The 144,179-nt window shown below is 40.0% G+C and overlaps 1 protein-coding gene and 1 pseudogene across 12 annotated transcripts; both read left to right on the forward strand.

Annotated features, from left to right (window-relative positions):
* The first annotated feature begins 27,952 nt into the window (after nt 1-27,952).
* On the forward strand, nt 27,953-59,027 carry SPTSSB (serine palmitoyltransferase small subunit B). Of its 12 annotated transcripts, none has more exons than XM_060298440.1 (5): nt 27,954-28,516; nt 28,728-29,604; nt 38,962-39,058; nt 54,373-54,489; nt 56,418-59,026. In XM_060298440.1, the coding sequence occupies exon 5, from the start codon at nt 56,450-56,452 to the stop codon at nt 56,678-56,680; it is 231 nt and encodes a 76-aa protein (XP_060154423.1). In that variant the 5' UTR covers nt 27,954-28,516; nt 28,728-29,604; nt 38,962-39,058; nt 54,373-54,489; nt 56,418-56,449; the 3' UTR covers nt 56,681-59,026. The 12 variants fall into 12 exon arrangements, with proteins under 12 accessions (XP_069901586.1, XP_069901588.1, XP_060154423.1 ...); XM_060298444.1 differs by lacking the exon at nt 54,373-54,489 and adding an exon at nt 37,641-37,777 and having other exon boundaries at nt 27,955-28,516; XM_060298445.1 differs by lacking the exon at nt 54,373-54,489 and adding an exon at nt 37,669-37,777 and having other exon boundaries at nt 27,955-28,516.
* Nucleotides 59,028-80,404: 21,377 nt separating this feature from the next.
* Nucleotides 80,405-81,372, forward strand: LOC132597179 (MAD2L1-binding protein pseudogene; annotated as a pseudogene).
* Nucleotides 81,373-144,179: the final 62,807 nt, after the last annotated feature.

A 144,179-nucleotide genomic window follows, 5' to 3' on the forward strand; every position in this document is an offset into this window, starting at 1 on the left:
GATGTAAGAACTCGAGAGGGCTTGGAGCTCCTTCAGTACAAGCTCCCCATGTAATAATAGAGGAGATGAAGACCCAGGGGTTACAGCTACTACAACCACCACCACGAGTTTTACTCTTGCAAGCACACTCTGCCCCAGGAATTGTTTCAAATGCTTCATAAATGGCACCATTCTCCCCATTTTACAGAGGAAAACACTGAGGCTCAAGGAAATTAAGTCTTACTTGAGGCTATGCAGCCAACAAGGGGCAGGGCTGGAATTCAAACTCACTTTTTAAAAAAGCTAAACTTCCAAACATTTCACAAATATGAAACGTAAACCATCTTGTCCCCCAAGTTTAGTAAAATATTAAGACGACCACCCCATTTTGTTAGATACATTTTTTTAAATGTGTACAAGATGATTCGTCCTGAGGATGTGCGTGAAAGGGGCTATGACATACAGTTAGACATTTTCACAAGGTTTTCTGTTGACTTACCCATAATCACATTTTCCTTAAATTTGACAAAATTTCAGCAACAGTTGATTTGAAAGATGAAAATATTAAGATAACATGTTACCCTGAGAAAAGCTAACGCTTGTAAATCATGTTTTATTTGCCTCAGTTCAGTAAAAGACTAATTCAGTAAACTATTTTGCAAACATCAAAAGTTCCATAAGGGGGCAACATGGGGCCATAATATATTTCAAAACAAAGACAGAAAACAAAACCCTCTTTAACCTCAAAAATTTCCAGAGCCACAGCTTACTCCAAAAATAATATTCCAGGAATTGTTTTTAAGAATTACTGCCAGGAATTCCATGTTCTATGAAATCTTCCCAATGGCAATCAGAGCTACGTAACAGAAGAATTAAGGAGTATTAAGAACTGAAGTTACACCTTGGGCAAGTCCCTTACCCTCTTCGAGTTCGTATGTTCTTATTTGTAAAATGGGGCTAATCCCACCTGCACTGCTTACTAGAGAGAGCTGGTACCAATTCCCAATTTAACACTCTGCTGCTCATGTAAGATTTGATTAAAAATACGGTTAATTCAAATAGATGGTGGCATCACCTGTTTGCTTCCAAGATCCTCAAGATGACATAAGCCCAGAAGCATAAAGCGGGAGATAACCTCCTACAACCAGAAATTTTCTTGATGTAAAGGAAATCAAGGCCCTTCCTCAAATGCAGTTTTCTCCTGTCAGGGATTAGGGGCCATGTGGAGACATGGCTCAGAACCAGTGGCACCTCGGTGGGCAAGCTCCATCAGGGCTCGGGGAGTTTCCAGTGGGTCTCAAGAAACTGGTCACCAATAACTGTAGATATGTAACAGATTAAACTTATGCATTTAAAAATGCCTCTTGAGCTTATCATACTAAATGAGGTCAGAAAGCGAAAGACAAATACCATACGATATCACCTATATGTGGAATCTAAAATATGGCACAAATGAACCTATCTACAAAACAAAAACAGACTCACAGACATAGAGAACAGATTTGTAGTTGCCAAGGGGAAGGTTGGGTGGGGGAGGGATAGAGTGGGAGTTTGGGATTAGCAGATGCAAACTAGTATATATAGAATGGATAAACAACAAGGTCCTACTGTATAGTACAGGGAACTATATTCAGTATCCTGTGATAAGCCATAATGGAAAAGAATATTAAAAATGTATATATATGTATAACTGAATCACTTAGCTATATAGCAGATATTAATACAACATTGTAAATCAACTATACATCAGTTAAAATTTTTTTAATTAAAAACAAAAAATAAAAATGTCTCTTGATTAACTTTTTTGAATATGATTTTACAGACTTTCATGAAATGATGTCGTGCCCGGTAGGTTGCCTAATGATTTATTTGCCTGCTCTTCACCTTAAAGGTAGAAATTTTAGGTGTTGTTGAATCATTGCACGCTGTGACAGTACTGGTTGATGTTAATGATTCAACCATGAGGATCTTGTTTTGCACATCATGTTTAAGAAAACTAACTTTGTATACTGCCTTACAGTTTGTGATTTTATGTAAGTATACTGCTTTATAGTTTAGGATTTTATGTACATGTTTATCTCCAGAACTAATTCTGAAAGCATTTTGAAACTCATATCACTCAAGGTGCTTTGCTTACGTGAGGGCAGTTTTTTCACCAGTCTCAAAATGAGAGTACTAAAAATCAAATGAGTCAAACAACTTTGAGATTCCCGTCAAATCCCCTGGTGACCTGATGTAAGTCATCAGCTGGGGTCCCTGAAGAAATCATGGGGTAAGACCAGGTTATTTAGCCTAAACTATAATATGAATTTTCAAAGGGGGTCCCTGGGAGATAAAAATCTGTTTAGCATTTTCCACAGATGTTATATGTTATAAAGACAGGGATGGGAAACCATCCCATTCCAGAAAATTCATCAGTTGGGGAGGAAAAAATATATAATGCTTAGTCAGAATCATAATAGGCCCAACCCTTGAGAAAAAAAACAGAGCATGGCTTCATCCATCTACTGAGTCAATATTTGCACATTCAAAACTTGCAGGTATAAAATGTACATATTTGCTTTGAAAAGAATTTTAGAGTTGGAAGATATTCTATTCTTGGTGTCAACCTTTGCCATCTCCTGGCTTTTTTTCTACTGTGTATGAAAATTTCTCACAAGGAATTTTACTTCTTACAATTTTAAGGGTTCTTCCTATTGTGCTGAAAAATCCACGGCTAGAAACAAAAAAGTTCTATGCCTCTGGGTCCCACCCTCCTCTGCAAAGCTTTACTTCGGATTTGATTGTGAGCGCTGACCTTCTGGCAAGGTGCAAAAGAAAGTTCTCAAGAAGCAGTGAGAGAAGGCAGAGCAAAAGAGGGGAAGCAGGAGAAGCCAAAGGGGAAATGTTCTATTTGTATTCAAAGAAAATTCTGTGACTGTGGTGTTGTGATAGAAAAGAGCTATGCTTTGGGCGCAAGAAATAAAGGCACAGGATGTAATAAATATAAGTGCTACTTTGGGAGGAGTTCAGAGAATATTTGAAATCAGAGTTGTCCTAGACTCAGGTTTTATCTCTGGAGTTAACAGACCCTTTCACTAGGCTCTTTGGTAAGTGGCTTCAGGAAGTCTTAGCACCATCTGCAGCCTTCTTCTCTTAGGCGCCACACGCACACACACGTGAAAACAATGGCTAGATTTCCTCAAACACTAGGGTATTTTAACTTAATACATACCGAAATTTTCAGACCAGTTTTTGCATTTAGATGAGGGCTTTGCCCCTGTAATCCCTGCTGAGCCAGTCTTGCCCTAAAAAATGCATTCTGGTTCCCTGTCCGGGAAAGCTGGTCATCATCCTGGTGCATGCCTCCCAGCTCTCAACCTAGGGACCCACATGCTAGGTTTCACTGGGGTTTCCACCCACCTGAGTCCTCTCCATGACATTAATTTGAACCCTTCTGAGACTGCTTCTTTCTCATCACCTGCCATTCTGCAAGCCTGCTGTTTCACCACAGCAGAGAATGCCAGGATTGCCCACAGTGATCCAACTCTTCTAGGAAGTTCAAACAGGTAAAAGGCACCATCAGCACCACCTCTCCCAACCTTGCCCATCGCTTTCAGGAGTTTTTGCTCCCTTTTTCACATCCCCTTACACTGTGGGGGCACAGGGACAGCTCTCCACGTCCAAGACCCACCTACTGACTCCTGCTGTAGGACCCACAGAGAAGCTGAACTTAGCATCTCTGGTGGGCATCTCCACCATGGTATTTGCTGTATTGGGAAATAAATTCAAAGATGCACAAGACACATCCCCCCATCCTCAAGTCAATAACCATCAAGTGTCAAAGGTAACCTCACAAGTTAACAAGATATTCTAGTACCATGTCCTCAGGCATGAGGAAATGTTGTAAAATAACTAGATTGTCAAGATGTAGGTTTTATGTCAGTGGCCCTGTAGATAAGCACCAAAAGTAGGTTAGGTGAGAGCGGGAAGTTTTTCAACACCAAGGAAAGAAGTTCAGCTGAACTCCATAGGTCTTTCACAGGCCATTGATAAAGGTTTTTAGGCAAGGGGTAGCACGAATGATGTGTGAGTTGGTAATACTACCCTATAGACACCCTACCAGGATATTTGCAAGGGAAGTGTCTGAAAGCAGAAAGGCCAGCTGGAAGACTATTTTAATTCTCCAGCAGGGAAAGCACCAGGGCCTGAGCCAGAAAAGGGCAGAAAAAAATTAAAAAATAGGAAGGCTTTACAAAGGAAGAAGCCACAGGACAGGACACAGAATGGATAAATGCAGTAAAGGTGAAATTTCAATCCTTAGTTCCAGGTAGAGGAGTGGTACTATGAGCAGAAATCCTCTTTGAGTTAAAGTAAATCTGTCCCTAAGGCCCCAAGAACCTCTGGTTCCCCCAAATGGAAATCACAGTGGCCTCAAGATTGAATCCTACTTTCTTCAGTTGTCCATTTAACGAGCATTTATTTAGTACCTTCTACGTGCTAGGCATTAAGAAGCCAAAAATAATGAAACGAGGTCCAGACTCCCTAGGAGTTCATCAACTAGTTCCATGACTTACAGGTAATTATTTTGGTTTCCCCACCTCTAACATAGAGAGCTGCCACTCAATTTTCATTCATGATTCCCCCCGTAACCAATTATTATACAGCTGTCATTATTTAAATGCATGTTCTCTTTGAACTATCACTAGCCACTGCTAGTGAGTAATAAGGTGTGAATTATTTATTATGCTCCCCTTTCTAGCTGCATTGTCAAGGAGAACACACAGCTTAAAGAACACCATTTCAAATGCAGTATCAAACAACACAGAGAGCCAGAGGCACTGATCCTTCACAGTTTTTAGCAAAAAGTGTCCTTCCCCACTATTTCCCAGATGGAATTTTGTGTACCACTAAGAGGATGGGCCGTACACTCCACTGTACTCAGAGCCACGGGTAGCAGGGCACATTATTCTGGAGCATCTATTTTATTTGAAGATTTGGGGTAATTTATTGATTTGAAATGGTTTATATTAAAACACACCAAAACGTTATGCAGTAGAACATAAATCTGGCACAAGATTTTCACTTAAACAGGGGACTAAACATAAATTTAGTGCTGGGCTGCTTGGGTGCACGTGAAAGAGATTGAGGGAGCAGGGAGAGGAAGGTAAGTATATTGGCTCTTGAATGCTCTCTAGGGAAAAGCTTTGGAACCTCGATGGATACATCTGGGCCAGCCTAATGACTCACATGCCTCAGGATGAAAAAAACAATCCAGGACCACTCAGTGAGACCCAAAACTCCGACTTGCTGGGTATCAGTACCATTTTAAAATACCCTTCCTTTTCCCCTACATTTACTTTCAGTGGAGCTTATATGTGCTTTATAATTCTGAGGCTATAGGCTACCCGTTATCAAATCAATAATTCTCTGAAATCAAAGAGCAAGCTATGAATCGAGTGACCACATCAGAGCTGACAGTGGTATATGTGAGGTTACATACTTGTGAAGATGGACACCATTCTCTGCGGGACATGGTCCACCCCCCTCACCATCTATGAATCAGTGACGTGTCCCAACTAAAACATCAGCAGCTCAGATTCAAGGTTGGTACACACTGTCTGTTTTCGGTTTCCCCCACCTCTCAAGGCCCTTAAAGAACACAGTAGCCCAAATGTTTTTTCCCTCTAAAATGTCTGTGTAAATCTGGACACCAGGGAAATTGTCTCCATAGTAACCATAGATAAATCTAGATGGAAGAGTGGTTTTGTATCTCTTCACCTGAAATGAGAATATCTGCTTCAAACTGTATGGCTTTTTGATGCTAGAGATGATGGATTCAAAAGATTAAACATAACATTATTCAAACCTGTCCTGTGCGGCATTTAAGTAAAGTGGGCATACAATTTTCCCAGAGTTTAGCAGTTCTTGTGACTGATTTCTGGGCCTTTTTGCAGCTGGCCGAGCTTGGGTATAATAGCAGGGTGTCTTCAGCAGGAAACAGCTATAGAATCACACAGCTTAGAAAGACCCTTAATGAGGTCCAGAGCAGAGCAGGCCTCCATCCCCCAGGCAGAAGTGTTCACAGGGCAGGGGCAGCTCTAGGATGACTGGGAAGAGAGAGGGAGGAGAGCCAACAGCCAACAGTGCCCACACTGAACAGAAAAAGAGCAGAGCGTTGACAAAAGTGGTGGTCTCAGCAGACTGGTTTCCCCAGACTACTGTGCTCCCACCACCCCTCTACTTGAAGGCATAATTTTGGGAGGTGTTTAAAGTGCCTGGAAATCCTGAGTTGGAGGAGCTTGGTTGGGAAAGGGTGACCTGCTCCCTTGGCTCCCTGGGGAATTTGACCCACTTAGTCCACACTCAGGTGCAGGTGGATTCAGCCTCCGCCAGGAGCTGCAACCTCAGTGTACCTGACTCCACCCTGCCCTGCGCCAGCAGATCCTGGCAGCCACCCTGGTGCTTACAGGGCAAGCTGGACCCCAGGAACACGAGGCTCCTTCAGCTCCAGGAGCAGAGGAACCGTGGGTGGGAATGGCTAGCTGACTTCGTTTATAACTTAGTTTATAACTCTAAACTTTGGTTTAGTTTATGACTTTAAATATTGAGCTATGTGGTATATGGCCTGCTTTCATACTGCTGAATTTTATCAAGCATGAGTAATCAATTTCCAAGAAACATCAAGTCAGGGAAGCACGTTAAACCAAAGCCTACTGGTGGAATCAGCAAAAGCCAGAATGTGGAAACTCTATGGGACAAATAACAAACAGATTACAAGGGGGAGGAAAGAGGAGGCTGTAGAAACAGAGACTTCAGAAACCATTCAACCAGTGACACTGTACAGCCCTTGCTTGGATGGAGTAAGCTGACTGTGACATCATTCATGAGACAGTTGGGGTGATTTGAATACTGACTGCATATTTGACAAATCTAAGGAATTACTGTTAATTTTTTTAACATGTGGTTATGGCACTGAAGTCACTTTTTTTTGGGGGGGGGGTGGTACGCGGGCCTCTCACTGCTGTGGCCTCTCCCGTTGCGGAGCACAGGCTCCGGACGCGCAGGCTTAGTGGCCATGGCTCACGGGCCCAGCCGCTCTGCGGCATGTGGGATCTTCCCAGACCGGGGCACGAACCCGTGTCCTGTGCATTGGCAGGTGGACTCCCAACCACTGCACCACCAGGGAAGCCCTGAAGTCACATTTTAAAAATTACCTTTTAGAAATATACAGTGAAATACTAATGAATGACATGATGTGACGTCTGGGATTTGCTTCAAAACAACCTAGTGTCGGGGGAGAGAAAATATGATTAGATAGAGATGAAACAAGATTGCCCAGGAGTCAACCCCCGTTGAAGCTGGAACATGGGATATGAGGGTTCATGATGCTACTCTCTCTGGTTTTACATAGATTTTCCTCCTTCTTGCCTGCCTGCCTTTCTTCCTTCCTTCCTTTTAGCCATATCTATACACCAGACTAGAAGAACAATAGGAGTATTTGGAGCCTAATGTTTTTCCCATGTTAAACAGGGAGTATTACCTATATCAAAACATTCACTATATCAAGGCAGTGTATGAGGGAGAGCAACTCTGAATCCAGAATGAGCTTTAATTTAAATCTCGCCTTACCAGCTGGGTGACCTTGAGCAAATAATTAAACCCTGCAGAACCTCACTGGCAGTATTCTCACTTGTCAAACCATAATGAAACCACTTTGCTTCGTTGTACAAACCAGCAAGAATGTTTGAAAAGTGCCAGGAATAGGATAGGTTCTCAGTACACAGAAGTTACAATTGATCATAGACACCAGTGTCCTCATTATTTATACAAAGATTTAAATTCTTTGAGCAAAAACAGAAGACATGATTCTTGATTTGAAAACTTTCACATTTTATCATTTAATTATGATTTTGTTGCCTTTACTTTTACAGTGGATTTCTTCCTTTCATCTGAGACAACAGCCCTAGAAAATAGCAAGCAGTTTAAAGTTCAATATTAAATGTAGGTCTGATAATGAAATCGCCTTTGACTGTTAAATTTTACCTGATTCTCACACCAGCTTCTGACTGAATACTTTCTGTGTATATATTTATCCGTAAGAATACACTTACATCAGTTAGCATTTGTGAAATCCACCAGCTCTTGAGAGTCTAATAATATGAAGGTAAAGGAGGAATGTTACCATCAGCACTGCGTATCCTGCCTTCCCTCCTGGAATATGGGAGACGCTCCGTTGGAGCTCTGCTTCCCTCGCCTCTATGCTTCCTCATCACTCCAGTGATTCTCCCCTCTCTCTCCTGCATCTTCAGTTTCTCCCTCACTACTAGGTCATTTCCTTGAGCATAAAATAGACCTTAATACTCACCTATTCTTTTTGAAAATCTCTCCCTTGACCTTATGTCCCCATTCAGCTTTTGCCCCATCCCTCAGCTCTTTATGGTAAAACTTGAAAGAATTGACTAATCCTTGCTTTCCATTCTCTCTCCAACCACTCTACCCATCTTTCATCCCCGCCGTGCCCATGAAACAACTCTTATCAAGGACTTTCAGCCACGCCAAACCCAATGGTCACTTCTTTGTCCTCATCCAACCGTATTGTGACACAGCTGTCCACGCTCATCTTCCCAGATCACTTTCTTCTCTTAGCATCCATGACTCCTCACTCCTAGTTTTCCCATTCCAACTCAGTTTTCCTTCTTCTATACCCAGCTGCTAATTATAGAAGCCCAGGACTAAGCCTTCAGTCCTCTTCTCTTCTCTTGCACACCACCCGCCCCACCATAAATCTCATCTAAGCCCATGGTGGGGTTTTTGTTTGTTTCTTTTTGTGGTTTGTTTGGCCATGCCACACGGCTTGCAGGATCTTAGTTCCCAGACCAGGGATTGAACCCACGCCCCCTGCAGTGGAAGCACTGAGTCCTAACCACTGGACACCAGGAAATTCCCAGGCCCATGATTTTAGATGCTATCTATTCACTGAAGAAAACCATATTTTCATCTTCAGCCCTGATTTCTTCCCTATGCTCTGGCCCCATAAATACTACTATTTAACCAACATTCGCATTTGGATGTCTAATTGGCAACTCAAAGCTACCATTTCCGAAAGGGATTCCAAATTTTCCCTTAATAATCTCCACCTCTTTAATGTTCACGGTGGGAAAAAAGATCTAAGGATATCCGTCGTTTTGCAAATGTCCCTTTAAAGATGTTTGGGTTCTGTAAATCATTCAACAAACATTGTATTATAGACACAGCTGCGTGCTGAAGATATCAAGAGGGATGAGATGGGACCTCCACCATCAAGAGGTTCAATACAGTATAAAACCATAGTTAAAGGCTCTGGCTTTGACATGTGCTACTTACAATTGCCTAAACTTGGCAACTCTTCTTGCCTTTGGTTTCCTCATCTCTAATGTGATAGTAATAAAAATAATAATTATACTTTTCTCATATGATTGTTATGAGAATCATATAAAGCAATACATACACAAGTGATTATTTCAGTGCCTGGTACATTAAAAAAGCACTCAATAAATGTTACCTTTTAAATAAGTGGCTAAATTGTATGCCTCTCGTCACCTGAAATTCAAAGTGTCTTTTCCTTTATGCCTAGAAGGGAGACAGATATATAAATAAATAGGAAATTATGCAGTACACTTGAAAGTAACGCATAAAATAGTATAAATTCTGAAAGGAAATGTTCTCCAACGAAAAGCCCAAACCAAACAATTGCCACAGAAACATCCACCTCATGGGATGTCTTTTTCTCTATCCTATTCTTACCCCTTTTTAACTTATTTCATCTCTCAAGTATTCTTCATGAAAAAAGGCACCCCATTTTTAGAGGCATATTCATTCTTGCTTCCTCCTACACACAAGGGATCTGTTACATGATAAAGCTGAGCCAGCAGAATGACTGTGTTTAAATGCCAATTATGGAAAGCCATAAATGAAGCATATCATTCAGTTTCCTGCATAAATGCTTTGCAAGCGCTCTGATTTCCAGACTATTAGGACTGTTTTTCCTCTCCAGGCACAAGCCCTGAGCCTTTAGAAGAGGGTCCTTTCCTTGGGAATATGGAGGGAAACAAAGGTAAGCACTGGGAAGCAAGGGCGCTCTGCAGAGCAGCAAGGCCTCGCTGGATCACTTGAGACCAGCTTTTTTCCATCTTGGTTGAAAACAAGTTCAGTATGTCACAGACTGTTTGAAATTCCCTCAGACACTCATAATAACCAAGCTAATTGTCCAACCGTAGGTCCTCCTCCCAATTTTTGCTATGACCAAAGTTTAATATATCCTGCTATTAAGGGATCACATATCAAATTTTCTCATAGCTTGTAAGGTTTTCTTGGACAGCACACTTAAGCTCAAATTACGTAGTATACAGATAAAATTTTTTTACCAAAATCTTTGCATCCACGTAAATTATTGGAAAACTGAACCCATCAAATTTCACATCAATCCTGAGGTGTGTATCAGAGTGCACTTTAAGGGTCATATGTGGAGAGGTGGAGACCCAGAGACATTGCTGAATCCATAACAGGGCAGGAATGGGGTCATGGAGCCTGAGAGTAAAATGCTTTCTCCTTTTGTTTTTCCTACAGCCCTTCTTTACCCATGCAGCCTAATCAGGTCCTGAAGAAGGGGCATCCTCCTGAAGATGTTTGCATCCTTCTTGAGAAGGAATGAGAGAAGACTGTCTTCATGGCACGCATTTTGCTGTATTCATTTTCCCAGATCTCTTAAAGCAAACGAGTCCCTCTGTACCCCTCCCTTGCTTTATTTTTGTGAGGACTTTATTGACAAGTAAACTTTCTTGTCTCTATTCAGAGTCTCTAAATTATGAATTAGTGTCTTCAGAGATAAAGGGGAGGATTCGTTCTTCCATACATGGAAATCCCACAGCAAGGTCAACAGCGCACTGTAACGCTCCCTTAAGCTTAATACAGCACAGAAAGAGCAGGTTCTATGTCACAAACTGCCTCACTGGGACCCGGGAGGGAAGCATTAAAATACCTCTTTCCAGATGGAGAAACAGACTCAGATGGAGGAACTTTACAGATGGAGTTGCCTGAGCTCCCACAGCTAGCGTGTGTGGCAGAGCTGGTGTTTAACAGAGGCCTGTCCTACTCCATGCCCATCCTTTTTCCCTTCTGCACTCCGGAAGACAAAGCTTCTCTCCTAGAGCACCTTCAGAACATCTGAACAGATCTGAAGATCTGTAATCTAACCCAATGCCATCCAGATCCCCTGCTCTGCTTCAACCCTTGGGCCAGTCTCAGAAATCCATTCGCTCCACCTGAGAAACTAAAGCTTTGCCAAGGGCTACCTCAGAGTAGGGCTGAATTCCTGAATGTTGACATTCTGAGTCTTTCTCAAAGATGAGGCAGAGTGGGCTTCCCTAGTGGCGCAGTGGTTGAGAGTCCGCCTGCCGATGCAGGAAACACGGGTTCGTGCCCTGGTCCGGGAAGATCCCACATGACGCGGAGTGGCTGGGCCCATGAGCCATGGCTGCTGAGCCTGCGCGTCCGGAGCCTGTGCTCCGCAATGGGAGAGGCCACAACAGTGAGAGGCCCGCGGAACGCAAAAAAAAAAAAAAAAAAAAAAAAAAGATGAGGCAGAGTTAGACAGAATCCTGGAGTCAGATAGGGCAGAACTCCAGGTAAAGGCCAGAAACAAACTGGCCTTGGAAAATGGAAAGAAAACAGAGGCCCTGGAACCAGAAGACCAGATTCTCCTCCTGGATTCAGCATTTGCCAGCAGTGAGAACTTACATTGCCTCATTTCTCTGAGCTCCAGCTTTCTGGTCTGGAAAATGGAGATATCAGAACCTTCTGCTTATTCAACATCATTACATTGATGATGAAAAGAAGTAGTGGGAGCAGCCTAGGTGTTCCTCAACAGGAAAATGGATAAACAGAGACATAGCCACACAACAGAATATTATTCAGCAACAAAAAAGAACAAATTATTTACACATGCAACAACACAGATGATTCTCAAAAACATTATACTAAAGGAAAAAAAAGACAGACGTAAAAGACTGCATGATTCAATTTATATGAAGTTTTCCAGCAAAAAAAGCTAACCAATAAGGATAGAAATTAAGATAGAGTTGCATGGGGAATTGACTGAGAAGGGGCATGAGGAGATGGGGTGATGGAAATGTTCTATACATTTGATAGAAGAAGCGTATGCATTCGTCAAGAATGATTGAATGCAGACTTAAGATCTACACCTGTCACCATATGTAAAGTGTACCTCAATAGAAAACATAATACAATTTTAAAAGCTTTGTAAATAAAAGAGCTTTGTACAAATGGAGAATTCCACAGTTGCTTTACCAGAATACTGGTCCTCTTTACGTGACGGCTTGGTCGGACAACCTCATATGAGTGACGCGCGGTGGCTCCAAAAAAAATGCACTTAACTGAGGTTACTCTCTTTTATTATCCAAAGTTTATGATTGGATCTGAACATAGGGATTTCTGAGGAAAGCAAATAGCATACAAATAAAGCAACACTAAGTTTAGAAATAATGAGTCATATTCTAATAGCGAAGTGGCATATGGGCCATTCCACAGCACATACACATTTCCTCTAAATCAGACTCCCTACATTTCCATAGGAAAGGGAAGTTGCTATTTAAAATTTAGCTCGAGAAAAGCAAGCAGCAATAAAAAGAATAATGCCATTTGTATTGAGTACACCAGCCTCTTCCAAAATGTTCTTGTTTCTGCTCACAACTGCCCTGCAAAGCAGAAAGCATTATCTCCATTTCAGAGATAAGAAAATCCAGGCTCGGGTGTGACTAAATTACTTGCCAGAAGACACACACCAAGAAGTCAAACCTGTGTGTGTCTGACTCTATAGCTTCTTTACTCTATCCTGACAGATTATATATATTTTCCAGTCACACTTATTGCTCTAATTAGTTATCTTCGCAGTTGTAGGTAATTTTCTCATTACACAATAGTCATAGAAGTAATATCTAATGTTTATTGAGTATTTATCAAGTGTCAGGAAGTTAACATGTATTAAGGCATTAAATGCTTAAAATTTAGTAAAAGGGAGATATTATTCCCAGCCTGATTTACAAATGAAGAAACTGACCAAGAGGAGGATAAGGGCTTTCCCAAGGTCACACATGGAGCAAGTAGCAGAGCCAGTATTTGTGCCCAAGCAGCCTGGATTCAAAGGCCACGTGATCAGCCCAACCATTGCACTGTCTTTTCTCAATGGGTGAGAAACCCAAAGTGCAAGGCATTATACAATAGTACTCAAACCTTTATTTCAGAAAAGAGTAGAACATTTTCAACTTTTCTAGGAAAGGTCGGCAAGCAGAAGCAAGTTCAAGATTGTAAAACAACGTACATCTACTATTTCTGTCTAACTCATAGTAGCAGTTGGGGCTATCAGTGTATCTATAGTAAATGCAAAGACAACAGAACTTTATAAATCCTAAAAAGGTCACAAGGTCAGGACATGACACCATCATGATTGAGCATCGTCTAGAAAATTTCATTCTGGTCCAAAGATTCACCCCAAAGCCTCCAAAGAGTGTGTCAGATTCTCAGAGTAACAGCTCACTGTGCAACAATGGGAGTAGAAGGAGGGGCAGAGGAAGAGAGACTGTGAGCTTGAGAAAAGAAGAAACCCGGGGGCTTCTGATACTCTCCTTTCTCTTCTTCTTCCTACAGAAGTACTGATCTAAGGCTCATATTCCTATTACAGGGTTCTCAAATTTTAGCACGCATCAGAACCACCTGGAGCAGGGGGAATTTCTAACAAGTCCCCACGTGAGGCTAATGCTCCCGGTCTAAAGACCACACTTTGAAAATCACTGCCCTGGGGACTTCCCAGGTGGCGCAGTGGTTAAGAATCCACCTGACAATGCAGGGGACACGGGTTCGATCCCTGGCCCGGGAAAATCCCACATGCCGCGGAGCAACTAAGCCCGTGTGCCACAACTACTGAGCCTGTGCTCTAGAGCCCACGAGCCACAACTACTGAGCTCACGTGCCACAACTACTGATGCCCACGCAACTAGAGCCCATGCTCTGCAACAAAGGAAGCCACTGCAATGAAGAGCCTGCATACCACAACGAAGAGTAGCCCCGCTCACCGCAACTAGAGAAAGCCTGCACACAGCAACGAAGACCAACGCAGCCAAAAATAAACACATTTATAAAAAAGAAAATCACTGCTCTGTAATATTAATCCCTCCCAAGCCTCTGCTTAAGTATCTCCAACCACAAAGGACACTGAAGTGAGATTAACACTGCCCACTCAACAAAGCACGAGGTTATAATTTTACTTACTAACCATGAGGAAATGCTACCAAATGTTAAAGTAGAAAAACACTTTATAATAATAAATTCTAAACATATCTATTTCTGAAATACACACAACAAAAGTTGCTATATTTCACTAAAAAATAAAAGGTCATACTTTATTTTTCTTAATGACTACCAGAAATCCCAGGTCAAAATTTTCCACGTGCAATGTTTATGCCTGATCAGAAGAAAACCCCTGCAGACCCAGAGGCTAACGCACAGGTTCTGTGTAAACGTTGACAGCCAGAGTCTCAGTTGAGCTCATTTAGCTTAACAAGTCTCTAGCTCCAGTTCACAGTGAGCAGCAGAGATCAATAAAAGCTCTATAATGCTTTTCCATTAGTCTCCAGACTTTCTTTGCTCAAAATGATAAAGGATGAGTAAGGGTCAATAGTGCGATAGACATAACCTAGAGCTGCTCATTAGAGCTTACTACATTTACATAGAATTAAGTGACACATTCTAGGGGGTTTCTGTGTTTTTCTGGGGTCATTTTGGAGAGATCCCTCTTCCCTGATTTATCACCAATTCACCAAATCCTAGGCTGAAAGGGGTCTTAGAAACCGTTTGATTTAACTTCTCATCAGCCTATGTTGTAAGATTCTTGCCTACAATGCTCTTAGGAGATGTAAGTATGACAGTTGTCAAAAAGGTGAAGACATGGACTTCCCTGGTGGCGCAGTGGTTAAGAATCCGCCTGCCAATGCAGGGCACACGGGTTCGAGCCCTGGTCCGCGAAGATCCCACAGGCTGTGGAGCAACTACGCCCGTGCAGCACAACTACTGAGCCCACGTGCCACAACTACTGAAGCCCGAGTGCCTAGAGCCCATCCTCTGCAACAAGAGAAGCCACTGCAATGAGAAGCCCCTGCACCGCAACGAAGAGGAGCCCCTACTTGCCACAACTAGAGAAAGCCCACGCACAGCAACGAAGACCAAACGCAGCCAAAAATAATTTTTTTAAAAAAAGGTGAAGATATGTCAACAATTGGTGAATTGAAGGCCTTATGAGTATTAATTATATGAATCTTGCAACTTGTCTGCTGATTTCAAATTTTTCAAAATAAAATTTTGGGAAAAAATGTGGAGAAAAAAAAGGTGAAGACAGAAATCTTCAAGACTTCTCATTCAGAGCAATTTTACCTGGCTTCCTGACCTATTCTTCAATGATAGGATTATTGTTTAAAATAAATCCTTCAAAACTATGGTATCTAAAACAGGCTTGGAAGGGAGTCAAAATTGCTCAACTAATTTACGTCACAAAAATAAAACTCCGTGAAGGGAGGAAATCAGCCTGTTTGTCACCACTGTATGCCAGAGTGGGCACAGCTGGACATAAGTTCTCAATAAATATTAATTGGATAAATTAATGAGTGAATGAGACCATCATAGGTATTCATAGCTGTAATAACATTTTGTAACTTTCCAGAATAACCCTAAATGACTTGTTCGATCGCTGAGGATCCCACAATCCTCAGATTGGGCTTGAGATCAGAAAGAACTGTGTTTTATACCTAAAACACCTGCTAGAGATACCAAAGGGACATTTTAAAACAGTCAGAGGAAATTTAAAGTGTGTTAAGCCATGGATGCAAATATGAAACTTTAAATTAGTGTTGTGAAATTTTTTGAATTTTTAATTTTAGTTGGATCCTAACAAGACTATCTGCATATATGAACATGAAATCTACTGAGAAAGAAAATTGAAGCCTTAGTTAACACATTTAACTTTAGATTGTAATTTTCCCACTTAAAAAAAAACTTCCAGGGCTTCCCTGGTGGCGCAGTGGTTGAGAGTCCGCCTGCCAATGCAGGTGATACGGTTCGTGCCCCGGTCCGGGAGGATCCCACATGCCGCGGAGCGGCTGGGCCCGTGAGCCATGGCTGCTGAGCCTGCGCGTACGGAGCCTGTGCTCGGCAACGGGAGAGGCCACAACAGTGAGAGGCCCGCGTACCGCAAAATAAATAAATTAATTAAATAAACTCCCGCAATTTTTATTTAATTTTCTCCTGAATTAAACTTTGATGCTTACTATGGAAATGCAGTTTCATGACAAAAGTCTTCCCCTTCCTATTATTTGTGATCTCTAGGAAACTCCTAAATAGAAATGTGGGACCACTCCATCTCCTCCAAAGAAATGTGATTATCTATGTTAATGAAAGATAAGTTTAACATGAAATAAAACCCAAGTAATTCAAATATTTTACTGCAAGTATTCATGTTACCCCCTACCTATTTTTACCAGAGCTGCTGGCAAATTAAAAACTAAAACAAACGAAAACAACAACTTTTTAAATATTACCTCTTATTTACTAGATAGGTCACTTCCTGACAAGCAACTTGCTCTTTCATTCCAACATCAAATTCAGAAGTCAAGCTTGTGGCTCAGCAAAATTGCAAATTTCATGGACCGCTAGAATGATCTGAACATAGAATTAAAAATGTTACATCCACATTTGCCTAGGGTCTATTTCATGGCCTTCATTAAATGTTTACCTTTCCTTTATATTCACTGGTTTGACTCTTAAACAATTGATAGATAACAGGTATGTGGTTAAGAGCAACTCAACTCACCTCTTCATCTACAAGTTCTTTTGTGTTTAACTCCCATTTCAGAACCCCCCTGTCCCTCTACTTACATTTTCCTACAGAGAAGAAAAATCCTATTATTTTTACTGACTACCTCGGGGAATACTTCCTGGAATATAAAGTCATTTCTTTTTTAACCATTTATAATTAAAATTTCTTCATTTGGGGTCCAGACAGCCATCATTATCCATCCAGTTCAGACCTGAAAAGCATCAGTCAATCTCGATGGTTTCTTCTAGGTCACAACGTCTGATACTCTTGATAACAGGCATTCCTCTTAATGCACCTCCTGTTTTCATCATCAAGAAACTCTCAGTGGGCCTTTTTTCCCCTTTCTAATGAGAGTTGTGACATTAGTAACATGTAGCCAAGGCTAGTACCCTTCTCTTGGTCCATTTGCCTGACCTTGACAATGTCTTCCTGATTGGTAAGTGTTCCCAATAAATGCTAGATACCCATACACTGCTCTCATTTCAACCACAGTAATTTAATACCTGTTTCATCCCATCAGAAGCTTCTTTATCAGATGCTCAACCATACACTTAACTGGATGCTCAATTCTAAAGCCCGGATCAGAGACCGTTCTAGAAGGTGTCAACTCGTAAAAGAGATCTGTACCTTTGAAATACAAGTAGAAGAGAGAGTCTACAAGGTTTGCCACATCTTTAACTCCATCTATGGTAGTTAGACTTTAACTTTCATTAAGTCAAGGTTTTTGTATCCTCACATCAGTGAGTCACTGAAATGTGGCATGAAAATAACTGTAAGACTTTTTGCAAACACTTTGCTAATTTAAAAGTTCAAGAAGGGGCTTCCCTGGTGGCGCAGTGGTTGAGAGTCCACCTACCGATGCAGGGGACACAGGTTCGTGCCCCGGTCCGGGAGCATCCCATGTGCCGCAGAGCAGCTGGACCTGTGGGCCATGACCGCTGGGCCTGCACGTCCGGAGCCTGTGCTCCGCGGCGGGAGAGGCCACGGCAGTGAGAGGCCCACGTACAGCAAAAATTAAATTAAATTAAATTAAAAAGTTCAAGAAAGAAATACACCCCAGAGTGAAACCTTATTTTAGCCCTAAAGGAGCTGGATGATATGACAATATACATTTTTAATGTAATTCAATAAAAATCACTTAGTGCCATCCCCCATTTTCCCCTGAACTTCTCAATATGCTTCTTGGTCTAAAAGCTTTCAGAATTAATACAATACTAGAGGAAAATGTTGAATTGTGCTTTAATTTTATATTTGACATGGACCGAGTATCTTTGGCCATGCCAATTAACCTCCTTGGCCTTAATATGTCCATCAGTTAACTTTCTTATTAAATGGGGTTATACTTGTTCTGTTTCCTTAATGGGATGCTGTAATAGAAGGAAAAATATTGTGAACTTTCTATAAATATAAAGTGTATTTTCTCAATTTACTTCAATAAGCACAGGGATTGACCATAATGCAAGACATTAAGCCAGGTAGGAAGGATGCTGGGTTAACCAAGACATAATTCCTGGACATTACTAAGCTTTATTCATATTTGGGGTTTAGAATAAGAGTTTAATAAAAGAAGTGCAAGACGTGTACACTGAAGATTACAAGACACTGTTGGAAAAAAATTAAAGAAGATCTAAATAAATGGAAAGACAGCTCATGTTCATGGATAGGAAGTCTTAATATTGTTAAGATGGCTTACTCCCCAAATTGACATATAGATTCAATCTGTAGAAAGGGATATAAAATCCCTATCAAAATTTTAGCTGCCTTTTTCACAGAAATTGACAATCTGCTTCTAAAATTCATATGAAAATGCAAGGGATCCAGAATAAGAGAAGAACAAAACAGGAAAACCAATACTTCCCAATTTTACAATCTTTTACAGTAAACCTACAGTAATCAAAACAGTATGATATTACATAAGGCTATATATATTGATCAAAGGAATAGAATTGAGTGTCCAGTAATAATCCCTTACATTTATGTTGTCAGTTTGGGCTGCTATAACGAAAATTTCATAAACTAGGGGGCCTATAAACAACAGAAATTTATTTCTCACTGTTCTGGAGGCTGACGTCCAAGGTCAGAGTATTACTATGGTTGAGTTCTTAAAAGGGCCCTCTTCCAGATTGCAGACTGCTGACTTCTTACTGTGTTCTCACAGAGTGAAAAAACAGCTATCTAGCTCTCTGGTCTCTTTTTATAAGGGCACTAATCCCATTCATGAGGGAGCTACCTCTTGCTCTAATCACCTCCCAAAGTCCCTAATTCAAAATACTATCACACTGGGGATTAGATTTCACAGTATGAATGTTGGGGGACACAAACATTCAGTCCATACAAATGGTCAGTTGATTTTGGCAAGGGTGCTAAGACAATTCAATGGAGAAAAGACAGTCTTTTCAACAAACTGTGCTGGGACAACTTGATATCCACATGCAAAAGAATGAATTTGGATACCTACCTCACACCATGCACAAAACTTAATTCAAAATGGATCATACACCTAAATGTAAAATCTAAAATTCTAAAAATCCCAAAAGAAAACATAAGAGTAAATATTCATGACCTTGGGTTAGCAATGGTTTCTTACATACAACACCAAAAGAACAAGAGATCAAAGAAAAAAAGATAAATTAGACTTTACCAAATTATTAAAAAACTTTTATGCTTCAAAGAACAACATTAAGAAAGTGAAGGTGCTTTGTGACCACCTAGAGGGGTGGGATAGGGAGGGTGGGAGGAAGACGCAAGAGGGAGGGGATATGGAGAGATATGTATACATATAGCTGACTCACTTTGTTATACAGCAGAAACTAACACAACATTGTAAAGCAATTACACTCCAATAAAGATGTTAACAAAATAAAATAAATAGAATAAAATAAGAAAAAAGAAAGTGAAAAGACAACCCACTGAATGGGAGAAAATGTTTTCAAATTATATATGGACAAAGGACTTATATCCAACTCAACGATAAAAAGATACAATTAAATAACCAAATTTAAAAGATGGGCAAAAATTGAATATACGTTTGTCTAAAGATGTCAAATAATGAATTAATTTATGAAAAATTGCTTAGTATCATGATTCATTAAGGATATGCAAATCAAAACCACAATGAGATGCCACTTCACACCCACCAGAATGGCTAAAATCACAAAGACAAACAATAACAAGTGTTGGCCAGGATGTGAAAAAAATTGGAACCTTCGTACATTACTGGTGGGAATGTAAAATTGTGCACCCACCTTAGAAAATAGTTTTGCAGTACTTCAAAAAGTTAAACAGAGTTATGACCCGTGAAAAAGTTAAACAGAGTTATGACTCAGTCATTCCACTCCTAGGTTTATACAAAAGAGAAATAAAAACATACATCCACCAAAAAATGTGTACAAAAACCTTCACAATACCTCAAAAGTAGAAACAACTCAAATGCCCATCAAATGATGAATGGATAAATCAAATGTGGTATAGTCACACAATAGAATATTATTCAGCAATAAAAATGAATGGATAACTGATACATGCTGTAATAGGGAAGAACATTTTGTATTCTATTACAAGTTAATCACTAAAGGGATGTTGCCTATAAGCTTAAATTATACATAAGGGTCCATTGCTGGGAACCCTGCTCCCTCTGTAATGAGCATTAAGCTAAAATACCTTTGTTTAGCTCACAGGAAACATCCTGACCAGGTCCAGCTGTGAATGACTGCAGGGAGGAAGAAATGAACACATCCCTTTTGGAGGCTGATGGGAACCAGGAAGTGTTTGACTTTACTCCCTCCCCTTTTAGTATAAAAGGAGCCTGAATTCTAACTCAGGCAATATGGTTCTTTGGGGCACGAGCCTAACATCTCCTTGGTTAGCTGGCTTTCCGAATAAAACCCTTATTCCTTGCCCCAGCAACTCGTCTCTCAATTATTAGCCTGTCGTGCCGTGAGCAGTATCAGCTTAGACTCAGTAACAATGCTACAACATAAGTGAACCTTAAAAATGTTATGCCAAATAAAAGTAATCATTCACAGAAGACCACATATCGTATGATTCCACTTATATGAAATGTCCAGAATAGGCAAACCTATAGAGACAGAAAGTTAAGTAGTAGTTGCCTAGGGCTGGAGGTGGGGGTGAGAAAATGGGACATGACTGCTAATAAATATGAAATTTCTTCTTGGGGTCATGAAAATATTCTGGAATTAGGTAGTGATGATGGTTTCAAAACTCTGTGGACACACTAAAAACCACTGAATTGCATCTTATAAATGAGTGAATTAAATGTATGTGAATTATATCTCAATAATGCTGTTTTTAAAAAAATAATAGGTAGAAGAAAATGACAGCCATTTAAAAAAAAAAGATGAAGTGGTCAATATAAACTTTTAGTGGCTAGTTATGGTGAGATTCTGTTTTAATTTACACAGGTAATGGCATGCTGTATCTGCCTGATATTTAAAAGTCTAGTCCTGCTGGGAAGAATTTCTTGGTTGATTAATACATGGTTTGTGAGATGCTTCACCAAATTCTCCTGATGCCTCGCATAAAGCTGTCATACAAATTTCAAATACAAGTCACTAGATTAGATATTAGAGACTGGGACAGATGACCCAAAGAGGACCACGGCTTCATTTCCAGTTGCCATTGTGTTTCCATGAGCTTCTCTTCCTGCTGTTTACTCTTGACATCTGCATTTTCTTGTTGCCTTATTTTCACTCTGGATTTGTTCTTTTTATCCCTAATACAATCTTGGCCCCCAAATTTAATTTCACAGTAATTAAAAATAACTTCACAATGAATGCGAAATTCTCCACAGAAAAATGTCACAACATTACAGCAGCTATGAACTTGAGTCAGAGAAAGAGGTTTTGTTGAAGATGGGAGACAACTCACTCAATGGGGGCAGGCAGTGATGGGGCCGGAGTCCTCCCTTTCTCATTACATAGCTATTCATTGTAGCTGAAGAGTCTTACTCAAACTGATTAAGGATAAGAAAAGAAGTCAAATCAAAAGCCTTAAAAGAAGCAATAAATCCCTTAGCAAAGGAAGGGTGAAGTAAGTTTGTACTGGGAGAGAGGCAGTCATATGTCAAAATCCAAAGCAAAATGGTTGGATCAATCCAAATTTTTGGCCACTGTGACGATCAATTTTATGTATCAACTTGGCTTCACCATGGGATGCCCAGAAATTTGTTCAAACATTATTATGAATGTGTCTATGAGTGAGGGTGTTTCAGGGTGAGATTAACCTTAGAATCTATAGACTGAGTAAAGCAGATTGCCCTCCCTATAGTGGATTCTTTTGAAGGCTCATCCAATCAGTTGAAGACCCAATAGAACAAAAAGTCTGAGTAAGAGGTAAAACTCCTCCTACCTGACAGCTTGAGCTGCAAGCTGATCTTTTCCTGCCTTCAGACTTGAACTGAAATTCAACTCTTTTGGAGTCTCAAGGCTGCCAGCTTTTGGACAGGAATTTACACCAACAGCTCTCCTGGGTCTCCAGCTTGCCAACCTTAGATATGGGGACTCCTCAGCCTCCACAGTCATGAGTGAGCCAATTTCTTATAATAAATATCTCAATAGATATGTAGATAGATAGATAGATAGATAAATTGGTTCTGTTTCTTGGAGAACCCCGGCTAATACAACCACTTTAGACCAATCCGTATCTCAGATATTGAGAGTTCTCGTTATTATATTTAATCCATCAATCTTTCTCCAAAATAGGAAGTTTTCATCTGTAAGCTAATTTCTACTTTCTAAACCTGAACATTCTTATTTTTTTATCAACTACTGTTTTAGCAAAAGTCTTTTATAAAGATGGGGGAAGTAAAGAGTTCTGTTCCTGAATATGTGATACTGAATTAAAGTATGTTTTATGTTGGTCTGAAACATTAGGGTAAACAATGGGTCTCTCTAAAAAAAAAAAAAAAAAAGCTCATAGACAATACAGTTGAGTGAGTCATAGTTACGGGCACAAAAAGGGAGGACGAGGAGAAGATAGGGAAGAAGAATCGTGGGGGAAGGGAGGGGTAAAGGGAAGGAGGGAGGGACTAATATTCCTGACAGACTAGTTTAAAACTATATACGTTATAAAAATAAAATATTTTTAAAGTGAAATCGTCATATTTAGCATTGTCTAAGGGCCAGACACTGCACTGATTTACATGAATTATAATCTCATTGAACTCTGCAGACAATAGTAGTGAACACTTATGGAACATTTTCTCTTCTACATGCTTTTTGTATATTAACATAAATAATTCAACATGGTTATTATCCTTTATGGCAGATGAGGAAACTGAGGCTTTAGAGAGATTTAAGTTAGCTCTCCTCATTCACGAAAGTGGTCACGTTGGGATTTAAATATGGGAAGTTTGGCTCCAACATCTGTTCTCTTAACCTGCACAATACAGCAGGTTAAGTGTCACCTAAAAATAGTTACCACCTCTCTGATTCTTGGTTTACTGTCTATAAAAATAAAATAAAAGCTCCTACCTTGCAAACTTGTAGTAAGAAAAAGAGATGATTGTGGAAAACCTTGGTGATTGTAGTTCAATAAATGATAGTCATTATCGTCATTATTCTTCTTTTGAAGTTTGGCAGAGAGCTCAAAGACCCCAGCCATACAACTTTCCTATTTTGTTTGTTTGTTTGTTTCTAAACTAACAGGGCTAATTAATGAAGAAAATAAAATTCTATGTGGATAGAGAGAAACTGAAACAAAAGAATTGTTAGGATAATGAAGGATATCCTGTGCATCTTTATAACAACATAGCCAGGAGGGGAAAAAAACGTTTTCCATTTTACAGGAAAACAGAATTATCCACTTTTTCTGAAATAAATAAATAAATAAATATAAAATTACTAAAGGGACTTAGCCAAAGGTATACCGCTAGTTGGTGACTCAGCGAAGACTAAAATATGTAAGTTTCATTAACATATGACAATCTTTTCAAATATCTTTACAAATCTATTGAGTGTTATGAAGAGTTCTACTCTGGGAGAATAATAACATTTTATGCCACTGTCGACAGGAAAAGAAAAAACAAGAAACACACAACCTAAAATTTGCAAGTTATGTTTTATTCAGTGACTGTACTGAGGACTATAGCCTGGGTAGACAACCTCTCAGATAGCTCTGAAGAAATGTTCCAAAGACGTAAGTGAGGAGCCAGGATATATAGGAGTTTTTGCTGGGAAAAAACAAGTAGTAGAACATCAAAAGTTACTGCTAATCAAAAAAAAAAAAAAAGACAAAACCCCCCCAGACTTCTCAAGTTAATGATTCTAGTGCTTTTCTATGTACAGGAAGATGCAGGAGTCTGGGCTCACTGAAATTATTTCTTTAATATGCATCTTAATTATCTAGAGCCAGTATCCTGTTTTTCTCCATCCTGAATTCCCCTCAGGGCGCATCAGTGGGGCAGCTCCAGTGGCTGATGGAGGGCAACATTGTTTACTGAAATGAAAGGCAACACTTTTTTTGTCACGCTATCATAAAAATAAGTAGTGCTAATCTAACAAGGTTTAAAAAAAATAAGGAAGGTTAATCTGCACGTAGTGAAAGCAAACCAGAAAGAAGTAAATAAAATTTGCTTCAGATATCTGTTCTTGCTTTTAAATACTCACGTCTGTTACTGCTTTTCTTTCTTTTCCCCCTCCTGATAATAAGATCAATAGAAGAGAATAAGAGTTAATACATAAAGGGAGATATTGCTGATATAGTCAGTTGAAGCCTTATTCTTTTCTCTTGATTCCTCTGATATTCCATTGTCTTCTCTGTCTTGTCCAAATAGATGTAGATACACTTTGGACATTGTATGAAAAGGCAGCATTTGAGGCTGCTTTAGAATAAATTCTTCAGAAAATCTTTGACAAACTGGTCTTACTGCTGCTCTGGGAATTTCTGTGTTGTTCTCTTGGGGTCTCTTTATTGCTAAGAACAGCTTTTAAGGTCAAGAATTGTGCCTATTATGATACATCTCATATGTTTGTTAATGATTAATGGGACAGACAATTAGTCCCTTAATGAAATACTGCTTTTCCAATTTTTAGAATAAACTACTGACTCTCATTACTATTATGATCTTTATTCTAATATTAAAAGTAAGAATGGTTAAATGTTAGGGTCTTTCCATTAAAGACTTCAGCCTAAGCACTGCATCTCTGTTAAATTATAATCAGTGATTTGGAGCAATGACACTCAGTCTGCTAGAACACAGCCACATAGGAACATAAAAAATATATGAATTAGGAAAGAAGGAAGGAAGGAAGAGAGGGAGAGAGGGAGGGAGGGAGGGAGGGGTAAGGGAGGGAGGGAGGGGTAAGGGAGGGAGGAAGGGCAATCCTGCTTTTGCCATTCACTTTATAAGAGAGGGGCTGAGTATTTTTAGATTCATGGGTGTCTCTCCAAAGCATTCCAAAGGTACTCAGTCATCATGTTTGGATTCCTAATTGCTAAAAAGTCATGGAGGAGGTAGCTGGGTCACTGAAAGGAAGGGAAGGAAGGTAGAGTCTTACTGACAAAGTAGGAGAGATGTCTATGGACAGAAGAGGAGATCCTGAAAGATGGTGTTTAGAGAAGGAGGAGTTCGGGGAGGGAGGGGAGGAGTAGGGAGTGGGGAAGATAGAGAACTATACAATTACTTTGTAAACAGTGGCTCTTTTAATTTTTCAGAAGAACCCCATGGAGGCAATATTATTTCCACTTCATAGATGAGAAAACTAAGGTACAGAAATACTAGACAAGTTGTCTCAGACTACAGTTTCTTAGTAGAAAAGATGTTAGTAGAACCAGACTTTGCCCCAAAGTACATACTCTTTCTACCATGCCACCCTGGGCAGGTTTGGAGCTTGAGAAAACTCACATTTCAGGCTATTAATTTTGGTCCCCTGGAGGTAAGACCATTTTCAGGCTGGTCATTTTCAGTGGATTCTCACATCATGTCCTTTCTCCTTCCTGGTGTTCTGAACTCCAGAGATATTCCAAACAAACTTTCTGGGTCATAAATACAGCTTTTACAAAGTGATCTTATTTTTTTCCCTGTAATACCTGTCCTCAAACCTCCCAGGTTACCTTGAGAGCATATAGTCTTTTATTACTTTTAACTTGGATTACTTTATAAAATTTTCTACTCCAGCAAGCTTGTGTCCTTTAGTTCTTCAACAGCTGCTTTATGATAATGATGATGAAAGGCCTGGTTCCAAATGTTCAGTTGATACAATTAGAATTACTTTATATTCTTAACATTCTTACATTCTAAAAAATTTTGCCTGCTTCTTCAAATCTTATTCCCTTTTCTATAAGCTGTGGTATGTCTTAACCATTTGTTATCTCACTATTTCTAGTTATCAGCACAAAGGGAGGATCCTCTCTGTAGGAAAAATAATATTATCTTTTCTTTGTTTTGTTTTTAATATCTAACTCATCTGTGGTTATATACCACTTTTCTAATGTTGCTTGTAACTTTGTTGCTTGATTTTTTCTTGTTCTTTGCAATAAATAAGTTTTTTATTTCATTGATCAATTCTCCTTGTTTTTTATTTTTCTATTTCATTAATTTCTGCTTTTATTTATTTATTTTTGCAGTACGCGGGCCTCTCACTGTTGTGGCCTCTCCCGTTGCGGAGCACAGGCTCCAGACGCGCAGGCTCAGGGGCCATGGCTCACGGGCCCAGCCGCTCCGCGGCATGTGGGATCTTCCCGGACCGGGGCACGAACCCGTGTCCCCTGAATCGTCAGGCGGACTCTCAACCACTGCGCCACCAGGGAAGCCCTCTGCTTTTATTTTTAACATGAGTTAACACAATTTTTTGTAATTTCTTCTAAGCTTCTTGGTTTGTACCTTGTTTTGCAATAAATACGTTGTATGGCTTTTCTATACTCTCCTGATTTTATGTAGGATTTTTGTTTTTCTTCTGTTTCTAATGTAGTTTCCCATTTGTGCTTCCCTTCAACCTACGTTTAAAGTATTCTTAAATTTTCAATTGTGCTATGTCAATCAGGGGGAAATGAGCTGTGTATGATTTCTGCCACTTAAAATGTGTCCATCTAATAAGAAAAAAAGTGTCCATCTTTATTTTGTGATCTAGTTAAGTTTTGAGAATGTTCTGTTTGTAATAAAAAAAAAAAAAAAACACTGGGGCTTCCCTCGTGGCACAGTGGTTGAGAATCTGCCTGCCAATGCAGGGAATATGGGTTCGAGTCCTGGTCTGGGAAGATCACACATGCCACGGAGCAACTGGGCCCGTGAGCCACAACTACTGAGCCTGCGCATCTGGAGCCTGTGCTCCGCAACAAGAGAGGCCGCGACAGTGAGAGGCCCGCGCTCCGCGATGAAGAGTGGCCCCTGCTTGCCACAACTAGAGAAAACCCTCGCACAGAAACAAAGACCCAACACAGCCAAAAATAAATAAATAAATAAAAATTTATTAAAAAACAAAAACACCTATTCTCCATTTGGGGGTACAAAGATATACATAAAGGTGTATCTGTGTGTGGTTATATTACATATGTCATTTAAGATTATTTTTAATGGCCTAGATGCTTCTGCAAGCTATAGCAGTTTTTCCCCACCTACAGTTCAAATAATTGCAAGGTCTCATAGCCATTTCACAAACTTTGGGCAGGAAGAGACCTATTTCTATACTCCCACAAATGTACAATCACGGGGAGTATGGGGGTAGGCATGTCACAATCTGATAAGAAAACTAGATAATGAATAATGAGACCTAAAAACCAGTGTAAATAGTATTGACACCACCACAGTAGGGGCTTGGCGACCTGAACAAGTCACTCCTCAGGGTTTCTATTTCCTCATCTCCCAATGGGGGTGGTCATACTTGTGCTGCCAACATGACAAGGTTTGTCAGGAGAAGCCAGAAGATAAGGAATGTGAACAACATAAAGTGGTAAATAAAAAATATTAGCAGAGGTTGCTACTATTTAGATACAAGACACAGAAGAGATAACGACGTAAAACGGCCAACACAGATGCTCCAAGGTGCTCAGTTTCCATTGGTTCCCTTCCCTGGCCCCAACCACTTTCGGCTTCCTTTGGGGACACCTCCCCCCGGCTTGCAGTAACCCCCACCCAGTTACATGAGTCTCTCTCTTCGCTGCACCGGCAGGTTGGAATCTGCTGGAAGCGCGTTGTGAAGTGAACGGAAACCTGCCCGCAGCTAAAATTCGCGCTTCAACACAATGAGGCCGAGCGTGTGCAACGTGTCCTCCTTGGGCGATGGGGGCTGACGGGCAGATGTTGCCCGAATGCTCATTAATCAAAAGACTCTTTCGCCCCGGACCCCACTAGGTCTTGGGCAGAGTCTCGGCTACAGAGATATCGGGGCTAGGAGCCTCAAGGTCCTCTGCGCTCTCAGCAAGCAGCCGCGGCGTTCAATCTAAGCACTGTGTCCTTGGTAGAAAAGGAATCGATGGTGTTCTGGATGCTGGTTTTCAGAGAAGATGCTCTTCGCGGTCCCGTGTCTCCCCGGGAAGATAATTGAGCGCCGAGCGCGAGCGCTGGGGTCGCCGGTCCGGGAGCCGCGGCAGCCTGCGCCGCGAGTGTAGACAACGAACCTCCCAGCCCTCTCTCCCCAATTTGCCTTCCTGCCGCAGTCCGGGCCCAAATTCTCTTCACTTGTGAGTGAGCACACACAAGTTCGCTGGGCACGATCTTTCCATCTGCTTCCCCGAGGGGGTCCAGCCTTTCAACGATTAACCGCCCAGCCAACGGGGAGGAGGGAAGGTGCTGGATGGAGGGAGTGGGGCGGGGAGAGGCGTTTTGCACGTTCAAAGGCACCAAAATTAACTGCCAAAGCTAAAAGGGTTTGTTTTCTTCCGTTTTTGACAGACGAATGCGGTGGGATGCCTGCTGGGCCGACTGCCGCCCCGGCCCGGAGCCCTGGGCTCACTTCGCAGCCTGCCGCTGAGTTTCAGACCGCAGTCCTCAGCATCCGCCCGGCTTCACCCCCTTGCCGAAGTCTGCAGATCGATGGATGCTGGGCGCAGGCTTTCCCTGGGCGGGTTGACGTTGGCTTAGGCTAAAGCCCCAAAGCTCCCACCTTCGCCTCCTGTTTATCTGCCCGCTCCCACCACTACCACCGAAGTACGTGCCCCTCCGGTAGTGTCGGGGCTCCGATCCGAGCGAGGGGGAGGGCGCCTCCCCACCCCCTCCTGCCCATCCCCGCCGCGACTCGGGGTTTTACTGCAGCAGCCGGAGGTGACAGCGACGCCTTAGCCTGCTCCGTTGCTCTCAGAGCCCCGGCTTCCCCTGCATCCGGAAAGCACCCCCTCCTGAGAGGCTCTTCCCCGGAGAAGTGCTAACGAGCTACAGGAAACCAAATTTAAAAATGTAGAAGTCGCTGGGCTGCATTCCTCCGAGGACGAGCCTGGTCGCCCAGGACTGAGAGTGGCAGCGTGTGGGAAGTTGGGACCATAGAGCAAGGGGGGAGGGGAGTGGTGCAGCCGGCATTCTCTTCTGGAAGGAGTCGTTGGGAGCAGTGCGGTTGGACACAAGTTTGCCTGGGAGTGTTTTCCTTTTGTCAATAATTAATCACCGGAATCAGTCTGGCAGAATTGGAGTTTTAGCAATAGTGCAGAGGGCGGGGCCGAACACCTAACTCTTGGAGCCTCGAGGTGCCCAGCGCAGTGGGAAGCTCGCAGCAGTTGGGGAGAAGCCAAAGCACTGGTGCTCACCTAAGCCGCAAGGAGATACACCCAACTGGGAGGTAAGCATCTTCCATCTTCCAAATATCTGCTTGAACTGTAAAGTAGCTTTAGAAGGATAGAATTCCTGTCTTTATAAGAAAAAAATAATACCAAGCCATAATGCAATGTACCAGCTTATTATTTAACTGCGTTAAAAATTTTAAGAATTGAATGGGCTTTTCCATTTGCCTTTAACTATGTTAGAAACTAAGATGTTTCACTCAACAGAAGTCAAACTTTATTGTTAAAACTTTCCCAGCCAAAAGAAGAGAAAATTACTTTGTTAATTACTTTCATTATTTATCTTTGTATAGTTCAGTAATAACTATTCAGAGACATGTCATTGGGAGGTGCTTGATTTCATTCTTAAATATTCATCTTTATCTTGTTTCATGCTCTTATACAATATTTTTTGCCTAGTTTTGCTACTTAAGCCAATAATACACACAAGTCAACTGACCAAAAAGTGAAGAGTTTCCAACAAGGAATACATTTTAACATTTTTTCATGATTATTACGTAGGATGTATTTTCTTAAAGATGATTGTGTTCATTTATAAGTAATTAGACTTCTAAACCCAAGGAGAAAGGTACATATAGATAACTTTGACATGCGGGTGGGGATGTGGTATAATAAAGAAGGGTTTAGATAAGAGCAGAGATTCTAGATCTGTTTCAACTAAAATGACATTCAACTGGTTGGCAATGAACATATGAACCCAGCCCTTGATCAAATAAAGAATTTGAAGAATTGTTAAATGTAAATCTTAGCCTTAAAACTACAAATAAATGCGCCAGGGAAGTTGGGAAAATTGTTTTTCTACAAGACTTTGTGGCCCAGTAGTTCTTTTGAATTAAACAAAAGTTAAGAAATACATGATTAGTTTTGCTTGTGAATTTTTTAGATTAGTGCATAAAACTAATGAGGTTTGAATAATTTGATTTTCACGTCTAAATTATTTCTATGCTTTTTAAAACAGGCATCATTCTGATGACTGTTTCAATGGCTGTGATGGTTTTGCACATAGATTACTAGAGTAACAACAAACATATGAAACGTACTGTCACCCTCATTACCCAAAGATTTCTACACAACTATTTAATAACAATAAATTAACAGTGGTTCATCAAACCAAATGGGTGGGTATTCTAGAAATTTAGTGGATATGAAGTTGAAAGTCAACCAATTCTCAACTTCAACTGGTTTTCTTAATCCACTGTTTGTAAATTTGCAAATACTTTTGTAAAAAACTGTCCTTTGTAATTCTATATCTACTATGTCAGCATAAACTATTTCACCACCAAGTATACAAGATGCAAAATCTTCATTAAAAATTATCCAAATGGGACTCAACTTCCAGAATGGTGGTATGAGGAGCTCTGTGAACCCACCCCTTAGCAAAACAACAATACTATAAAATTACGGTTGAAAATTGTAGGTACACAACTATTTAGTCTCTAGAAATTGTCCTGAGGAAATACAACAAATGTAGAAAATTTTGTTCAAGACAATCCACTACATTTCCATAAGAACAGCAAGAGTTTGGATTTTGAACCACAACCCACTTCCCTGCCAATTCCACCTGGATGTGACGGTGCTCCACTCTGGGCGGGGGGGTACAGCCAAGAACACAGGACTCCCTCTCAGCCTAGATCCCAGCATAGGGCTATGGTATATCCCTGGGAAAGCAGGCCACAAGCATCTCATCCACCACCAATGTTGCAGAAGCTCTACCCTAGGCAAGAGCATGTGAAAGATCTGAGGCTCTCCTTCCAACCATCCCGTATTCTTAATGCAAAAGAGGAAAAACTCAACAACTAAAAGACAAATAACCCATTTAAAAATGGGCAAGGGATTTTAGACATTTCTCTAAAGAGGTACAAATGGCCAATCACCAAAGAGGTTCTTACTATCATTTAGTCATTAGGGAAATGAATATCAAAAACACAAGATACCGCTTCACACCAACCAAATGGCTATAATCAAAAAGGAAGAAAATAATAATTGTTGGAGAGGAGGTGGAGAAATTAGAACCAGCATATATTGCTGGTGGGAATGTAAAATGGGTGAGTTGCTGTGGAAGATAAGTTGGTAGTTCCTCAAAAAGTTGAACATAGAGTTACCATATAACCCAGCCGTATAACCCATATAATTCCACTCCTAGGTATTATCCCAGAGAACTGAAAATCTAGGTCCCTGTAAGAACTTGTGCACAAATGTTCACTGAAGCATTATTCATAATAGCCAAAAAGTGAAGATAACCCAAGCATCCATTGACTGATGAATGGATAGATAAAATGAGATATGGAATGGAACAATGGAATATTATTCAGCAATAAAAAGGAATAAAGTACTGATATGTACTATGGCATGGATGAACATCGAAAAGATTATGCTAAGTGAAAGGCTATATATTGTGTGATTCCATTTATATAACATATCCACAATAGGCAAACCTATAGAGACAGAAAGTAGATTAGTGGTTGCATATGGCTGGAGGGGATGGGGGTGGCAATGAGCAGGAATAGGGAGCCACTGCTAAAGGGTACAAGGTGTCTTTTGGGGGTAACAAAAATGGTCTAAAATTGATTAGTAATGGTTGCATAACTTTGAGTATACTAAAAACCACTGAATTGTGTGCTTTGGGTGAATTGTATGGTGTTTGAATTATATCTCAATAAAGCTGTTAAAAGAACATGTGGGTTTAGAACTTGGAGTTCATGAATCTTCATGTACCACCAGACCAATAGTTTATGTGAAGATCTTTCCTAAGGGCCACATGAGATAGACGAAATAATTGAGTGACACAGGGGATACATATTATATGATTTGTATATGTTTACACACCTGCCCAAGCTTTTCTGTTTAGAAATGTCAAATGTCATTGATGCAGTCCTATAGAGAATTTGTTTGCAATGCCCTAACTTTTGGGACTCATCCACTCATTATATTAATCCAAGCTCAGCGAGGCCAGCTGTTCCTCCTGTTTCTAGATAAGTCTAGTTCTTTATCAGTTCTTTAGGCCAGTTGTTGAAAGAGGCCACAATGGGTGAGAGAGGGAGGGTACCTGAATCTCAGCCAAAAGTGTACTTGTCTGCCACACAGACTAACCCGGTTTCACTTGCACTAGATTGGCCCAGAAGTAGAAGTCTTGGGGGTAAAGGAAGAGCTGGAGCGGCCACTGTAGTACTCAGAACACACTGACATGTCACTGCTGGGAAGCATCTCCAGTGATTATAATAATCTCAAATATAGAAGCTCCCAAATAATTAATATTCTCCTCTATTCATCTTCTATATTTTGTGTTCCCATAAACTACCTGATCCTGTAAAGAACTGTGGAATTGGATGATAATGCTCTGTCTAGAAATGGGAATATAAAATTAGTGAGTCTGAGTTTCATGGGGGTATAAGCAACATCTGAACTTGTTGCCAGCAACAGTTATGAGTACACTGAGCCAAAGTATACCTTTAGCTTTAGGGATTCAAATAAGTCTACCTGCATCAGGAAACCTCAAGATTTTCCATTCTCTCCAGGCCAAGTTTATCCTTCCATGCACAAGTTTAGAAGAGCATACCACGCTGATGAAAATGGGTTTCACGCAGTTTTCGACCATCAAAGCTTTTGTAGAGATCCTATTGTCATATCTTGTCAGATTTCTAAAAATTAATTTTAAATGTCCAACCAGTTGTCTATAAATTAAGTACATGTAGGAAAAACCTGATCATAGTTATTACTTATTAATATTGCTTTGATTCGGATTAATAATGCTTTAATTCAACATATTTATTGTGCATCTACCCTGCACCAGGACAGTTCTAGGCCCTGGATGAGTAATAAACAAAACAGACAAAAATTCCTACCCTTCAGGAGCTCAAATTCTAGAGGGGCTGTCATATAAATACATAATTTTTAAGTGAATTATACAGTGTATGAGTAGGAGATAAGGGCTCTGGAGAAAAACTAAGCAGGGAAGGGAACGAGGTACAACTTTAAACTGTGGCATCAGGCTAGGAAGTAAAATTATGTAATTAGATAATATAAAGGTCACGTATGGGATGGGCCGTAAGGATTACCTGCTCCAAGTTAACTTCTCCCCCGAGGAGCTTTGGTTTCCCCTTCCCGTCAGCATTGTTTTACTACCTTGGATTTACTGCTGTTTCACCAAAGAAAATATTACGTTAGACCCAACATTCCAAGCAAGCACAAGGAAGACATAACTTCATGTCTTTTCTAAAGAACTACAACCTAAATAAAACACCGCCTTATGACAACAAAAATTCTTGTTATGGGAAATCATTAGCCTGGGCTTTCAGTTTTCTTGTGGCCTTTCTCTCTTGCTTTGCCCTGGATTCTCGTAGTCTGCCAGAGGATTGTGTGGTAAATAATTAAGGACCACTTTCCCAAAGCTAACACCTTTTGAAAGAGTGAAGAGGGTGGGGGAGAGTTTGAGAGAAAGGAAAATTTCCAGGACACTCTGGAAAGGTGAAAGGAGAACAAATCTTTCAGAACTACGTAACAGAGCACGGAACCCCACAGATCAACTAGAAAAAAGGAGAAAAGCAACCAGAGAGCCTCTGCTTTCCCAGACCTTCCTAGAATCTCTCCTCAGGGCACCTGGCTTAAAAGATACCTGAGGATACATTGTTCTAGTAAAATATAATGGGTGTGGCAGATCTCCTGAAATAGAACTTTTAGAAAATGGCTTAAAAGGGAGCAAGGACTTGATTTTTTTTTTTTTTAAGTCAAAAGGGAACATTTATTTCAGGCTTGAGGAGAAGCATTTGAATCAAATTAGAAGTCAAAAACCTCCCTGTTATAAAGGAGTTATTATGGAGCATTAGAATTCTCATTCATTTAGTTAACAGATTTTAATTGAGCAGCCACTATGTGCCAAGTACTGGGGGAACAACACCGACCTTTCTTTCCTGAGAAAGGTCAAAGACCTTTCAAAGACCTTTCTTTCTTGAGGTTACCTTATATGCTTTTTGTTGCAAAATAGTCAAAGCATACACCGTGATGAAGACAGAACTTTTTTTTAAATTGGGGTTTAGCTGTTTTACAATGTTGTGTTAGTTTCTAGTGTACAGCGAAGTGGAGTTCCCTGTGCTACACAGCAGGTTCTCATTAGTTATCTATTTTATACATACTAGTTTATATATGTCAATCCCAATCTCCCAATTCATCCCACCCCTCCTTTCTCCCCTTGATGTCCATACATTTGTTCTCTCTGTCTGTGTCTCTATTTCTGCCTTGCAAACTGGTTCATCTTTTTGACCTGCCTGTCCTGACACCCCCTTCTAGGCTGGGTTAGAGCCTCTTTCTATGCCCCAGAGTACCCTACACTTCCCTATCATAGCACTTATTGCACTGTGTAGGACACTTGTGTAATTGTCTCTCCTCTTCTCTAGAAAGTGGCCTGAGGAGAGTGAGTAGGTCAGTCTTATTCATAGTTTATATCCCTAGTACATGCTTACTGAATATTTGATTGGATGGATAGATGGATGGATGGATGCATGCATGCATGGTGATTTGCCAGGTTGTAACCAGAGGTCTTTGCATAGAGAGGCAGCCTGGCGGAGTAGTAATTAAGAGTGTGTGCTCTACATTAACTGTGAGACTTTGGGTTAATATTGAAATTTCCCAATGCCTCAATTTCCTCATTTGTAAAATGGGTATAGAAATAGTGCCTCTATTATAATGTTGTTAAGTGAACTGTCTAAGGTAATACATATAAAGTTCTGGGACATAAGTTGCTCAATAAATATCCACTATTATTACCGATACAGAATGGCAGTTTCCTGGGTGACTGTTTGCTACTCAAATATTGCATCCCTGCCCTTTCAGCTCTATTATAAGATAGAAGGATGTCCATTAGGAATTCTAAACTAAAGTTATCACTTTGGGTTCAAGATCTCTGAAAAGATTATAAAGAGAATTTGGGAATGAATATAAGTAGAATATTGAACAAGAAAATTTGAAGGACTAGAAAAAGAAAGAAGGAAAAAAGCTCAAGACGGCACGTCCAAAGCAATTTTTCTGGGGCAGTAATACCTCTACTGCTCTCACACCCACCAGCCAAAGTGCCAGTTCATCTCTGTTCTGGAACATACTTGTGCCTCACAGAATGTCATGCTCAATAAATGTTCACTGATGCAGAAGAAGACAGAAAAATGGAAAAAAAAAATTTATTTGAAGTCAAGCCTTATCTAAACCTAAGAGTGTTATATTGTCTTTTTTGCTTCTTTTGAAAGTTTGATAATCCTCTTTTTGCGTAAGATCTTTAGTCAGAATTATCCTAGTGCCTCCTCACATGTACTGTTTATCTATTACCTTCTAAATAAGATGAAATGCTAACCTGTGACCATCTATGGAAACCTAGTAACTTTAATACTTCCCTCTACTCCTATTAAAGAGAATTCTCTTGGCCTCTTCCCCAAACATGGGGGAATCTCATGTTTTTATCTTCTTCTAAGAATAGTAAACTGCTTCTTAGTTGCAGCATGCAGACTCTTAGTTGTGGCATGCAGACTTCTTAGTTGCAGTGTGCGAACTCTTAGTTGTGTCATGCATGTGGGATCTAGTTCACCAACCAGGGATCAAACTCAGGCCCCCTGCATTGGGAGCTCAGAGTCTTACCCACTGGACCACCAGGGAAGTCCCAGTCATTAAATTTTTAATAGGATATTTTATTGTCTAAAACTTTAAACAAAGAAAAAAATCAGTCAGGTTGGTCTAGTTCTGGTCTTGATGGGCAGGAAAATCAGGTTATAATTCAGGACAAAAATGTTGTTCCACAGGTTTCCTCCATTTAAGAGGAAACCCTGATGCAAACACAAAACAGATGATATGGTACCCTCTCCCCACCCCCATGACCTATAGGGCAAATTCTTTCTCCCAGACTCATGTGAGTCACCATTTTACCTACTTACATCATTTGCGTCTTATGGGTTCAATAGAGTCACCTGAAAGGAATCTCTTAGGAGAAGAAATAAAATGCATGTAGAAAATAAGAGGAACAAATAATATTGTGATAAAAGTTACCAGCTTTGAGCTGTTACTAAAACCAGGCACCATTAAGCATCCTTTACCAATGTTGTGTAATCTTCACAACAACACAGAAATAACTAACCATCTCTGTGTTAGTGATGTCGTAACTGATGTTTACAGAGGTTAAACAACACCCAGAATAACACACTATAGCAAACTCCAGTTTGCCAATTTCAAAATCCATATTCTTTTATTATGGAAAAAAATTTAATGAAGCAAATCATTCTCCAATGGGATACTGAATGCTATTATAGAAGTAGTACCTTAGATGTGATGAAAGCTTAGTAATCTCTTCTTAAACCCTTCCTTCTGATGGGTAGCAACCCTCAGAAGGTGCTGTCTAGACTCTGTTTGAACAGTTCCCTAATGGAATTCTCACTACTTCAATCAGCCAACACTTTCCCCTTTAGATTACTCTTACTGTTTAAAGTTTTTCCTGAGTTTTTTGTTTTTGTTTTTGTTTTTGGCCACACCACACAGCTTGCAGGATCTTAGTTCCCCGACCAAGGATTGAACCCAGGCCACCGCAGTGAAAGCATCGAGTCCTAACCACTGGACCGCCAGGGAATTCCCCAGGTTTTCCTGAGATTAACCTCTGAAAACAATAAAACAATTCCAAACCTTTCCCTCCGTAATAGCTTGTAACACCATTTAAAACCTCTTAGATCTTTTAAGACCTCCTTGATATGTCCCTCCTCCAAAATCTTCTTGCAATGTTTCCCATTGGAAACCTTCCAGATTTTCGCCATCTAGCTTCCTGAGGATGTGCTCAACTTGCTGGAGTGACTATTTTCAGCAGCTAGAAGGATGCTAATCAAAGCCAAGAGCTGGTGGCACAGTACTTCTATAAATATATAAGAATATTCGTGCTATGGTCTGAATGTGTCCTCCCAAAATTCATATGTTGAATCCTAACCACCAAAGGAGATGGTATTAGGAGGTGGGCCCTTTGGGAGGTGCTTAGGTCACGAGAATGGGACCTTCATGATGACGTTAGTGTTCTTAGGGCTCCAGAGAGATCCCCTGTCCCTTAGACCATGTGAGGACACAGCCAGAAGGTGGCAGCTAGGAACAAGAAGAGGACCTTCACCAGACCGCAACTGTGCTGGCGCCTTGATCTTAGACTTCCCAGTCTCCAGAACCGTGAGAAATGAATTTCTGTTGTTTATAAGTCACCCAGTCTGTGGTATTTTGTTATAACAGTCCAAACAGATTAAGACAATTGTATCACTTATTTGTCAACCATTTCACAACACTATTGGCTCATAATGAACTTGAAGTCAAGTAAAATTCCTTAGTCTTTTTTATTTGAACTGATCGTGGGCCACATTTTTCCCTATCTTACCCTTGGACAATTGACTTTTTGAACTGAAGAACAAGACTTTGTATTTTTCCCAAAGTTTTACCCTCAGTCATTTTTGGGACTCTGTAATCTGCTAAGTCTTTTAGAACTCCACCCCATAACTTTGGTTCATCTGCAAATTTGATCACCCTTACTTTCTATGACATAATTCAGATGGAAAAAGATGCTACAATGGTCAGGACAAAATGCAGAGCCCTGGAGCTCACCACTAAAGACCCACTCACCATCTTTATAATGCTTCCCCATTTACAAAACACTTTCACAAATATTATTTCATTTAATTCTTACAATTATCCTGTGGAAAAGATATTATCATCATTCTATATTTGAGAACAAAGATTCAGAAAGACTATCTAACATGCCTGATGTGACACAGCTAATAAATGACAAAATAGGAAACAAGGCTTAGGGCTTCTGACTGTTTCCAGTGCCTTTTCAAAGATGGATGTTTAAATACAGTGATTAACCTAATCTCTTTTTCCTTTTTTTTCCCCCACATAGATATCAACAATTAAATTTTAATAATAATTAAAATTTATTTTAAATAATTAAAATTATGAAACACTTTCTACAAACAAAATCTCACCCAGAAACCTAGTGTATAAAGCAGATTAAAAGCAGGCTACTCTGATAGAAGTGAGATGTGAGATGTGAGCCTCTTAGCTTCTGTCTCTTTGTCCCATCTGGGGCCTCTCCTCAACCCTGCCATAGACGGTAATGTGGCACCTTATAGCCCTCAGAGCACATTGGGAAATCACTAGCCGATGGCATGTCCTCAAACTAAACTTCTCTAAAAATAAATTTTAAAATAAGGCTAGCTTGTGATGCTTTGTTTTTATAATACATTCTAAAATTTTGTGGGAGATCATCTCTCTAAGAGGTTTAATAATCTTTTACACAGAATAGAATTGTTTTAAAGTTTGAAGGCATCTGGATTTATTTAATTCAAATATTAATTTCACAGATGAAGAAGCTGCAATCCAGAGAGGAGAAGTAACACACACAGAATCATTCCTCAGGAAAGCAAGGACAAGAACCCAGACCTGGACCCTTCTAGGCAGGTAGATTCTTCTGATTGATTATATCATAGAGTCTCGCTTTTAGAAATCTGCCCCTTTTGCCTATAAGATGACATCTTTAACAAGATGAAGCTTCTGGTTCTTGCTTAAGCAACCAAGAAACATTTATGATATACTTGATATTATAATGGCATTTAAGATGATACAAAGGAGTGAAATGTGGCAATTCGCTTTAGTAATGAGGCCTTGAAACAGTGGTTCTTAGCTTACAGACATTACAGGCTCCTTTGAAGTGTATACCAAAAAATGTTTATGCAAAATTCGCAAACATTTCAAGGGGTTCACAGACTCCACAACCCAGCCCCCCAACCAAGTTCTTGGCCTCCTGGTTAAGAACCTCTGGCCAATTTCAGTACAAGTGCCAGTGTCAGGATTACATAGCACTAACTCCTGTCTTATTTATGGGTTTGCTGGTTAAAACTGCTTCTGTTTCGGCATCCTTCATTTTTTATTTAAATGGAGCAGTATCTTATCCTGGAAGACCTCTGATACAAGAAAGAAGTAAATGTTTCAAAAAGTACTTAGCTAACCAGATGAGACAAATGAAGAGAGGAATATGATACACTGAAAACATTTTCTTAAAAAACGTTAATGAAAGTAAGCCTGGTCAGTGTTCATATGGGACATTCACTTTCTTTCTGCTTATTTTATTTTTAAGAAAGAAAGAAAAGGAAATAGAGTGGAAAAAACCTAGACTACCACTAGCCACCTACCCACTTTTATTAAATCTATAGTAAATGGGGAAAAAAGAAAAGGTAGAGGGTGTGGACAAAAAGAAACAGATTTATCTTCTGTTTCTTAATCCTTCTCTTTTGCTGCAATATTTTAAGAGATTTATGGTTTTGAAACAGTTGGCAACAATTTCTTCAGTTCAGAATAGTTTGGGAAGCTCCACTATTACTTTAAAGTTACTGATAATGAGGCTTGATTTTTCTAATTCAAAAAATACTTGTTGGACACTTAGCATTTGTAAAGCATTTATAAAGTCATTTGCATGATAGAAAGAGCACTTTGGAGTGAGAGAATCCCAAGACTGGGTCTCAGTGTTGTTTCCCCCTTGGCTTCTGACAGTAGTGAAGTACAAAAACGTAATGAGTCTCAGTTTCCTCATCTTTGAAATGAGGCAATATACTTTTTTATCTACTCTGTGATAGCCACACCAGAACTGAGTAAACATTCTGAAGAACAACCTCTCTTAAAGTGGCTTCAATCTTAACAACTGATAAAGTTGACACATTTTGCCTTAAAAATGATCTCATTCTCTTCTATTCTTTGTCTGGTATTCATAGGCTTAGCAACAGTACATTAGTATAGTGTATAATGATCATAACAGTTAACATTCACTTAGGCCTTCTTCCTATGTTTTATTCTTTATACTTTATACTTTACATCTTTTAATCTTCCCAGAAATTGTATGAATGAAGTTCTATTATCATTCCTTTGTTTCCAGTAGAGGAAATTGAGTCAGAGAGGTTGAGCAACTTAGCCAGGGTCAAACACAGACAGGATCCAGAGCCAGAGCTCGTAACTACTCACCACATTGCCTCTCGGGAGGCTTCTCACCCAGCTCCCCATGTGGTCACCGTGAGACTCTGGGCCTCAGTTTCTTCATCTTTAAAGTTGGAATCATTTAAGTTAAGCATTTAGCCAGTGCCTGCCACAGTGGTACTTAATAAAGGCTGTTTCTGTCCCCTGAAGAGAATTCCACATTATACAATTCTAGTGGTTTTAAGGAAGAGATCTGAATTCATTTCCTAGGGCTGTTGTAACAATGTACCACAATGTTGGTGGCTTAAAACAAGAGAAAATTATTCTCTGATAGTTTTGGAGGCTAGAATTCTGAAATCAAGATATCAGCAGGGCTGCAATCCCTCTCAAGACTCTAGGGGAAAATTCTCCTTTCCTTCTTTCAGCTTCTGATGGCTTCTTGGCTTATGGCTACATAACTCCAATCTCTGCCTCTGTCTTCACTAGCCTTCTCTTCTGAGAACACTTGTCATTGGATTTAGGACTGACCTGGGTAATCCAGGATGAGCTTTTGCAGAGATCTGTAACTTAATTACTTCCACAAAGACACTTTTTCCAAATAAAGTTACATTCACAGGTTCCAGGATGTAGACATATCTTTTGGAGGGCCACCATTCAACCTACTACAATATCTTAACCCAAATATTTTTCTATCTTGGCAGATTTCTTCTGGTATTCTTTTTTTTTTGTGTGTGGTACTGTGGCCTCTCCCGTTGTGGAGCACAGGCTCCGGACGCACAGGCTCAGCGGCCATGGCTCACAGGCCCAGGCGCTCCACAGCATGTGGGATCTTCCCGGACTGGGGCACGAACCCATGTCCCCTGCATCGGCAGGCGGACTCTCAACCACTGCGCCACCAGGGAAGCCCCCTCTGGTATTCTTGACAAACAAACACACATTTATTCAAAGAGGGAAAAGAACATTTCATCTCACCCAGTTTGAGTGTATAGTTAAATTGGTTCCAAATCTATTGGTTGAAAATATTTTTCTTAATATGCCCAGTTGCCATTAGCCATCTCCACATTTACTTGAGAATCAACAAAGTTCTTAGGAAATGAACAATTGTTACTCATTTAAAAGAATAATCTTGGAGCTCAGCCTTTTTCCACTTTTCACTAGAAGCATGCAGGTACCCATGTACCTGGGAGCAGGTGAAAGAGAATGAAGCCAGCATAATATGTCAATGCCGTTCTGACCAGGAGAATGAGAAATCCACTAGGCTAAATTGTCATTGAGACTTTTTTCTTTTGTTATCTCACTTAAGTAACTCATTTCTAAGTACAAGATTGCAAAATCTAATTAATTTAACTGTCTAAAAGCAATGACATGTCTTGACATAGCTCTATCACTCCTGCCTTTCCCTTCTCACCTCCCTCTGCCCCATCTCAGAAACTAGCTGACCTAGAATGCTAACCAATCCAGTAGGGAAATGTCCCTTGATCTGGGGGTTGGCAGAGAGAACACCTCAACAGTGCTATGTCTATCTCCATGACCCTTGGAGTCAGGCTAGCTCTCCACTCACTTTCCTAAAAGCAGTAATAACTGAGATACAGAAGCAGGCCAGTTGAGGGCAGTAAAAAAGCAACAGGCTGTCTTACTATTGTCACAGAAAAATCACACCCATGAAAGTTCAGTGTTGCTGGTCACCAAAAACATTGAACTCATCACCAGAAGCCTTGCAGACAATGTAATAAGAAATAAAGAACAGGCCAGAAGAATGAGAAGGAGAAGGAAGAGGGGGAAGAGGAGGAGGAAGAAGAACAGAAAAATAAACAAAAACAATAAAAAGTTTTATGAGCAAATCTATTCAATGCTATCCAAAAAAACTGCAAAAAACACAACCTAGAAAATTAGTATTAGAAAATACTATTGGAAGAGTCCTGGTTGACCAGCTGCCTATGCAACCGGATTTCTTTCGGCAGAACACTGGGAAGAAGTGCTCAGCAGGTATGAGACAAATCAGTATTGCAGTAACTGACAAATCAGTATTGCAGTAACTCACCTTCCTTGCCCTCAAACTCCTCCTTGGGGAAAAAAAGTCTTCTATTTCTGAAGACATATGAAATATAATGACAATAGGCAGGGATGAGACAAAAATCTTGATTTTTTTTTGTGCTCAGGCTTCTAGCTTCTAAGAAAATTGAGTCCTTAGGAACAGACAGTAAGCAGGTATTTCCTTTACCAAAGTGTAGTTTTGATGGCAAAGAGCTGGGGAAGAAAAGAGAAAGGCAGAACTGTTATGACGTACGTGGCACATAGTTGCCAGGAAAGGGGTTTGTAATAACAGTAGAAAAGTAGTTTCAGTCAAACGATTTAGCCACTTTTCCACTCTTACTCCCTTTTAAATACTCTGGGTTTGGGGATCTTATGAGCTTTTTATTTCACATCCTTGTCAAAAACAGGTAGCATATCACAGAATTTTAATTCCCACAAGTACTATAGGGAATGAAATTATGAGAATTTCACTGATGCCAAGAATCAACCTAAACAGGTCAACACTCCTCTCAGAAAGTTCTTTGTAGTTCATCAGTTTCCAATTTTCCTCTTATGTCATGAAAGCCAAGAAGAAGGGAACCCCAACTGGAACCTCACAATTATTATTTGAAGACCTTTGGGGTTATTCATTTACTTAGTTTTGGATGGTACATCCAAGCAATTTTGCTAGACTAGTAATGCCCCACTACAAATTGAGACTCTCAATGACTTTTTTTGTTTTTAATTAATTTATTTATTTATTTTTGGCTTTGTTGGGTCTTCGTTTCTGTGCGTGCGGGCTTTCTCTAGTTGCGGCGAGCGGGGGCTACTCTTCGTTGCAGTGAGCAGACTTCTCATTGCAGTGACTTCTCTTGTGGAGAGCATGGGCTCTAGATGCGTGGGCTTCAGTAGTTGTGGCACGTGGGCTCAATAGTTGCGGCACATGGGCTTAGTTGCTCCACGGCATGTGGGATCTTCCTGCGCCAGGGCTCAAACCCGTGTCCCCTGCACTGGCAGGCGGATTCTTAACTACTGAGCCACCAGGGAAGTCCTGAGACTCTCAATGACTTTTAATGACTTTTAAAAAATATTGTTCAGACTATTTTTAAATTGTATTTTTAAATTTCAGTCCTTCTTAATTTTTAGAGTTATTCACTGACATTTAAAATTCTTAAATTGTGGTAAAATACACATAACATAAAATTTTACCATCTTTGCCATTTTTAAGTGTACAGCTCAGTAGTGTTAAATATATTCACATTGTTGTGCAACCAGTCTCCAGAATGTTTTCATCTTGCAAAACTGAAATTTCACATCCAATGAACAACTCCCTATTTCTCCCTTTCTCCAGCCCCTGGTAACCACTATTCTACTTTGTTTCTATGAGATGACTACTCCAGATACCTCAGATAAGTGAAATCATACAGCATTTGTCTTTTTAGGACTGGCTTATTTCACTTGGGATAACATTCTCAAGGTTCATCCATGTTGTAGCATGTGTCAGAGTTTCCTTACTTTTAAAAGATAAATAATATTCCATTGCATGTATATACTATATTTTGTTTATACATTCATCTGCCAATGGACATTTGGGTTGCTTTTGGCTATCTTGAATAATGCGCTTTAACGTGTATACATTTAATGACTTTTTCTTTTGGTCTGCTTTTATTCTCTCCATTTCTATTTTTTTTAATCTTTATTGGAGTATAATTGCTTTACAATGTTGTGTTAGTTTCTGCTGTATAAAAAAGTCAATCAGCTATATGTATACATATATCCCCCTATTTAAACGGTTATTAACATCTTTAAGTCCACTGTTAGTGTTGCAACTCTGTTCACTTTTTACCTCTAAAAACAAATTGGCAGCCCTTGGGAACAATATCTACAGAAGGAAAAAGCCACCCAGAAGCAATATTCTTTCCTCTTTCCTTAGGGTAATGGGGTTTTTCTTTCTTTTTTAAAAAAAAAAAAATTGTAATAAAGAGGTTCATCCTAGGAAATGACATTACAGTTAAAATCTTGACCTGGAAGCCTTACTCTCCACTCCCAAATTGGCAGGAATAAAGAAGGATACTTTTCCTGTTTCTTTTTTTTTGGGGCTGCCTGGCTCGTAGGATCTTAGTTCCCCGACCAAGGATTAAACCCGTGCCCTTGGCAGTGAAAGCACGGAGTCCTAACCACTGGACCACCAGGGAATTCCCCTTGCCCTGTTTCTATATGAGTCAATGAGAGGACACCAGGAAAAAGGCAAGATATGTCCTCTCCTATTACAAGTTTCTCTTCCTATTCATAACATCTACTCAGCATTAACCTGTGTGCTTCTCATTTTTAATTTCACTATATGTATCTCCTTTTTGATAGCCACACAACATTGAAATTGATCTAACGTGAATTTGGTATTTCCTAAACTATTATGAAATTTTCTGTTAAAGTCAAATTCCAAGTTTCCTTTCCCAGCCAGAAGTCCTTCATTCATAAATCCCTCTAGAGTCTGTCATAAAATGCCAAACAACCAGGACTGCTTTGAAATTACAGTTACTCAACGCACACTGTGATGCCCAGCGGCCCCAGCTGATAGTTGGACTAGAAGTACATGTTTTCTGTTGTTCTGCTTTTGTTGGTGTTAATGGAAATTGGAGGCCAAAAGGTTGGTTCAGATCTCCACAAAAACACTCTACTCTTGTGTATTACTCAAACCAACACCATACCAACAACTTGGCTAAATTGTTGGTGAGACTTTTTCCTCTTAGTACACTATTCCAGTAACTCACTTCTAAGATTATAAAACATTGAGTAACTTAGCTGCCTAAAAGCAGAAGAATGCTTTGACTTACAACTGTTTGTTTTTTCCTCTCTGAGGAGTCTATAAATTGTGCAAGCAATTCATGAATGTATAAAGAAAGTTCCTTAATTGCCCTATGGTTGTTTGATTTGCTTCTCTGGCTTTGATTTATCACAAACCTTTAAGTTGGTTCTTTTAGCTCCCTCTAAAGACTTGGACTTCAAGTCCATCACTTCTGGTCTGACTTCCAATATTCACCTCAGTATCAGCATGAAGAATTGCTTACCAAAGGGTGACTGGAGAGTATTCTAAGATGACAAGGAAATTCCCTGGAAAATGTTAAGCAAGAATAGAACATTCTGTGAGACACAGAAAACATTACAGTCACCCACAGAAAACTTAGAGCAAGACATTTGGAAACTGGGAAGCCAATAAACTATTGTTGTGTCTGATTTGTACATAGACACAATGTGAGGTTTTTCCTTTAATCATACAAATTTGTATCTTTGTGAATCAAACTGTGTTTACATAAAGAAGCAGTTTGTGATCAGGGCTCCAAGAACCATGACACAAGTCTGTGCAGTGCACAGCCCACACAATGGAATGTGGTGGCCCTGCCCAACACACATTTAAAGATTTGTGTAAAGATTGCAATGTCTTTCAAATAGTGGCTGGTGTTAATGGTTATATACATGTGTTGTTTTGTTATTATTACTCATGTACCAGGAAGTTCATTCAGCAAACAAATAAGGGCTGAGGGGTTTTTTTTCCCTGTAAAATATCCAAAGCACTCCATTGTTGAGGTAACTGTTATAGAATATTCTATGAAGACCCTTTGACTCTATAATAAAATCTTGCAAGTAGTTTAAAGTTGTACCAATCCACAAGGAACAACAACAAACACTACTATTACTATCATTATGACTCTTACAAATATTTCTAAAGAGCTCACAAACTATTCCCACATTCCTTACCATATCACTGAGACAGACTTAGAAGCAATTATCAATTATCTTCATTTTACACAGAGAAGCTGTGACCCAGAAAGACTTTGGAACTTGCCCAAGGACACAAAGTAAAATGAATGAATGAATGAAGAGAAATAAAGATGAGAAGAAAAGATGAAGAGGAAAAATTGCTGTAATAGAATTCAGGTCTCCAGATGTTCTCATCCTGGGATTTTTTTCCATTAGAACCACTTTTCTACCAATCTTAAATTTTTACTCACCTAGAGTAAGCCCTTGTAAAAAGCCATTTTAATGGCATTTAAAATCACTATAGAAGTGCTTTTTAATTCCCCCACAGAGTCCATGAACTTTCAAGAGTATTGGAAACTTTAAAAGTATTTGTCCTATCAGTACCAGCTCCCTTTCATCCTACAAAAAAACAGATTGTACTGAATTTGACAGTATTTAGAAAACAATCTGTCTAAAACTTATTGCCTGAAAGCAGACAATGAGAATTCATAAGTACCTTTTATGTACCCCACATTGTGCTATGGGAATATTAAATAAGTACAAGTGTGGTCCCTACCTTCTACAGCCTTACAATTCAGTCAGCCAACCAGCCCACCAGCCAGTGTATAAGTATCCCACATTCCAGGCACTGGGGATATAGAGATGACCATGGCATATTCCCAGTATTCAAAGACCTCATAGTCTAATGGGGAAACACTGTACATGGCTAATTATAATACAGTATAAAAGCTACAATGGTAACCCATAAAAGAAAGCAATATACATTCCTTGGAAGGGTGGTCTTCCTGACCTGAGAATGTTTCATAGAAGAGAGAACATAGAAGCTACATCTTGAAAATGAATAGGATTTTATCTAAAAGAAGAGGGGCACAAAAATATTTCTAGAAAAGAAAAGAGGATGAACTAAAACATGGAAGCTTAAGAGTGAATGGCATTTAGCAGGAGAGTTCAGAGATGATGCAGGAGAGGTGGAGGGATCAAACTGTGAAAGGCCTTACATGAATGTTTCATTTCATAGGAAATGGAGAGCCACTGAAAAAAAAATCTATAATTTTAGAAAGTTAATTGCAACAGCAGCATGGAAGATTGTAAGGTGAAAAGGAGACAAGTTGGTAGGCTATTTCATTAGTCCAAGTGAGAGATGGAGAGAGTCCACAGCACTGCCCAATAAAATTTTCTGCAGTGATGGAAATATTCTATATCTGTGCTGTCCAATATGGTAGCCACAAGCCACATGTGGCTAATGAGCACAAAAAATTTAAATTGCCACATGTGACTAGTGTCTGCCAAACTGGACAATGTAGAGACATCTTGGAGAAGCTAGCAGTTGAGATAAGCCTTAAAGGAGGGTTTTTCCAACTGCAGGTTGCAATTGGTGGGTTAAGAAATCGATATGGTAGCTCACGATTGGTATTTTGTAATGAATGAAGACAATAACATAGAACACAGCAGAATGAAACTGAATGGAATAAGAAATAAGATATCAACGTGCAGAGTATTATTTTGAGAGATGTTTATTTCAGTTATATGGGTATATGTATGTGTATGTGTACGTGTATGTACCCTGGATCAAAAGTAAAATGTACTTTTCATCTCTGGTGTGTTTGAAAATATTTGAAAGCCAGTCCTTTATGGAAGACTATTATTTAATTATGTTCAAAGTTATGAGGAAGAGTTTTGCAGAAAGGCAGAACAGCATAAGCAAAGTTCATTGGAGTTTGGAATAAGGGTAACTCTGGACCTTTCAAGACTTTCCTAATTATTTTTTTGCCTTCAAAAAACTTTAATAGACTTTATTGTTTAGAACATTTTTAGACTTATGAAAAAATTGAGGTGATAATACAGCAAATTACCATATACCCTGCACCCAGTTTCTGCTATTAACATCTTACATTAGTATGACACATCTTACAGTTAATGAGCCGATGTTGGTATGCTATTATTAAAGCCAATACATTACTCAAATTTACTTAGTTTTTACCTAAAATCCTTTTTCTGTTTCAGGATTCCATCCATTACACATTACATTTAATGGTCATGTTTCCTTAGGCTCCTTTGGGCTGTGACAATCTTTCATACTTTGCTTGTTTCTGATGATCTTGAGAGTTTTAGGTACTAGGAGAATTTAAGGTCAGGTATTTTTTAAGATGCTCTTCTGTTAAAATTTGTCTGATGTTTTTTCTCATTATTAGACTGAGGTTGTGGGTTTGGGGGAGGAAGACCAAAGAAGTAAAGTGCCATTTTCATGCCATCATATCATGGATACATACTACCAAATGAGTTATCACTGTTGACGGTGGCCCTGATCAGCTGGCTGAGGTAGCGCTTATCGGTCTCCTCCATTGTAAATTTACTCGTTTTTATCACCCTTTTTCACACTGTACTCTTTGGAAGGACATCACTCTGCTCCTTCTTTAAATGAATTTCTTAATTAAAGGAAGCCTTGAACTTGAGTAAATCTATTGAGTTCTTTCCAAAGAAAGCTACTTCCGAGTACAGACACAGTCTCTTTTTAGATACAGCATCTCTCTCTGCAGCAGCAGGCAGGATACTTTTTCCCCTTCTCGGGTTTTCAAGTTCCAAATATGAAGCACAAAAAAAGCTGGGTGATTGACGTAGAATTCCAAAATAAGTTGAGAAGGAGTTAACCCAAATTCAGTTGCAAATCCTTCTGACTTTTCTCTTCAGCCACAGATTCTGACATTTTAGAAGGAAATTTAAACCAAAATGTGTTAAGTCTTTTTCCCCTCCTCCGGAGGGAAGGTTCATTTTTAGCTAATGTTTAGAAAGGGAAATCCCTTCCTTAGAAAATCCAATAATTTGGAGTACTTTCTTTAGGCAGAGGAGGGCTGCAGGATGAAGTCGTTTGCAGTATTTCCAAGGAAAGCGCCACCCTAACAAATCCTCTGCTACTCATCTTTCATTGTGGTTGCCTAACCTTTTACCACTCTTGTTCCCATGGAGAGAACCAAAACCAAAAAGCCTCCTGAGCAAGCCCAGTCTCTACTTTTGCCACCGCCCCGCACGTTCCCTTTCACAGCGTTCTCATTTCATGACTCATATACATGGGTTCATGAGAGCATGTGGGTTTTTTTATTGCTTTATTTATTCTAACCTCCTTCTCTGTTCAGGCCAGAAGAAAGGCTTGCCCCTGAGTAATGTGGATCACAAGTCCCCGGAATTCACCTTCTCGTTGTGAGAGAGGAGATTAAACTTTACTTTTCCCCACTGTACACAAATCTAGTGAGAGAAAAATACATTCAGTGACATTCAGAAATAAAAAATAGCCATTTACTCTCCAATCAATTATGAGATAACTTCTTAGGGGAATTCCAAGTCCTCACTGTTTTCTACGATCAGTGTCCCCCATTCATTCACTGGGTTCCCTTTAGAAATCACTCTCCCTCTGTCTGGTTCCCAAGACTCTCATAATCCTTCTCTAATAATCTCTTCCTTCCCCCGTTTCTCCCCCAACCTGGCAAAACTCTTATTCGGGTCTTTTATCCATGCTAAGTTGTACACTACTAACAAGAACCTTAGGCTTTGCCAGTTCCCAGTAATACTTGCAATAAATGAAGACTTTGCCAGACCTTCATTTTACTAGAGGAGAAGCTGAACAGTGGGATTTCAGGAAAGAGTCTTGAGTAAGAGAAGAGTAGAGCCTGGGGAAACTGAGAGAGGGTGAGGCTGAAGTCTTCCAGATACCTACACACTTGATTTCAATGTCCTTGATCAACTTTGAAGACCACAGAAAACCTCCATTGGAATTTTTGCTTCTTTCATCCAATGTCAATTCACGAAACACAGGGTATTCACCACGTGGAATAGTCCAGTCACTTTAATTCAGTTTGACAAACCAATTTGATGTCAACCAATTTAATATCAATTTAATGTTAGCCTCATAGTCTTGGTACTTTTCTTTAAAATGAGTGATTGGGTCTAGGGGATTCTACGGTCCATCCAGCTGCTGATATTCTAGGATTCCACTTTAGCTACCTAATACATGTGGTAAATATTGTCTAAAATATATATTTGTGGAATATATCCAGCTGAATGATAATCCTTGGGGGCAATGGCCATGGCTGTCTCAGTCACCATGGTATCTCCAGTTCCTGGTGCGATTACCAGCATGGTAATAATTATTTTTAATAAATAAAAGGAAGTGGGGGAGAGGGAAAGCCTTTCACCAGTTAGATTCCATCTTCCTATCTATGTATTTCCTCCACATACAAATCCCTTTAATTGATGCTTTGCTTGCATTTTTGCTAATCCTCACAGCAGCCTTAAACATAAAGGATTATTATTTCCATTTACAGATGAGGAACTTGAGGCCCAGAACACTTAAGTAACTGGGCCAAGGTCACATACTCAGCAAGTGGAGAAGTCAGAACTTGAACCAATGCCTGTCCTTAGTCCCAAACCCATTATGAAAATGCAATAAAAAGCACTTTCTAAGCTACAGATAATCCTATGAAAACAGAAATTGTTTCTGTTGTTATTACAAGAGAAACCCTGATAAATCAAGTCCATCAAGCATCTCAGAATGTGGTACTACATGGATCCTCCTGAAGAAGGAGATGTTATCCTGTTTTTAAAACAATGGCCCATGTCTGTGGGTCTATTTCTGTTTTGCAAATAAGTTCATTTGTATCCTTTTGTTAGATTCCACATAAGTGACATATGGTATTTGTCTGTCTGACTTACTTCACTTAGTATGATGATCTCTAGGTCCATCCATGTTGCTGCAAATGGCATTATTTCATTCTTTTTTATGGCTGAGTAACATTCCATTGTATATATAGTTTGGTTGTGGTATATATATATATATATATATATATATATATACCACACTTATGGTTACAAAAGGGGAAAGGGGGTGGGGAGGGATAAATTAGGAGGTTGGGATTAACATATACACACTACTATATATGTAAAATGGATACCCAACAAGGACCTACTGTATAGTACAGTATTCAATATTTTCAATATTTTGTAATAACCTATAAGAGAAAAGAATCTATAAAAGAATACACACACACACACATATAACTTGAATCATCGTGCTGTACACCTGAAACTAACACAACATTGTAAGTTAACTATACATCAATAGAAAAAAAGGAACATTAAAAAACAAACAAGCAAACAAACAATGACCCAGAAAAAGCCTTTCCTCAGGCCCCAGTATCCATCCCTCCAGGTAACAGTGCTGGCCCTTGCCTCACCCCCACTTTTTACAGAGAGCTTCACCCGCTTTGTGTCCCACAGGGGCTCACAACCCTCCCCAGTCACCTGAAGGCATCACCACACAGCTTCAGCTGTTAAGAGTCAAATCCATCCAGGCCACTGTACCACTGAAGACATACCACAATGTGCTTAGGCAGTGTCAACTTTGAATGTACAACCTCATTAAAGATTTAAGAGGGTTTTAAAAATCACCAAGTTTAGAGAAAAAATTAAAAGAAGCAGGAGGAGGAGATGGAGAAGAAACAAACTACTTCCTCCCTCTTTTCCGTATACGGGAAATCACCTTTTAAAAAACATATAATTAAAAACAAGGAGAAGTGTGGTGCGCTTGAATAAAGTAAGCATTTTAAGTCTCTTGTTTAGCTTCACTGGGATATGCCATCAGGTCTTTAAGGGCAAGTTAATTTCACATTTGATTGTGAAAGATTAAGACATTAAGATGTTTGCTGTCATCTAGCTCTAGGTTACCTGTGAATAATTAATTTCATGCCATTTTTGTCATCTTATTTCTCAAATTCAGCCTCTTTTCCTAGCTTCCTCCTTAGCATTTTTCCATGCTCTTTCCCCCTATTTAGTGCTAATTCCTGGCCCCTCGTCACTGCATGTTTGTTACATGGTCCAGTTTGCTGCTGCCTAGAAGAGCATCTCCTGTCTGCAATGCCATTTTGGAACAGATTCCTTCTGAGGCTGTTACTACTAAGAGAAAACCACATAGTAATACTCAAAATACCCTTATTTAATGAATGAATGAATTCTCCTTCCCACATTACTCATCTTAAATTGTCTAAAGTGGTTGTCTTAAATCTTCCATGTTGTCCCATAGGACAGCAGTCCCCAACCTTTGTGGCACCAGGGACCGGTTTCATGGAAGACAATTTTTCCCGGGGGTGGGGGTGGGGTGGGGGATGGTTCAGGCAGTAATGTGACATTGGGGAGCAGTGGGGAGCAATGGGGAGCTGCAGATGAAGCTTCACTCGCTTGCCTGCTGCTCACCTCCTGCTGTGCGGCCTGGTTCCTAAAAGGCCACAGACCGGTAGTGGCCCACGGCCCAGGGCTTGGGGACCCCTGCCACAGGAGACTTAAAAATGGACTCAAAAGGAAGTAAAACATATTACTGAAGCAAATCCAGAACCTCAATATAGTGCATATTCTAACAATAGGTTGTAGCAGATGATTTACCAACAATAACCAACTCTCTTCTCACCTTTTCATGAGAAACAATGAATAGATAATCTTTAAAATTGCTTTTCATTAATAAGGGGGAAAAGAATCAAAGAAAAGGGGGATATCAATGCTTTTTATTGACTCTTTTACTTGAGACTGAAGTGAGATGTGACAATAAAGTACTTTTTACATGTCAGAGCTGACTACTGAGAGGGCTGGGAAATGATCCAGCGTAATGTAGAAATGGGCAAGAAAAAAATTTTTTAATCTTATTTCTTTAAATTGTTAGCAATATGTGACCAAGTTCTTACCAGGTATCCAGCTTTGGTGTAATGCATGTTGGTCTGCTTTAGAACTGTCATCTCCTTGACTGACTGACTGACTTTTACAGTTTAACACAATGAACACTGACCACCTCACGGTTTCTATGGCTCAGAAATCTGGGCACAACTTAGCTTAATGCCTCTGGCTCAGGGTCCCTCACAAGGATGCAGTCAAGGTATCCACTGGGGCTGCTCAAGCAAGAAATTTAATTTTTGAAGAGAAAGCAATAGGCAGGCAGTTAATTAATAAATTTTTAAAAGCTAAAATATAGAGAGAAGAAGTCAATGATGTTTCTAAATGAGTAATTTATCTCATTTATAAAAGTAAAAAGAATATTAAGAATATTTTAAACAGATTTTCAGTATATGGTTGATTCTGAATGAGTAACGCCCATGAGACAGCAGAGGCATAGATTTACTGAAATGATTGGTATTCAAAATCATTTCAGTTTGGCTTTAGAATGCAGGGAAGGCAACATGTCCATATGATCTTAAAGGCTCATCCTCTCAAACCCACCACAGCATTCCCCTGTTAAAAACCTTTGGAGCCCCCTCACTCATAGGATCAAGACAAAATACTTTGCCCACTCAGCTAAGGCCCTAGGGCACTTGGCCTCACTCTGGTCATTCCCTTGACCGCCTATCAAGCTCCTTCCCATCCCTAACCTTTGCACAAACACACGTCGATCCCTATGTCTTGTCCATTCTCCCCATCTGACTACTCATTTTATCTGTTAGATTCACAATCATCTCCTGGATTTTATCTCAAATATCTCTTCCCCAGAGACATACTCAGACTGGATTAGGTTTCCCACAGCCCCTTATACATTGCTCTTGCCCTTTAGGGCATAATACAGTAGATAATTTTATATTTGTGTACATTATTTGATTGCTACCTGTCTTCCCAACTGGACCAAGCTTTCTAAGAGGTGGGTCTGGGCCTGTCTGAGCCATCATTCTCCCACCTTCACCCAGCACAGTCTGGAACTTCATATCTGGTGAATGGACTCTCACACTCCTGATCAGTTACCTGGCGCCACCCCAAACTCTGTCTAGGTAATGAAGAGGAGCAAGTGTGGGTATCCATCAATAAGATTTTTAAAAATTAAATTTAGTTTGAAATATACAGTTGTCTCATGGGACAGCCTAAAAGCTCAAATAAGGATACCTCCTAATTTCTCTCTTTCAGCCTATCAGTGGAAAGTCTTGGTTGCTTGGATAATATTGTTCACTGAAATTATCACTTCTTCTGTCATTCATTTTCTTTTAAACCTTTGACCTTTGCTCTTTCTCTGCAACCAGAGTTAGGAGGGAAAAAGAACATTGGAGGTAACTTCTCACTGAAGTCCACCTGCCAGGACAAACCATTCAAATCCAATTACTTCGTCTCCACTCTGGCTTCTAGGAGACTAAGTAAAGGTATTATCTACTTACTTGGATTACTCTGGCCATTATTACAAATAATCATGACCTGGAAACACAGAGACTTTCCCACTTTAAGTTTTTGTGGAAATTTTCCTTGTCAGAAAGGGTTCCTTACTATCAAAGCCAAGTTATTGAAAGTCAGCAATAGCCTACCGTATCCCACTTAGGTCGGGACTGCGAGTCATCTATAATTATTTTTTTAAGTTGGTTACTTGTCATTCATTCATTTACTCATTTGTTCAGCAAGTATTTACTGATGACAGTCTCTGTGCCAGGCATTAGGATCATGAGAGTCTCCCCATAGCCTGAGTCCACGGTCTTATGGAGCAAAAACATCTTGCTTTTACTCAAAAGAGAATCAAATAAAAGAGAGATACATTCAGGTCAGAACACAGGAATGATCTTCAAAAATATTTAACTGTGATTTGAATAATAAAAGTTATCAAGGTGGACTTAGATGATGTAGCACCATGATACTCCTAGGAGTAAGCACAGTAGGTACAGGCCAGCTTGTCTCCCCAGGGACACCCACCATGTCTCTGTCTGCAAAATCTTCCCAAGAATCTTTAAGAAATGAATGAATAAATAAAAATTGGTATATCGGGCTTCCCTGGTGGTGCAGTGGTTGAGTCCGCCTGCCGATGCAGGGGACAGGGGTTCGTGCCCTGGTCCGGGGGGTTCCCACATGCCACGGAGCGGCTGGGGCCGTGAGCCATGGCCGCTGAGCCTGCGCGTCCAGAGCCTGTGCTCCGCAACAGGAGAGGCCACAGCAGTGAGAGGCCCGCGTACCACAAAAAAAAAAAAAAAAAAAAAAATTGGTATATCAAAAAAAAAAAGAAATGATAGATGCCCTTCCTTCTGGGAGGTTTTCCACATAGTTTTAACTGTGATCCTATCTGAGGGCCAACAAAACATTTTTATATGGCTTTCATAAGTTCTCTACCCAAAAACCAAATGACCACCCAAAGGTACACTTTGGGCTTCACCTTTGTTTCAGAGGTCCCAAGACCATCTATATGTCCAGTGCCTCACTAGAAAGACTCATAGGACTCAACATATATTCGCACTCACAGCTCAGGTTTATTATAGCAAAAAGATATACAACAGGATCAGTCAGGAAGACAGACACGGTTGGAGTCTGAAGAAATCCATTTACAGGCTTCAGATGTTCTCTTCCTCCCATGAGTGGACACACCAAGTGTGCCTCTTTCTTTACCAGCAAAAAGTGCAGTGATACATGTCAATGTTTCTGCTCAGGGAAGCCCATTAGAGACTCAGCACCAAGGTTTTTATTGGGGCTGCTCACATGGACACTCTTTGCCTGGCAATTACAAAAATTCCAGACTCCCAGAATACAGCAGGTATTCACCATAAATTACAGTGTTTGCACTGTCTAGGCATAGTGAATCATCCTTATCCATTAGGGAACAGAAAGAACATTCCAAAAGCCAAGTTCCCAGATGCCAGCCAAGGACCCTTCTAAAAATAGCAGCCTCAGGTTTGCTATATTAACTCTTTTCTGCACACTATTCTTTAATCTTCTACCAGAATATATGCTGTAGGAAATAGAAAACTCACATTTATCTCTCTAAATGTACAGGGCTAAAGAAAATGTGGTTAGACTCAACTGTAGATATTATTATCACTAGAGTTATTACTAGCAATTATTTTTAGATGTCACTGTTAATAATATTATTGCTATTCATTCTAGTAGTAATTATTAGTAGTAATGGCAATATTATTAATTCCTATGATTAATATGTTGTTATTATTTCCATATAATATTCCTATTAGTAATTCACTCAATGATCATTAACATTCTTTGAAAATTTTTGACATGCTGAGATCATGAAAATATCAGAAGATTCTGTGTTTAGTGCCTTATTTTTTTTTTTCTTCTAATCTGTTACCTTTTTTAACAGGACAGACTTTCTGCAGCTTGAAGGAACCAGCCATGGATTTCAAACGTGTGAAGGACTATTTCTCCTGGCTCTACTATCAATACCAAATCATTAGCTGCTGTGCTGTCTTGGAGCCCTGGGAGCGATCCATGTTCAATACCATCTTACTAACCATTTTTGCTATGGTGGTATACACCGCCTATGTTTTTATCCCAATCCACATTCGCCTGGCTTGGGAATTTTTCTCCAAAATGTGTGGCTATCACAGTACAATTTCTAATTGATCTTGTTTGTAAACTGTGAACTGGCATTACATATGTGTACGTTGCTTACAATGTATTAATTTAGGTGAATACTGTAGCTTCTTTCACTGTCTCACCTGAAAAGCTCTATCCTCTCTATGCACTCTTATATCCTGCCTGAAATTTGAGATAGATGTCTCTTTAGGTTCTTTTGTACGTGCTACATTGTGCATCAGACCATAGATAACACAATGACCTTACCTCACATACCATATTCTCTCAGCTTAAATCTATGACTTTAGATTTTGTTTTTAATTGGGAAATTTCATATCAACTTCTTCTGGGAAGTAGGCTCATAAGAGACCTATCAGAATCATATTTAAAATGCTCTCTTGATACCTATTCTATAGTGAAGGATAAGGATATATTTTTTAAAAAATTGTTCATACACTACTGTCAAAAGTATCCTATCCTTGTTTACAATATACAAAAAGATCTGAATAAATTATATAGACCCCCTAAAGTCTTATTTTCTAGTAACCTGCTGATACCTAAAATTCTTTTACTTCAAGCACAAAAGAATAGGTTGAAGGTAATTATCTCCTTTCAGACATGGTTCATGAATTGTTTCAAATGTCTCTAAAAGTATGGCTTTATAACAGTTTAAAATCAACAATGTTGATTTTAGATGACCCAGTAAGTATTATAATACAAAATCATTTTAAGTGTAAGAAAAAATATACAATCAAAGTAAATTCAGATTCTGTGACTTGTGATGCTGCCTTGCCTTGCATGATGCTGGGGGAAAAGAGACAAGAAATTGCATCCTTTCTGTGCTTTCACTCAGTGGAGGGGTGGGGTGGGGGGAATCATATATTGGGCTACAGGAAGAAAAGCTAATAAATAGGCTGGAAGTAATATTCTACCAGCAGGAACTTGACAGCTCCAGTTAAATGTTTTGATACAGTGGCTCCTTTGCAGAGCAAAACCAAGATTTATTAAATTTCCTTCAAAGTGTTTATCTTAAAAACAAATACAAGTTTTTAATTATACTGCTGAATCAAATGTGAATGCCAAAGGCAAAACCTTGCAGTTTTTCTTTCCTCTCAATAAATCTTAATGTTAGTAATTCTGGAGGGTAAAAATGTAAATAGTTTTTGGACAATATTTGCACCCTTGTTTGTGTTATGAAAAAAAATTTTTCCAAGGAGAGCTAAAGAGAAAAATGTTTGGCATGCCAAATTAGCTTGCATGTTTGTTAAAAAAACAAAAACACATGTTTTGAAGATAAACCAGATCTGAACATGTATGTGTTGATTTTTGCAAAATAAATTAGGTTTAATTTTATAAATAAAATATCCACCTTCAGATTTGCTTTTTTCTCCTATTGCACTAAATATCTAGGTGCTTACATCCATATTTCTCTGCAAACATCATTTCTTAGTGATCCAAGGTGGTAACTGATCTTAAGATGGTAGGGTAAAACTACTGATATATTTATCAAGAGTCTTCTCCATGGTGGACATGTTTTACATGTTGAAGTAGGTTTTAAGGTCTCCCAGTTACAGGTAAGGGACCTAGAACTTGGAAAAAGTACATTTCTTGTTCGAGGTCCTTTAACTACTAGTGGCAAAGCCAGGAAGCAAATCCAGGTCAGGACCACACTGGGACCTGAAATATTTGCCACATGGAAGCCCATGGAAGGACAATGTGAGCAAATGAAAGTTAATGGGCTGGGGATCCCAAACATGTTAGAAAGCAGAACGCCATCAATAAAAGGGGTGAGGGGCTGAGGAGACAGCCAAGGTTGGAGGAACAAGCTCAGCTTTTGCGGCTTAGCGGTGCTGTGTTCACCCATTTCTATGCTGTCCAGGCCCATAGGCCTCTTTTAAAAGAATGCTTCACTTTTAAATATTTAACAGAGGATTCTCAGTTAAGCTTGAACTTGAATGCGTTCCCAGTTCACAATGATTCAACACCCTTATATACATGGACCCCTGCTAAGTACTCTTGGAATTCAATCACAAAGATACTACACTGACCTTCTAAAAATCCTCCTTCTAAAATAAGAATCAAAATATTATAAATGTGAATAGACACAGTAAAGCTTAATAAAGGATATTGCAAAGCACTGCCCTAGGATGTTACTTCAAAGGTAAGCATTTCCTCTGAGCGATCAAAATAATAAACACAGGGTCCAAAAAATATAATCAAACATAGTTTAGAAAAAACTATCTGCATGCAGAAGGGAAGAAAGCTCTACCTGCTCTGCTCTGTCGATTTTCTAGACTAAGCAGAGATGCTCTTTACCTTGACCATAGTTAGCCTAGATTAGGAACATTTATATGCTTTTCTTTTGCTTCTATTATTTGTATATTTCAATGGTATGTACAGAACTTTAAAAAAAAATAAAGCTAAGAGTTTCATGGTTCAAATGGGCTTGAATTTGTCACTCACTAAACTAGGAATCATAAAATATTCCTTCACTGGCTTTGGCCAAGTAAACAATCGCTTTTGTCTACTTGTGCAACAAAAAACACAAAAGGCCAAGAAATCAGGCAGTTTGAACATCAAGATAGGACTGGTCAGTCTTTATTAACAAGTCACACAAGTGAAAAAAAATTGCTAGTCAACATTTTCTGCTTATTTCTTCTATCACTAACATATTTGGGTCTTCTCGCTAGTGGAGGCTGTGCCTCTGGAAGGCAGGAAATTTGTCCTTATTTCTGCATCCTCAGTTTCTGGCCCAATGCCTGGTACGGAGCTAAGCAGATACACATCCCACGAAACATGACGTAGCTCCCCATACCCTCTTTCCACTCAGAAACAAGGAAGCTCAGGATGTATAGCTTCAGGCTATTGACCAAAAGAGTAACATTCTTCATTTGCTCATTCATTCAACAAATGTATTAAAAGTCAACCACGTGTTGAGGGTAGATACAGGAATAGAGAGAGAGATAGATATGTGATGAAGAAAGTACAGTAGAAACTAGGGGTTAGGTATTCAGGTGTTCATTATAAAATTCTCTGTGCTGTATGTTTGAAATTTTTTATTTAAAAAATGCTGGGGAAAAAGTCCACCATGTACTAGTCATTAAGCTTGCCACTAAGAAACAAAGATGAACAAGACAGAAAGAGAAACATCCCTGAATTTATGAATCATACAATCTGGTAGGCAAGATGACACAAGAAAAAAATAAGCAAATGAACTATTTATAAATTCTTATAAGGTTTTATGAAAGAAACAGCAGAGGGCTGGAGAGAAAGTAACAGAGGGTGGGGGACAGTGGGGCACAGAAGGGGCATTGCATTAGGGGAATTCAAACTTCTCTCATTGCAGGTCTCTAAGAAGGGGGGCGATGTGGAGGGTGGGGTCCTGTACAATGTAAGATGAGGACACTGGCTGCTGTGAGAGTGGATGGGATGGGGCATGAGTCTGAGCAGGAGGACCTAGAGCAGATGAGAGCCAGACTAAGATGGTGGCATCAGAGACAGAGACACACGGTCTGATGTGACATAGTTTTTGGAGCTAGAAAGTCAACAAATCTTGCTATGGGTTGGATCAAAGGAGGAATTTCATTAAATACACAACGTATTTTTTTAAAAACATCTAACTCATCTAAAGGAAACATCCTCCTCATTTTGGGAAAGTTATTTCCAGAGCCAATCAGCTGCCCATAAGAAAGGATAGAGTTTTGGTGGGGCTAATGGCGGACTCTGGGAGGGCTCATGCCAAGGAGCACTTCCCAGAACTTCTGCTGCCAGTGTTCTTGTCCCCATGGTAAGCCACAGCCACCCCCTGCCTCTGTAGGTGACCCTCCAACACTAGCAGCCGTGGCGCTGACTGTGCTCCGGCTGGGTGTCAGGCCTGTGCCTCTGAGGTGGGAGAGCCGAGTTCAGGACATTGGTCCAAAAGAGACTTCCCAGCTCCATGTAATATTAAATGGTGAAAGAGATCTCCGTCTCAAAACTAAGACCCAGCTCCACTCAATGACCAGCAAGCTACAGTCCAGCAAGCTGGACACCCTATACCAAACAACTAGCAAAACAGGAACACAACCCCACCCATTAGCAGAGAGGCTGCCTAAAATCATAATAAGTCCACAGACACCACAAAACACACCACCAGACGTGAACCTGCCCACCAGAAAGACAAGTACCAGCCTCATCCACCACAACACAGGCACTAGTCCCCTCCACCAGGAAGCCTACACAACTCACTGAACCAACCTTAGCCACTGGGGGCAGACACCAAAAAGAAAGGGAACTATGGACATGCAGCCTGAGAAAAGAGGACCCTAAACATAGTAAGATAAGCAAAATGAGAAGACAGACAAACACACAGCAGATGAAGGAGCAAGGTAAAACCCCACCAGACCAAACAAATGAAGAGGAAATAGACAGTCTACCTGAAAAAGAATTCAGAGTAATGATAGTAAAGATGATCCAAAATCTTGGAAACAGAATGGAGAAAATACAGGAAACGTTTAACAAGGACCTAGAAGAACTAAAGAGCAAACAAACAATGATGAACAACACAATAAATGACATTAAAAATTCTCTAGAAGGCATCAATAGCAGAATAACTGAGGCAGAAGAACAGATAAGTGACCTGGAAGATAAAATAGTGGAAATAACTACTGCAGAGCAGAATAAAGAAAAAAGAATGAAAAGAACTGAGGACAGTCTCAGAGACTTCTGGGACAACATTAAATGAATCAACATTCGAATTATAGGGGTCCCAGAAGAAGAAGAGAAAAAGAGAGGGACTGAGAAAATATTTGAAGAGATTATAGTTGAAAACTTCCCTAATATGGGAAAGTAAATAGTCAACCAAGTCCAGGAAATGCAGAGAGCCCCATACAGGATAAATCCAAGGAGAAACACACCAAGACACATATTAATCAAACCATCAAAAATTAAATACAAAGAAAAAATACTAAAAGCACCAAGGGAAAAACAACAAATAACATAACGGAATCCCCATCAGGTTAACAGCTGATCTTTCAGCAGAAACTCTGCAAGCCAGAAGGGAGTGGCAGGACATATTTAAAGTGATGAAAGGGAAAAACCTACAATTAAGATTACTCTACCCAGCAAGGATCTCATTCAGATTTGACAGAGAAACTAAAACCTTTACAGACAAGCAAAAGCTAAGGGAATTCAGCACCACCAAACCAGCTTTACAACAAATGCTAAAGGAACTTCTCTAGGCAGGAAACACAAGAGAAGAAAAAGACCTACAAAAACAAATCCAAAAGAGTTAAGAAAATGGTAATAGGAACATACATATCGATAATTACCTTAAATGTAAATGGATTAAATACTCCAACCAAAAGACATAGACTGGCTGAATGGATACAAAAACGAGAGTCATATATATGCTGTCTATAAGAGACCCACTTCAGACCCACCTCAGACACATACAGACTGAAAGTGAGGAAATGGAAAAAGATATTCCATGCAAATGGAAATCAAAAGAAAGCTGAAGTAGCAATTCTCATAGACTTTAAAATAAAGACTATTACAAGAGACAAAGAAGGACATGACATAATGATCAAGGGATCAATCCAAGAAGAAGATATAACAATTGTAAATATTTATGCACCCAACATAGGAGCACCTCAATACATAAGGCAACTGCTAACAGCTATAAAAGAGGAAATCGACAGTAACAAAATAACAGTGGGGGACTTTAACACCTCACTTACACCAATGGACAGATCATCCAAAATGAAAATAAATAAGGAAACACAAGCTTTAAATGATACATTAAACAACATGGACTTAATTGATATTTATAGGACATTCCATCCAAAAACAACAGAATACACTTTCTTCTCAAGTGCTCATGGAACATTTTCCAGGATACATCATATCTTGGGTAACAAATCAAGCCTTGGTAAATTTAAGAAAATTGAAATCGTATCAAGTACCTTTTCCGAACACAACACTATTAGACTAGATATCAATTACAGGAAAAAAAATCTATAAAAAAAATACAAACACATGGAGGCTAAACAATACACTACTTAATAACACAGAGATCACTGAAAAAATCAAAGAGGAAATCAAAAAATACCTACAAACAAATGACAATGTAAACATGACTCAAAACCTACGGGATGCAGCAACAGCAGTTTTAAGAGGGAATTTTATAGCAATACAATCCTACCTGAAGAAACAAGAAACATCTCAAATAAACAACCTAACCTTACACCTAAAGCAATTAGAGAAAGAAGAACAACAAAAAAAAAAAAAACCCAAAGTTAGCAGAAGGAAAGAAATCATAAAGATCAGATCAGAAATAAATGAAGAAAACAATAGCAAAGATCAATAAAACTAAAACCTGGTTCTTTGTGAAGATAAACAAAATTGATAAACCATTAGCCAGACTCATCAAGAATAAAAGGGAGACGACTCAAATCAACAGAATCAGTAATGAAAAAGAAGTAACAACTGACACTGCAGAAATACAAAGAATCATGAGAGATTACTACAAGCAACTATATGCCAATAAAATGGACAACCTGGAGGAAATGGACAAATTCTTAGAAAAGCAAAACCTTCCGTCACTGAACCAGGAAGAAATAGAAAATATAAACAGACCAATCACAAGCACTGAAATTGAGACCGTGATTAAAAATCTTCCAACAGAGGAATGAGAGGAAGATGGCGGAAGAGTAAGATGCGGAGATCACCTTCCTCCCCACAGATACACCAGAAATACATCTACACGTGGAACAACTCCTACAGAACACCTACTGAAGGCTGGCAGAAGACCTCAGACCTCCCAAAAGGCAAGAAAGTCCCCACGTACCTGAGTAGGACAAAAGAAAAAAAAAGAAAAAAACAGAGACAAAAGAATAGGGACGGCACCTGCACCAGTGGGAGGGAGCTGTGAAAGAGGAAAAGTTTCCACACACTAGGAAGCCCCTTCGCGGGCGGAGACTGCGGGAGGCGGTGGGGGGAGCTTCAAAGCCGCGGAGGAGTGCACAGCAACGGGTGCGGAGGGCAAAGCGGGGAGATTCCTGCACAGAGGATCGGTGCTGACCGGCACTCACCAGCCCGAGAGGCTTGTCTGCTCACCCGCCGGGGCAGGCGGGGCTGCGAGCTGAGGCTCTGAGGCTCGGGTTTCGGAGGGAGCGCAGGGAGAGGACTGGGGTTGGCGGCTTGAACATAGCCTGAAGGGGTTAGTGCACCACGGCTAGCCGGGAGGGAGTCCGGGGAAAAGTCTGCACCTGCCGAAGAGGCAAGAGACTTTTTCTTCCCTCTTTGTTTCCCGGTGCGTGAGGAGAGGGGTTTAAGAGCGCTGCTTAAAGGAACTCCAGAGAAGGGCGCGAGCCGCGGCTAAAGGCGCGGACCCCAGAGACGGGCGGGAGACGCTAAGGCTGCTGCTGCCGCCACCAAGGGGCCTGTGTGCGAGCACAGGTAACTCCGCACACCCCTCTTCCGCGGAGCCTGTGCAGCCCGCCACTGCCAGGTTCCCGGGATCCAGGGACAACTTTCCCGGGAGAACGCACGCCGGGCCTCAGGCTGGTGCAAAGTCTCACCGGCCTTTGCTGCCGCAGGCCCACCCCGCACTCCGTGCCCCTCCCTCCCCGCCGGCCTGAGTGCGCCAGAGCCCCCGAATCAGCGGCTCCTTTAACCCCGTCCTGTCTGAGCAAAAAACAGATGCCCTCCAGCGACCTACAGGCAGAGGCAGGGCCAAATCCACAGCGGAGCCCCTGGGAGCTGTGAGAACAAAGAAGAGAAAGGGAAATCTCTCCCAGCAGCCTCAGAAGCAGCGGATTAAAGCTCCACAATCAACTTGATATACCCTGCATCTGTGGAATACCTGAATAGACAACCAATCATCCCAAATTAAGGAAGTGGACTTTAGGAGCAAGATCTATGATTTTTTTTTCCCTTTTCCTCTTTTTGTGAATGTGTATGTGTATGCTTCTGTGTGAGATCTTGTCTGTATAGTCTTGCTTCCACCATTTGTCCAAGGGTTCTATCCGTCCATGGTTTTTTTTTTAAATTTTTTCTTAATAATTAATTTTAATAACGTTATTATACTTTACCTTCATTGTTTCTTTCTTTCTTTCTTTCCTTCCTTCCTTCCCTCCTTTAGACAACGAATCATCCCATATTGAGGAGGTGGTCTCTGAGAGCAAGATTTATGATTTTTCCCCCTTTACCTCTTTTAGTGAGGGTGTATGTGTATGCTTCTGTGTAAGATTTTGTCTGTATAGCTTTGCTTCCAACATTTGTCCTAAGGTTCTGTCCGTCCCTTTTTTTTTTTTTCTAAATGAGAATTTTTTAATTCAATAACTTTATTATACTTTATTTTATTTTTACTGTATCTTCTTTCTTTCTGTCTTTTTTCCTTCTTTCCCTCCTTCCTTCCTTCCTCCCTCCCTCCCTCCTTTCTTTCCTTCTTGCCTTCTTTCCTTCTTTGCTTCTTTCTTTCTTCCTTCCTTCCTTCCTTCCTTCCCTCCTTTCCTTCTTTCTTTCCTCATACTTCTACTAATTCTCTCTACTTTTTCTCCCTTTTATTCTGAGCCGTTTAGATGAAAGGCTCTTGGTGCTCCAGCCAGGAGTCAGGGCTCTGCCTCTGCGGTAGGAGAGCCAACTTCAGGACACTGGTCAACAAGACACCTCCCAGCTCCACATAATATCAAACAGCGAAAATCTCCCAGAGACCTCCATCTTAACACCGGCACCCAGCTTCACTCAACGACCAGCAAGCCACAGTGCTGGACAACCTATGCCAAACAACTAGCAAAACAGGAACACAACCCCACCCATTAGCAGAGAGGCTGCCTAAAATCATAATAAGTCCACAGACACCACAAAACACACCACCAGACGTGAACCTGCCCACTAGAGAGACAAGATCCAGCCTCATCCACCACAACACAGGCACTAGTCCCCTCCACCAGGAAGCCTACACAACTCACTGAACCAACCTTAGCCACTGGAGACAGACATCAAAAACAGCGGGAACTACGAACCTGCAGTCTGCAAAAAGGAGACCCCAAACACAGTAAGATAAGCAAAAGGAGAAGACAGAAAAACACACAGCAGATGAAGGAGCAAGGTAAAAACCCACCAGACCTAACAAATGAAGAGGAAATAGGCAGTCTACCTGAAAAAGAATTCAGAATAATGATAGTAAGGATGATCCGAAATCTTGGAAATAGAATGGACAAAATGCAAGAAACAGTTAACAAGGACCTAGAAGAAATAAAGATGAAACAAGCAATGATGAACAACACAATAAATGAAATTAAAAGTACTCTAGATGGGATCAATAGCAGAATAACTGAGGCAGAAGAACGGATAAGTGACCTGGAAGATAAAATAGTGGAAATAACTACTGCAGAGCAGAATAAAGAAAAAAGAATGAAAAGAACTGAGGACAGTCTCAGAGACCTCTGGGACAACATTAAACGCACCAACATTCGAATTATAGGGGTTCCAGAAGAAGAAGAGAAAAAGAAAGGGACTGAGAAAATATTTGAAGAGATTATAGTTGAAAACTTCCCTAATATGGGAAAGGAAATAGTTAATCAAGTCCAGGAAGCACAGAGAGTCCCACACAGGATAAATACAAGGAGAAATACGCCAAGACACATATTAATCAAACTGTCAAAAATTAAATACAAAGAAAGCATATTAAAAGCAGCAAGGGAAAAACAACATATAACACATAAGGGAATCCCCATAAGGTTAACAGCTGATCTCTCAGCAGAAAGCCTACAAGCCAGAAGGGAGTGGCAGGACATACTGAGAGTGATGAAGGAGAAAAACCTGCAGCCAAGACTACTCTACCCAGCAAGGATCTCATTCAGGTTTGATGGAGAAATTAAAACCTTTACAGACAAGCAAAAGCTGAGAGAGTTCAGCACCACCAAACCAGCTTTACAACAAATGCTAAAGGAACTTCTCTAGACAAGAAACACAAGAGAAGGAAAAGACCTACAATAACGAACCCAAAACAATTTAGAAAATGGGAATAGGAACATACATATCGATAATTACCTTAAATGTAAATGGACTAAATGCTCCCACCAAAAGACACTGATTGGCTGAATGGATACACAAACAAGACCCTTATATATGCTGTCTACAAGAGACCCACTTCAGACCTAGAGACACATACAGACTGAAAGTAAGGGGATGGAAAAAGATATTTCAAGCAAATGGAAACCAAAAGAAAGCTGGAGTAGCAATTCTCATATCAGACAAAATAGACTTTAAAATAAGGACTATTAAAAGAGACAAAGAAGGACACTACATAATGATCAAGGGATCGATCCAAGAAGAAGATATAACAATTGTAAATATTTATGCACCCAACATAGCAGCACCTCAATACGTAAGGCAAATACTACCAGCCATAAAAGGGGAAATCGACAGTAACACATTCATAGTAGGGGACTTAAACACCCCACTTTCACCCATGGACAGATCATCCAAAATGAAAATAAATAAGGAAACACAAGCTTTAAATGATACATTAAACAACATGGACTTAAATGATATTTATAGGACACTCCATCCAAAAACAACAGAATACACATTTTTCTCAAGTGCTCATGGAACATTATCCAGGATAGATCATATCTTGGGTCACAAATCAAGCCTTGGTAAATTTAAGAAAATTGAAATTGTTTCAAGTATCTTTTCTGACCACAATGCCGTGAGACTAGATATCAATTACAGGAAAAGATCTGTAAAAAATACAAACACATGGAGGCTAAACAATACACTACTTAATAATGAAGTGATCACTGAAATAATCAAAGAGGAAATAAAACAAATACCTAGAAACAAATGACAATGGAGACACAACGACCCAAAACCTACGGGATGCAACAAAAGCAGTTCTAAGGGGGAAGTTTATAGCAATACAAGCCCACCTTAAGAAGCAGGAAACATCTCGAATAAACAACCTACCCCTGCACCTCAAGCAATTAGAGAAAGAAGAACAAAAAAACCCCAAAGCTAGCAGAAGGAAAGAAATCATAAAAATCAGATCAGAAATAAATGAAAAAGAAATGAAGGAAACAATAGCAAAGATCAATAAAACTAAAAGCTAGTTATTTGAGAAGATAAACAAAATAGATAAACCACTAGCCAGACTCATCAAGAAAAAAATGGAGAAGACTCAAATCAATAGAATTAGAAATGAAAAAGGAAAAGTAACAACTGACACTGCAGAAATACAAAAGATCATGAGAGATTACTACAAGCAACTCTATGCCAATAAAATGGACAATCTGGATGAAATGGACAAATTCTTAGAAATGCACAACCTGCCAAGACTGAATCAGGAAGAAATAGAAAATATGAACAGACCAATCACAAGCACTGAAATTGAAACTGTGATTAAAAATCTTCCAACAAACAAAAGCCCAGGAACAGATGGCTTCACAGGTGAATTCTATCAAACATTTAGAGAAGAGCTAATACCTATCCTTCTAAAACTCTTCCAAAATATAGCAGAGGGAGGAACACTCCCAAACTCATTCTCCAAGGCCACCATCACCTTGATACCAAAACCAGACAAGGATGTCACAAAGAAAGAAAACTACAGGCCAATATCACTGATGAACATAGATGCAAAAATCCTCAACAAAATACTAGCAAACAGAATCCAACAGCACATTAAAAGGATAATACACCACGATCAAGTGGGGTTTATTCCAGGAATGCAAGGATTCTTCAATATATGCAAATCTATCAATGTGATAAACCATATTAACAAATTGAAGACTAAAAACCATATGATCATCTCAATAGATGCAGAGAAAGCTTTTGACAAAATTCAACACCCATTTATGATAAAAACTCTGCAGAAAGTAGGCATAGAGGGAACTTTCCTCAACATAATAAAGGCCATATATGACAAGCCCACAGCAAACATCAGTCTCAATGGTGAAAAACTGAAAGCATTTCCACTAAGATCAGGAACAAGACAAGGTTGCCCACTCTCACCACTCTTATTCAACACAGTTTTGGAAGTTTTAGCCACAGCAATCAGAGAAGAAAAGGAAATGAAAGGAATCCAAATCGGAAAAGGAGAAGTAAAGCTGTCACTGTTTGCAGATGACATGATCCTATACAAAGAGAATCCTAATGATGCTATCAGAAAACTACTAGAGCTAATCAATGAATTTGGCAGGATACAAAATTAATGCACAGAAATCTATGGCATTCCTATATACTAATGATGAAAAAATCTGAAAGTGAAATCAAGAAAACACTCCCATTTACCATTGCAACAAAAAGAATAAAATATCTAGGAATAAACCTACCTAAGGAGACAAAAGACCTGTATGCAGAAAATTATAAGACACTGATGAAAGAAATTAAAGATGATACAAATAGATGGAGAGATATACCATGTTCTTGGATTGGAAGAATCAACATTGTGAAAATGACTCTACTACCCAAAGCAATCTATAGATTCAATGCAATCCCTATCAAACTACCACTGGCATTTTTCACAGAACTAGAACAAAAAATTTCGCAGTTTGTATGGAAACACAAAAGACCCCGAATAGCCAAAGCAATCTTGAGAACGAAAAAAGCAACTGAAGGAATCAGGCTCCCTGACTTCAGACTATACTACAAAGCTACAGTAATCAAGACAGTATGGTACTGGCACAAAAACAGAAAGATAGATCAATGGAACAGGATAGAAAGCCCAGAGATAAACCCACGCACATATGGACATCTTATCTTTGATAAAGGTGGCAGGAATGTACAGTGGAGAAAGGACAGCCTCTTCAATAAGTGGTGCTGGGAAAACTGGACAGGTACATGTAAAAGTATGAGATTAGATCACTCCCTAACACCATACACAAAAATAAGCTCAAAATGGATTAAAGACCTAAATGCAAGGCCAGAAACTATCAAACTCTTAGAGGAAAACATAGGCAGAACACTCTATGACATAAATCACAGCAAGATCCTTTCTGACCCACCTTCTAGAGTAATGGAAATAAAAACAAAAATAAACAAATGGGACCTAATGAAACTTCAAAGCTTTTGCACAGCAAAGGAAACCATAAACAAGACCAAAAGACAACCCTCAGAATGGGAGAAAATATTTGCAAATGAAGAAACCGACAAAGGATTAATCTCCAAAATTTATAAGCAGCTCATGCAGCTCAATAACAAAAAAACAAACAACCCAATCCAAAAATGGGCAGAAGACCTAAATAGACATTTCTCCAAAGAAGATATACAGACTGCCAACAAACACATGAAAGAATGCTCAACATCATTAATCATTAGAGAAATGCAAATCAAAACTACAATGAGATATCATCTCACACCAGTCAGAATGGCCATCATCAAAAAATCTAGAAACAATAAATGCTGGAGAGGGTGTGGAGAAAAGGGAACACTCTTGCACTGCTGGTGGGAATGTGAATTGGTTCAGCCACTATGGAGAACAGTATGGAGGTTCCTTAAAAAATTACAAATAGAACTACCATATGACCCAGCAATCCCACTACTGGGCATATACCCTGAGAAAACCAAAATTCAAAAAGAGTCATGTACCAAAATGTTCATTGCAGCTCTATTTACAATAGCCCGGAGATGGAAACAACCTAAGTGCCCATCATCGGATGAATGGATAAAAGAGATGTGGCACATATATACAATGGAATATTACTCAGCCATAAAAAGAAATGAAATTGAGCTATTTGTAATGAGGTGGATAGACCTAGAGTCTGTCATACAGAGTGAAGTAAGTCAGAAAGAAAAAGACAAATACCGTATGCTAACACATATATATGGAATTTAAGAAAAAAAAATGTCATGAAGAACCTAGAGGTAAGGCAGAAATAAAGACGCAGACCTACTAGAGAACGGACTTGAGGTTATGAGGAGGGGGAAGGGTGATCTGTGACAGGGCGAGAGAGAGTCATGGACATATACACACTAACAAATGTAGTAAGGTAGATAGCTAGTGGGAAGCAGCCGCATGGCACAGGGATATTGGCTCGGTGCTTTACGACAGCCTGGAGGGGTGGGATAGGGAGGGTGGGAGAGAGGGATACGCAAGAGGGCAGAGATTGGGAACATATGTATATGTATAACTGATTCACTTTGTTATAAAGCAGAAACTAACACATCATTGTAAAGCAATTATACCCCAATAAAGATGTTAAAAAAAAAAAAAAGAAACTGACCAGACTGAAGGGTTGGGTCCTACTGTGTTCAACCCAGTGCACTGCTGGCATTCTAATCCGTTATGTCTGAAGATTTGGCCATAGAGGTCAAAGTTCAGGCAAGTCTTTTTTTAATGGAGATCTAACCAAGAAATAGTAGTAGGAGCCTAGGAAGCAGAGCACCCTAATTCAGGTGGGCAGAAGGGCTGTGCCTCCAGGTAATCAGTCCCTATAACAAGATGAAGCTAGTAGCTCTTGAGTACCAGAACAATATTCAACTCTGTGGGAGAGAGTGATGTCAACGGCAGGGTAGAATGTCAGGGATCCAACCAAATAGGTCAGTTAAGGGCTTGGCTGTGGTATCAACCAGTAACCTTGGTTCAGGGTGAGAAACCGAAGGCAAAAGCCCAGTCGTAAAGACTAAAATCATCATGGCAGGAAGCTGGAGTTCAAAGGGACACTCGAGTGTCTAGTGTCTAGATTCTAAACCACAAAATCGGCATGACTGATGCCAAATCTAAAGTAGTGATATGTCATATGATATCACTTATATGTGGAATCTAAAAAAATGGTAAAAATGAACCTATTTACAAAACAAATAGTCATAGATGTAGAAAACAAACCTATGGTTACCAAGCGGGAAGGTGGGGAGAGGGATAAACTGGGAGATTGGGATTGACATATACACAGTACTATATATAAAACAGACAACTAATAAGGACCTACTATATAGCACAGGGAACTCTACTCAATACTCTATAATGACCTATGTGGGAAAAGAATATAAAAAAGAGTGGATATACGTATATGTATAACTGATTCACTTTGCTGTACAGCAGAAACTAACACGACACTGTAAATCAACTATACTCTAATAAAAATTAATTAAAAAAAAAAATCTTCCAACAAACAAAGGCCCAGGACCAGACGGCTTCACAGGCAAATTCCATCAAACGTTTAGAGAAGAGCTAACACCTATCCTTCTCAAACTCTTCCAAAATATAGCAGAGGGAGAAACACTCCCAAACTCATTCTACAAGGCCACCATCACCCTGATACCAAAACCAGACAAAGATGTCATAAAGGAAGAAAACTACAGGCCAATATTACTGATGAATATAGATGCAAAAATCCTCAACAAAATACTAGCAAACAGAATCTAACAGCACATTTAAAGGATCATACGCCATGATCAAGTGGGGTTTATTCCAGGAATGCAAGGATTCTTCAATATACACAAATGAATCAATGTGATAAACCATATTAACAAATTGAAGGAGAAAAAATATATGACATATCATCTCAATAGATGCAGAAAAAGCTTTCGACAAAATTCAACACCAATTTATAGTAAAAACCCTCTGGAAAGTAGGCATAGAGGGAACTTACCTCAACATAATAAATGCCATATTTGACAAACCCACAGCCAACCTCGTTCTCAATGGTGAAAAACTGAAACCGTTTCCACTAAGATCAGGTACAAGACAAGGATGCCCATTCTCACCACTATTATTCAACTTAGTTTTGGAAGTTTTAGCCACAGCAATCAGAGAATGAAAAGACATAAAAGGAATCCAAATCGGAAAACACGAAGTAAAGCTGTCACTGTTTGCAGATTACATGATAGAGAGAATCCTAAAGATGCTACCAGAAAACTACTAGGGCTAATCAATGAGTTTGGTAAAGTAGCAGGATACAAAATTAATGCACAGAAATCTCTTGCATGCCTATACACTAATAATGAAACATCTGAAAGACAAATTAAGGAAACACTCTCATTTAGCATTGCAACAAAAAGAATAAATACCTAGGAATAAACCTACTGAAGGAGACAAAAGACCTGTATGCAGAAAACTGTAAGACACTGATGAAAGAAATTAAAGATGATACAAATAAATGGAGAGATATACCATGTTCTTGGATTGGAAGAATCAACATTGTGAAAATGATCATACTACCCAAAGCAATCTATAGATTCAATGCAATCCCTAACAAACTACCAATGGCATTTTTCACAGAACTAGAACAAAAAAATTTCACAATTTGTATGGAACCACAAAGACCCCAAATAGCCAAAGCAATCTTGAGAATGAAAAACAGAGCTGGAGGAATCAGGCTCCCAGACTTCAGACTATATTACAAAGATACAGTAATCAAGGTAGTATGGTACTGGCACAAAAACAGAAAGATAGATCAATGGAACAGGATAGAAAGCCCAGAGATAAACCCACGCACATATGGTCACCTTGTATTTGATAAAGGAGGCAAGAATATACAATGGAGAAAAGACACCTTCTTCAATAAGTGGTGCTGGGAAAACTGGACAGCTACATGTAAAATAATGAAATTAGAACACTTCCTAACACCATACACAAAAATAAACTCAAAATGGATTAAAGACCTAAATGTAAGGCCAGAAACTATAAAACTCTTAGAGGAAAATATAGGCAGAACACTCTATGACATAAATCACAGCAAGATCCTTTTTGACACCCCTCCTAGGGAAAGGAAATAAAAACAAAAATAAACAAATGGGACCTAATGAAACTTCAAAGCTTTTGCACAGCAAAGGAAACCATAAACAAGACAAAAAGACAACCCTCAGAATGGGAGAAAATATTTGCAAATGAAGCAACTGACAAAGGATTAATCTCCGAAATTTACAAGCAGCTCTTGCAGCTCAATATCAGAAAAACAAATAACTCAATCCAAAAAATGGGCAGAAGACCTAAATAGACATTTCTCCAAAGAAGATATACAGATTGCCAACATACACATGAAAGAATGCTCAACATCATTAATCATTAGAGAAATGCAGATCAAAACTACAATGAGGAAAAAAAAAAAAAACTACAATGAGGGGCTTCCCTGGTGACGCAGTGGTTGAGAGTCTGCCTGCCGATGCAGGGGACGCAGGTTCGTGCCCCGGTCCGGGGGAATCCCACATGCCGCGAAGCGGCTGGGCCCGTGAGCCATGGCCGCTGAGCCTGCGCGTCCGGAGCCTGTGCTCCGCAACGGGAGAGCTCACAACAGTGAGAGGCCCGCGTCCCGCAAAAAAAGAAAAAAAAAAAACTACAATGAGGTATCATCTCACACCAGTCAGAATGGCCATAATTAAAAAATCTACAAACAACAAATGCTGGAGTGGGTATGGAGAAAAGGGAACCCTCTTGCACTGTTGGTGGGAATGTAAATTGATACAGCCACTATGGAGAACAGTATGGAGGTTCCTTAAAAAACTAAAAATATAACTACCATACGACCCAGCAATCCCACTACTGGGCATATACCATGAGAAAACCATAATTCAAAAGGAGTCATATACCACAATGTTCATTGCAGCTCTGTTTATAATTTCCAGGACATGGAAGCAACCTAAGTGTCCATTGACAGATGAATGGATAAAGAAGATGTGGCACATATATATAATGCAATAATACTCAGTCATAAAAAGGAATGAAATTGAGTTATTTGTAGTGAGATGTAGAGTCTGTCATACAGAGTGAAGTCAAAGAGAAAAACAAATACCGTATGCCAACACATATATATGGAATCAAAAAAAAAAAAAAAGGTTCTGAAGAACCTAGGGGCAGTACAGGAATAAAGACACAGATGTAGAGAATGGACTTGAGGACACGGGGAGGGGGAAGGGTAAGCTGGGATGAAGTGAGAGAGTAGCATGGACTTATATATACTACCAAATGTAAAATAGATAGCTAGTGGGAAGCAGCCTCATAGCACAGGGAGATCAGCCCGGTGCTTTGTGACCAGCTAGAGGGGTGGGATAAGGAGGGTGGGAGGGAGACACAAGAGGAAGGAGATATGGGGATATATGTATATGTATAGCTGATTCACTTTGTTATAAAGCAGAAAGTAACACACCATTGTAAAGCAATTATACTCCAATTAAGATGTTAAAAAAAATCACATCAAAAAGAATAAAATACCTGGGAATAAACTTAAAAAAAAAAAAGGATAGAACCTTTTCGATATGTTGAAAGAAACAAACCTTATATATTTTTACCCACTTTTGCCAGGTTTTGAAGCTTCACTGTATCTCATCAAGAGTCCTTATACTTCTGATTGGAAGTAAGGACTCCAATTTTCTACCATGAAATAGACCGTTATTCTCTAGGTATTGATACATTGCATCGTCAAAGTTGACTAACCAAAGTATCAGTAGCCTGGTTGTTCCTAGGGATTAAATTATCCCAACAGTAATTCTGGAGCTTGTAAAGGCCTTGAGAGAAAACTTCAGTGTTTGGGTTCTCTTTGATTCATTCCTGAATTATGATGTTGAGAATCATGAACATAATAGTATTGAGAAGATTTAATGGTGGGGTTAGGGCAGAGTGGACCAATTTTTAATTTCAATTATTTTCTTGGAGATTATAAGGAAAGAGGAGGCAGAAGGAGTTCCAAAATAAAATTACAGTTGCCTTTACTGTAATGACAAAGCCTATTTCTGTAGCAGTGATGACATCTTCCATTGACAATATTCACACTTCTAATCATTTCCATATGAAATTCAGAATTCAAATTGCTCCTTTTTATTATTGTATTTTTATTTCTAACAGAGGTAGCACTCAACCCAGATGTCTGAGTGTGGGACAGAGGGAGACTGCTAAATATAGGCGAGAGCTCCCTATGCCCTACCTTCCCAGCCTCTGCCTGCACAGCCACCCCCACACACATGGCAGGTTAATTCCCTGGATGGCACGGTCTTGATCACTAGGGAAGCACTGACTGAGGAGAGCCTCATGTCACTCAACATGGATTCCCACTCAGTGATGACACTGGACTGGAGAAAGTGATGAGGGGGGAAGAGGAGAGAGAAAGAATGGGGGAGAGTAGCGAAGAGGGAAAAAGGAAAAGGAAGCAGCGTCATCCTTTTGTTTTCTAAGTTTATACGGGAAGGTCTCACTTCCAAGTAAATTGCAATGCTTCTCCTCTGCCCTTATCCCTCACAGAACTTCCCTGATCTCATATTTTTTCCTAACATGAGCCATATCTAAGTGCTTTACATCTTGTTCATATTAATATTTCAGTTTCTTTTGTTAAAATAATTCACTTCTGCCCAAGGTTAAAGCAAACCTGAATAACCAGGCGGCCGATTTCTCCATCCTCCAGTGGGTCTTATGTCTTCCCTCATCTTACAGCCTGGCTTATAAGGTTCCCTCTGTCTTACCTCATCTCGACCCCACTCCCTCACTATTTCTAGAAGTTCGGTCACTTCATTAGAAAATTAGTGAGTGGAGTGAAGTCTCTCCAGTGATTTTTCCAATTAAAAAGTCTATAGTCTATGAAATTCTAGTCACTTCCAGCATTTCAGCTTCCTGAAGTTTTGGTTATTGACGGGAGCCTGACCTTTCTCTGAAATTCTATGGCCTTTATTACCCCAGCACTAACCATCATTGTTGTGAAAGGTAATATAATATAGTCTATAAATAAAAACAAAAGAGCAAACAAATATACAAAATCCCAAAGAGCAATCAATCAGTCTTTTACCTGAGATTGAGGTGAGAAAATCTATTCATTCAGTGGTTGGTGGGCTTATGGGAGAGACCTCCCTGTGGGGTTCGGCTTACATTTCAGTAGCTGCCCCTACTCCATACCCCCTCCGCCCAATCCTCCATTAGCCCCTCAGTCCTTTCAACCTCCTCATGGCCCTCACCCTGTCAACTCTTACATGCAGCCCCAGGAAGGGTTTACTGTCATTCTCTGCAACCTCAATTTTCGCCACTGGATGGGAGGAACATGAGAGATCAGGGCTGAGGAAGTACAGCTCTAAGTAGAATCAAAAAAGAGGGAAGGTTGCTTCTATGTCCTAGCTATTGTAAATAGTGCTGCAATGCACACTGTGGTACATGACTCTTTTTGAATTATGGTTTTCTCAGGGTATATGCCCAGTAGTGGGATTGCTGGGTCATATGGTAGTTCTGTTTTTAGTTTTTTAAGGAACCTCCAAATACCATATGCTACCACATATATGTGGAATCAAAAAAAATAAAAAAAGGTTCTGATGAACCTAAGGGCAGGACAGGAATAAAGACACAGCCATAGAGAATGGACTTGAGGACATGGGGAGGGGGAAGGGTAAGCTGGGACGAAGTGAGAGAGTGGCATGGACATATATACACTACCAAATGTAAAATAGCTAGCTAGTGGGGAGCAGCTACATAGCACAGGGAGATCAGCTCAGTGCTTTGTGACCACCTAAAAGGGTGAGATAGGGAGGGTGGGAGGGAGACTCAAGAGGGAGGAGATATGGAGATATATGTATGCATATGGCTGATTCACTTTGTTATATGGCAGAAACTAACACAACACTGTAAAGCAATTATACTCCAATCAAGATGTTAAAAAAAAAAGGGAAGGGGTTCATGTCCTGGTGTAGCCAACAGGCCAAGTGTCCAAAAAAATCAGCTGTCGAATATGCCCTTCTGGTAGTTTTATCTCTTGCACCTTATTATGCAAAGGCAATACCATCCTCCCAGTCCTGAGTTACGTTTTCGTGAACCAGAGAAAGTACCTGGCTCCAAAGAAGGAGAGGGAAGAAGAAAAGTCCATTGCCCATATATGCATATTCTGTGCCTCTCCTGTGTCAATTTCCAAAAAGTTATGCAGGTGTTGCTTCTGGAGAGCACATACTGTTTTTTTTTGCCCCAGGTATTCTTGTAAAAGCTCATTAAGTGAACGGATTGATGAATACATTAAGTCCTTTTTGCAATTCGAGGTTAGAAGGCATAGGGTCATATTCCAGACATGATTTGTCCTTAGAAATTGTATCGAATGATTCACCTATGAGGAGAGTTTTAAAACTCTGAACAAGTAGGTGAAGGTTTTGAGAACTTGCTGACCCTCCCCTGTATTCGCCTACCTGTTTCGCCTTCTCTCTGCTCCTGCATTTATTCTCACAGCAATCCCTACACCAGCGTTGTTAAAAAGGAGGAGGATCCAAAAAAGGCTGATGTATTTGCTCCTCAAGGACCACACCATTGGTTTACCTCTGTGCCTATACATTAGAATCATCTGGGAGCTTTAGAAACCTCAATGCCTGGCCCCACCCAGAAAATTAACTCACAATCCCTGGAGGGGGCCCCAGCATGGGAGGTTTAAAAGCTCCCCAGGTGATTCTAATATTCAGCCAAGATTGAGAACCATTTTACTAGGGTTTCAGCAATGCTAATTAAATCACTCAGATCCAGCTTAGAGCTAGACCCTCCACTTTCACCCACTTGCCAGGTTCCCTGAACATGTCTGTGATATGGTCAAGACTCCACTGTTTGTCTAGATCCAGTCTTAATCTTAAAACACACCACTTCCCTACAGTTCTTCAGTAAAAGGACTTAACACTCCCATAAGAGCTGGAAGTGCTAAATCATTAAGAATATCACATTCCCTGTTGGATATTGTTCCATGTAATGATGTCTTCAATCATTTCATCATGCATCATTTAAAAGCAGCAAAATATCACAATTTATGCTTATAGGCACGAAGCTCTAAGTACACTCAGTCTGCTGTTGATTAGCCTGGAGTTCTTCATTTGCAACCTGACTACAAGATCATGCCACAATAATTTGGTTAAGCCAGATAGATAGTGCCATCAGCACTGCTGCAGAGCAAGCAAGGCTTATGAATTTCACTACAGTGTTGTAGGGCATCTCGTGGATGAATGATTGTACCTTGCTTCCTTTTGTTTTTAATTATTTGCAGCCATATGTCTTTAACGTAATAAATATACAATGTGATATTGTTAAAATCAAAACCAAAGAGACCAGCCTGGAAAAGTCCCTGAGCAGACAAAATCAGTTTAATCATACAAGCAAAGCTTAATTTAGCTCATTTTGCAAGACTAACTTGACCTGGGTCATTTCTTGCTTATGTCTCTGAAAATCATAAGCAAAACTTAAACTGTTTCTCCAAACTGATATGCAGTGGCCACTAACCAATTCCCTATCATTTAAGAAAATTGTAATATTATAACCAATCATGGTGAAGAATAAACAGTCACTGCCTTCCCAGTATATAATTTGTTTTTTAACAGTACACCTGGAGCCTCATTCCATGTTTTGGTTTGAGTGCTTCTGGTTCATAAACTGTCTTTGCGGTATGTGCACAATAAACTTTTACTGATTACTACTTCAATGATTCATTGGTTTTACTTCTGTTATTTATGAACTTTGGACAATACATATACACACATACATACACACACACATGTATATTTTATATATATATATATATTTAACCATCTAAAGCTACATCAATGTAATTGGTGGCAGGGGCCATTCTAATCAGAAACTAAGCTAACCAAGTGATATGTTAGGAAAATAAATACCACCATACATGATGGCAAGACAAATACCAACCAAAGAGGGGAAAAACCCAAGTTCCAGTTCTTGATCTGGCTGGCTGTGTGGGCTTGGGCAAGTCACTTTACTTCTCTAGGCTCCAGGTCCCTCTGCTGTGAAACGAGGGACTCACCTGGGAATGGCGTATGTGTTCTTGTCTTTTCAGTCGCACTGGCAGGACCTTTCTGGAGGGCCATGGTGAGAAGCATTCTGAGGCTTCATCTGCTCACTGGAAAAAATACCATTATCAACATATCAGTGTCTGTCATGAGCTCAGGAGAAGGGAAGTGGAGTTTAAGTTCCATTGGGCCAAAAACCAGAGAATTACTTTCCCAAACCAAAGCAGTGAATGGAGACCAGTAGAAATAAAATGAAAACAACTATTTACATCACCTTAGAGGCTAACCTTTACAGCCCTAAAAAAGTGTGTCCCCGCATACTGGTAAAAAGCTGTCTTTACCTAGCACACTTATCCTTCAGCTCCCTTTCAAATTCTACCTCTTCTACTGGACCAACCACATGCCATAATAATAATTGGTAATACTTAGGTAGCATTTACTACGCTTCAGGCACTGTTGTAAGCATCTTGCACAAGTAATTCATTTAATCATCACAGCAACCGTGTTAGGTAGATACTATTATTATTCCTATTCTACAGATGGGGAAAGCCGAGGCACAGATTAAGTGACTTGCTCAATATTACACAGTCAGTGAGACAGCTTAAATTTGAACCGAGGCAGTCTGCTCTAGAGAAATGTGTTTACCATTGGATGAAATATCCAATGGTAAACACATTTCTGAATATCCAAATCAACCATCCCCTACACCATACTTTGTTTTTTGCATTCTATCATTTTCTGATTGTGTGATTACAGAAGATTGATTAGTGTGGTAAGTACTTTGAGATTCAGACATAACTTTATAGAGGGTGACCATACATCCTGGTTTGCTGACTTAGTGTCTTTGGATGAGGGTGGGGAAATTCAGAATAGGCTTCCTACATGAAGTGATGCCTGAGTTACTGAGTTATTAAAGAATAAATACCAATTAACCACGTTAAAATCGGCAGTTAGGGTCCATTTGTTCTCTAATACAAACATTCTCCCTTGCCAATTGGTTATATTGCTTGGACCCCAGGATACATCCTTTTATAAACGGAGTTGACTATCCCTCCCCCAAACTCAAAGAAAACATTAAATTACCTGCAAGAATAAAGTTCAGTCCTGGGGGTCGTGATGGCGGCTCCAGAGCTGGAAGTGCAGTCCCTGGCAGAGGACAGGGAGAAGAAGAAACCTCTGGCCACTGCTGAGGCGAGCAGCAGAAATGCCAACATACCCTGGCAGAACTGGAGGGTGTGCTCAGACACCTGGAGGGTCTCTTTGCCTGGTCACTAGAACCCCAAGTGCTGATGCTCCTTGGGGGCAATGCCCTAAGTCCCAAGTTGTTCTGTTACTGACCCGGGTCCTTGGACTCTTTAATCAATAGAAATTGATGAGGAATTCAGGCAACATTTTACTGGGACTTGCGCTGCTGCACAAGGGAGAGAAAACAAGTAACAGGTGCCCTCGCTTGCTCTCCGAGGAGGGCAGGCTGGTCCCTTAAATGGGATGAGGGTGGGGGTATATCAGTGGGTTGGGCCGGAGGGGTGGCTTAGGGGGTCTGCCCGCCCCCTTGGTGGTGCTATGTGCAGGGACCATGCATAATACCCTGTTTTTGCTCTCAGCACCTCAGAAATGGTAGTTGGTGCATGCGTGCAGTGATTTTCAGTCCCTTATAGGTGCTTTGCATTCTGTTGCTCGAGGAGACGTTTGTCCGGGTGCAAGGGCAAGCACTCCAGTAAAGGGTCCCAGGTCCCAGCCTATCTCAGTTCTACGACCTTGACTTGTCCTGCTTGGCCACCAACAGCATGGACCCGAGCCTGAGCACAGCAGCTTATTTGAGCCATCTCTTCTGAGCCATTTTCATGGCTGGCACCTTCAGTGAGCTGCAGCCTCCTCCACTCATGGGCACCATACTAATGGCACAGGGCCACCGTGACCGTGGAGAAGATTGGTCTCGACCCAAGCTCAATTACAGAGTGTCCAGCCCGGGCCACAAACTCACTGTGACCATGTTCTGTGGTTAATTCTCGATCCCAACCATGGCTTGGGAGGATTTCATTTGGTTCTAGGCGGTAGTGACACTGAAAGTCTTCCATGAGTAAAGAGGAATGCTTCTTAATCGTGAACACAATGGCTAAATTATCTTTCCCCTGGTGGCACCAAGTGATCCATCTCTCGCTTAGAGGTAGGTACTTCTCGGTGAGAAGAAAGTTCTGTCCTTCTGGCTGCCTGCCTCCCTTCCTCAGACTTCCTGGTGGGCTGATGCTATGGCTGGGACTGTGACACCATCACTGAACAACATCTTTTTGAATCAAAGGCTGATTTTCCCAGACAGTGCTGAGTCAGGCGTTTCTGTTTAGGGTTGGAAAGCAAACATGGGCTCATAGACAGACACTCTTATGGAGGTGGCCCTTTTCTGCTTCTTGCTGTGGCCTTTCAGAATTTTTACCAGGGACATAATGTGGGTGTGACTCACGAACTTAAATATAAAATGAATGGATTCTGGACTTCCCTGGTGGCGCGGTGGTTAAGAACCCACCTGCCAATGCAGGGGACACGGGATTGAGCCCTGGTTCGGGAAGATCCCACATGCCGTGGAGCAACTAAACCCGTGCACCACAACTACTGAGCCTGCACCCTAGAGCCCTCGAGCCACGACTACTGAGCCCTCGCACCACAACTATTTAAGCCCACACTCCTAGAGCCTGTGCTCCACAACAAGAGAAGCCACAGCAATGAGAAGCCCGCGTACCACAACAAAGAGTAACCCCAGCTTACCGCAACTAGAGAAAGTCCGTGTGCAGCAACGAAGACCCAACGCAGCCAAAATTAAATAAACTTATTTTTAAAAATAAAAATTAAAAATACATAAAATAAATAAAATGAATGGACTCATATTAAATTTTCCTCAAACTCAAGAAAAAAGTTCAGTCCTATCGTAATTATGGTAAATTGCTTTACATATGAAAACCTTTAAAAGGTCACTTCCAGGTCATATTCTTGTGTTGTTTGAAAGGGAGGGAAAGATTTAATAAAACTCTTGATGAGGAAAGAAGAAAATACTTCAGGGCACAAGAGAGTGTGGGAAATCATTTCTTCTTACGGTCAAGAGCTTCAGACTCTCCAGTCAATCAAACATAATGAGCTGGTAACTCCATAAGGATGTGAGGGAAAAGATGCTACATTTTGGTGAGTTCCAGACATATAAAAATTGGTTCCACTTTTACACTCTGAGACCTAGTTTAGGGAGGATTGGGCTAACAGGAAAGCATGCTGCTAAGGGAGAGGATAAAAAGGGACCAGGTTTGAGCCTTACTTTTGTTTCTGGTTTGGTGATCATGAATTTATTTAACAGTCTTATTTTTCAAATTTATTACAGTAATAATTTTCAACCTGCTCACGATGATAACTTGTTCCACAGACACACAAAGATACAAGGCTTGTAAGACACATTTACCTGTAAGACCTGAAAGCACTAAGAAGCTCAGAGAAGAATGCAGGGAGGATGCATTTCACTTCTTCAAAGCCACACCAGGATGACTCTGGGTTAATCACCATAATAGGACACTAAACAAAGCTCAAAAGTCGATCTGCTTTCAAGATGATCATATATCCTGGAAACTTGAAGTTGCCTGCCTCCCAGATGACGGGCAAGGGGAAACAATGATGAAACCTATCAGGAGATGGGAGCACAACTCTTCCAGAGACAGAAACCAACTTACAAACAAGAAACCAGTCAGAGGTGATTTCAATTTACCGGGCAGGAGTTAAAAACTGAGATCAGCATCTGGGCAAAAAGGAAAATAATCAGGAACTACGAGAACAGAAATAGGGAGTCAAGACTAAATGAGAAACTCCAGAGGCTGGAGTAGGAATGCTGCCCAGAAACTCCATGGTTCCCACCTCTGGGTGGGCTGTCTGGAGGTTCTAAATTCCAGGATGGTTGGGGAGAAGAGGACATTTGGTCAACCTGAACCAGCTTGCCAGGTTCAGATTTAAACACGAGCTCTACCACTTTCGGAGAACAATCTTGGAACCATTCTTGACTTTGAAAAGGCACCTTTGATGAGTCAAAAGATTCATGAGGGCAGCAGAACAGGTCTCCACTTGAAGTCATCTAACATCAATGCCCACAATCATAGTGGCCCTAAAAGTCACAGCAAACCCAATGTGCCCATTTGCACACTTCTCTGCAAGTTAGAACATTTTTCATAAAGATGTCATGACCTTTCCTCTATTAACTTGTTGAGCAAAACTTTTGGTCACAGGACAAAGGTGAACTGGAGCACCGCCCTATTTGAATGATCACTATCCCATAATAGTATACTTTCTTCCTGTTGCAATTTTTCATAATGTGTGACATGATTTATCTAATGTCAATTCTCCCTTTAGACAATAAGCACCAAGAGGGCAGGAACTGTGACTATTTTTGTCCACTATTGTATCCTCATCACCTGAAATACTATCTGGCACCAAGGAGCCCTCAATAAATATTTGCTGAAGAGATAATACCCACTCAAAACATTGTGAGGACTAAAAGAGAAAATATATGTGAAGTACCCACCCCAGTGTCTGGCAAATGACTCAACATTTTTTGAGTAGAGTGAATGAGTGGAGAAGATTTTACTGCACTCGCTCTTGGTGCCCCTCTGGTTACCTTCCTATTTTACAGCTTTCTTTCTCTTTTTTTTTTTTTATAAATTTATTTATTTATTTTTGGCTGTGTTGGGTCTTCGTTTCTGTGCGAGGGCTTTCTCCAGTTGTGGCGAGTGGAGGCCACTTTTCATCATGGTGCGCGGGCCTCTCACTGTCACGGCCTCTCCCGTTGCGGAGCACAGGCTCCAGACGCGCAGGCTCAGTAGTTGTGGCTCACGGGCCTAGTTGTTCCGCGGCATGTGGGATCTTCCCGGACCAGGGCTCGAACCTGTGTCCCCTGCATTGGCAGACAGATTCTTAACCACTGTGCCACCAGGGAAGTCCTACAGCTTTCTTTTATTACATACTTTTCAAATGAGTGCTCAATGCTTTTATTTCCTCTCTAGTTACTCTCCAACTTCTGCCCTTTCCACTTCACTGAAATAATCCCCTCAAAGCTGTTTCAAATCCAAACAATTGGCAAACTCTCTCCTCCTTGAAACTCTCTCAGTGTCTGTGGCACCACTACAAATTCTCCTGCAACTTTTCCAGTACTTTCTCTGTTTCTATCACTGACTCTCAACTTTCTCCTGTTCTCTCAGTAAAAGTATCAGCAGAACTCACACCTTGATTGTCTGCCTTTTTTTCTTTCATTAAAATGGGACTTAGCAGGCTTCCCTAGTGGCGGAGTGGTTAAGAATCCGCCTGCCAATGCAGAGGACACGGGTTCAAGCCCTAGTCCAGGAAGATCCCACATGCCGCGGAGCAACTAAGCCCATGTGCCACAACTACTGAGCCTGTGCTCTAGAGCCCACAAGCTACAACTACTGAGCCCACGTGCCACAACTACTGAAGTCCACACACCTAGAGCCCGTGCTCTGCAACAAGAGAAGCCACCGCAATGAGAAGCCGGTGCACCACAATGAAGAGTAGCCCCCGCTCACTGCAACTAGAGAAAGCCTGTGCACAGCAACAAAGACCCAACTCAGCCAAGAATAGATTAATTAATTAATTTAAAAAAATTGGACTTAGCCAATCTAAGATACCACTTACTACTTCTTGCTAATGACTTAAAAATTTTCAGGTCTTTCATATTTTGCCTGACCTATAATCCCATACTCCCAAAACCTTGGGGAAATTGTCCCTCCTTTGTGCTCCTAGAACCTTTTCATCCTCCCTACAACCATAGCCTGTATGTTTGTCTCTACCAGACTCCCTTAGGATAAGCCCCATTATAGGTTTTTTTTATCCTCAGTACCTAGCATTAAATTCCAGCACAAAACAAGTGATCGTTTGTTGAATGAATGACTTTATAAAACTATTATTAAAACATTTTCATTTGAACCTCTTGCAATTTCTCAAACTTTACACCAGAATGATATCCTTTTTCCCTAAATTTCTTTGCCTCCTGAATTTCCTGCTGTCAGTGGTACTGGCATCCACCTATCTGAGCCTAAAATCTTCAAGTTCTCTGTCACTCCTTTCCATTTCCCTCATATTCATCAAATCTTAATGTTTCCCATGGTATTCTAAGTCATATCCATTCTTCATCCCCACTATCAACATGCAAACCTAGCATGGTCTCAGGTCCCATCTGGATTATTACAACAGCCTCCTTATTCCCAAACATGCAAAGGCTCTCTATTAGCTGCAGCAGGCTTGTACTCTAATATCCTTGACTTGGTTTTCAGGAATCTCCATAATCCAGTCTCCCCTCTTCCCCTACCACTGACTATTGATACAACCTCAGGTCAACATCCACTGCCACAACATCTAGGCAGCCTGTTCCTGCCATTGACCACTCCAGTGATGACTTGTTCTCTATCTGAAATCCTTTCCTTCTCCACCATCTATGGACTTCTGCCCACAATTCAAGACTCAGATCAAATAATTTCTTATTTAACAGCTTTATTGAGATTATCTTTGACATATAAAAATTGTATTTATTTAAGAGGTACAACTTGATGTATTGACACAAATAATTTTTTATGCAGGAAACTTACATTGACCATTCCAGTTCCTAACCCCTTTCCTCCAACAGTGCTTAAATTCTACACCAGGACCTCATTCAGGACTTCATTAAGGGTTTTGCCCTGATTTCTCTGTGTTCATCTTCTTTCTTCAAAGACATTGTGAGCTTATTGAGGACTGTGGCTATGTTCTGAGTTCTCAGCAAGTGGTAAGTAGACACTTGCTGATTAATTAACTTTATCAGATTTAGATACAACTGTGACTCATTTAAAAGATGAGATACAGTCCGTAAAAGCAGACTACTGCAGATAACTGGGGGAATCAAAACTCATTTCATCTCCCTGTAAAGTTGGAAATGAGTTCTCAACAGGAAAAACTTGTGTGGTCAGAATTTTATAAAATAACATTTAATATACAACACAATTTTCAAGTCACACTTGTTAAGGAATAGCAAGATATTCTGGTGGAGAATAGGAAAGGGAAGACAAAATGAAATCAATAAAATTCCTCATGGGACTTCCCTGGTGGTCCAGTGGTTAAGAATCTGCCTTCCAATGCAGGGGACGCAGATTTGATCCCTGGTCGGGGAACTTAGATCCCACATGCCGCAGGGCAACTAAGCCCACAACTACTGAGCCCGCGTGCTCTGGAGTCCACGCGCCACAACTAGAGAGAAACCCGCATGCTGCAACGAAGATTCCACATGCCACAACTAAGACCCGACGCAGCCAAATAAATAAACGTATATTCTTAAAAGTTAAAAAAAATGAATTCCTCAGGCAAACTACAGTATATAAGTGTTCTCAAAGAACTTTATCCTGTCAACTTTGACTGACCCTCTAAAGATGGTCCTAAAAATTTCAAACTTTTCTTCCCTTCTCAAGAGGAGAGAATCTCTGTCCTGAATATTTTTTTCTTTACCTTTTTTTTTTAGTTTTATTTATTTATTTATTTTTACCTTTCAAATCTTTTTTAAATTTAATTTAATTTATTTTTTTATACAGCAGGTTCTTATTAGTTATCTATTTTATACATATTAGTGTATATATGTCAATCCCAATCTCCCAGTTCATCCCACCCTCCCCACCCCATTTCCGCTTTCCCTCCTTGGTGTCCACACATTTGTTCTCTACATCTGTGTCTCTATTTCTGCCTTGAAAACCAGTTCATCTGTACGATTCTTCTAGATTCCACATATATGTGCTAATATATGATATTTGTTTTTCTCTTTCTGACTTACTTCACTCTCTATGACACTCTCTTGGTCCAACCATATGTGCAGAAATGACCCAATTTCGTTCCTTTTTACAGCTGAGTAATATTCCATTGCATATATGTACCACATCTTCTTTATCCATTCGTCTGTCGATGGGCATTTTGGTTGCTTCCATAACCTGGCTATTGTAAATAGGGCTGCAATGAACATTGGGGTGCATGTGTCTTTTTGAATTTTGGTTTTCTCAGGGTATATGTCCAGTAGTGGGATTGCTGGGTCATATGGTAATTCTATTTTTAGTCTTTTAAGGAACCTCCATACTGTTCTCCATAGTGGCTGTATCAATTTACATTCCCACCAACAGTGCAAGAGGGTTCCCTTTTCTCCATACCCTCTCCAGCATTCATTGTTTGCAGATTTTCTGATGATGCTCATTCTAACCAGTGTGAGGTAATACCTCATTGTAGTTTTGATTTGCATTTCTCCAGTAATTAGTGATGTTGAGCAGCTTTTCATGTGCTTCTTGGCCACCTGTATGTCTTCTTTGGAGAAATGTCTAATTAGGTCTTCTACCCATTTTTGATTGGGTTGTTTGTTTTTTTAATATTGAGCTACATGAGCTGTTTGTATATTTTGGAGATTAATCCTTGGTCCGTTGACTCATTTGCAAATATTTTCTCCCATTCTGAGGGTTGTCTTTTCGTATTGTTTCCTTTGCTGTGCAAAAGCTTTTAAGTTTCATTAGGTACCATTTGTTTATTTTTGTTTTTATTTCCATTACTCTAGGAAGTGGGTCAAAAAAGATCTTGCTGTGATTTATGTCGAGAGCGTTCTTCCTATGTTTTCCTCTAAGAGTTTTATAGTGTCTGGCTTTACATTTAGGTCTTTGATTCATTTGGAGTTTATTTTTGTGCATGGTGTTAGGGAGTGTTCTAATTTCATTCTTTTACATGTAGCTGTCCAGTTTTCTCAGCACCACTTATTGAAGAGACTGTCCTTTCTCCATTGTATATCTTTGCCTCCTTCATCATAGATTAGTTGACCATAGGTTCATGGGTTTATCTCTGGGCTTTCTATCCTGTTCCATTGATCTATATTTCTGGTTTTGTGCCAGTACCATATTGTCTTGATTACTGTAGCTTTGTAGTATAGTTTGAAGTCAGGGAGTCTGATTCCACCAGCTCCATTTTTCTCCCTCAAGATTGCTTTGGCTATTTGGGGTCTTCTGTGTCTCCATAAAAATTTTAAGATATTTTTGTTCTAGTTCTGTAAAAATTGCCATTGGTAATGTAATACGGATTGTGATGAATCTGAAGATTGCTTTGGGCAGCATAGTCAATTTCACAATATTCATTCTTCCAATCCACGAACATGGTATATCTCTCCATCTGTTTGTATCAACTGTGATTTCTTTCATCAGTGTCTTATAGTTTTCTGAGTACAGGTCTTTTACCTCCTTAGGTAGGTTTATTCCTAGGTATTTTATTCTTTTTGTTGCAATGGTGAATGGGATTGTTTCCTTAATTTCTCTTTCTGACCTTTTGTTGTTAGTGTATAGTAATGCAAGAGATTTGTGCATTAATTTTGCATTAATGTGCAAAATTTTGTATCCTGCATTTTGTATCCTGTGCATTAATTTTGTATCCTGCAACTTTACAAAATTCATTAATTAGCTCTAGTAGTTTTCTGGTGGCATCTTTAGGATTCTCTATGTATAGTATCATGTCATCTGCAAACAGTGACAGTTTTACTTCTTCTTTTCCAATTTGTATTCCTTTTATTTCTTTTTCTTCTCTGATTGCCATGGCTAGGACTTCGTAATCTATGTCGAATAACAGCAACAAGAGTGGACATCCTTGTCTTGATCCTGATCTTAGATAGAGGAAATGCTTTCAGTTTTTCACCATTGAGAATGATGTTTGCTGTGGCTTTGTTATATATGGCCTTTATTATGTTGAGGTAGGTTCCCTCTATGCCCACTTTCTGGAGAGTTTTTATCATAAATGGCTGTTGAATTTTGTCAAAAGCTGTTCCTGCATCTACTGAGACGGTCATATGGTTTTTATTCTTCAATTTGTTAATATGGTTTATCACATTGATTGATTTGCGTATATTGAAGAATCCTTGCATCCCTGGGATAAATCCACTTGATCATGGTGTATGATCCTTTTAATGTGTTGTTGGATTCTGTTTGCTAGTATTTTGTTGAGGATTTTTGCATCTATATTCATCAGTGATACTGGTCTGTAATTTTCTTTTTATGTAGTATCTTTGTCTGGTTTTGGCATCAGGGTGATGGTGGCCTTCTAGAATGAGTTTGGGAGTGTTCCTTCCTCTGCAATTTTTTGGAAGAGTTTGAGAAGGATGGGTGTTAGCTCCTCTCTAAATGTTTCATAGAATTCACTTGTGAAGCCATCTGGCCCTGGACTTTGGTTTGTTGGAAGATTTTTAATCACAGTTTCAATTTCATTACTTGTGATTGGTCTGTTCATATTTTCTGTTTCTTCCTGGTTCAGTCTTCGAAGGTTATAGCTTTCTAAGAATTTGTCCATTTCTTCCAGGTTGTCAGTTTTTGGCATAGAGTTGCTTGTAGTAGTCTCTTGTGATGCTTTGTATTTCTGCAGTGTCTGTTGTAAATTCTCCTTTTCATTTCTAATTTTATTGATTTGAGTCCTCTCCCTCTTTTTCTTGATGAGTCTGGCTAATGGTTTATCAATTTTGTTTATGTTCTCAAAGAATCAGCATTTAGTTGTATTGATCTTTGCTATTTTCTCTGTTTCTATTTCATTTATTTCTGCTCTGATCTTTATGATTTCTTTCCTTCTACTAACTTTAGGTCTTGTTTTTTCTTCTTTCTCTAGCTCCTTTAGGTGTAAGGTTAGATTGTTTACTTGAGACTTGTCTTGTTTATTGATTGTATTGCTATGAACTTCCCTCTTAAAACTGCTTTTGCTGCATTCCATAGTTTTTGGATCATCATGTTTTCATTGTCATTTGTCTCTATGTATTTTCTGATTTCCTCTTTGATTTCTTCAGTGAGCTCTTGATTATTTAGTAACATATTGTTTAGCCTCTGTGTGTTTGTGGTTTTTTATGGTTTTTTTCCCTGTAATTGACTTCTGATCTCATAGCGTAGTGGTCAGAAAAGATGCTTGATATGATTTCAGTTTTCTTAAATTTACTGAGGCTTGATTTGTGACCCAAGATGTGATCTATCCTGGAGAATGTTCCATGTGCACTTGAGAAGAAAGTGTAATCTGGTGTTATCAGTTAAATCTATCTGGTCTATTGTGTCATTTAAAGCTCATGTTTCCTATTAATTTTCTGTCTGGATGATCTGTCCATTGGTGTAAGTGAGGTGTTAACATCCCCCACTATTATTGTGTTACTGTCAGTTTCCTCTTTTATAGCTGTTAGCATTTGCCTTATATATTGAGGTGCTCCTATGTTGGGTGCATATGTATTTTTAATTGTTATATTTTCTTCTTGGATTGATCCCTTGATCATTATGTAGTGTCCTTCCTTGTCTCTTGTAACATTCTTTATTTTAAAGTCTATTTTATCTTAAATGAGTATTGCTACTCCAGCTTTCTTTTGATTTCCATTTGCACGGAGTATCTTTTTCCATCCCCTCACTTTCAGTTTGTATCTGCCTCTAGGTCTGAAGTGGGTCTCTTATAGACAGCATATATATGGGTCTTTTTTTGTATCTATTCAGCAAGGCTGTGTCTTTTGCTTGGAGCATTTAATCCATTCGCATGTAAGGTAATTATTGATATGTATGTTCCTATTACCATTTTCTTAATTGCTTTGGGTTTGTTTTTGTAGGTCCTTTTCTTCTCTTGTGTTTCCCACTTAGAGAAGTTCCTTTAGCATTTGCTGTAGAGCTGGTTTGGTGATGCTGAATTCTCTTAGCTTTTGCTTGTCTGTAAAGCTTTTGATTTCTCCTTCTAGTCTGAATGAGATCTTTGCCAAGTAGAGTAATCTTGGTTGTAGGTTCTTTCCTTTTATCTCTTTAAATATATTGTGCCACACCTTTATGGCTTGTAGAGTTTCTGCTGAGAAATCAGCTGTCAACCTTATGGGAGTTCCCTTGTATGTTCTTTGTCGTTTTTCCCTTGTTTCCTTTAATAATTTTTCTTTGCCTTTAATTTTTGTCAATTTCATTACTATGTGTCTCAGCGTGTTTCCTGTAGTTTTATCTTGTTCATTCATCTGGTACATAGTCCTCTGCCTTTTCATTTTGTCTATCTTTCTGTGAATGTGGTTTTCCTTTCACCGGCTGCAGGACTGTAGATCTTCTTGCTTCTGCTGTCTGCCCTTTGATGGATGAGGCTATCTAAGAGGCTTGTGCAATCTTCCTGATGGGAGGGATTTGTGGTGGGTATAGCTAGGTGTTGCTCTGGTGAGCAGAGCTCAGTAAAACTTTAATCCACTTTTCTGTTTATGGGTGAGGCTGAGTTCCCTCCCTGTTGGTAGTTTGGCCTGAGGCAACCCAGCACTGGAGCCTACAGACTCTTTGGTGGGTCTAATGGCGGACTTGGGAGGGCTCATGTCAAGGAGTACTTCCCAGAACTTCTGCTGCCAATGTCCTTGTCCCTGTGGTGAGCCACAGCTCCCCCAGCCTCTGCAGGAGACCCTCCAACACTAGCAGGTAGGCCTGGTTCAGTCTCCTATGGGGTCACTGCTCCTTCACCCCGGGTCCTGATGCACACACTACTTTGTGTGTGCCCTCCAAGAGTGGAGTCTCTGTTTTCCCCAGTCCTGGCAAAATCCTGCAATCAAATCTCGCTTGCCTTCAAAGTCTGATTCTCCGGGAATTCCTCCTCCCATTGTCAGACGCCCAGGTTGGGAAGCCTGACATGGGGCTCAGAACCTTCACTCCAGTGGGTGGACTTCTGTGGTGTAACTGTTCACCAGTTTGTGAGTCACCCACCCAGAGGTTATGGGATTTGATTTTATTGTGATTGCGCCTCTCCTACCGTCTCACTGCAGCTTCTCCTTTGTCATTGGATGTGGGATATCTTTTTTGGTGTGTTCCAGTGTCTTCCTGTCATGATTATTCAGTAGTTTATTGTGATTCTGGTGCTCTTGCAAGAGGGAGTGAGCACATGTCCTTCTATCCCGACCATCTTGAACCAATTCTACCTTTTCTTTACTTTTTTAAACTTTCTATTTTGAAATAATTTGAAAGTTTCAAAAACAGTACAAAGGGTTTCCATATACCCTTTACTTAGCTTCTTCTAATGTTAACATGTAACAAAACCAGGAAATTAATATGCCAATATTCAGTCAATACTGTTGACTGAACTACAGATCTTATTTGAATTTCTCTAGTATTTCTCTTAATGTCCTTTTAGTGTTCCAGGATCAGTTTAGGACCCCACATTGCATTTGGTTGTCTCCTTAGTCTCCTCCAGTCTATGACAATTCCTCAGTCTTTCCTTGTCTTTCATGGCCTTGATACTTTTAAGGAGTAGTAGACAGGTATTTTGTAGAATGTTGCTCAATTTGGGTTTATGTGATGTTTTCTCATGATTAAAGAGAAGTTCGTCTCTTTTCTGGCAAGATTACTGCAAAAGTGATCTTGTGTACTTCTCAGTGCATGATATCAAGAGGTATGAGATACTGATATGTCTCAGTACCAGGGACATTGACCTTGAACACTTGGTCATTATGGCGTCTGTTGGGTTTCTTCATTGCAAATTACTATTACAAGTTATCATTTTCCGTGGGGGGGAGATTTTTTTGAGATTTTGCTAATATGCTATTTCTACCCTATCTTTCACCCACTGATTTTATCCATCAGTGGATCTTGCCTGCAACAATTATTACTGTGGTATTTGCCTAATGGTGGTTTTATAGTTCCCTCATTCCTACTATATTTATTAATTGGAATTGTGTAAGGCTGCATGTTTCTTAATATATTATTGATTTATGCTCCTCAGCAGATATCTAGTATGTAGAGCACAGTCCTGGGAGGCTTGGAGATCCTAGTCTAGTAACAGTTCTGCCCCCAACAAGCTTTATCAACTTGGGAATATGTTTGTTTTATACTTTCAAGTCAAAGGAGGTAGCCTAAAGTATATTTTTCAGAAACAAAGAAGTTGTAAGAGGAGGAGAAGAAGGAGGAGGAGAGGAGAAAGGAAAAGAGGGAAAGGAGGGAGGGAGGGGAAAAAAAGGAAAATTAACCTTTGGTGTCTTTTTCTTAACTATCAGTAACTTTGAAAACAAGTAGCATTTTAAGGGGACACTTTCTTTTCAATGAGATATTCCCATATTGAATACTAAGGAAAGATCTAGAAACAAAACACATTTCTGGCAGTCATGCCACCTGGATAAGTTACACAGCAGGATAATACATTTCTGACGTCATTACATACCAATATAACCATTATGACTTTCCCTCTTATCTTTTAGAGTAAGTGAGTATATCTTGAAAGAGGAAAAAAGGGCCTCAAAGCCACAGTACAAACTAGCAGAGTGGTAACTGCCACCAATCCTGATGGCCTCTGTACCCCATGCAGGAAAGTAGAACATAGTGCACAGTGATTCTCAAACTGGGAAACGCTCACTTACACCAGGGCGGGGGCAGGGGAAGCCGTATCCACAAATACCTTGAGATTATTATAATTCTTTATTCTCACATGATTGATTGAAACTCTTGGAAAAAAATAACATAGATATATTCTGGGTCAATCAGGATGACCACTCAATACCCACAAACAGATACTAATTCCAGTGTTCTCATTTTTGCACAGTGGTTTATAATCAGGTTATTATCAACTGATCATTTGAAGAGGTAGCATTTAACTTCTATGTTCTAATAGGCGTAACTGAATGCATTTGAGCTGGCATGTCCTGATATCCAAATGACAACATTCTATATCTGCTGTTGTACTTAGGTCATTTATTTTAACCAGTTATAAAGATAAATCCTGAGATTTGCAGTGATACTCAAAATTGAAAGACATTTTCATGGACTAAAACTTTAGTTTCTTAAGTAACTTAATAAATTGGGATTTTGCTATACATCATGAAAATGACAGTGTTCAGTAGTATACTCTAATGGAACAGTCTAATGAGGAAAGAATTGAGGCAGAACTAGAATGGAAATAAGGCACCTAAGTCAACTGGAGGCCAAAAATTACCTCATTTTGTCCTACCTAAAGGTTTAACAATAGTTTGAGGAGAGAAATATTTGTTGGAGAGTTGTGTCATACTATAGACATTAATCCAGATATAGCAGTATAATTGTTAATACCATTTAGGAAGAAAGTGAATTCTTTGTATGTATCTCCCTCTGATCTAATTAGCTTGCAAAAGTTCACTACCAGAACACATAATTATAGAGATGCATGGAAAATGTTTTTGTTAAATGGTCCTTTTAAAATTTTTCAGTATATTTGGGTATGCACTATTACATTAATTGCTCACAGGATCAAAAGAGAGTGTATTGTTTATTGTTTAAAAGGAAAAATAATAAAATGATAATGATGATGCCATAAATAATGGCCCATCATGCTCAAAATCAAAAGGATAAAGTCAACAAGTAAAAGATAAAACATCTTCCTATTACTAAACTGAACAACTGACAATTTAATTTCAATTACATTAAATTGCATTACATTAACATTGATAATTTAATTTTTTACTTTGAAATTTTGTTGGTTCTTTATTTGGGTTTTATAGTTGTATACCACCTAGAAGCACAAAATTAGGAATTTTATACCTAATTATATAACTGTATGTATTTAAGTCACAGGATAATAACATAAGTCACTATGGTAGGGAGGGGTCCAAAGAGGGGGAAAAAAAAAGGCCAGAGTAAGAAGTTGAACAAATTATAAACAAAATGACCCTATTTATGTAAAATAGAATAGCTATGTAGGTGCTCACCTATATACAAATTTGTAAATACATAGGAAAAAAAGATTCTGGAAGAAGGAGACATAACCTACCACTAACAGTGAAAACTCCTGAGGAGGGACATGTTTTGATGGACAGAGATGAAACTGAACTTTTGAATCTATAATTTCTGCATTGCTTCTATTTTTATACAAATAAGTTCACTTAATTGAGTATAAAATACTTTAAGTGAATGCACAGATAAAAGTAATCAGTAAATTACTTTACTGATTACCAATGAAGTGGTAAAAAGGGCATGGACTTTGGCATTAGAAAACATGAGACTAAACTAATTTTCCTGTTTCTTATGAGCTATGGGATTTGGGGCAAATCACCCAACTTCTCTAAACCTCAGTTTTTCTATTCTGCAAGATAGCAGTGATACTAGCTATGGGAATATAGTGAGGATTAAATAAAATAAAGTATGCAACTTTCTGAGTACACTGCATGGCCCACAGGGTATGCCCAACAGATAAAAGCCACATTTTTACTATACCAGTTATTACTACTAATATTAATTACGGCTGTTTTATGAAATTAGGTTGACTCTGGAAATAGCCACATGGGCTACCTGGCCCATGCCATTGTTCTCTGTTTCTGCTGGACATTCGTTATTTGCCCCTTCTGCCTCTGCCTTCTCCATGTGCTCTGAGCCTTAGGAAGGCTCACCCTTATGAACTGCATCAATGGACCCCCACACCTTCCAGCTTCCAGACAGGTTCAGCCAGTGGGTGTGCCGGCAGGAGACTGGGAGGTGGGGTAAGAGGAAAGTCTGGTATTTATGCCGTGTTCATTCTCGCAGCTCCCTCCTTACCAGGGAGCCATTGGTTGGATGCCTCCTCAACCAAAGCCCACGGCTTCTGTCCTCAGCCCTCTCCAGGTTCTGGTAAACACTTCCTCCCACTTCCCCTTCAGCCTAGGGTGGTCAAGTCTTCCCAGGGTTTCTAGTCTAAGATTCTGCAGTATCCTTTGTTGTTTTTCCTCACTCCATAAGTGGTCCTTTTCTTAAATTATTTTCAAATTATGCTGTTGGAATGCAGCATGTTTCTTCCCAGACTCCGTTATATTCACTGTTCCATAGTTTGGCTCCATGAGATAACCCAGCACAACACAGACAACTTCACTGCAGGAAACTTCCAGTGGAAATTTCTGCAAATCTCACCAGACCAGCCAGATGCTTAGGCAAGAGGGCAATTCTCACTTTGTGCCATTTCAGTGAAATGGAAAGAAATCCCTCTCCCGCTGGTCTGAAATTCCACTGCTGTAACAACTATAGTTTGCTCACTAACTGATGGTTATAAAAGATGAAAATTTTCTAATTACAGGTTATAATTCCAAACCACCCATTCACAATTTGTCTGTGGAGGCAAAGGATGGAATCTTTGAAATGTAAATTTCTCATTCTAATTTTCAAGTTTTTTCTCTTCATGTGAGTTGCTCACTAGTGTTTCTTATTCAGGCAAAATTCCTTGGGTCAATGAGAGTCAGCCTCCTGACAAAAACAGTAGCTGTAACTGGACTGCTGGCCCTCCCTTTATTAGCCTTTCACCCTGCACCAAAAATGCCACTTCCCTGTTCAAAAACCTACAGTGGACGCCCATTTTACTTAGCAATTGCTGCTGTAAAACTTACTAAGTGCTGGGTACTGGTCTAAGCAATTTATAAATATTAACCCATTTAATCTTTACAATTACCCTATGATACCCATTTGTTTTAGATAAGGAAACTGAGGCACAGAGATATTAGGTAAGTTGCCCCAATTTATATAGACAGTAAATGCTAGTAAGTAGAACTGGCTGTCAAATTCAAATAGTCTGCTCCATAGTCCATCGTTTTAACCTCTCCTCCCTGAAGCTTGTTTGTCCAAGAAACTAGTGCACACTTCTTACTAGACTTTTAGGTTTCTCTACATTATGGCCCCAAATAGCTTTCCAGTATTATTTCACATCACCTACTTAGTAGCCATTTATCCAACAAAAATCTGTTGAACTCTGTATGGACATGCGGCCTAGAGGAATGACAGATGTTAAGAAAGAATTTATCGGGCTTCTCTGGTGGTACAGTGGTTGAGAGTCCGCCTGCCAATGCAGGGGACGCGGGTTTGTGCCCCAGTCCGGGAGGATCCCACATGCCACGGAGCAGCTAGGCCCGTGAGCCATGGCCACTGAGCCTGCGCATCCGGAGCCTGTGCTCCGCAACGGGAGAGGCCACAACGGTGAGAGGCCCGCGCAAAAAAAAAAAAAAAAGAAAAGAAAGAAAGAATTTATCAATATTAAAATAGATAAATAAATTGTGGCAGTTTCAAACGATGGAATGCTATACAACAAAGAAAATGAACAAGCTACAACCACAGGCAACAGAATGGCCCAGCTAAGACTGAGGCAACCAATGCTAATGCAGAACCGGCAGTTTCAACTAAAGGTAAAGGTACTCTGAAGAAGTGCTAGAGAACATGGCCTGCGTGGGAAAGGTGCTGCTTCCAGTGTATCCTGAGCCATCGCAGCCCCTCAGAGTTCACAGTGTCAGAATGGCTTTCTCTTCTTCCTTGCTTTGCTTATTGCCTGTTCTAGTAGTTAAGTGCATTACTTGTCTACCTTACAGCTCATTCATACCTCCTGAAGAAAAAAACACCAGAAGAGTAGCATGATACATCTCAGAGGAAAAGGATATGCCTAGTAAGTGAAATCAACGGTGAAGTCCTGTTTCTTACTAAAGCAGCCTATGGAAGATGCTGGCATTCAAGACCTATCCTGCACATATGCCTGCATTATGGCTCATGTAATAAACCTAATGAGGGAATTTCCTGGCTGTCCAGTGGTTAGGACTCTGCACTCTCACTGCCGAGGGCCCGGGTTCGATCCCTGGTAGGGGAACTAAGATCCCGCAAGCCGTGGTGGCATGGCCAGAAAAAAAATAAAAATAAAATAAACAAAAATAAAATAAATTGGCAGGCGATAACTTAGGTCCATCACTACTGAAGAAAACAGGAGTATTAACAATGATGAATTAGGATCAAATGCTTTTGTATGCTGCAAAATCTTATGACAATATTTTCCCATTCTTTGTGCATCCAAAATTCATGAAAAGGTAGTCTGGATTATTGCTACTGGTTAATTATTTTTTCTTTTTTTCCAGTTTTTTTTGTTTTGTTTTTTTTTTTACGGTACATGGGCTTCTCACTGCTGTGGCCTCTCCCGTTGTGGAGCATAGGCTCCGGACACGCAGGCTCAGCGGCCATGGCTCACGGGCCCAGCCACTCCGTGGCATGTGGGATCCTCCCGGACCAGGGCACGAAACCCGTGTCTCCTGCATCGGCAGGCGGACTCTCAACCACTGCGCCACCAGGGAAGCCCTTTTTTTCCAGTTTTATTGAGATGTAATTGATACATGTATAAGTTTAAGGTGTACAGCATAATGGTTTGATTTACATATACTGTGAAATGATGACCACAATAAATTTATGTAGTATCCACCATCGCATATAGACACAATTTTTTAAAAAACAAAAAAAGAAAAAAATGTTTTTCTGGTGATGAGAACTTTTAGGATTTACTTCATTAATAATTTTCATATATATCAGACAGCACTGTTAACTACAGTCATCATATTATACATTACATCCCTAGTACTTACTTATTACTAGAAGTTTGTACCTTTTGACCACCTTCTTCCAATTCTACCTCCCCCCACCCCACCTCCGGTAACCACAAATATGATCTCTTTTTCTATGAGTTTGTTTTGTTTTGTTTTAAGATTCCACATATGACTAAAATAATATGGTATTTGTCTATCTCCATCTGACTTGTTTCATTTAGGATAGTGTCTCAAGGTCCATCCAAGTTGCTGCAAAGAGCAGGAATGGCTGAATAATATTCTATTACTTGTATACCATAACTTCTTTATCTATTCATCCACTGATGAACACTTAGGTTGTTTCCCTGTCTTGAATATTGTAAATAATGCTGCTATGAAAATAGGGGTGAAGATACCTTTTCCAGTTAGTGTTTTTGTTTTCTTTTGATATATTCCCAGAAGTAGAATTGTTGGATCGTATGGTAGTTCTATTTTTAATTTTTTGAGGATGTTCCATACTGTTTTCCATCGTGGCTGTACCAGTTTACAATCTCACCAACAGTAGTGCACAAGGGTTCCCGTTTCTCCAGATCCTCACAAGCATTTGTTATCTCTTCTCTTTTTGATGATGGCCCTTCTAACAGGTGTGAGGTAGTATCTCACTGTGGTTTTGATTTGCATTTCCTTAATGACTAATAAAGTTGAGCATCTTTTCATGTACCTGTTGGTCATTCTTATATCTTCTTTGAAAAAAATGTCTATTCGGGTTTTTTGCCCATTTTTAAAGTTGGATTATTTGTTTGTTTTTCTATTGAGTTGAATGAGTTTTTTATATATTTTGTATATTAACCATCCTCTTGGATATACGGTTTGCAAATATTTTTTCCCATTCTGTAGGTTATCTCTTCACTTTGTTGATTGTTTCCTTTGCTGTGTAAATAATTATTTATGCCCATGTATTTACTTGTTACACTACAATTCATATTTGATATTTTGTTTAGCAAGCAATCATTCAGGTAGAAATTAAGTCTCAGTTAAGTCTTATAAGAATGAATATTTCTTTTAACAATAAAACCAACACTTCTGATTTTAATTAATTGGTGACATCTAAATTTTTAGAATATATCCAAAACCACTTTTTTGAATATCAATATTTTCAACAGAATATAAACATTTAAAAAAAATCCCACATGGGGATGTGCTCAAGATGGCAGCACAGGAAGATCCTGACTCACCTCCTCCCACAAACACAACATATCTATGACTACATATAGAATAATTCCCTTGGAAAGGAACCTGAAAACTGGATGAACAGAGTTCCACAACAAACGGTAAAAGGACCACATCAAGACACGGAGGAGAGGCAGAGATACTGTCTCACCAAGAAAAACTGCACATCCCAGCCACAGTGATCCACTATTAAGAGGAATCACAAAGGTATGGATCTTTTCCCTGAGGAATGAGAGATCTGAGCTCCACATCAGGCACCCCAGCCCCTAGATCCTGCACAAGAGAAATGAACCCCCAAAATATTTGACTTTGAAAACCAATGGAAAATATGCCCAGGAAAACTACAGAACTGCAGGTAACAGAAAATCCACTCTCATAGAGCTCATGTGCAGGCTAACTTGACCCAAAATCCAGCACAAAAACACCAGACTGAAAAGCACATGGACCATAAGTGAAGGGGACTCATTAATCTTAATGCTTATTTGCTGGAGAGGCAGGAACCAGTTGGGACACTCTCCAGGGACTGAGACATTGATGGGAGCCATTTTTGTGATCTCAGGCTACCTTACTAATGCCAGCACCGGAGGGCGCCATTTTGGAATTCTCCCTCTAACATTTTAGCACCAGTGGGCATGGCCATTGAGAGCCCTGCCCATCCCTACACCTCAGCTGGACCTCACAGTTGGGGGAGTGGGGCAACAGCCCAGCCCATCAGCACACCGCAGCAGCCGTGGTCCCACCACAACAGGAAGGTACACATAGGCCACACAGGGAACACCCCTTGAGCTCCTGGCTCTGGTGGACAGGTGGGATTGCACTTCTGAGCCCCACGGGACATCTCCTAAATAAGGTCACTCCTTCAAGACTAGGAGAGATAGCTGATTTACCTAATACATAGAAATAAGCACAAGAAATTAAGGCAAAATGAGGAGACAGAGGAATATGTTCCAGCTGAAAGAACAAGATAAAACCTCAGAAAAAGAACTAAACAAAGTGGAGATAAGCAATCTCCTTGATAAAGAGTTCAAAGTAATGGTCATAAAGATGTTGACCAAACTCAGAAGAAGAATGGATGAACACAGTGAGAACTTCAACAAAGAGATAGAAAATATAAGAAAGTATCAAACTGAAAAATATGCTACAGGGGTTCGACAGCAGACTGGATGAGGTAGAAAAATAAATCAGCAAGCTGGAAGACAAAACAATTGAACTCACCCACACAGTGCAGGAAAATGAAAAAAAGAATTTTAAAAAGTGAAGATACCTCAAGGGATTTTGAGACAAAATCAAGTGGAATAACATTTACATTATAAGGATCCCAGGAGAAGAGAATAAAAAAGGGCCAGAAAAATTACTTGAAGAAATACTGGCTGAAAACTTCTCTAATCTGGAGAAGGAAACAGACATCCAGGTCTAGGAAGCCCAGAGAGTTCTGAATAAGATAAGCCCAGAGACACACTATAATTAGTATGGTAAAAGTTAAGGATAAAGAGAGAATCCTAAAAGCAACAAGAGAAAACAACTTGTTAGGGAACTCCCCATAAGGCTATCAGTGGATTTCTCAGCATAAACCTTAAAGGCCAGGAGACAGTAGGATGATATATTCAAAATGCTGAAAGAAAAATACTGCCAACCGAGAATACTGTATTTGTCAAAGTTATCCATCAGAAATGAAGGAGGATAAAGACTTTCCCAGACAAATGAAAGCTGAGGGAGTTCATCACCAGTAGACCTACCTTACTGAAATGGTAGTAAGACATACTGAAAGGAGTTCTTCCAGCTGAAATAAGAGGATGCTAATTAGTAACATGAAAATGTACAACACACTCTTAAACTATGTACAAAAATAAACTGGATTAAAGACTTAAATTAAGATTGAAACCATAAAAATTCTAGAAAGAAACATAGGCAGTTAGCTCTTTGATATCAGTTTTAACAATATTTTTTGGATATATCTCCTCAGGCAAGGGCAACAATAGCAAAAATAAGCAAATGGGACTACACCAAACTAAAAAGTTTTTGCACAGCAAAGGAAACCATTAACAAAGTGACAAGGCAACCTACTGAATGAGAGATATATATGCAAATGATATATTCAATAAGGGGTTGATATCCAAATATGTATAAAGAATTCGTACAACTCAGTGTCAAAAACATAAACAACCCAATTAAAAGGTGAACAGAGGATTTGAATAGACATTTTTCCAAAGAAGACATACAGATGGCCAATAGACACATGAAAAGATGCTCAACATCACTAATTATCGGGGAAATGCAAATCAAAACCACAATGAGAACTCCCAAAAAAGTCCAGGACCAGATGGCTTCACAGGTGAATTCTATCAAACATTTAGGGAAGAGTTAACACCTACCATTCTCAAACTATTCCAAAAATTGCAGAGGAAGAAACACTTCCAAACTCATTCTATGAGGTCAGCATCACCCAGATACCAAAACCAGACAAGACATCACACACAAAAAGAAAATTGCAGGCCAATAACTCTGATGATCATAGGTGCAAAAAATCTCAACAAAATAATAGCAAACTGAATTCAACAATACATTAAAAAGATAATACACCATGATCAAGTGGGATTTATTCTAGGGATGCAAGAATGGTTCAGTATCTGCAAATCAATCAGTGTGATATACCACATTAACAAACTGAGTAATAAAAACCATTTGATCATCTCAATAGATGCAAAAAAATCTCTTGACAAAATTCAACATCCACTTATGATAAAAACCCTCAACAAAGTTGGTATAGAGGTAACATACCTCAACATAATAAAGGCTATATATGATAAACCCACAGCTCAACATAATAAAGGCTATATATGATAAACCCACAGCTAACATACCTCAACATAATAAAGGCTATATATGATAAACCCACAGCTAACACCATACAGTAAAAAGCTGAAAGCTTTCCCTTTAAGATCAGGAACAAGACAAGGATGCCCACTCTCACCACTTTTATCCCACATAATATTGGAAGTCCTAGCAGCAGAAATTAGGCAAAAAGAAGAAGAAGAAGAAGAAGAAAGAAAGGGCATCCAAATTGGGAAGGAAGAAGTAAAACTGTCACTATTTATTATTATATATAGACATGATATTATATATAGAAAACCCTAAAAACTTCACTTAAAAAAGTATTAGAACTAATAAATGAATTCAGTAAAGTGTCAGGATACAAAACCAACATACAGAAATCTGTGGCTTTTCTATACACTGAAAACAAACTATCAGAGGTACTTCCCTGGTGGTCCAGTGGTAAAGAATCCAACTTCCAGTGCAGGGGACATGGGTTTGATCCCTGGTTGGGGAACTAAGATACCACATGCCATGGGGTAACCAAGTCCACACACCACAACTACTGAGTCCGTGCACCTCAGCTAGAGAGCCTGCATGCCACAAACTACAGAGCCCATGTGCTATGGAGCCCACACGACACAACTAGAGAGAAGCCTGCGTGCCACAAGAAGCCAGCATGCTGCAACGAAAGATTCCACATTTCCTGGTGGTGCAGTGGTTAAGACTCCGTGCTCCCAATGCAGGGAGCCCCAGGTTCAATCCCTGGTCAGGGAACTAGATCCCACATGCATGTCACAACTAAGGAGCCCATGAGCCACAACTAAGGAGCCTGTGAGCTGCAACTAAGGAGCCCGCCTGCTGCAACTAAGACCCAGCACAACCAAATAAATAAATAAATATTAAAACAAAACAAAATAAAACAACTATCAGAAAGAGAAATTAAGAAAGCAATTCCATTTATAACTGTGTCAAAAAATAATGAAATACCTAGGAATAAATTTAACCAAGGAGGTGAAAGACCTAAACACTGAAAACTATAAGACACTGATGAAAGAAACTGAAGATGATACAAATAAATGGAACAATATTCTGTGTTCATGGATTAGAATAATTAATTGCTAAAATGTCCATTCTATCCAAAGCAGTCTACCGATTCACTGTAATACCTATCAAAATTCCAATGGCATATTTCACAGAACTAGAACAAATAATTCTAAAATTTGTATGGAACCACAAAAACCTTGAATAGCCAAAAAAGTATTGAGAAAGAAGAACAGAGCTGGAAGTATCACACTCCCTGATTTCAAACTATACTACAAAGCTATAGTAATCAAAAACATTACAGCACTGACACAAAAACAGACACACAGATCAATGGAAACAGAATAGAGAGCCCAGAAAGGAACCCACACTTATATGGGCAATTAATCTAATAAAGGAGGCAAGAACATACAATGGAAGAAAGCCTCTTCAATAAATGGTGTTGGGAAAACTGGACAGTTACATACAAGAGAATCAAACTGGATTACTTTCTCACACCATGTACAAAAATAAACTCAAAATGGATTAAAGACTTAAATGTAAGACCTGAAATTGTACAACTGCTACAAGAAAACATAGGCAGTATGTTCTTTGACATCAATTTTAGCAATATTTTTTTGAATATGTCTCCTCAGGCAAGGGAAACAAAAAACCAAAAATAAACAAATGGGACTACATCAAACTAAAAAGCTTCTGCATAGTGAAGGAAACAATCAACCAAATGAAAAGGCAAACTACTGAATGGAAGAAGATATTTGCAAATCATATATCTGATAAGGGATTAATATCCAAAATATATAAAGAAATCACACAACTCAACAACAAAAAATCAACCTGATTAAAAAATAGGCAAAGGATATGAATAGACATTTTTCCAAAGAAGACATACAGATGACCAACAGACACATGAAAAGATGTTCAACATCACTAATCATCAGGGAAATGCAAATCAAAAGCACAATGAGATATCACTTCACACCTGTTAGAGTGGCTATTATGGAAAAGACAAGAAATAACAAGTGTTGGAGAGAATGGGGAGGGAAGGGAACCCTTGTGCACTGTTGGTGGGACTGTAAATTGGTGCAGTCATTATGGAAAACAGTATGGAGGATCTTCAAAAATTTAAGAAAAGAACTACCATATGACCCAGCTATTCCACTTCTGGGTATTTATCCAAAGAACACAAAAACACTAACTTGAAAAGATATATACACCCCTGTGTTCATTGCAGTGTTATTTACAATAGATATGGAAATAACCTAGGGGGTCCATCAATGGATGAATGGATAAAGAAGAAGTGGTATATGTGTATATTTCTATGTATATAAATATACACATATATGTGTGTACATATATATATATATATATATATATATAAGGTTGGCCAAAAAGTTCGTTCAGGTTTTGCCATAACATCTTACGGAAACTCGAACGAACTTTTGGGCCAACCATATATATATATATATACATACACACACACACATATATAAAAAAAACAGTGAAAAAAAGAGTGAAATCCTGCCATTTGGGACAAAATGAATGAACCTTGAAAGTACTATAGTAAATAAAATACGTCAGACAGCAAAAGACAAATATGTAATTTCACTCATATGTGGAATCTAAAAAAACAAACACGACAAACAGATTTTAAAATAAATAAATAAATAAATATTGAGAACAGATTAGTGGTTATCAGAGGGGAAGGGGTTTGGAAGGTGGGCAAAACAGTCAAAGGGGGTCAACTATATGTCTCTTTCTCTCTAAGAAAACATTATTTTTCCCAGGATGGCCAGAGTGGTGGTGGTGATCACTTTATAGTGTATATAGATGTCAAATTATAATGCTGTACACCTGAAATTTATATAATTTTTTAAAATTCCCACACTCTTAAATACATCATTTATTAAGAGGGAAAAAGAAGCAAGCACTAAGGGATACATACCTCTTAAATTTATTTACGTAAAGTTCAAAAAGCTGGTAAAATCATTCTATACCGTTGGAGGTCAAAATAGTAATTACCCTTCAGGTTGAAAAGTGACTAGACGGAAACATGATGGGGCTTTGAGTCAGTCATACTCTGTTTTTTGATCTGGGCCTGGTTACCTATGTGTGTTTCACTTATAAAAATTCTTGAAGCACACACTTTTGTGCTCTCTCCTGTACATGTATTTCAAGAAAATGTTTACTTAGAAACACACACAAATTTGTAATTACTAACTTTAGTGTTATGTGTCAGTCATTCTATTTAGCTCTTTATGTATATTATCTTTATTATCATTACAAAGTCATTTGAATAGGTCCTATTATTAACAGAGTTAATAAACAGTACCCAGGTTTCTCCCAAGCAGATTAAACTTATTTCCTTCCTAGCATTTAACACAATAGGTAACAATTTTGTGTGCTTGCTTGTTTATTGTCTGTCCCTCTATCTGAAGGTACAAGCATGGGACTTGTTTTTTTATTCACTAATGTAGCTACTAAAGGAATCCAGTGCCTGGAATGCAACAGGTCTTCAATACATATTAACAATTGCTAAACAAGTGAGCATATAAACTTTGTAAAGGCAAAGAATACAGTACAAGAGAGAGAAAGCAGTTGGGACTTACTTATTTGGGTACTCAGAGACGTTCTCTCTAAGGAAACATTATTCTCAGGATGGCGAGCAGACTGGAGGAAAAGGGAGACCCACGAGCAGGAGGAACAGCACGTGTGAGGACGCAGAGCTGGGACAGGCTTGCTCACTGGAAGAACAACAGAGGCCAGTGGGCCTGGAGTGTGGGAACAGGGAGCTGCAGAACTCACGCTCCCCAGGATGATCCACATGTTCCTGCCTCCATGACTTTCCTCCTGCCAGGCTCTAAAATTTTATCCAACATTCAAGACTCATCTCAAATCCCAACTTCTTTAGGAAATCTCTCCTGACAACTCCAGCCAGGAACTAGGTGCAGTAGTGTTGGGGAAGGTCATCGAAAAGACATGACGGTTGAGCTGAAACCTTCTTACCCCCTCCCCTGTCCTTGGAATGTACACTCTACCTACCATTCCCACAGTGGGAGCTGCTCCAAGGACACAGAGAAAGCAAGGTAATCCTGAGACCGTCTGGACAGTGTATGTGACTGAACCCAGTTTAGGCCTCTATAGAAACTTTTCAGATTCTGGCAGGTGGGTGCAGAAATCTACACGGCTGAGCAAAGACAAGCCTTGTAAGTAAGTTCCCTTGCTTATTAAACCTGCCACCCTCCAATCTGGAGTGGTTTACCTCTTTCTTGGGTCTCTCCCAGCCCTCTGTGTAGGGGGGTCAGTTTCAGATTACACCCAGGAAGCTCCTGAGGAGATTGCAAACCTATAATTGGCAAGCCAGGCAGGAGACCAAAGAAATGAGCTTTGGGAAAAAGGCATCCATGGGGGAAATCCTGAGGTGGCCATGGACCTCTGTGTGGGGAGGGGTGGCCCATACAAGCCTCTTAAATTCCCTAGCCTTGGGAAAGAGGCATCCACAGGGGAAATCCTGAGTTAGCCATCAATCTTCAGGTGGGTGGACATATACACACTACCAAATGTAAAGCAGATAGCTAGTGGGAAGCAGCCACATAGCACAGGCTGATCAGCTCGGTGCTTTGTGACCACCTAGAGGGGTGGGATAGGGAGGGTGGGAGGGAGACGCAAGAGGGAGGGGATATGGGGATATATGTATACATATAGCTGATTCATTTGTTATAAAGCAGAAACTAACACAACATTGTAAAGCAATTATACTCCAATAAAGATGTTAAAAAAAAAAATCTTCATGTGGGGAAGGGTGGCCCATATGTTAGATGCTTGTGGACTGCTCCATGAGTATGGGGATGTCCCAAAAATGCCAGCTGTCATTTTTTGCTTGAGAAACTGCACATAGCACACTGCAGCAAAGGGAAATGAAGGGCTCTTGCAATGGGCTGTACTCTACTGTGGGCAGTTCAGCTGGATATCAGTGCCCAACTGGAGGCTGGAGCTTGAGTTAGAGAGAAGAAAAGCTGAGGTTAGAGAAAGGCATGCAGTTGTCCACTACTCTGCTAGCTTCAGGGCTGCCAGACAAGGTGGGAGAGCAGGATAATAAATTGGAGACCTTAGTGTACCATTTTGCAGAGCTAGAAGGGTGCAAGTTGCTGTGGATTAAGCTCCAAGTGCTTGTGACAAAGCCTGACTGAGACACTAAGGGGTGGAATCCCTAGGAATGTGATGAGAATAAAGAGGATAATGTTATGGTGATTGATGAGGAAGCAGGTGAAACACCCTGTGCCTCCTATTACAAAGGAAAATTTTAAATAGTAATTACCTCAAAACCCCTAGGAGAAAACTTACATTCTTTCTCTGTCTTCTGAAGTTGTAAATCTTATCGTGTCTTTGAAATATAAACACCCTGGAGATAACCAAAACATTGCCCACAGAGACGGTAAAAAAAATTTTTTTTAAATTTAAAAGGCAGGGAAAGAGGTTTTTTTAAAATACAGACTGCTGTAGAAGTTCCTTTGCCCAAAAATCTAGTCCACAGCCTCCATAAGATCACAAATATCAGTAAAAAGCTTTAGCCATGTGAGTGGGTACCTGATTCATGGCTTAGGTTTTGGAATGAAAGCCATGGAGTTTCCATTTGTGTCTGTCTGTATGTTTATGTAATATGTCTATAGATGTGTATTGTGAATGTGTGATGTTTTTCTACGTGCAGAGGGTATTACCAAAATTTATTTGTAAAAGAGATAAGGTATTTTACAAATCTATTAGAAATAATAAGGGTGAAAGAAAATGTATAAGAAAAGTAGGTAAAAAAAATAGAACGTGGTTTTTTTTTAGATAAAGGACATTATTTGTTTTGGTAAAGAAAAAAAGAAAGCAATTTTGTCCTAAAGTAAAATGATTGTTCCAAGATTGGAAAAAAAAAGGACAAAAGCTGAATGGATATAGAAAGCTGCAGTTTCGCAGAAAAAAATATTGAGAAAGAAATGTTATGTGTAGTCAAGCTAAAGTTGAAATAGATTTAAGTTAAAAAGAAAAAACGGAGAGTTTTAATATCAAAAGTACACTGCAAAATTAGAATTTGGTTTTCTCTCTGTTAAAAGGACAAAGTTTTCTTAGATTATTGGCTTGCTCTAGTAAGAAATTATAAATGAAGGCTTTTCTTTGCCTTTAATGTAATCTGTCTAGAAAACAAAGATTTTGTGTTTTGTCTTTTATCAGGTCCTTGATTACTTAAGAAACCTGAGCCTTCTCTATTAAAGAAACTAAGTGTTTTACAACCATATAACTTTTCGTATATGTTAAATTTCATGGGATGCATTGTCAAATTTAAGAAGTGGTACACTTTCTTTAGGGTATACTTGTATGAAATTCCTAAAAACCTGATATGTCTTGGTATAATGTTATCAGTCATAATTTTAAAATGTATGTCACAAAAATAACCAAATTCTCTTGACAACTGCATTATAATGAACTCTAATCTGATCTTTAACCATGGCTACTTTTTGTCTTTTGTCATTTGCAGGCAGTTATTGTTTTACTCTGATGCTTTGACAAACTGTTACTGAAAAAGTGCTTTATCTTCGAGAAGATTCATGGAAAAGATTTTGACAAGTACAGGTTTCTGATAACTAAGATCAATTTGCCTTCATATAGGAGGGGCAATAATGGACCTTTCAAGTGCTTCCCCAAGTCTACCTGCACAGCCCCACAATATGTCATGGGATGGTAGCCAAGACCTGTCCCTGTTCCCCTTCCCCACATTAGTAAAATGGCCCATTACATTGATGATTGCCTCTGCTGCAGGTCACTCTGCAGGCTTTGCTAGAACATCTGCAAGGGAGAAGATGTGCAGTGAACTTACAGAAAAGTCAAGGCCCAGGCACCACCGCAAAGCTTTTGGGGGAGTCGTTCGGTCAGGTAAGACATGTGCTGTCCCAAAAGCTGTGTTTAAGATGCAAAGCCTATCCAACCCCTAAGTATGTGAAAGAGATGCCAGCCTTTGTAGGGATTTTAGGGTTTTGGAGGACTTTTATTCCCTACCCAGCACATTGCCTCCACCTGGTAAAGAAAGGGCACATTTGGGACTGGGGATCAGAGCAGCAAGCCTCCTTTGAGAAGGCAAAAATGCTAGAGAAGCAGATGAAAGCTCTGCACATCTACCAAGCAGAACTAGCATTTGGGTTAGAGGCGTCTGTGACTCCAGAAGGTATGGGTCAGGCACTGTGACAGAGACAACAGAGGGGAGAGTGCCCCTCGGATTTTGGCCCCAGCTCTGGACAATGGGAAACAAGGGCATATGATTCATGAGTGGGTCCTTTTTGGTCACGGAAACAAGGGCATATGATTCATGAGTGGGTCCTTGTTGGTCAGGACATTTGGGTTTGCCTCCAAGAGCCTGAGGCAATCCTCATTCTTTTCCACATCCCAGCTAGTAAGGCACTGACACCCCCTGGCAATCAGGAAGCTGATGCTCCAGCTCAGATACAAGCCCTAGCAACTGACCCTTTAGTAGATACAGCAGATTTGGGTGTATGAAAGGAGCAGCCACCACAATGCTTGGGTAGGATGGCATATTGCCAAGGATGTCAAATTGCCCTTGAAATACAGTGACTTGGTTAATGGCAGTACAACATGTCCTGTGTGTTCTAAGCAATGCACAAGGCAACATTACGGATGATTGGACCCATCCACTGTAGTTCCCAACTGGGGAGGGACTGGCAAATTGATTATATTGGCCCCTTCCCTGCAAGTGAGGGTTTAAACATGTCTTGGTTTGTGTGGACACTGGGTCTGGTTTAACCTAAGCCACACAGACCAGGCTACCACTGTTAGGGGATTAGAGAAGCTGAGTACCATGTATGGATACTCTTTTTGAGTATCAGTGATCACATTACAAAGGTCATGATGTGCAAGACTGGGCAAAAGAACATGACATTAAATAGAGGTTCCATCTCCCCTACAATCTGCAAGCAACAGGGCTGGTAGAAGGAAACATGGAATATTAAGACAGCAGATTAAATTACTATCAAGTGAAATCACCTTGGCAGGGTGAACTAAAGTACTGTCTTAGGCTTTAATACATTTGAATGATCAACCAGTATGGCCTGTTGTCCCACATGCCAGACTAGGGACCTCTGCCAAGGCACCCAATACTGTAGAGGTATGGAAATGGCAGGAAAAAGCCACTGCCCCAACTCTCACCATGGATCAACCTGCTATGCTGTTGAGAACACCGGGCTCCATCACACCTGGGAATTGTCTCCTGGAATTCGCAATAGGACATCTCATCCAGATCAGAGACTTTGCACCCCTGGGTGAAAGGAAACTATGCAGTCTCCTCAGGGATCCCATTGTCCTGCTGCAAGCTGGACCTGTTGAAACACATTATACTTGAAATGGAACACACACCACTGAAAGAGGGGAGAAGGTCGGGGTCCTGGTCTGGTATATCTCACCCCCAGTCCGTCTCCTCGTGCCTGAGGTTGCTGCCTCCCCAGCCAGCATGTATGGTGTGCACAGCCAGGTCAGTTTCCTAAAGCTGCCAACCTCCCTCTCTTGAAGGCCAGGGGGGCATGTTCTGTTTTCCACTGGACAATCATTTGGCTACCATTTGTTCCCTCTGTTGGCCTGGAGGACATTATAGCACACATAGAAGCCCTTACTAAATTCTTATAGCACACATAGAAGCCCTTACTAAATTCACCCAGCAAGTCTTCAGTGAAAGCCAGCAAGGCCTATCTTTAGTGAACACTGAAAGGTCTCTAATAATAAAAGCTGCCCTCCATTTTAAGATTCTGGTGAGCGGGTACGAAAATCTACTCATCTTATGGCCGCCCAAAACAAGCATTGTAGGTTTGTTCCCTCCCTTATTTAATTTGCCACCTACCAATGTAGAGTGATTTACCTCTTTCTTGAGTCTCTTGATGCCCCCTGTGTATGGGAGCCAGTTTCAGATTACACCCAGGAAGCTCTCAAGGAGGCTGTGAACCAAAAAAATGCACTTATGTCACCCCCCACCCCGAACACGCCACAACAACCTGCAGTTCCATAACACTGTCCTATTCTACTTTGTGTTGCAACTGTGTGTGCATGTATCTAATTTTCCCTTCTAGATAACAAGCTATTTAAAGACAAATAATTTGTCTTATCTTCGTAGAACCCTCACTCCAAGTGCCATGCCTTGCAAATATTGTCCAGTAGGAACTGAATTGGGGTGTTGGCATAATTTGGCAAATGTGGGATGTACAGGAATGGTGGGAAGCATTGTGCATATATGAGTGGAGGAGCGGGAAAAGGAATGTATCGACTAGGAATGCCTTTGTCTGCAAGTAACAGAAAAGCTGAACAACCATGAATTAAACAGTGAAGAATTTAGTTTTCTCGTATAACCAAAACTAAACAGGTACTGGCAATTGGTTTAGCTACTCAGTCGCACCCAAGGGCCAAGACTCTTGCTTTATTTCTGCTCAGTATTCTTCACAGATTGGCTTTTGCTCCCATGGCTATCTCCCCATGGGAACAAGGTAGGTTTTGCATCTCCAGAGAACTTGTTCATTTCAAAGCAGGAAGAAAGGGGGAATGGTCAAAGGGCCAAACCAACTGTGCCTGTCGTCTTTTATAGAGAAATAAAATATTCCCCGGCTCATCAGCATCCTCTGCCTACATCTCATTGGTTAGAACGGGGTTACATGGCTAGAAACAAGAGAAGCTGAGAAATACAGGAATGTGATTAAAAATTTAGGCATAGACCCAGCTATACACACCTTGCCACCATAGAAAATCTCAGAGTTTCATTGAAAAGAAAGAAAAGGGGAATGTCTCTTGGAATAATAAACATATTATTTCAGCCTCAGGGATGATCCGTGCCTGAAGATAAGATCACAGGTACAAAAGCTAAACTGGGTATCTTAAACACAAAGTCTATAAGTGAGTAAATGAGCAAAACATGCAGGTGATTTCTGTAGAGATCTATTTAAATGCATATGAACCCCTAGGATACTCTCACTTCCACAAGGAAGTATGCTTTCTCTCATTGTTCTTGAATCGTGTGGCATCTTGGTCTGCATCATGCTTTTTGATACAAATGAGGTTATCAGACATATTCTAATATTCTGTTAATTCTACCATCAGACAAATAACCATCACATGGATGGATGGATTACAACTGACATTCAGCCTCCACGTCTGGAGAAAATAAAAGGGTGAGAGGGGAATGGACAATGGGGAACTGGCTGTGTCCCAAATGAGCAGCCACTATTCAGTCTTATTCAGTGAGAGCTACTATTGTGGAATGCTACCAGATTTTTCAAGAGAAATCAGAAATGTGGATTTGCATGTGAAATTTCATGATTAAATGTTAATAATGAATATAGGAAATTTCAAATATAATGAGACCTAAATGTTTTGTGCCCTTTGAGAGCAACTGTCAAGGATGAGAGCTCTCACTACAGGCCAAGCTCAGCCAAAACCCTTGGAGCTTTCTTTCCCACCCCAGCACCTTCCACAGGCATGTTACTTTCCCACCTCCCAATGTCTAGACATTTCTATCAACTTTGACAAACAAAAACACTTTAAATGAGTACACTTTTTATTCTAAAACTGGAGTTCATTTGTAAGAGCAAACCTCTCCTACAAACCTCTTGCCAATTTTTTACTAAAGGTTGGACTATGTACCTTTTTTAAACTTTAGTAAGAATTTCTACAGTGTTATAGCATCAGGTTTAAAAAACAAAACCAGATATTTCTGGTTACCATAAAGAGCAAATATTGACTCATTTCGTGGTGAGATGACTGCTTCTTTGTTGATTCTTTCACTTATTTGTTTTCATTTAGAAAGTGTTGTTTGCTTTAGAAGTAAGACCAATGGTCTGTTTTCAGCTCAAGAAAATGCTGGACTACTTAACTTCTTCAAATTTTCCAAAGTAAAACTTTAATAAATAAAGCTCTGGCTTGTCATCAAGCATTTTGATTTTTCTTTTCTCTCCTATTGTTTCTTGTTTTCCCATTTCACTCTGGCCCTAGACCTTTTGGTTAGCTTATAACAAAACCAAGAGTAATTTGACAAAGACTATCCTCCTCGCTTCACAAAGTAATATTCTTGTTGATTTATGTCACTGTAACTAGCCAAGGCAACCATTCCCCAATCTCAAATCTAATACTGTTTTTCTCTCATTGGGATAGAAGTACACCTTTCAGACTGTGCTGTCTGACCTTACTACACATATCTTATATCTGCCTTTCTCGTAATTGGACCACTGTGCAGCTTTCTCACCAGGTTTATAATATTCCTTTTCCTCTGAGAAATTCTTTGGATTTTCTATGTCCTTTTCTCCTTCTCTTAGATATAAAAAAAATAAAAACGATTAAATAACTAAAGGTAAAATACTTTTTTCAACACATGGTTCTTCCAGCTACATAATATCCATCCACACCAAACCAACTTCAGCAACTCTCTCCATATAAATATATGTATTTATAGTTTATACATCAGAAGTCAATTCTTGGAATGATCCTCATTTTTCCTTCCTATTTATAAGCATAATACATACCACCTTCCCACGCTTATGTAATAGTTATTGCTTCTTGATTTTTCTTTCTTTTTTTTTTTTTTTTTGTGGTACGTGGGCCTCTCACTGTTGTGGCCTCTCCCATTGCAGAGCACAGGCTCCGGATGCGCAGGCCCAGCGGCCATGGCTCACAGGCCGAGCCGCTCCGCGACATGTGAGATCTTCCTGGACCGGGGCATGAACCCGTGTCCCCTGCATCGGCAGGTGGACTCTCAACCACTGCGCCACCAGGGAAGCCCAATTTTTCTTAATGTTACCATCACAGCGATTAAGTTCACTATGGCGAAAGGCATTAATTTTCCTTAAACATGAATCAGAGATGAGCCAAAATTGCCAAATATCTTTATAATTTATGTTATTTGTAGTTCTAAAATGCATTTGACATCACTTATAATAAAAATATGTAGTCAGGCTAATTTAAAGAAAAATAAGCAGAAGTCTTTTAGAATTGCGATAAGGTAGCTATTATCACAGCAGAGCATAAAATCTGGATTGAAGTTTTCTGTCATGCAAGGGAAAAGAAAACCAGAAAATGATGCAAAGCTCCCATCAGGTAATCAAATAAAGTACATGAGTTCTTCCTTCAATAAACAAATCCACTTAACAAATATTTGTGGAGGACTCACAATGCCTCAGATACCATGCTCGCTGTGCTGATATAAAGATAGACGATTTAACAATGACCTGAAGAGCCCAGCATCCAGTAGGGTAGACAGACATAATGATGACAATGGAATGAATTAAATTTAGCAATTGAAATATGTACAGGATGTTACAGGAGCACTTTCTGGAGTCAGGAGTATTCCCTCTCCTGAAGGAGAAGCAGGTGACTACCTAAGACTGAATTCACAAACAGGGGTTTCCATGCGCTAGATGCCCTAACTAGAGGATAACATATACAAAAGAATACTTGGGATTCCAGGTGAGAAAACAAGTGTAGTTTGTAGTAATAAACACAATCAATCTGTGTAACGTTTTAATTGTTTCCTCTTTGGGAAGTGACATGTATTTGTGGTGTCTCAAGTTCAAAATCCATTCAATTCAAAATGTCTGGATATGTACCTAGAAAAATAAAAACATATTCTGGGCTATATAAAATATAAAACATGGGCCATGCAGCTTTATTCAAGAGCAGTTCACACAACCTGCAGTTTTAAGACTGTGCATCACTAATTGACATTTGGGTCAATTCAACCTAAAGGGAATTTGATCAATAAGAACTCAGCCATGCCCAGTAGGGGCGCTTCATAATGGATGGTGGCAAGTCCACGCAGGCACAGCCTCACATTAACCAATGTGATGGTTAATTTTATGTGTCGATTTGACTGGCCACGGGTGCCCAGATTAAACATTATTTCTAGGTGTATCTTTGAAGGTGTTTCCAGATGAGATGAGCATTTGAATCAGTGGACTCAGTAAAGTAGATTGCCTTCCCCAATATGGGTGAGCATCATCCAGCCCATTGAAGGTCTGAATAGAACAAAAGGTGGACGAAGGAAGAATTTGTCCCTTTCTTCCCTGCCTCACTGCTTGAGATGGGACACCTCATTCATCTTCTCCAGTCCTCAGATTGGGATTTACACCATCAGCTTCCGTGGTTCTCAGACCTTTGAACTTGGACTAAATTACACCACTGGCTTTCCTGGGTCTCCAGGTTTCAGACAACGGATTATGGGACTTCTCAGTCTCCATCATTGTGTGAACCAATTCTTATAGCTATAGATAGATATAGATATAGGTATAGACATAGACATGATAGATGATAGATAGATAGATAGATAGACAGATAGATATCCTATTGGCTATATCTATATCTCTATATACAGGTATCCTATTGTTCTGTTTCTCTGGCCAACCCTGACTAACACCCTTGGGAAGGGTGGATGTGGACACACACAGAGGAAGCAGCAGCAGGGAGCAGTACTGCTCAATCCTGAAGGGAAGACAGGGTGACCAGGTGTGTTGAGCTGTTGTTGCATCACAGATCACAGTGGGCAGTAGAGCTGCTGGGAGTTCCCGAACAACACTGAGCAGTGTTCTCACTGAGGCAGGGCTGCTGAACCTCCCAGACTTGGATGTACTGGGGGCTGGAGGGACCCCCAGTTTGGCAGGTTCACTACCAACCTTTTGTGGTAGGCTGAATAATGGTCCCCCAAATATATCCATATGCTAATCTCCAGACCCTGTGAATACATTACCTTACATGCAAAGGGGCTTTACAGATGTGATTAAGTTAAGGATCTTGAAGTAAGGAGATAATCCTGTATTATCCAGTTTGGCCCGATATAATCACAATGGTCCTTATAAGGAGGCAGGAGGCAGGAGGCAGGAGAGGTCAGAGTCAGAGAGAAGGTAATGTGATATCAGAAACAGAGTTTGTAGTGATGAACTTTAGATGAGGGAGGGGCCACAAGAAAGCCAAGGAAGGTGGCCATAGAAACTGCAAGAAGCAAGGAAATGGATTCTTCCCAAAGAGCTGCCAGAAGGAACCAGCCCTGCCAACACCTTGACTTTAGCCCAATGAAACTGATTTGGGACTTCTGACCTCCAGAACTGTGCAAGACAGAGTTTTGCTGTTTTAACGCACTCAGTTTGTGGTAATTCGTTATAATGGCAATAGGAAACTAATACAAACATCTTTGTCCTCTTTCCCCTTTGACACTGCAGACCACCTTATGCCTTAGGTTCATTTAGGAACAGACAAGGCAGTGTGATGCAAGTTTCTGCATGAGCACACATGAGGAAGAGCAAGACAGCCACTCAGCATGTGTGATAAGAGTTGAAGGAGGAATACAGAAAATTGAAAGTCACTGGTCCTCTGAGTGGGGCGAGTACTGAGCAGAAAGCCTACTTTTAGAGGGCTGATTCACAGTCAGGAGATGAGGAAATCAGACAGCCAGTGAGTGTGGACCATGAGTTCATACTGCTTGTCGTAAAAGGAAACAAATTTGTCTGTCCATAAATTCTAGAAAGAACAAAGCACTGGATTCTTATATAAAGGGAAATTTATAACAAGACAGATAATGTCTTCAAGCAACAGTTTTATAGAGACATTCTTAAAACCTCAAGAAAACAAGAGCATACTCTTCAATTACAGCCCAGGGACAGCAAGTTTTGTAGGAGCAAGACAAATTGAGTCAGAATATATTATCTGCAGTAATCCAACTTGACAAAAAAAAATAATAATAATGTAGAGAGTTTAGGCCACCTGAATGAATTACCAAAAGTTATTCAAGGGATATGGCCTCATACCTTAAGAAAAGTTGGCTTTAAAAACCAATGCATTAGCAGTGACTTCTAATTTTTTTTTTAAACAGAGAGAAATTGAACACGCTTCCCCTATGTGGACAGGACCTGCATCTCTTTATGTCTCTGGATTATAACAGGTAGGGTAGATTTGAAAATCTTTTCCCAGTGTGGGAAGCTGAGGGCACTGATTACAGAGAGTTCATTCCCAAACTTTACTACAGATCCTGGTTTGTGTTTTGTGAGAAAACTAAATAATCTAATGTATTTGTACTGATTATAGAATAATTATATTGCATATTGTTCATTTATTTTCTTAATGGAATGTTGATGGACACACAGAGTAGACCACACCCACTCTGAAAAAATGAGTGAATATTCTGACTTGATTAGGTCTCCATCTTTAGCAATCATGAAATCCTAGTTCCTCCTTTTACAAGGCCCTAATATTAGAGGGTAAATGTGAGATGGAGATTCAGATTTTTAACTCCTCCCACTGGCTGCGCTTAGTTCTTTCTAATTCCACGCTTCCCAGAATATTGGAGCTGGATCTTAGCCCACAAACTCAGGATTACAAAAAAATATTTATTCTTATTATTTTTGTCATTCCTTTCTTTTCTTTTTTTTTTTTGGCTGCGCCGAGAGGCTTGTGGCATCTTAGCTCCCTGACCAGGGACTGAACCCGGGCCCTTGGCAGTGAGAGCATGGAGGCATAACCACTGGACTGCCAGGGAATTCCCTCATTCTTTCTATTTTATTCTTTATTCTTTTAATTCAGCTTAATTTCTGTTTTGGGTTTCCATCATGCTGGGCAGGGAGGAAACCCAGCCTCAAGCCATGGTTCCTCCCCTCTGGTCATGCTGGGGTCCCAGGATCTTGGGCAGTGGAAGGCAGTCAGGGAAAGACAGACTTGGAGACATCCAACATAGAGGCAGCAGTCCCTGGAATTTCAGAGTTTTCCCACTGCTGCATAACCTAGCTGAGGCCTGGGAGTCTCCATGAAACTGCCCCAAGCAGCTTTCTCAACTCTAGAGTCTTTCCACCCTCCCAAAGCCCTGCCTAGAAATTAAGCAAGCAGTTAAGAAAAACAAAACCAGCTTTCTGGGTTCAATATTCAGCTCTGATACCTACTAGCTATGAGATCAGCAAATTATGTAACCTCTCTATGTCTCAATTTCTTCATTTGTCAGCTGGGAATATATCAATAGTATCTAACTCAACAGGTTGTAAGAAGTAAATACATGCCATGCACTTAGAATAGTGTCTGGCATACCAGAATCCCACACGTTTTGATATTCACTAAAATGTAATCTCCATGAGGGCAAGGATCTTTGTGTATTTGTTCACTGCTCTCAGACCAGTGCATGGTGTACACAGAAGTTAAAGAATGAATGAATGTTGAAAGACTCGGCACATGTTCCTTCTTTGTCCCAGGACTTCAGAGCTCTCTGCTTTCCTTATGTTCCCTCTCTCCAGCCCTGGAAAATCTCTCTCTAGTATCAGAGAAGTTTTTATTTTGGGAGGTGTCTGGCCAATATGTTGTTTCTGACCCATACCATCCCCACCTCTGCCCACAGGACCAGGAAAACATGTAGACTATGCTTTATTTTCTTCCAACCATATCCCTCCATAGAAGCAAAGAACAGACTTTACTTGGCTTCAACGGAAGGAAGAGAAAGGAGGAAACACAGAAGAAAAGCAAAGTTTAAAAATCTCAAAATAGTATCCCATCCCAAGAGCTTTAACTCATTTTTTTTTTAACTTTTAGTTTCTCATGAGTGAGTCCAAGGGTTGTGCAAAATTATAGGGCTCTTTCTTGTAATCATTACATGAAATGCACTCATGCCTGCTCACAACAGCTGAATCTAATCTCTCTGTGATTCATGGCCGAGTTACCGTTGCATTGCTCGTCAGAACAGTTTCCTCCTGGTTCCCTTGGACAGGATGAGGCTGGCTCTTGGTAGCCAAATCATTGGAGTCATATCAATGAGCAATTTGCCTTCTTTGATAAAAGCTCTACTCTGATTGTTAGGTACACACAGAGCCCACACCCAAGCACACTACGTATACTTTCTAAACAGAGGTGGGGCAAGCACCATGATGTCCGTTTCCTACCAAGTCAGTAATGCTGTCCTCCTCCACCCTCCCTCCCACCTAGTTTGCCATCTTCAGGTCTAGGCAGTGCAGACAGTTACTAGCCTCCTATTTATTAGTGTAAGCAGTCTGGGTTTCTTTGCCAAAAGATACACTCAGGAAGGCTCATCAGCCCATACCCAGTTCCACTGGCTGTGCTGCCAGCTGGAAGCCTCCCATACTTCATGTTTGGGCCCTAAAATCAGAGCCCAAAGTTAACCTGGCTTCTTCTGGGACAGCAGCACCAGAGCCAACAATTCTTCACTAACATTTAATGAGATTGTTAAACACTTCATTTGAAAACAGATCTGAAGTTGGCTTAGGGTTTTGTTTTAAAGCCAGATGTATTTTCTGGTTCTTAGTTTGTCCAGGTATGGCTGAGATTAGATTTTAGTCTAATCAGTGCTGCCTAGAGCTGAAGATGTGAGTCATCTTACTGGTAAAGACACCTCTCCCTCAGCCTAATTATTTTCCAGGGTTCACTATTATACCATACTCACGTGGTAAATATTGATAAGGATTGGAAATGACATAATATGGGCGTAAGAGCCCTGGGCTGAAGTTCAAATATCTGCATCCCAATCATGACCTAGTCACTATTAGCCCTTGGGAAAGTCAGTGACCTGGTCTGGATTTAGTTTCCCTATCTGTATATTGTGAGACATTTTTTAAGTACTTTCATATCCTACAATTATCCTTGCCTATGAGAGCCCACTCTTTGACTCTGAAGCATCCATTCCTTTGGGAGGGCAGACACCATCTGTAACAAAGGGTCAGCATCCGTGTCCAAAACTGCTTCTTATTAAAATTCTTATTAAAAAAATAGTAATCACCAGTTTTAAAATCTCTAAATTCTTTCAGCTTCCTTTATATAACAAAAGCAAATCTTGACCAACGCATCTTGATTTGCCCAGGATGTTTCCAGTTTTAGCACTGAGAGTCCCATACCCCAGGAACCCCCTCAGTCCCAAATCAGGGTAATCAGTCGCTCCACTTAAGAGTCTGGACCTACAGTTTAGTTATGAGCCGTAGTGTAGAGATTATTTAAGATAGAAGAGAAAGACTGGTAAGAATGTGAGCTCCAGAAGGAGTGAGTGCTTCAGTCATCTATGAACAAACCACCCCAAAAGAGTGACTTAAAATATGAGCAATCATTTCTTTTGCTTGTGAATCTGAGCATTGAATGGGCTTAGCTGGGTGTTTCTTGCTCAGGGTGTCTCTTGAGGTTGCAGTCAGACAGTGATTGAAACTGATACCATCTTGAAGCCTTCTTAACTTGCATGTCAGCACCTGGGTTGGGCACACTTGAACAGCTAACAGCTCAAGCTCCTCAGATCTCTCTCTCTTCCCCCCCCCCCAGCTCCCTCCCTTCCTCCCTCTCTAACTCTTTCTCCCATCTCCACATGCTCTCCCCAAATGGTTGCCTCAGGATAGCTGGACTTCTCACGTGGGGGCTGAAGGCTCCCAGAGCAAGTCCCAAGAGAAACTGGCAGAAATGGCATGGCCTTTTCTAATCTAGACTCATGTCATACTGCATCGCTTCTGCCATATTCTTTTCATTAAGCAAGTCACAAATGTCCATCCAGGTTCACAAGAAGTGACATAGACTCCACCTCTTGATGAAAAGAGCATCAAGGAATTTGCAGACACGTTTCACAACCACCATAAGGAAGAAGGACACCTACTCCTTCCAGCTCAGAGAATTTACTTGAAAGAGAAGAGAGATAGGGGAAGCAAATTGTCAGATGCATATGTGCTAGGAATCACCACCACACCTCCCCAGACCATAAGATCTGAGCGGCTGGTATCAGACAGTAAAGAGTCAAGAAGAAAGCCAAAAGTAGAGAAGCCTCAACCACTTCCCATTCACAATTCTGGGAAGATGTCACCACATAAGGCACCAACAATGAATGATGCAACAAAGTGAAAATGGCAGCCCAGCCCGGTTAGGTAATGAGAGCATCAATTACCCAGAGCCTTCCTTGTGGCACAGAAGAAATTTAGAGGTTTCTGCCTATCCCATGACGGATGTGAGAAGATGATGTTGCTGATGGCAAAGGTACCACAGAGCAATGATGAGGTCACTCTGAAGTACTTTAAATTGGGAATCACAGGCATCCTCAGACCGTAGGGAGAAGAAACTGTGGCATCAGAGAAAATGGAAGTAGGGTGAGTCTGCAGGAAAGACTTCTGGATCAACTGAGCCCAGAGAACAGACTGAGAGTTCTCCAGAGACAGGTAAGCAAAGTGTCCCCAACCCCATCACCTGACTGGATGGACAAGGGCAAGACCAGAGCTCTGGATCCACCTGTCAAGATGGAGACAGGAGGAGCCAGAGGGCAGCAGAAAACTGGTGTGTGGACCTGGGGCCTCTCTTCCCTGCCACCTTGCAAAGACAATGGAGTCACCTGAAAGTGATGAATATATCACAAACTGGCAGGTTTAAATTTCTGGTCCCTTCTTTCAGTCTCAACTCTCATTCAGGGTGGCAGCTGTGAGAAAATTCAGGTCAGCTCTACGGAGAGAAAAAGCAATATTTCTTTTTGCACATCTAAGTTACAGTGTTAAACCTGTCCCTGAGCAATACGAAAAACAGAAACCACTCTTCTGATTACCTCACTCCCCACCCTGAAGCCACAATAGTTCCTGTTGCTTACCTCTGACTTGCCATTTCCTCCCTTTGTGCCTGTGCACTTATGGTTCCCTCTATCTGGAATGTTCTCTCTGTTGGCTCTTCGTACCTTTCATATCTCACCTTAAATGTCAACTTCTGAGTGAGGCCTTTATTAACTGCTCTGCCAAAATGGATCTACTCCTGTTTTTCTCGATCTCAATACCTACTGATTTTTTTCTGATAAATGATTTCTCACCCCACCGGCACTGTTCCCAACCAGCTCCTCTCCAGACCTGCCCATCTCAGGAGACAGTCCTACCCAATCGCTTAAGCCAAAAACCTCAGTTCTTCTGAGTCCTTCTCATTTGTCCTCAAACCCACATCCAAAGGAACTGCAGTCTGAAGGGCTCTGTCTCCAAATATATATCCTAAATCCATTCACTTCTCTTGCTCGCCTCTGCCACCACCATCTAGTTGGGCCAGAACTTTCTTGCCTGGTCTGACCTGCAGTGCTAGCCTCCCTACCTCTGCTCTTGCCTCTCTACCATTCCACATTACACTCAACAAAATATTTTTAAAATATAAATCAGCTCCCACAACTCCTGTGTTTAAACCCTCAATGGCCTCAAAAGTCTCCCCCTAGACCCACAAGGCCTGAAGGGTCCATCCCTCAAGCTCTTCACCTAACAGCACATCTCCTTCCCTATACACTGGTCTGCTTTGGACTCTTTGAACCTGCCATCCTGCCTCAGGGCTTAGGCAATTCCTCTAACCTGTAACAATCTCCCAATCTCCCTTAACACAGATGGCTCCTTCTCATCATTCAAGCCTCAGCTTAAATGTCATCTCCTCAAAAAGGCCCTCCCTGAGCTCCTCCCACCCCCATTAGAAAGTCCCTCTCCTTGGACTTCTTTTCTTTACAACACCTAACTCTGTGATGAAATGGGCAGTTCATTTGTTTACTTTTTAAAAATTATCTAGTCCCTCCTTCACAAACACACTTAGGTGAGCTCCCTGGTGCAGGTCTCTATATCCCCAACACCCAGAGCAATATGTGGCTCTTAGGTGCTCAGAAGGTACTGAACAAACAAACGAATGAATGAATACCTTGAAAACCAGTTATTCTCTGAGGAAGAAGGAGCATTTTCTTCTGGTCTCAGTTTCCTCACCTGTGAAATAAAGCTATTGAATAAGGTGACCTTCAGGGCTCATTTCAGCCAAACATCCAAGGTTCTTTCTATAATTGCACGTGCACTCTAATGGTTGGCTCTGTAAGGGCATCTTTTCTCTACAGATAGTTTAAAGGGCTCTTTCAATCTTCTCCTAAAGTAAAAATTCGTGTCTGCCAAAATAGAGTAAAACTTCACTAGGTAAATAATACAGTTAACACTTGCCAATAAGATAAGGTCAACCCAAGTAAAATGTAAATCTCTCATTTCAAAAAATGATGAAATAAACTGCCTGTGCTCCAGGTCTATTTATATCTGGCATTAAGCTTTCCTTTGGAATTTGGCTCCTCTGGGCTGGAGCTTGAATTTAAGTAAACACACACACACACACACACTATATATGTATATATAAGATCAAAACTCTATTAACTGCAATGATTTGTTGTGTCCCTATCTGGGGCAATATTCTTTATTGTCAGCAGTACTTAGTTTTCAATTTCAATTCATTTTTCAAGTTCTTCCTGATCTAAAAAAAAAAAAGAAAAAGCTATGAGGGTGGAAGAAATACTCTTTTATTCTAGCAGGGTTCCCAGCTACATGACTGCAGGTTGGTACGTCCAGGCAAATGGCAATAGAACCCAGGACTTCAAGTTCTCTCTCAAAGCATTTCTCTTTGAAGAACCACAAAGTCACTCTAAATGCTCTTTGGGCTTCAAAAAAAGAACATCTCAAGCTAGTCCCCATGGTGAATTTTTACCATATATAAACACATCTAATTCCATAGGCTAAAGGCATGAAAGAATATGTTTGGAGAAAAAGTAGAAGTTTGAATAAGAAAATAATAACCAAAAAGTCTAGGATATACATAAAAAAAAAACTTTCTTACTCTCTTCTGTAACTTCAGAATCAGATCCATCCTTCAAGCTTCACTTCAGAAATCACCTCCTCCAATAAATTTCCCCCCAGCTCCTCAGACCACTTTAAAATCTCCTTCCTCTCAATTCCTGCCACACTTTGCTTGTAATTATTCAATTTATTTGACTCAGAGATTATATATGGTTGTTTACATGCCCACATCCCAGTAGACAATGTGCCATTCACTGAACTATCTTCCCCACTGCCTGTAAGCACCTAGAGGGCAAGGACTCCCTCTAACTCACCTAGAATGTTCAGCAAGGCCTAAAATCACACTTCTATTCTTATGTTCAAAGTCATTATTGCCTTTTTTTCAAGTTATTAATAAAATACAGATACTTCTATGTTTTTATAAGCATTTTTACTCACTACCTAGGGGACTTTTTTAACTTTTTATTTTAAAACATTTATAATGCCCTTTATCCAGCTTCCCCCAGTGGCAACATGTTGAACACAAGATCAAAACAGGAAACTGACATTGGTACAATACTCTTAACTAGACTACAGACAGTGTTCAATGTTCATCAATTTTTACATGCACTCATTTGTATGTGTTTCTATGCACTATATGCGTATGCAATCCCATGTATATACATTTATGTAGCCACAGTCAAGATACAGAGCTGTTCCATCATCACAAAGGATCCTGCTCATACTCTCCATTTATCTTCACATCCCCCCGACATCTATCCCTGCCCCATGGCAACCAGTAATCTGTTCTCCAACTATAGTTTACCATTTTGAGAATGTTATGCAAATGAAATTATAAAGTGTGTATAAAACCGTTAAAGATTTTAAAGTATAAAACCTCTTGATGTTGACTTTTTTCAGCATAATGCCCTTGAGGTCCATCCAGGTTGTTGTGTGTATCAATAGTTCATTAATTTTTATTGCTGAGTAGTATTCCAAGGTATGAATGTACCAGAGTTTGTTTCCAGTTTGGAGGTATTAAAATTAAAGCTGCTATAAACATTCATGTATAGATGTTTGTGTGAACGTAAGTTTTCCTTTATCTGGGATAAATACCCAAGAGTACAATTGCTGGGTCATATGGTAAGTGCATGTTCAGTTTTATAAAAAACTGCCAAGCTATCTTTCCAGAGTGGTTATACCATTCCCAATAGCGATATATGAGGAATCCAGTTTCTTGGCATTCTCTCTAGCATTTGGTATTATCACTACTTTTAGCATGTATACATATATATATATATATATATATATATATATATACACACACACATATATATAATGGAATATTATTTAGCCATATAAAGGAATGAAGTACTGATACATGCTATAAGGTGGATGAACCTCTAAACATTATATAAGTGAAAGAAGGCAGACACAAGAGGTCACGTATTGTGTGATTCCATTTATATAAAATACCCTGAAAAGGTAAATTCAGAGTGGGAATGCAGATTGGTAGTGCCCAGGAGCAGGGGAGAGGAGAAATTGAGAGCAACTGCTTAATAGGTACAGGGTTTCCCCTGGGGTGATAAAAATGTTTTGGAACTAGATAGAGACAGTGGTTGCAAAACATTGTGAATGCACTAAATGTCACTTTAAAATGTTAATTTTATGTTATAGGAATTTGACCTCAATATTTTAAAAAAAAAGTTGGACATATTTATGTGGGTCTGTTTAATACCATCCAGCCTTGATTACTATAGGTATATAGTTAACATCATACTTTTCATACATAGGGCCAACTACAGGTGAGCTGGGTAAACGGACACTCTCCTCACCAAGCATTTTCTCTCACTAGGCTGGGAGTTTTCCCCCAGAGGCACAGATCCCTCTATCCCAACATACATTCACAGGCCCCCTATTATCTAGCTCCCTATTACACACAGGTGAAAGCAGGCTTTGCTGATACAGATTGGCATAGGGTCTCAAGAAACTGGAGATTCAAAGTTAATTCATATTATCACTTTGACTTTCTGCTTACCCACCTTATTATTTTAAAAAATCTCCAAGTATTAAACGTAATATTTGTATTATTACTTAAAATTGTATGCATGATTAAAGTGGGGAAAGGAGAGTTTTTATCTTCCTATATGGTAAGGACTGAACTAATAATGGGAGTGTGCTTAGCTTTAATTTGAATTGATTAGGTTTAATAGTGTTAAGTGGCACAACCCTGTAAAAGTGATACTAAGATTTATATTTATTTCTAATGGGCCTCTGGCTGGACTTTGGGTTTGGTTGGGGTCAAAGCCAGGTTGTTCCTAAGTTGAATTCATTCTGATGCTTGACACCCCCCACCCCCTTGTCCATTTAGAAGCCCTACTTCTAAAGGTCAGTGTACCGTCTCTTTGGCACCCAACTAACAATTAAGAGTAGGCTATAAGGGAAGATTGTCTATATTTTGAGTGGCAAGAAAAGCCGCAGTCATTTTGTCTTTGCACTTTGGATGCTGAAATCTTCCTGTGTAACATAGCCACATCTAGATAAATACGAGCTTTTTCTTCTATTAAAATTATGTCTATCAAAATGCTTTCTTTTATAGAATGTTTCTGACCCATAGTGGCCTGTAAAACATGTATTTGGAATAATATTTGGAAAAAAGTAAATAGTTTTTTCAAAATGAAAAAAAAAAATTTGCTAAGCAGTTAGCGGCAGTCAATGAACAACACTTTCAGAATGGTTTTGAAGAGATGATCCAGTGGACAAAAGAGGGGAAATTGTGGGAGTTCCCAATTAACAATGAAGCAGGTTTTGATGATGATGTTTCAGAATTTCATGAACATATATTTCTGGATAAATACCTGGAAGATTTTCCAAAACAAGGACCAATTCGCTACTTCATGGAGTTGGTGACCTGTGGCCTTTCCAAAAGGCCACAGGTCACCAACTTTTTTTTTTTAACAAACATTCAACACACTTTATTGATTTAGGGGCCAAACAGGCAGCATTTGGACAGTTAAGAAAGGCACCTCATTGAAAATAATACATCACAGTGCTGTTGAGTGATCCCAGTCACAGGATTTGAAGATGGAAAGGACAATCTCTGGATAATGTCGCTTAGGACACTTGCTCATTTATTAAAAAGAGTCCTTTCACATGACATGGATGGAGGAAGGCAAGAGTGTAGGACTATAGCATATGCTGGGTGGCTGTCGAGAGCTTACCCACGAGAGCCGGTGGGCTGGTACATCAGTGGTAAGTTGGGAAGGAGGTGAGACCAGCCTGCTCCACCTGCCCCATGACTCCAGTAAACCTGATTTGCTGAGCCACTACCCCCATGAACATACTCCACATCTCTTTCAAATGCGGAGATGACTTTTTGATCTCATGGTATGGGGAACCAGGGTTAGTGGTCAACTCCCGCCCTGCTCCAAGCTACACAACAGACAGGACAACAGTGTGATTTCCTGGGCTGGCATGAGGTTCTGATAAAAGCTGAGGTCTTAGGGCACTGGCACTCTAGAGTTGGAGTATTAATTACTAGCTTATCAAGATTTTTAGATATTTAGATTTTTACTTAATTCTAAGTTTTACACTAGTGAGAAATCTCCTGGCAGGCATTTCAAAAATACCCATAAACTGTCACCAGGAGCTGTAGTGGAATTAGACCATCTTCATGGAGCCATGGCACACCCCAGCCTCCCACTCATGAAAGGCTGAGTCCATAACCAGCTTTCTTCACCAACCAGGCAGGAGGCTAATTGGGCTGTACAGTTCCATCTCATGCCTGTGCTTGACAAACTGAAGAGCTCAGCTGTCGTGTCAAACCTACAACTTGATGACTTTGTGGAGCTGATATGAGGATCGATTTTGCTGCCTTGTCCTTCCTCTCAAGCTTACAGTGAAATAATAAAGAGAATCTGTTCACATCAAATTCCTGCTTAAAATCTTCCATTGACCTCAGAATAAAGTCCAACATCCCAGCATATCATAGAAGCTCCTTGGCTTTCCAGCTTTCTCTGGCCCCTTCTCCAACCCTAACTCCCAGTCTCATACCAAAATATTTGCACGCCCAACACTTTGCCATATTCTCACTTGGCCCAGTGCCTTTGCATATGCTGTCACCCTTCAAGCTTGACTCAGGACAAATCCTACCTGGAAAGTTCTCTGTGACCCATCATAGTCAGGTTAGGGGTCTCTCTGTGTTTCCTTCTTCTACAGTTAAATCTTACCTGTGTCAAAATTCTCTGTTGGGGGGCTTCCGGGAAGATGGCGGAAGAGTAAGACGCGGAGATCACCTTCCTCCCCACAGATACACCAGAAATACATCTACACGTGGAACAACTCCTACAGAACACCTACTGAACGCTGGCAGAAGAACTCAGACCTCCCCAAAGGCAAGAAACCCCCCCAGGTACCTGGGTAGGGCAAAAGAAAAAAGAATAAACAGAGAAAAAGGATAGGGACGGGACCTGCACCAGGGGGAGGGAGCCGTGAAGGAGGAAAGGTTTCCACACACTAGGAAGCCCCTTCATGGGCGGAGACTGCGGGTGGCAGAGGGGGAGAGCTTCGGAGCCACGGAGGAGAGCGCAGCCACAGGGGTGTGGAGGGCAAAGCGGAGACATTCCCGCACAGAGGATCGGTGCCGACCAGCACTCACCAGCCCGAGAGGCTTGTCTGCTCACCCGCCGGGGCAGGCGTGGCTGGGAGCTGAGGCTCTGGCTTCGGTCGGAGCGCCGGGAGAGGACTGGGGTTGGTGGCGTGAACACAGCCTGAAGGGGTTAGTGCACCACGGCTAGCCGGGAGGGAGTCCGGGGAAAAGTCTGGACCTGCCGAAAAGGCAAGAGACTTTTTCTTTCCTCTTTGTTTCCTGGTGCGCGAGGAGAGGCGATTAAGAGCGCTGCTTAAAGAAGCTCCAGAGACGGGCGCGAGACGCTAAGGCTGCTGCTGCCACCACCAAGAAGTCTGTGTGTGAGCACAGGTTACTATCCACACCCCCCTTCCGGGGAGCCTGTCCAGACCACCACTGCCAAGGTCCCGGGATCCAGGGACAACTTACCCGGGAGGACACATGGTGTGCCTCAGTATGGTGCAACGTCATGCTGGCCTCTGCCGCCGCAGGCCCGCCCCACACTCCGTGCCCCTCCCTCGCCCCGGCCTGAGTGAGGCAGAGCCCTGAATCAGCGGCTTCTTTAACCCCGTCCTGTCTGAGTGAAGAACAGACGCCCTCCAGCGACCTACACGCAGAGGCGGGGCAAATCCAAAGCTGAGTCCCTGGGAGCTGTGACAACAAAGAAGAAAAAGGGAAATCTTTCCCAGCAGCCTCAGAAGCATCGGATTAAAGCTCCACAAACAACTTGATGTCTGTGGAATACATGAATAGACAATGAATCATCCCAAATTGAGGAGGTGGACTTTGAGAGAAAGATTTATGCTGTATAGCTTTGCTTCCACCATTTGTCCTAGGGTTCTATCCGTCCGTTTTTTTGTTTGTTTGTTCGTTTTGTTTTTCTTTTCTTCTTTTTAAATTTTTTTTCTTAATACTTATTTTTTTATTTTAATAATTTGATTATATTTTATCTTACTTTATTTTATTTTACTTTATCTTCTTTCTTTCTTTTTATCATTCCTTCCCTCCTTCCTTCCATCCTTCCTCCCTCCCTCTCTCCCTCCCTCCTTTCTTTCTTTCTTTCTTTCTACTTCTACTAATTCTTTCCTTCTACTTTTTCTCCCTTTTCTTCTGAGCTGTGTGGATGAAAGGCTCTTGGTGCTGCAGCCAGGAGTCAGTGCTGTGCCTCTGAGGTGGAAGAGCCAACTTCAGGACACTGGTCCACAAGAGACCTCCCAGCTCAACATAGTATCAAACGGTGAAAATCTCCCAGAGATCTCCATCTCAACACCAGCACCCAGCTTCGCTCAACGACCAGCAAGCTACAGTGCTGGATATCCTATGCCAAACAACTAGCAAGACAGGAACACAACCCCACCCATTAGCAGAGAGGCTGCCTAAAATCCTAATAAGTCCACAGACACCCCAAAACACACCAACAGATGTGGACCTGCCCACCAGAAAGACAAGATCCAGCCTCATCCACCAGAACACAGGCACTAGTCCCCTCCACCAGGAAGCCTACACAACCCACTGAACCAACCTTAGCCACTGGGGACAGACACCAAAAACACAGGAAGTACGAGCCTGCAGCCAGCAAAAAGGAGACCCCAAACACAGTAAGATAAGCAAAATGAGAAGACAGAAAAACACACAGCAGATGAAGGAGCAAGGTAAAAACCCACCAGACCTAATAAATGAAGAGGAAATAGGCAGTCTACCTGAAAAAGAATTCAGAATAATGATAGTAAAGATGATCCAAAATCTTGGAAATAGAATGGACCAAATGCAAGAAACATTTAACAAGGATCTAGAAGAACTAAAGATGAAAAAAACAATGATGAACAACACAATAAATGAAATTAAAAATACTCTGGACGGGATCAATAGCACAATAACTGAGGCAGAAGAACAGATAAGTGACCTGGAAGATAAAATAGTGGAAATAACTACTGCAGAGCAGAATAAAGAAAAAAGAATGAAAAGAACTGAGGACAGTCTCAGAGACCTCTGGGACAACATTAAACGCACCAACATTCGAATTATAGGGGTTGCAGAAGAAGAAAAGAAAAAGAAAGGGACTGAGAAGATATTTGAAAAGATTATAGTTGAAAACTTCCCTAATATGGGAAAGGAAATAGTTAATCAAGTTGAGGAAGCACAGAGAGTCCGATACAGGATAAATCCAAGGAGAAATACGCCAAGAAACATATTAATCAAACTGTCAAAAATTAAATACAAAGAAAACATATTAAAAGCAAGGGGAAAACAACAAATAATACACAAGGGAATCCCCATAAGATTAACAGCTGATCTTTCAGCAGAAATTCTGCAAGCCAGAAGTGAGTGAAGGACATATTTAAAGTGATGAAAGGGAAAAACCTGCAACCAAGATTACTCTACCCAGCAAGGATCTCATTCAGATTTGATGGAGAAATTAAAACCTTTACAGACAAGCAAAAGCTGAGAGAGTTCAGCACCACCAAACCAGCTTTACAACAACTGCTAAAGGAACTTCTCTAGGCAGGAAGCACAAGCGAAGGAAAAGACCTACAATAACGAACCGAAAAAAATTAAGAAAATGTGAATAGGAACATACATATCGATAATTACCTTAAATGTAAATGGACTAAATGCTCCCACAAAAAGACACTGATTGGCTGAATGGATACACAAACAAGACCCATATATTTGCTGTCTACAAGAGACCCACTTCAGACCTAGAGACACATACAGACTGAAAGTAAGGGGATGGAAAAAGATATTTCATGCAAATGGAAACCAAAAGAAAGCTGGAGTAGCAATTTTCATATCAGACAAAATAGACTTTAAAATAAAGACTATTAGAAGAGACAAAGAAGGACACTACATAATGATCAAGGGATCGATCCAAGAAGAAGATATAACAGTCGTAAATATTTATGCACCCAACATAGGAGCACCTCAATACATAAGGCAAATACTAACAGGCATAAAAGGGGAAATCGACAGTAACACATTCATAGTAAGGGACTTTAAACCCCACTTTCACCAATGGACAGATCATCCAAAATGAAAATAAATAAGGAAACACAAGCTTTAAATGATACATTAAACAACAATGGACTTAATTGATATTTATAGGACATTCCATCCAAAAACAACAAAATACACATTTTTCTCAAGTGCTCATGGAACATTGTCCAGGAGACATCATATCTTGGGTCACAAGTCAAGCCTTGGTAAATTTAAGAAAATTGAAATTGTTTCAGGTATCTTTTCTGACCACAATGCTATGAGACTAGATATCAATTACAGGAAAAGATCTATAAAAAAATACAAACACATGGAGGCTAAACAAAACACTACTTAATAACGAAGTGATCACCGAAGAAATCAAAGAGGAAATAAAAGAATACGTAGAAACAAATGACAATGGAGACACAACGACCCAAAATCTGTGGGATGCAGCAAAAGCAGTTCTAAGAGGGAAGTTTATAGCAATACAATCCTACCTTAAGAAACAGGAAACATCTCGAATAAACAACATAAGCTTGCACCTAAAGCAATTAGAGAAAGAAGAACAAAGAAACCCCGAAGTTAGCAGAAGGAAAGAATTCATAAAGATCAGATCAGAAATAGATGAAAAAGAAATGAAGGAAACAATAGCAAAGATCAATAAAACTAAAAGGTGTTTCTTTGAGAAGATAAACAAAATTGATAAACCATTAGCCAGACTCATCAAGAAAAAAAGGGAGAAGACTCAGATCAATAGAATTAGAAATGAAAAAGGAGAAGTAACAACTGACACTGCAGAAATACAAAAGATCATGAGAGTTTACTACAAGCAACTCTATGCAAATAAAATGGAAAACCTGGAAGAAATGGACAAATTCTTAGAAATGCACAACTGCCAAGACTGAATCAGGAAGAAATAGAAAATATGAACAGACCAATCACAAGCAATGAAATTGAAACTGTGATTAAAAATCTTCCAACAAGGGCTTCCCTGGTGACGCAGTGGTTGAGAGTCTGCCTGCCAATGCAGGGGGCACAGGTTCGTGCCCCGGTCTGGGAAGATCCCACATGCTACAGAGTGGCTGGGCTCGTGAGCCATGACCGCTGAGCCTGCGCATCCGGAGCCTGTGGTCCACAACAGGAAAGGCCGCAGCAGTGAGACACCCACGTACTGCAAAAAAAAAAAAAAAAGCTTCCAACAAACAAAAGCCCAGGACCAGATGGCTTCACAGGCGAATTCTATCAAACATTTAGAGAAGAGCTAACACCTATCCTTCTAAAACTCTTCCAAAATATAGCAGAGGGAGAAACACTCCCAAACTCATTCTCCAAGGCCACCATCACCTTGATACCAAAACCAGACAAGGATGTCACAAAGAAAGAAAACTACAGGCCAATATCACTGATGAACATAGATACAAAAATCCTCAACCAAATACTAGCAAACAGAATCCAACAGCATATTAAAAGGATCATACACCATGATCACGTGGGATTTATTCCAGGAATGCAACGATTCTTCAATATATGCAAAACAATCAATGTGATAAACCATATTAACAAGCTGAAGGAGAAAAACCATATGATCATCTCAATAGATGCAGAGAAAGCTTTCAAAAAAATTCAACACACATTTATGATAAAAACCCTGCAGAAAGTAGGCATAGAGGGAACTTTCCTCAACATAATAAAGGCCAATATATGACAAACCCACAGCCAACATCATCCTCAATGGTGAAAAACTGAAACCATTTCCACTAAGATCAGGAATAAGACAAGGTTGCCCACTCTCACCACTCTTATTCAACATACTTTTGGAAGTTTTAGCCATAGCAATCAGAGAAGAAAAGGAAATAAAAGGAATCCAAATCGGAAAAGAAGAAGTAAAGCTGTCACTGTTTGCAGATGACATAATACTATACATAGAGAATCCTAAGGATGCTACCAGAAAACTACTAGAGCTAATCAATGAATTTGGTAAAGTTGCAGGATACAAAATTAATGCACAGAAATCTCTGGCATTCCTATACACTAATGATGAAAAATCTGAAAGTGAAATCATGAAAACACTCCCATTTACCATTGCAACAAAAAGAATAAAATATCTAGGAATAAACCTATCTAAAGAGACAAAAGACGTGTATGCAGAAAATTATAAGACAATGATGAAAGAAATTAAAGATGATACAAATAGATGGAGAGATATACCATGTTCTTGGATTGGAAGAATCAACATTGTGAAAATGACTCTACTACCCAAAGCAATCTACAGATTCAGTGCAATCCCTATTAAACTACCACTGGTATTTTTCACAAAACTAGAACAAAAAATTTCACAATTTGTATGGAAACACAAAACACCCTGAATAGCCAAAGCAATCTTGAGAACGAAAAACGGAGCTGGAAGTATCAGGCTCCCTGACTTCAGACTATACTACAAAGCTACAGTAATCAAGACAGTATGGTACTGGCACAAAAACAGAAAGATAGGGCTTCCCTGGTGGCGCAGTGGTTGAGAGTCCACCTGCTGATGCAGAGGACACGGGTTCATGCCCCAGTCTGGGAAGATCCCACATGCCGCAGAGCGGCTGGGCCCATGAGCCATGGCCGCTGAGCCTGCACGTCTGGGGCCTGTGCTCTGCAACGGGAGAGGCCACAACAGTGAGAGACCCGCATACCGTAGAAAAAAAAACAAAAAAGAAAGATAGATCAATGGAACAGGATAGAAAGCCCAGAGATAAACCCATGCACATATGGTCACCTTATCTTTGATAAAGGAGGCAAGAATATACAGTGGAGAAAGGACAGCCTTTTCAATAAGTGGTGCTGGGAAAACTGGACAGGTGCATATAAAAGTATGAGATTAGATCACTCCCTAACACCATACACAAAAATAAGCTCAAAATGGATTAAAGACCTAAATGTAAGGCCAGAAACTATCAAACTCTTAGAGGAAAACATAGGCAGAACACTCTATGACATAAATCACAGCAAGATCCTTTTTGACCCACCTCCTAGAGAAAGGGAAATAAAAACAAAAATAAACAAGTGGGACCTAATGAAACTTCAAAGCTTTTGCACAGTAAAGGAAACCATAAAGAAGACCAAAAGACAGCTCTCAGAATGGGAGAAAATATTTGCAAATGAAGAAACCGACAAAGGATTAATCTCCAAAATTTATAAGCAGCTCATGCAGCTCAATAACAAAAAAACAAACAACCCAATCCAAAAATGGGCAGAAGACCTAAATAGACATTTCTCCAAAGAAGATATACAGACTGCCAACAAACACATGAAAGAGTGCTCAACTTCATTAATCATTAGAGAAATGCAAATCTAAACTACAATGAGATATCATCTCACACCAGTCAGAATGGCCATCATCAAAAAATCTAGAAACAATAAATGCTGGAGAGGGTGTGGAGAAGAGGGAACCCTCTTGCACTGTTGGTGGGAATGTCAATTGATACAGCCATTGTGGAGAACAGTATGGAGGTTCCTTAGAAAACTACAAATAGAACTATCATATGACCCAGCAATCCCACTACTGGGCATATACCCTGAGAAAACCATAATTCAAAAAGAGTCATGTACCAAAATGTTCATTGCAGCTCTATTTACAATAGCCCGGAGATGGAAACGACCTAAGTGTCCATCATCGGATGAATGGATAAAGAAGATGTGGCACATATATACAATAGAATATTACTCAGCCATAAAAAGAAATGAAATTGAGTTATTTGTAATGAGGTGGATAGACCTAGAGTCTGTCATACAGAGTGAAGTAAGTTAGAAAGAGAAAGACAAATACCGTATGCTAACACATATATATGGAATTTAAGGAAAAAAATGTCATGAAGAACCTAGGGGTAAGACAGGAATAAAGACACAGACCTACTAGAGGATGGACTTGAGGATATGGGGAGGGGGAAGGGTAAGCTGTGACAAAGCGAGAGAGAGGCATGGACATATATACACTACCAAATATAAGGTAGATAGCTAGTGGGAAGCCCCTGCATAGCACAGGGAGATCAGCTAGTTGCTTTGTGACCGCCTGGAGGGGTGGGATAGGGAGGGTTGGAGGGAGGGAGACGCAAGAGGGAAGAGATATGGGCACATATGTATAACTGATTCACTTTGTTATAAAGCAGAAACTAACACACCATTGTAAAGCAATTATACTCCAATAAAGATGTAAAAAAAAAAAAATTCTCTGTTGACTTGTCTTACTCCCTCATGAGACTAAAGATAAATTGTTCCAGCCGTGTAGTAGGCGCTCAACAAATGTTTCTTACATGAATACACTTATTTAATTCATGATAAGGGATATTTCTCAAACACCTGTTATGTGCCAGATAGTTTTCTACGTGGAGATATAGCACTTTACAAGGCAGGCAAAACCCCTTCTTTCTTGAAGCTTATATTAAAATAAAGGAAGGAGACAATAAATAAGTGTATATTAAAGTTTCAGGTGTGATAAGGTATGTGAAGAAAATCAAAGCAGAGTGAATGGGTGAATGAATGAAGAACTCGGACCTAGGAATCAGGCCATTCAAACTGCTGCCATAGAAGCCAATCTTACTGCTATCAATTCAAATTTCAAATTACATGGATTTATTTTTTAATATGTATACATTTTACAAATATTTATTGATTGTCTTCTAGATGCCAGCCATTGCTCTAGGTCTGGGATACAGCAGGGAACAGAGCAATTATTTAGTTAGTTAGTTTTGGCTGCATTGGGTCTTCGTTGCTGCTTGCGGACTTTTCTCTAGTTGCGGTGATTGGGGCTACTCTTCGTTGCGGTGTGCAGGCTTGTCATTGCGGTGGCTTCTCTTTGTTTCTGAGCACGGGTTGCAGGCACACAGGTTTCAGTAGTTGTGGCACATGGGCTCAGTAGTTGTGGCTCGTGGGCTCTAGAGCACAGGCTCAGTAGTAATAGTGCACGGGCTTAGTTGCTCCGCAGCATGTGAGATCTTCCCAGACCAGGGATCGAATCTGTGTCCCCTGCATTGGCAGGCGGATTCTTAACCACCGCGCCACAAGGGAAGTCCCCCAGAGCAATTTTATTAGGAATTTTTATTCCCGTCCTTGCAGAGCTTACATGTGAGTGTTAGCAAGTAAATATATAATATTATCAGAGGCTGGGAAGTGCTTTGAGGAAAATAAAGCAAATTAAAAGGCAAAGAAATTCTTGAGTGTAAACTAGACTAAGAGCAGGCAGATCTGGGTGTGAGACCTGGGAACCTCACTTATGGTTGTATGGCTTTAACCAAGGTTTTAATCTCCTCAGGTCTCCGATTCTTCATTTGTACAATTAATGCCTCTCTGAAAGTATGGTCATGCTACTCCAGCAGGATGATGGACTCTATAAAGTATTACGAATATCACTTTTAACTATTTTCTCATATACCTTGTCTTCTAAGATTGCCAGGAAAGTTAACTAGATCATTAGTGATCTAGTTATGATGATCTCGTTATGATGAAGCAGCACTCATTATATCTAAATGCAACATGAAATTATAGAATTTTCAGATTCTTGTAGTATGTTCGCATTATGTAACTATTTATATAATGTGACTTAATTAAGATGTTTTCAATCTTAGTATTTCTTAAAAGAGCTATCATTTCTGACCACTAACAGTATCTAAACTTCCTATATCATTCAGATTAAAGGTTTTTTGTTGCAATATGCATATATCCTTTGTCAAATTGACTTTAATTCCTGATTCTAGACATTAAACAGATTGTTCTTTTCATAATTTTGTGATTTAAAAGAGCTCCTATCATTTTTAATTTAGATAAGTATAGTTCAAAGGAAGTTTAAATTCAAAGAGGCTGGGGTCCGAGCCTCCCGGATGTCTGGGACAGTCCCGACAGGGATACCTGTTTTTTTGTTGGTGACTAAAACAATGGGGAGGATTTGATCTGGCGGGACAGTTACCCAAAAGGTGACTTAAGTTTTCACTATGATCCCTCACTGGAGTTTTATACTAAATATTATTATATACATATACGGATTACAATGTAATTACATGTACAAAGCTACATTTGTGTATGTAATGGGTAATATAAAGCATTTTAAAGTGTAATTTTGTACTATACGAGTCTTTCAGGAAAAAGTATAAGCATACATAAAAAAAACAATTCACAAGATTAGGCAGCATGTGACAACTGACATACAGGTGGCACAGACAATAGAGGATGGAAGGACTTCAGAGAAGGAAGGGTAGTTTACTAAATTCGACAATCAGGAAAGGCTTTGCAGATGGCTAGGGATTTGAGTTAAGGACATATGATTCAGAGATGGATGAAGAGAATGAAGACATTTCCAGGAAGGTATGGGAAAGGCCCTGAGATGGTACCCATGGAAGGATGTTTGAAATCAAAACAATGTAGCAGTAACTGAGGGCAGATCTGAAGTAAAGGCTTTAAACAGGAATATATTTGGAATAATTTAGGTGGAAAGAAAAGTCAGGAAAAATGTGGAAGGCCTTGAATGATTTCATCCCTGATACACTGTTGGTGGGAGTAGTAAATTTATACAGCTTTCTAGTGAGCGGTTTGGCAGTATTTCTCAAAATGCATATAACCTTTGATTTAACAATCCCACTTCTAGGAATTTATTTTAAGGATATAATCAGAGAAGATCTCAAAAATATGCGTAAAAGGATGTTTACTGTAGCATTATTTATAATATAAAAATAAAACTATCTCACATACCAAATTGGTAATAACAGTGTCTCCACCTATGGAATCCAATGCAACAATGCAAGCTGGTTTTTCAGGATTACTAAGGAGATGGAAATGTAATGTAAATATGAAGTGAAGAAAGCAAATCATAAAATGTCTTTATACAATATGATTCTGCAGGGGCAGAAAACTTTTCCCTTCTTCCCTTCCAGTTTCTTTGCCTGGCCTAATAATTAACTTGACATAAGATAAATTAACAGGAGAAAAACAAATTTAATTTCATAAGTACAGGAGCCCAATAAAATATGTAAGACTCAAAGAAGTGACCGAAGCAGGCAGCTTTTATACCTGCTTGACAAGGAAACAATAAATTTGTAAAGAATTGACAAGACAAAGGAGTTTGGGCCTGGAGTAGTAAATTAGCGAAGAAGTAACAAGGTTTGTTTATATAGCCGTCTCAGCCCTAAATTCCCTGTCTCTGGTGATAAGGATGCCTTCTAGCCTCCTGGTACCAGGAGGGTTCCTTTCACATAGGATATTTATTTCCTGCTTTCAGGGGTACAAAGGAGGGTCAGAGTGTTCTTGCACCAGCTGTTTCTTAGGTAACTTTAATCCAAAGTAATTGATACACCAAAATGGCATATTTGGGGGTAGCATATTCTACTTTCCTTCGATTCAAAATTTTTAAAGGTTGTATAAGGTGGGCAAGGAATACACCAAAATGTTAACTGTGGTAAATGGGTGCTTTTTTTTTTTTTTTTTTTAAACAATCAATGTTTACCTGTCCTGTGCTCCATCCCCTCAGGGCCAATCTGATAAACTGTGATAAGTGGTGGAGGACACTCAGTGCAGTGCAGTATAGTGCGGACAGCTGCCTCTCCCAGGGACAATGGCTCTCTTACAAACAGAGGCTTCCTGAAACCAGTGCCTGAAGTCCAAGGCTCAGCGGAAGGCTTGCAGTGCAGACGTTTTAAAGGGAAGTAAGCTTTCAGTTTCTCAGATGACACCAAGTAAGAACAGGGGCTTCAGTTAGTGTTTACTTAGATGCCAGGCATTGTGCTAGTGTTTCTCATAGATGGTCTCATTTAAACTCCCAACAGTCTAATAAGTTAGGTACCAGTATTCTCATTGTATATATGAAGAAACTGAGGTACAGAGAGGTTAAATAATTTCCTCAAGGACACACAACCAGCAAGAGATGGAACCAGGATCCAAATGTAGATAATGACTCCAGAGTCCATACTGACCACTACACTCACCCACCCATTTTAATGGAAGACAGAAAAAAAAAAATCCATCCTATACAGCTCCTCATCCTAGGGTCACCTGCTGCAATGTCCTTGGTGGTGGAGTTAGGCAGCATATGATCCAATAGAAAAATTCTGGATGGGGCCTGTGGGAGCCCTCTGGTACTGGGTCTGGCACCTACGAGCTTTGTAACTTTGGGCAAGTCATAATGCCTCCAAGCCTTGACTTTCGTACGCATATAAGGCAAATAATATTCCTTGACCTGCAGGCCTCCCAGGATGGCTATGAAGATCAAAGGAGACAAAACACATGAAAGTCCTGTGAAAACTATCTAGTGCCATACAAGTAAAAGGTATTATTAGTCATAATACTAGCATGGAACTCTCAGAGTCTTAAGATTGGACACCAGATTGCTCTGAGAAGCTCCTCCAAGGGTCATTCTCAAGGAGTATACCATATGACAACACAGACATTTGCTCCAGCTGGGGCCTGACAATCGTGATGTGCTATTTGGAACAAAGCACCTGATTTGCACCACAGTGCAACGCACTGTGTAGTAACACCTACCCATGACTAATGGACAGAGGTGAGCTGAATAATGTCATTCACACAATCCAAGTCCTGGCCTGGAAAGCCATTCAGAGAACTTACTCTGAGATTCAGGCCTAGTAAGGTCCTTCTTGATTCACAAGGCAGAACATAAGAGGCAAACAATTGATGGTGCCCACCACAGACCAGGCCCCTGCCTGTGCTAGGCCCCTTAAAAACATCTTCTCTAAGCCTCAGAGCATACCTGCTATTATCTGCATTTTACAGTTAAGAGAGTTGAGGCTCAGAGAGGTTAATGGGCTTGCCTACCAGAGAGCTAAAGGGCTAAAGAGAAAATACTGACACAATTTTGTTCCTCCATTTCTGTTCCAGTAAAGATATCTAAACTCTTTTTTGGTTCAGTCCCTCCAAAATGAAGATAATTAATAAATCAAATTATCTCCTGGGTTTCTCTTGACATGTTAGGTGAGTAAAACTGACATTTATCCAAAATATTTTATTATAATATATATCAATATTTTGAAACCAATGTATGGCTGCTATACTCTTATAAAAATCATTTGAATTTAATAGAAAGTAGTTTTGTCTAACTTTTTTCTCAAATAACAGGGAAAGGCTTTTGATTTTTAACTGAGAGAAATGAAAGGAATATTTACAACAAATATGGCCCATTCTTAATGTCAGTAATAAACTCATGTAATTCTATAAGTTTGTTTAACACACAAACAAATTGCCCCCAAAATGAGCAGACAGTTCACAAAGGAAGAAATATAAATTTTTATCAAACATATGGAAGCTCACGAATAATGAAGTCAATTCAAAGTAAAACAATGATATCCCACATTTCATATGTTGACTAAGTAGAGATTTTTAACTTTTTAATATTTAATGTTGGTAAGTGTGCATTCTCATGAACTGCTGGTAGAACTGCATATCAGCACCTTTCTAGAAAGTGACTTGGTAATGTGTATAAAGATCCTTCAACAATATGCTCTTTTTTAAAAAAATTTTTTTTTTATTTTTTTTATTTTGGGCTGCGTTGGGTCTTTGTTGCTGTGTGTGGTTTTCTCTAGTTGCGGCGAGTGGGGGCTACTCTTTTGCTGCGGTGAGCGGGCTTCTCATTGCAGTGGCTTCTCTTGTTGCAGAGCACGGGCTGTAGGTGCGCGGGCTTCAGTAGTTGTGGCACGTAGGCTCTACAGAGCAGGCTCAGGAGTTGTGGCGCTCGGGCTTAGTTGCTCCGTGGCATGTGGGATCTTCCCGGACCAGGGCTGGAACCCGTGTCCCCTGCATTGGCAGGCAGATTCTTAACCACGGCGCCACCAGGGAAGTCCCCAATATGCTCTTTGACTATGGTAGATTAAATATGGCCACAAATTCCTTGTCACTTCCCCCGCCTCTGGAATCTGACTTGTGACTACTTTGACCGAGAGCGCATGGTGGAAGAGACTCTGTGCCAGTTCCAGGCCTAAACTTTAAGAGGACTGGCAGCTTCCACCTCCTCCCTCTCTGAACCCAGTGGAGACGCCCACCTTGGAGGGGAACTGAGGCCCCAGCCAACAGCCAGCACCAACTTGTCAGTCATGTGAAAGTTACCTCGGAAGTGGATCCTCTAGCCCCAGCCAAGCCACCCCAGCCAGCTAACACGTCAAGCAAAGACAAATTGTCCCCAAATTGCAAGCAAATGAATGATTGCTGTTTTAAGTTTTAAGTGACTAGGTTTTAAGTTTGGAGGACATGTTACACAGAATATTGACCTGATATTGATCCAATAATTTTGCTTCTAGAAATGTATCCTCAGGCACTAATCAGGAATGCAGACAAAGGCTTACACCCAAACATTTCTTGCAGAGAAGTTTCGAGGAATGTTAATGTCTAAATTAGGAAAAATGATCATGTAGGTCGCAGTATAACCAGTAGGAAAGTAATTCAAATGTTAGCAATATGGTAGAGTACTTATGATAGACTTTCAGGTGGAAAAAGTCATAAAAAGAACTATGAATATAAAAAGGAAAAAAATTAAAAGTTAATAGTGGTTATTTCTGGGCAATAGAATAATGAGTGATTTTATTCTGACCTTCACATTTTTGTGATAATTGCACAAAATAGAAAAAATAAATCTTAAAAATGAGAAAACTATCAACTTGTAAAATCTGTCCATAGATAAACAAATAAATAAAGCTCCCTTTTAACTATAGCTTCAAACTTTTTCATAAAACCATTTTACCAAGGCATTCAGCAATATTGATGTTGAATCATCTGCTATTTCTCATAATTGACAGGCTGATAAGCAGTTACACTGCAATTTTAAAAGTCAGCAGGAGGAATAAAGACGCAGGCGTAGAGAATTGACTTGAGGACACAGGGAGGGGGAAGGGTAAGCTGGGACGAAATGAGAGAGTGGCATGGACATATATGCACTACCAAATGTAAAATAGATAGCTAGTGGGAAGCAGCCACATAGCACAGGGAGATTAGCTCAGTGCTTTGTGTCCACCTAGAGGGGTGGGATAGGGAGTGTGGGAGGGAGATGCAAGACTGGGGAGACATGGGGATATATGTTTATGTATAGCTCATTCACTTTGTTATACAGCAGAAACTAACACACCACTGTAAAGCAATTATACTCCAATAAAGATGTTAAAAATAAATAAATAAATAAAAGTCAGCAGGAGACAGACTTATTAGCAAAGGGCTTTGATAATCCATAAACTGGATGTAAAAAATCCTGAATAATTAAGCAGTTCTAATGATGTGGCAGAAAGCAAAATAACTGAAGAAAAAGCTTCAAAAAATCAGATTAACATCATTGAAAATCTGTTACCTGCCAGGAAAGTTCCTAGAGCCATGTCACTTAATCCTCTCAACAGCCTTGTGAGGTAGGTGTTATTCCCATTGTACAGATGAGGACGCGGTGGCCTTGATGGAACTTCCTACAGCCTCCAAATGCAGAGCCGAGAGTTGGGTTCAACGCACATGTTTTTTCCACAATACCGGGCCATTCCACTCCAAGGTCAGGGTTCAACATTCTTACAGGATGAAAAAAAATATATTAAACATATAAGCTTTTTGAAAAAGCCTTTCTTTCATTCTAACACAATTCATTAAAATATATTTAACTGAACTTTGTGAACTTCTTTTGCAGGATCATTTTCTTCTTGCATAACTTGAAGTAATCCTTAAAAAGTCAATGCCAATGCTGTAAGAAGCCTAGACTATTCTCGAGCAATTAGAAGGTGTTGCGGGGAGGCCAGGCTGACAAAGCAGAGGTACTTGTCCTCTCTCTCACAGCATCTCTGAGAAACCCTGTCTTTAGCGTGACTGAGTCTTTTAGTAAGTTGGAACCTGGCTGTGCTCGTTGGTTTTATTCACTCTTCATACCTGTTTTATTCTGTTTCCAATAGGCCATATCCATTTTGGGAGCCAAGATGTGAGGGATCAGTACCACAGAGAAGCCCCACAGGGCATCTGGCAGGATAATGTGGAGAGCCAGATTTCAACCAAGCCCAGGGGTTTTTGTTTGTTTTTAAAGACAGTGGTTTGTTTTTAAAGACAGTAGTTTGTTCTGTTTGTTGTTAAAGAAGAGTAACTAATGATAATAACAGCTAAGATTTCCATAGTGTTTACATGCATCAGCTCTGTGCTGTGTACTTTGTGAACATTATCCTACTTAATCCTCACGACTCTAGGAGGTAGGCACTATTTTTACCTTCATTTTACAATGAAGATGTGAGGTCTCAGACCCCAGATAGGTGGTGGTCGGGGTATGAATTGTTTGTCCCATCTCAGCCTATGCTCCTAACTGCCACATGAACTGTAGTAGTCAGGCTGGAGTTTCAAAGAGAAGCCTGCTTCTGTCCCTTTCTGTCAGTTCCTGCGGGA

This window comes from Globicephala melas, chromosome 4 (genome assembly GCF_963455315.2).
Source record: "Globicephala melas chromosome 4, mGloMel1.2, whole genome shotgun sequence".
NCBI classification, from domain to species: Eukaryota; Metazoa; Chordata; class Mammalia; order Artiodactyla; family Delphinidae; genus Globicephala; species Globicephala melas.

Coding starts and splice junctions, on each gene's coding strand:
- SPTSSB (XM_070045485.1), top strand. CDS start 56,450: ATGGATTTCAAACGTGTGAAGGACTATTTCTCCTGGCTCTACTATCAA.